General features: G+C 36.9%; 1 protein-coding gene and 1 non-coding gene across 2 annotated transcripts; one reads left to right on the top strand and one right to left on the bottom strand.

Annotated features, from left to right (window-relative positions):
• The first annotated feature begins 27,312 nt into the window (after positions 1-27,312).
• Positions 27,313-139,394, top strand: GRXCR1 (glutaredoxin and cysteine rich domain containing 1). Its single transcript, XM_033106665.1, has 4 exons — positions 27,313-27,714; positions 88,291-88,533; positions 131,892-131,957; positions 139,097-139,394. Exons 1-4 carry the CDS (start codon positions 27,313-27,315, stop codon positions 139,274-139,276), a joined length of 891 nt encoding a protein of 296 aa, XP_032962556.1. The 3' UTR covers positions 139,277-139,394.
• Positions 110,075-110,148, bottom strand: TRNAF-AAA (transfer RNA phenylalanine (anticodon AAA)). Its single transcript has one exon. It is a non-coding gene; the product is annotated as a tRNA-Phe (tRNA).
• Positions 139,395-144,179: the final 4,785 nt, after the last annotated feature.

Raw genomic sequence — 144,179 nt, 5'->3', positions numbered from 1 at the left:
CTGTAGAGTGTCAGAGGGGTACTGGACTTATCGGGGGTATCGCTTCATATATGAAGGCCTAACCACTCTGCTATACACCTGAAACTAATATAAAATAATATTGAATGTCAACTATAAAAAAAGAAGAAACTGTCAAACAGTTTTTCAAAACAGTTGTGCCAGTTTAAATTCCCATCAGCAGTGTGTAAGAGTTCGAGTTACTCCACATCCTCCCAAATACTTGAACTGGCCAGTCTTTTTAGTTTTAGACATTTTAATAGGTGAGTAGTAGTATCACATTATGGTTTTAATTGCATTTCCCTAATGGTGGATAATGTTGAGCATCATTCGTGTGCTTACCTGCCATCAGTAAATCTTCTTTGGCGAAGTGTTTAAATTATTTAACCTTTATTATTATTTTTTCTTATCAGGTTCTAATCGTTCTTTATGTATTTGGTTAAAAGCCTTTAATCTGATATGAGATTTTCAAATATATTGCCCAGCCTGTGGTTTGGTCTTTTTTGTTCTTTTAATAGTATTCTTTAGAGAGCAGAAGTTTTCCATTTTGATGAAGTCCAATTTACTTATTATTTTGTGGATCGTGCTCTTATCTAAGAAATTTTGGCCTAACACAAGGCACAGAAGTTTTCTCTTATGTTTTATTTTAAAAGTTTATAGTTTTAGATTTTACACTTACATGTATGATTCATTTCTGAGTTAATGTTTGTATATGGTACAAGGTATGGATTGAAGTTCATTATTTATATGTATATATGAATATGTGTTTGTTAAAAAGACTGTCCATTAAGTTGTGTTTGAAGCTGTGTGGTAAATCAATACAAACATGTATCGGTCTATTTCTGGATTCTATTCTATCCTATTCAATTATTTTTTTTATCTTAGAGTCTATACTTTGTCGTGATTGCTGTCGTTTTATGATAAATTTTGAAGTAAGGTATAAGAACTTTGTTCTTTTTAATGCTATTTTTGCTATTTTAGTTCCTTTGCATTTCCAAATGAAGTTTGGAATCACTTGTCAAGTTCTCCAAAAAAGCTGATGGAATTTTGATTGCAATTGTGTTGAATCTATACATCCATTTTGGAATTATGCCACCTTAACTAAACTGAGTCTAGTGATTCACAGACATGACAATGACATATTTTTCCATTTAGTTAGAGCTTTCTAAAATATTTTGTAGTTTTTAGTATTAGATCTTGCACATATTTTGACAGATTTATCCTTAAGTAGTTCATTTTTTATGGTACTATAAATTATATTTTTAATTGCAATGTCCAGTGGTTGCTAGTATATAGAAATACAGTTGATTTTCAAACATTAGTCTTTTATCCTGAAACCTTGAAAACTCACTTGTTAGTGTTAGTAGCTATATAGATTTTCTTCTTAGGTAATCAGGGCATCTGCGAATGACTAGTATGTATATAGGTGGTGGGATTATGAGGAAAATTTGGAATGACCATCGTGTTTCTGAATTGGAGTGCTAGGTTGATAGTGATATCATTGATAAGGATTAGAAATATAAAATTAATAATACTTTTGCAAGAAGAAATATGATTAAATTTATTGCTGGATATGTTGAATTCTAGGTTGCCATGAAAATTCAAATGGAAATGTTTAGCAGGCAATCATATCCATGCTTAAAGGAGTTACCAGAAATGAAACTATAAGGAATGAAATACATTTGGGAGTCATCATTATTGGTGATGGTCTGCTTTGTAAGAGTAAATAATGTAAAAAGAAAAAGAATGTCAATGATAGAATTATGGGGAGCATCATATTTAATTTAGAATGGAGAGACTTGAAAATTTTCAAGGGCTGAGATAAGAGAGAAGAAATTAGAGGAAGACTCTTCAATTTTCTTTTCTGTAGTGCTTTGTTCAGAATTACTAATATCTATTTGGATCTAAGAGAGTATATTGATTCCCACAGAGAGGTCATACCTCTTTATCTGGTTTCTGTATGGATTCAGGGTTCATAAAAATGAATTTGTTTCTCAGCCTGACATTGCAGTTTTGAAATTGCAAGTCTGACGGACAGGTTCTATATGATTTTGGGTCCACTTATATTTCATAATTATTTTAGAAGTTTTAATTAAAATAACTTTTTTTTACAGTTACAGAAATAATACACATGCATTATAGAAAATTAGAACACAAAAAAGAAAAACAAACATCACATTCCCACTCTCTCAGGGATCACCACTACTAATACCTTAGTACATATTAATATTGTACATCCTGTTTTGTAAGCTTCTTTTCTTAGTCAATGATCCTCATCTTTCCTATTCAGTAAATTTTTAACTCATCTAATACCCAGATCATATTCAAATTTTCACAATTGGCTAAACAATGTCCTTTACAGTTGGTTTGTCTGAGCCAAGACCATACATGGCATTTGATTAGTATGTCTCTTAGGTTATTTTAATTTGGCACAATTGCTTTTTCTTATGATCCTGACTTATCGAAGCGACTGTTATATATCAAAATCTTAAAGACTTAAATTCTAAAAAGCAGCCAGTATCGTTCATTGAAAAATACTATTGTAACAAAAATCAGTAATTATCTACTTGTCTGTTTACTAGTGTCACAGTCAGTACTTTGTCAAATCAGGCATATTTATATAAGATGCAGACAACAAGAACAATATGTATGATGGAATAATTAGTACTGCTTTTGTGGGATCACTGGGCTTGGAATGGCAAGATCTAGAATCTCATTTCATCTGTCTCAGTGATTCCAGCACCGCCTCTTTTATTCTTCCAATACTGGCCTTTGTGGCTCCACCTCCATAGTTCTTGATTCTTGTATTATAGCATCGATTCTTTCTTTCATCCTAGGCATATGGATGGTAGCTGCTTCCTGTGTCTGGTGGTTTTTAAACATGTCTAAAAATTCTCTGACATTTCTGTGCTAAGAGATGTAGCCTATGTCCCCTCCTTTTGTATCTAGACCAAACTTAGTAATCAACCAACAGAATATGGCAGATGTGACACTAAGTGATATTTGAGGGTAGGTCATAAAAGAGATTTTTCTCTTGGATTACTTGCTTTTGAAGCCTTCTTCGTCAGGTATGAAGTCTGAGACTGTTATGTTGTAAAAAAGGCCAGGCCACATGGAGAAGCTCTGTGTGAATGTCCTGGCCAGTAGCCCCCATTAAGGTCCCAGCCAACAGCCAGCACCAACTACCACTCATACGAGGAAGTAAGCTTTCAAGATGGCTCCAACCTCCACCACCATCGGATTTAACTTCTTAAGTGAGAGCTACCTAACCAATCCCACCGAAATCCCAGAACTGTGAAAGATAATGATTAAAAAAAAAGAGAGAGATTGTTGTTGTTTTGAGCCACAAAAGATTGAGGTGCTTTGTTATGCAAAAATAGAGAAATGAAACACTCAGTTACTCATTTCTGAGTCACCTCATCCCCTCTGGTTTTCTCTCTTAGCTCATTTATCAGCTGTGTAATCAATTCCCTTAATTAAATTTCCTCTCTTTGAAAAACTTAGCATTGTTTCTGATTTCCTGGCTAGAACCTTATGGATGAAAGGACATACACAAAACAGATTGAAAACAAAAAACAAAAACCAATAAAAACCCAGATCACATGTTGATCTTTTTCAGTTATATGGCTTATGATGTTTATTATCAACTTGTTTGTAAAACCAGCATGGTAAAATCTCTCAAAAGCTATAAGTGTCACCTTTTAAGAATGTGTGGAAAACGGTGCTACATTTGAATAAGCACAAGACACAAGAATTTCAGCATTTATTATTTAAAGTTCTTATTACATAAACATGATTCCTTAGTGATACGCTTGTTTCTTCACTACAGCAAAACTGCCTTTTGTTTTTGTGCCTCCCGACTTACAGTGGGAAAGGTTTAAAAACACATCCATAATTTTATATTTCCTTTAATGTCTTTTCTTTAAGAAAGTGAAAATCTGTGCAATATGAGGAAATATAGGGCTGTTATAATCTGTGTAATATGAAGAAATACAGTGAAGATGATCCCGGCACAAAGTGGTTCTGGCTACTTAAAAGTTGGCTTTGCCTGTGATCTGCAGGATATGTGGTAAGATGCCTGCTGCTCCCCAAAGCAGCCAGGCATTTTAGGGTACTTGAGACTAGGGGCTTAGATTTACATAGATGGAGGTAGTAATTCCAAATGGAACTGTATGGGAATATTCCCCTCAGGGCGTCAGGTTCTGTTGGGTATTTAGGCTGGTGACATTTTACAGCCTTGTAGTGTCTGGGTCCTGAGCTAGTCAGAATCCAAGAAGCTAGACTTTGGTACCTATTCCATGGAGAAGGGAAACTTCCCAGAACATGCTTTGCCGTGGTTCAAAGCCTTGATTTTTTTATGACCAACAAGTCTGCTTCTATCGTTAGTACTTTGACATTCAGCTCTCATGTTTCCCTTTACCATCAATTTCTTTGCCTCCTCTGACTTCATCTGTAGGTTACACATGACCTGGGGTAGCCTCAGCCTTTTTTAGCTCAGCTTTGGGCACAGAGGTGCCACTCACTTCCTGACACAGCAGAGACAAAAGTAGGAGGCTCTAGTCCATCAGACACTAGAATACAAGTTTTGCTGTCAAAAGCCATAAAACTACTGCTAGCCCCCACGAGACACTGAACTGGAACCTACCTAAATTTCTGTGTTGTCGGCCTCCTCCATGCAGCTGGGTTTCTACCTGTCTCTAGTTCATTGCATCAGGTTCTGTTGGTATTGGAGCTTAGTCCCTAACCCTTACATATTCTGATGGGCCTCCGACAAGCCAGTTATTGCCTAGCTCTTTTGCTACCTCCTTCTTTACCATCCATGGCTGAAAACTGTCTCCCATTTAGCTGGGTGTGTGATGGAGTCTGTTCCCAGTGAATAATGTCTCAGAACCCTGACCCAGGCCCCTCCTCTATTTCACCTTAGCCTTGCATTAAAAATGATCACTTTTAAAAAAAAAAGAAAAGAAAAAAGAAATGACCCCTACCTGGACTCTTCTGCTGCCATGCCCCACCTCCCACATGTCCTCATTGAATACTGGCACTCATATGAATGAAAGATGAGCTTGTCACACTCTTCTGGATACTAGTTACTCCTCTTGGTTTGTTTTCTCCAACCCTAGTGCTGGCCATTCCTGGTTTCTTCTCTATTCACTCCCCTCTCTCTCCTCTCCTCAACTGGTCTTACCAATTGTTTAAGCCTGCCTGAATTAAGACACTCTTCTTTGGTCTTATCCTTTACCTTGACCTCTATCAGACTTCATTTTCATTCTTGTTGTTCCAAATAACAACACATAAAAAGCTTTGCATTGACAATTGAGAGGGGAGGAAGAAAAAAGCTGAGGTAAATTTGTAAAGCCAGATGCTGTGGAGCCCAACAGGTGTGGAATAGAAGGGAAATAATGGAGAAGCAGGTGACCAGGATTTATCAGGAGAAACTAATAGGGAAGAGGATCCATAACAATGCTTATAGCCTCAGGTAGCTGGGTATACATTCAACAATGTACAGAGCTCAGCAATGAACAAAGTGAACTTAAAATTTAACCCAAGAGGGTGAATATGATCTCTTAGGCATTATTGAGACTTGGTAGCATGGAACAGTGGTAATAGAACAGTATCGCCACAGGATATTGTCCTTAACTATCCATGCGACCACCCTGATTCTCTCCTCTGAAATTTAATGAAACTGCGTTTTCTCTCTCAGTTTCTTTCTAGTTTTGATATTCCATGAGCATTGCCCATGGGTCAGTCTCACAACTGGGCCTGTACATTTTGGGTTTAGTCAACTGCTGTTTTCAGGTTCTTAAAGAGGTACCCATGTCCCAGGAATGGAAGAAAAATTATAGTTGTTGGGAAATGATGGTATATGAAACCAGCTACATCAATTGGGAAACATTAGTCATTATGCAGTATTCAGTTTCTGGTTTCATAAAAATAACCACATTTTGACATCAATGCTCATGAAAGAGCTACCATTATCAAGTGAGTTGGTATTGCCAACTCTCCCCTGGGGAATTTTGTTTCTTTTTTTCCCACATGATACATTCAAAAGGTGTTTAAGAGATATTTGAGTTAAACCTTTCTACTACACAGAGGTTGTGAGGAGCACAGCTCATAGAATAAGAAAGCATTAAGTACAAAGAGTCTTTTGCATATTCTGGAGATGGCACTTATACAAATGAGGTGGTCTTTCAGTTCTGATACCATGATGTCTATAATCTAGAATGTAAGAGACAACCAGATTTGCATTTGAATCCCAGTTCTGCCTTGATTGTGAGTAAGGCAAGGCAGTGAGTGTCTCTGAACCTCAGTTTTCTTATATGTAAAGTGGAGACGATATTACATATTTCATAGGCTTATTTTAAGAACTAAAAGAGGTAAATACATAGCATTTGTTGTCACATAGGAAATAATAAATATTACTTTTATTGTTATTACAGGCATATCTCAGAGATATTGCAGGTTTGGTTTCAGACCACCACAATAAAGTAAGTATCGCAATAAAGTGAGTCATAATCTTATTGGTAGAGGATTGTACCTTCAATTTGTAAAAAAAAAAATGCAACATCTGTGACATGCAGTAAAATGAAGTGCAATAAAACAAGTTATGCCTGTATTGACTATTTATGAAGCATCCAAAATGGAGACTACCCAGTAGGGAGTATACCAATAAAGGCTAACGTGAGCTACTCACTTCAAATTTTACTTTCTAAGTATCTAAGTTCTTATCTTCAATTAGACTTCACAATTTAAAATGACAAAATTTGATGTCTGAGAAGTTAAGAAAAATGTAGTTTACAAATAAAATGAACAAACAAGAATATCTTGGCATTCAAAGCAGCAAACAGTCTAAACTACGTAAATAGGCCATGAAAATGGAACATGCTTTTATATCTTCCCAATATGAGAAGCAACTTCTCAGTTGCATGTTCTTGTTATGATTAATATTTATAAAATGGAAAAAAAATTTTTGTTTGCAGGAACATTTCTATTTAAAGAACTAATCCTTTTTATTGGGCCGAAAGTCACTACCATTGAGCTTTTTATTTGCCCTCCAATTTGTTTTTATTTGTAAACTAAGTAGACAGTCAGTAAAGTGGTAAATACATGTCTTTTGACAAACAGTGCTTTTGGATACACATGCTCTTAACTTTAGCTATAAAAGTATACATCCTTTTTATAAAGAAAGGGAGGGGAAACCAGGTAGCATCTGTAGAATATTAAGAATTCTTGAGAGTGAATACTAGGGTAGATTTTCTAATCTACAGCCTAGCTTGGGAAAAACTGACAATAGTGACTTGGAATTATATGATACTTTACAGGTACTTATAAGTGTTCAATAAACCTATATTTACAGGTGTTCTACAACCATGTTTTTGAATGAATGGACTACACTATCCAGTTTTCTTTCCACTGAGGATGAGACTCAGAAAAGGAGAAAGTTGTTTTTCTTTAAATTTGCAAGCCATCTTTTGATTTCTATTTGCCTTTATCAGATAAAATCTTTTCTTCAACATTCTTGGGAATCATAACAGCAGCAATATTATTAATTTTTTCACAAAAGCTCTCTCAGACCTTCTATGTCTGAGCCTATGCATCACTTCTACCTGCTTCAGTATTCGTCTGTACTTCATTTATCTCTATTATATAGCTTGTCAAACTATACTGGGAGTTATTTGCGGGCAGAAGCTGAATGAGTTTTGAATCCCTGCTGTTTAACGTGACATGTGCTCAATCAAATGGGTCAAATGAATAGTTGAAAAATGAATGGAATAAGTGTCTTGGGGAAGGAATAAGGACGATATGCGTGCCCACTTATGGAATGTGGGTTACAGCCACAAGATCAGGATTTCTATTTAGATGGGACTTACCGGGAAGGGGTGTCTGAGAATTTTAGAGTATCAGAATGGCCTGGGTTAAGATTCGTCCCTACTGAATCTATTTTCCAAATCCTTCTAAGGCTGGTGTGGTCTGGGAGAAACTGAAGATAAATTAGTTCAGTGGTTCATAGGAAGGAAAATACGCCCCTATGGGGCATTCTGGACATTGCGGAAGAGTGTTTTTCAGTTGTTAAATATTTGGGGAGGATCTCCACTGTTATTTAATAAAGTTATTCATTTAATATAAAGTTATATTTAATATAAAGTTATTTCATGAAGATCTAGGGATTCTAGATGTCTTGCAATGTGTGAGAGAGCCCTGTGCAAAAAATATATGTATATATATATATCCTGAGCAAATTAAGTATTATATCAGCCTTGAAATGAATTCCATCTGACACATGAACCCACGGTACTTTTTAATACAGTTTTAATGTAGTTTATTTTCCAGGAAATGTAAGTGATGTTTAGATTGAGAGGAGTGTAGTATTTTTTTGTTTGGAAATTTGTCAAAAGTTATCATTTCAGAAAATTATGTCACTCACTGTAAAAGTTATTTACCATTGCAGAAAATTATGTCACTGTGTTGGTCATGCGATTGAGTAGTTGGCATGACACACCCTTGTCAGTTTGCATGCATGCCTGTCAGAACCAGTGATGGGTGGTTCTATATCCTTGTGCAGGTATCAGACCACTTTAGTCATCTTCTTCCATGTCAGGTTCAAGGGCTTACAAAATGAAATGTATGGTTTTTTATAAATGATTATTCTTTATTTCTTCCTCATGCTAGAGTTAGGCTGTTATATTGAGTTTTTGTGTGAAGGTAGGTTATATAGTTCCAGAAGCCCTTTTCTGAATCTCTTCACCTGAAGCATTTTCAGTCTTTTTCAGATTTTACAAAGATAATGAAGTATATACACCTGAGAAAATGTAACAGTCTCGGTGGAATATGGGAGCACCCCCATAGTTAAATACATTGACTTTGCTACAGCAAATATTCATAGTAAGTAGGATAAACAGAATAAATTATTTTCATCAGTTTAGGTCAGGGGTTGTAGCCATATGAGGTTTGGAGTCAAACTTTGCTAAAAGTTTTCAGATTTCGGTTTATTGGGCTTTAGAATTGTGGAGCAAAAACCTGGAATGAATGTATTGTCTCTGTGTAAATGGACAATAGTGTCTTTATGCCTTTCATTTCAGGATAGAGGGGTATTAAAATATTTGGTATAAAAGAAAATTTGGAGTATGTTATAGTTAGAAACCATTGATATAGTTGAAGAAACGTAGACTTTTAAGTAACCATATGCAGTGAAATAACTGACTGAGTTATGACCTAGACTTGAAGTCTGAAATAGTTCCCAGAGGCTAGAGTCCATTCGTAAATATAGAAATGTACGTGTCTGGTTATTTATCTCTATCTGCTTTACAATAAGGGATTGTACTTAGGGTCACTTGGGTTTTGTTGATATGAGAATGTTATTTAGTTCTCTAAAAAAATGAAACATAAAGAAACAGTCAAAAAATCCAGATGAATTCTCCAGGTTGTTAAAAAGAGGTTTTGTCCTTTTCCATTTTCCATAAAAGCCCAGCTGTATCACCTTCTAAAACTGGAACTATTCCTGTGCTCACCAGGCACCAGGGCATAAAAATCAAAAGTGGAGAAAGCTGAAACAAGGTACTGTGTTTCCCCAAAAGTAAGACCAAGCCGGACCATCAGCTCTAATGCATCTTTAGGAGCAAAATTTAATATAAGACCTGGTATTATATTATATTATATTATATTATATTATATTATATTATATTATATTATATTATATTATATTATACTATAGACTGGGTCTTATATTAAAATAAGACCGGGTCTTATATTAATTTTTGCTCCAAAAGATGCATTAGAACTGATGGTCCAGCTAGGTCTTATTTTCAGGGAAACATGGTATTTCAAAAATAGGAAATAGAAATAGGGATAGAGGTAAATGAAAAGATAGAACGGTGATGGAAAGAGAAGTGACTGAGTGGTGAACGCACAATGTGATATATAGATGATGTATTACAGAATTATACACCTGAAATCTATGTAACTTTACCAACAATTGTCACCCCAATAAACTTTAATTAAAAAAAAGAAAAGATAGAACGGAAAGAAAAATAAATAGCCATATGGAAACACTTTGAGGAGGTAAAGTGCTCATAGAATTTTATTAAACAGAGTGAATTTATTGGCTAGGGAATGATCATTAATCTATCTAATTGTTCTAGTTGGGTTGGCTGCTCATGGTTCATCCATTCAAATTCTCTGGCTTATATTTTTACATTTAAAAACATAGGACCCAAAGCCAGTTCATAGGGAAGTTTGGAAAAAAACCCCAGACCTACTAAATTCTGAGTGCAGTTTTCTTTTCACACAGAAGACTTGGGCTTAACTGGAGACTCTGCGAATGAGGAGAAAGGATATACCTAAGATGTGTTTAGAAAGGTGTACAAAATAGTGCTTGTGGATTTGGTAACCATGTAGAGAGGCAAAGAAAGTGGGGAGGGTTAAAACAAAAATTTTAAATCTGTTAAAAAGAAGAGAGCTATTGGCAGAAGTGGAGATAATTAGAAAGAGCAGTATGAGGAGAAAGGAAGCTCTATTTCAGATGTATCCTTAGGTAACAGAATCACACCTGTTGAAACAACAGGTGTGGAAACAAATGAAAGGCATGGAGTAGCTTTGAACTGTCAATACATTTTCATTCAAATGCTCCTGTTTCCTAAAGCCAATCTACGTACATGTGGTCTCCAGGGAGTTAAACATTTTCTCTGGAATTTTGAGTCCCAGGGAGTGTATGCTTGGATGGTGCTTTGTAATAATAAGAAGGAGCAACTCCTTGGCAGGGGTTGTTGGTGGTAAGCAACATAAAGCTATTCAAACCAGGTTAAGTAAACAGGTGGGCAACATGGCAGGGCATTATGCCAGGTCTCGAAGACCCAATAGCCAGGAATCCCCAGGAATCAAGGCAGCTACTTTCTCCACCTTGCTCTCATTTTGAAGCTCCTAGAATTACTGTCCTCCAATTTCAACTAAAATGATTGGGCCTGCCAAGGGCAGGGCCATATGACCCACTGCTGAGCTTGACAGAGCTGCTGGGATACTCTGTGAAGAGTCATCAAGGCAAGCAGTTTGAAAACATGCCTGCTAAATGCCGTTGGTGAAACACTCTCCTCTGTATGTGGAGGGCGATGGGTCCAGAGCAGGTTGGTGGAAATGGATCAGGACGCCAATGTTGTGAAGACATATCGCTTTGTTAGGATGTTGAAACGTTTTAAGAAGAGCCTGAATAGGGACTTAGTTGATTATCTATTATTATTTCACTGGATAACTAAAGTAAATATTAATATTCGGAAGGGAAATTTGTCTCTTTTCTTCATTTTAAAATTCATTCAACAAATATTTTTGGAACACCTTATGAATGCTTTCCAGGCATTGTTCTAGAGGCTGGGATATAATATTTTTGAAAATTATTTAAATCTTTGCTCTTGAGCTGCTTCTGTGGGGGAAAACAGGACTCAAGAGACAAATAAATGTCAAATATGAAGAATAATAGAGCAGGCTGAGGGATACAGTGATAGATTTTATCTATATTTCCTGGGAATGCAGGGTGAGTATATAATTTATTGTCTAATGGGAATATTTGGGATATGAAAACAAGCATACTTAATAAGTCTGGGAAAACATACATCAACTGGGACAGTCCCAGGCAACCTGGACAGTAACTTGGTGACCCTCCTGACAGTGTGACATTTGAGCAGAGACTGGGAGAAATTGGGGAGTGGGTGATATATTTAAGGGAATCTGGTCCAGGAAGAAGTAATGCTTGAACCGTTCTACACAGAGTTAGAGCACTGGACATTTATAACTTTAGAATGTTTAAAACAAGCAGCGGACCCCACTGTGGCATTGCTTCTCGTATGGGGACTGGCTGACCTGCCCTGTCGGACCCAGATCCCTGATACAGGGCATTGCCAGTGTAGGAGTAGAAGCGTTGCTGGTCTGCTGGCAGCCTTTTCCACACTGTGGTCACTGAAAGACGGTCTTATGGTGAGGACGTTGCTTTGTGAAAGACTCAACTCAGTTTGTGGCTGTATTTTGCGAAGCCCTTTCTGTCTGGAGACTTGGCTCAACCAAAGCCTGATGGCCGCTATAGGATTAACTGCTGCCTCTCTTTCACGGCTGTGCTCTTTACCTCATACCTGAGGTTCTGCTTCTAGGTGCCCTCTGAGAGCTTGGGCTGCTCACCCTGAGGCTGTGGATTGCCACACTTCAGTTTATTGAGCACCCTGCCTCTGCTTTCCTGGTGCCACCCATTCTCCACGTGTCTTGCTCATCTCCGCTCATGTTCGGTGAAGAAACTGTGCTCTGGGATTAGTAAGTGAGGAGCCTAGCCGCTTGGGGAGGTTGGACCACTCATACTGTATTAGCTTCTCTTCTTCCTACTCATTGTCATCAAGTACCAAGGGTGCGAAGATAATGTGCTGGATAAGAACAGCAACAACACATTAAGGTTATAGCTAAGTACTCATGGGGTGTACTTTTGCCAGATACTTAACAATATTAAGTATTCAAACACTCGAATCCTCATTCACCTGGGAGACAGGTATAATACTAAGTTCAGGTATAATACCAAGTTCAGTCATGTGAAGTTATTTACACTCTACCATTTTTTAACCTACAGAAATGACATTTATTTCATATGGTTAGACCTAATATTTTACAGGCAAAGAAAGGGAAGTTTTTTGTTTTGTTTAAAAAAAACTTACCAAAATCACACATGTTGACTCAGAGCTAGTGTTTTAATGACTGACAGTTGGCTTCTGGGTCCATGGTCCTTCCACTGTGCCTCAATGACTGCTGGATCCTTTATCAAGTAGATTAATTTGTTCTTTCTTTGGAGAGCTGTTAAAGTAGAAAACACAGGTGCAGAGGGGTTTGTAGAGCCTATTGGATCCCCTAATCCTGTAAAGCACTGAGCCAGTGCTGGGAATTTGGACCACAGGGTGAGACCCTAATACCCAAATAGGCTGGGAAACTGTATTCTCCTGCATTCAGACCAAACCCAGTAACAGGAATGAGACCAGGAAACAAGGAATATCTCTGTCTCTCGGTCCTGCTGCTGCCCCTCCCACCCAAACCCTGCTTCTGTTTTCCTCTGCATATCCATGTTTCCTCTTTCCCTCTCTTACAAACAGCTTCCTCAGTTTCTCCATGAAGGTGGGGAAAAATGATCCCTCTAAGAATGCCCCTGAAGCCCAGTGACAAAAGAATCATGAGTATCATTACATCCCGTTAGAAATTCCCCAGACATGCCAATGAACCACTCTTAGGTCAGAGGTCCCGAGACCAGGGGAGGGTTCCATGCACACTCTCTAAAGAGGAGACATGGTACAATAGGTAAATTGCCATGTATGCTGTAGGTGGCATCATGCCACATTGAGACTCTAGAGAAGTTTGTTTTCATGTTTTTTCCTCTTCTGGCGTGTCTGTGCTCACTCAGGAATTCTTACAGCCCTTCCCAATAGTGGGGTCTGCCTTCCCTCTTCCCGAGGTGACCCTGGCTCATGCTACTGGAGGCTGTGATATCCTGTTTCCTCCCTTCCTTGGGCTTCTCTGAAAATTTCCAGTAGGAAGTAAGTCCCATAAATGGGAGTATTAGTTCTAGAATAAGGCTTGTTCTGATCTTAGGTAATGTGAGAAGGAGTAGTTAGAACCTGTAAAATTAAAAAAAAAAAAGATTATCGGCATATAAGAGTCATCCCGTAAGATTTATAAGGAAGTAAATATTTAGAGAGAGAGCATAAAGTCAGCCATCCTTTTCTGTCCAGGACTGGCCCTGTTTGAGCACTGAAAGTCCCTGGTCCCAGGAAACGCCCTCCCCACTGGCCTCACCCTCAGGTAAACTGGGACTATTGGTCACACTAAAAGTAAAAAACAAACAAACAAACAAACAAACAAACAACAAAGCCTTGTTTATCTCTCTGGAGTATTTATGGAGGGTAAAAGAGCCTATTTTTTTTTCCTTCTGTTCATAAAATGATTGGGCTAATCCACATTGTTTACCCCTGCAAATCTATACTCGCTTTAAAAAAATGTGTATTTCTTTGAACTGAGGTTCAAAAAACATTCAAGTTTAGCAGGTATGGCTTTATTCCATCATGTGGAGGAATATGACATACAAATATTTTTAAAATTCTGTTTTACTTGTTCTAAACTAGCAGGTCTCTAACTTTGATGTGCCTAGGAATCCCCTGGGATTTTAAAAAAAAGGTCAGATTCTGATTTATGAACTCTGGTTGGGGTTCAAGGGTCTACATTTCTCATACACTGTCAAGCCATGTGATGGTAATGGTCTGAAGACAACACGTTCATTAGAAAGATTGTAACTCCAATTGGAATATTATTAATATTTTGGGGTATGTTTCTCTATGATATAAGAATTATGAGGGCTCATTTGGTGATTGGAAAATGGAAGGATGAACTTTGCCTACAGTTTCACAAAACAGGGAGAACCAAAGAGAAATTGATATCTTTATACATTTTCCTGCAACACAAATATATCTTTCGGGTATTGATTTTTAAACTTGTTCACTTGTTTTTGTTTATAAAGCTCGAATGTGCTTTGCTGTCTAGGACCAGCTGTGTTTCAGGTAATAGATGTCTGAGTTTACAAATAATTACTGATGGACTATTCGACCTATTTGGCTGCCAACATCACCATCTGATTTAAAATTAAAATTTTTCTCACTAAGAAGCTATTTGGGAGGTTATTTTGGAAAATCAGCTTCTTCAGATCCTGTTTTTACAACTTGATGCGTAAGACACAGCATGTAACAGCCATTAGAAACTAAAGCATTAGCAAATGCAAAAACTTATTGTTATGACTTTATGAGCTGAGTGTCACCTGGACAATTTGGGAGAAAATGCTTTTCAAGATTTTAGACTCAACTGTCCTTGGTCATCTTCTAGATTGCAAAACATCCCTTGATGATTTTTGCATATATGTATATATATATATGCCAATATATATATGTATATATATTGGGAATAAGAACCTGATGAAGGAATACTCTTAAAGGCGCGAGTGCATTTCCCATGCCCCCTAATTGATACTCCTTTGGCATGTGTATACCATGTTGGCTGAACCCAGGCAGACTTTGATCTTTTGAACAGACGCCCATAACAAAAAGTTAGCTGGGCTTTAGAGACAGCTAATGTCTCCACAGGCTGCAGAATGTTATTAAGGCTTGATTGCAATCTCCTGACATGATAAAACTAAATGAAAGAACAGGAACTGCCTGCTTGAAAGCTTGGAGGGCAGTTGGAAAGATCAGAGAAGGAACAAGCATTATAGAAGAGAGAATGCTGACAGAAGCTGGGCAGGCAGACAGGGCTATTTAATTCAGAGAGGTGGGTGTTAATTAATTTATTTTGGGTGAAGGAGATCTGATTTCTAAGCTAGACTACAAGCTGTTGCCAGTCTATATGAGGACAATGCCCTAACAGCTGTAGGAATATCATCCGTCGCCTGGGTGGCTGACCTCATATCATATCCATCTTCCTGGGTCCAGACTCACCATGTTGTGTCACTTGGACACAGGCAGCTCATTTTTCGTACCCTTCAACGTTACTCTTATTGTACATGCCTGGCTAGCTGCATCTCGCTGCTCCTAAATTCTCTTCTAACTTTTCTGGAGCATGGAAACGATCGTGGCAGGTGGAAAGAAGCAAACTGGGAGTGAGTCGGAAGTCTTTGCTTCATAGAATGGCATAATTTTACATGTATGAAATCTTGGTTTCCTACACTTTTAAGATGGGTCATATGCTATCCCCCCAAAAAGGCTAGTCATTAAAATTTACTGAAGCAAAGGTCAAGCACATGGTGTCCTGATTCCCTCTCTGGTGTCTGCTTTTGCACTGCCCAAAGTCATTTTCTCTCAATTCCATTATTTCAGATAACAAAGGGCGAGCCTACTGATGTCCTCCCACATGCAGTTCTATGGAGGTGTTTATTATAGTAATTAATTTTTCAAGGCAAAAAAAATGGTAGGAGGTATTATGAAACACAAGAAATGAATAAAAGTTTTGGGGTAGTTTTTAAAAGTATTTTTACGTAGTGGAAAGAACTCTAGGTTTTGATATAGAAAATCTAGTTTAAGCAAGTCACTTAAAAATCTAAGGAGTCCTGTGCATATTTATCAAAACTTATCAACCTGTAGCATTAAAAGGGTGAATTCTTGTATTTAAACTAAACTCATATAAATAACTCAAAAATCTGAGTAATACTGTGCTTTATTTATTAAATATGAAGATCACACATACTTATCTGAAAATACAGAAAAGCACCCTCCCTTAGAAAAAGAAAAAACAAACAAAAAACCTTAAGGTTTCAACCATGAGATAATCACATATGTATTTTCTGGTTGCTGTGGGGTGAATTAATCATACACTGTTCATCATGGTGCTCTATCATCATTGGTCCACATGCACAGAGTCTCTTTCCCCCATCATCCCCTATTCCCACTCCCATGTCCCTCCTCTATTTTGTGTCACTTATGGAGTATACTTCGATTTATATCAACCTCGTAAAATGTGTAATGCTGCATTGTGCATGCATTTGTTTTTATTCTACTTAAATGCTATGTTGTTTGTAGTACCCATTCTATTTCTAAATTATGTTTACTCAGTATTAATGCTATGTATTAAAGATACGTCAGGGTTATGTATAAATTTAGCTCATTGATCCCAATTTCTACATAGGATTTACCAGGGCTATTGTTTCCAGTTTCTCATAACACCATGCAATTGAAATGAAGCTCCTGATACACATCCCCTTGTAGACTTGGGAGGTACCATCTCTAGGTTTCATACCCATGAGTGTGTTTGCTGGGTCATAGGATCCAGAATACTTGCATCCGTGTATACCCACCTGTAGTTTTAGGAAGCTCTCAATTTTTCACAGTTCCACCAACATTTATGTATTTAATTAGCTTTCTGTCTATATTTTTTAAAAATAGAAATTATCTTGTTACATTATTAATTTTTTCATTTTTCATTCTTTTTTTTTTTTTATTGGGGAAGGGGAACAGGACTTTATTGGGGAACAGTGTGTACTTCCAGGACTTTTTTCCAAGTCAACTTGTTGTCCTTTCAATCTTAGTTGTGGAGGGTGCAGCTCAGCTCCAGGTCCAGTTGCCATTGCGAGTTGCAGGGCCATCCCTTCCCTTGGAGGGAGTGAACTGGCAACCTTGTGGTTGAGAGGACTCGCTCCAACCAACTGAGCCATCCGGGAGCTCAGTGGCAGCTCAGCTCAAGTTGCCCTTTTCAATATTAGTTGCAGGGGGCAGAGCCCACCATCCCTTGTGTTACTCCAGGGGTTGAACCAGCAACCTTGTGGTTGAGAGTCCACTGGCCCATGTAGGAATCGAACCAGCAGCCTTCGGAGTTAGGAGCACGGAGCTCCTACCGCCTGAGCCCCCGGAGCTGGCCCCGCATAATTTATTTTTAAAACTGTTTTACCATGGAAATTTTTTCATGATTTGAAATAGCATTGTAATGTTTATACTTAAAGGTAGACCTTCATTATTGGACTGTCATCATTTGTTTAACTGATGTCATGTTTTGTAATATTCAGGAAAATTATGCTTCTAAGATAGGACATAAACAAGTCTGCAGTTAAGGCAGCATAATTTTGAAATTAATAAATTGAATCACTGATATTTGGACATGGGTAGGGATCTGCTTCTTTCCAATTTTGGAGCGTTTCTAAATGTAACCATTTGGTTAAAGGAAACTAATGAAACTTTGACTATATTAAGAGAAATGATTTAGTGAGTAAAAAGATCAACTGAAAAGAAATGGAAACCTGACTTCCAGAGCAATTCTAAACATCATTAGCACTGGTAATAGTGTTGTCAATGGAAGTGAAAACCAATTATGAGGCATATCCTGATTCTTCTGTAGAAGAAATCTCATTGGCCAAATTTACCTTAGGATAGCATATAATTTAAAACAATAAAATCTTCCAGTTCTAGTAATGTGTTTACTTTTTTTAAATGATAAACTTCCTTGAAAACTCCTTGTTAATTTGAGTAAAATTAAACCAACATTTATATTACATTCTATAGTGATTCAATATCTTCAGATGTTGGATGTACATACTAGTTTTCCACTTCCCCATACTATCTCCGATATAAATCTGCGCATTTATATTGAGTGTTAGGATGATACTTTCAAATCATCAATGACTTGCTATAAATTGGCATTGAAGAATTCAATACTGACATATTTAACAAGTTATCTGATATTAAAAGGATTTATTTCAGCACATAAAAGTTAAATAGGTCCATAGACTTTGAATAAGGATTCTTTTTTTTTTAAAGAGTCTTCAACCTTTTAAACTGAAGATTTTTCTATGTATATAGTGTAAAAGTGATATATGTAAAAGAAATTCCATAAACCCAAGTGTAAGAAAAAGAATGGCAAATATATTTCCTAATAAGGGAGCTCAAATTAGACTATACACCAGGGAATGTCTCTCTTTTTTCTCATGTACTTACTGGGAACAAAGAAAATTATTTTCCATGAAGAACATTATTTTTAGAGCACTACCAAGGTAGCGTGGGTACTTCTGGCAGTTAAAATATTCATTTTCAAATTGTTCTGTGTTGGTATTTGAACTGGATAATGACTTGAAAAGAAAAATATTCTGTTTGCAAACAGAGCAGATCAAAGCCAAATCTGTCAGATTACCTTAGATTTCTAAGTTTACATATGCAAAACCTTTGGAAATTGCATTAACTCATTTTGCAAAAGAGGATGCAAAAAAGCATATTTGCAAAAGCCCTCTCTTCAATGTGTAATTGACACTTTGGGAGAGTTGACTGAGCTTTATGCCTTCTGGGGTGATGTGCTTTTTCAGCCACAGACCTCATAATTCATATTCCATCATGCCTTCACTTCAGGAGAACTTTGGCCTCTTCTAAGCACCACTCATGTGCTCTTAAAAATCTTGTGAGTTTATTTGTTAACTCAAAACTACAATCCTACCAGAGAAACAAAAATATCTCTAGATCTCTAAATGAACACAGGTTTTTAATTTTTTTTTTCCTGGCTTCCTGGCTCCCTGTTTTTCTTCTCCTTGCCAGCTTTAACCTTTATCTCAGACAGTAGAATCAACAGTCCCCTGTTACCTTGGCAACGATGATAGGATAATAGAATTAGAATTGCCCAGGGCTCCATTCTGTCATCATGCTCTTGGAAGAAAAAAGATAGCACACTTATGAATTATAATTTGTGATACTTCAAACTGGCAGTGTCAATTCATTTTAAATTTATAGCATTTATTGATAAAAGATAATGTATATTAAACTTTCAGTGATTTAAAAAAGTTTAACCACAAGAATAAGACAGGAAGTCTGTATCAGAATACGGATTTCTTTAACATATATTTTTCAGTCAGCTTTGTACATTTCTCTGGGCATTCCACTTTTTCATTAATTTAAAATGACTAAGAAGACATTTATCAGCAGAGTAGTCTCCGAGAGCATTGATATTTTATCTCAATGGATTTGAAATTCTTAAGGATCTTTTTTTACACTTTTTACATGGATATTCTCACTGTGGAAAAATAAATTGACACGCTAAGGATTTACATTTCCAAGCTACCACATTTAGTACTAACATTCTGTTGAAATCTGCTCCTGATTTGGAAAACTGCATTTAGTTTTCTAGGCTGATATTTCTCATACTGTGACTGTATTCCCCATTCTCTTAGTTTTACCCTGATTCTGGAAAAATCTCAAGGCTAAACTATGGCTTTTTTGATATTTAGTAGGATATTTTGAGTATCTCTGGGTGTCATTCAGTATTTTTGGTGGTTTATTCATTAATCTTTATTCTTGAGTGCCATGTCCAATCATCCTGTCTGACCTTTTCTCCATCTCACAGCAGTTGTATTTGCTTTTGGTCTAGTTCCAAACAGAATTTTGAGGAGTAAACTTCCCATTTGTAACATAAAAATATACATCATTTAATTTACTGATTATATCTTTGTTAGAAATTAAAAGATATCAAATGCATACATCAATATCCTCAAGTAGTAATGCAGTTTAAAACTTGTTTTTTTTTTCCGTAAGATATATTTATAACTATTTGACACATAGTGACAATCTGGTTGAAGAAGGATATAAAAAAAGTTTTTCCTTTCTTTCAGTTTGAAGAATCTTAACCACACAATACATAAGGAACTCCTTATTTAAGAGGAAATAGCAATATATTTGCTTCATGCTTGTGAAGGAAGCTTCAGCTTACAGCTGTTGGTGCTAAGTAGAGTGGATGTTTGAGTCACTTGGCTTTTATAAATTGAAGGCAGCCAAGTCAAGTTTTCAACACCTAAATAGGTAAACTTGATTCGTTACTCTCTGATTTCTTCTGGGACTTGGATTCTATAGGCAGAGTATACTATTTGCTGTCTAGCATTCAACAATTTCTAATGTAGTGTACATCGTCCCTTTCATGACACCAGCGGCATTATATGACTCAGGTATTTTGCCTGAAAAGTTAATAACATTATTCTTTTTACTTTGCATATGGACTGGAAGCAGGGCAGAAAGAGGTGAAAGTAATTATGTTCGTGTTATTTACTTCTGTCCTAAATGTGAGGTAAGTTTGTTCCGACACTAAAATTTCTCTGAGCACTGTTTATATGCAAAACGTTCTACAAGATACAGTGGAGGAATCGAAGACGATAATTGAACTGTAAAAGTCTATGTCGGGAAGTTGTCGTCTGGGGACTCTTTATCGATTCTCCTTCATCTGTGGTTTTGTTAATTTTAGAGAGTTTAGGTAACCATAAAATGGCAATGCTAGGTGTAAGCTGATCCACAGCTGAGCAGCCGCAGGTGTCTGAGATAGCTGTGCCCACTCACTATCTGTGACAAGATGTCAGCCATCAGTGAAACCCCCTCACCCCAGTACAGCACGTAATATATAGTAAACTCTCAGTCCTGATATGTACAGAGTGAACAAGGCTGCTGGAAACTGGAGCCCTTCTTTCTGGAGGATCTAAGTGATCGCATGCTGGTTCAGCCTTGGAGCCCTAGAATCAGACCAGAAACTGAATGGGTTGCCTTGATTCCCTGTCTGTTAAGTACGCTTGTCTAGTTCCATTCTTCTCACTGTCCTCCAAACAGTATGTATATGTAGCTAGTTTAAGTAACTGATAAAAATTTATAGCTGCCATTTGTTGAGCAGCAGGCTATGCACTTCATATACATCATTCTATTTAATCTTACCCCTCTATGAAATAGGAACTACTATTTGACAGATGAGGAAACTGAGTCTCAAGTTCACTTAGAGAATGTCTGATCCAAGATTCAAACCCAGCGTTGTGTGTACCTACAACCCCCATTCTTAACCACTAGTCTGAAAACTAAGAAATCATCCATCTTTCTTGTTATATAATAAAACAATGCTGTGTTTCCCTGAAAATAAGACCTAGCCATACAATCAGCTCTAATGTGTCTTTTGGAGCAAAAATTAACATAAGACCCAGTATTATATTATATTATATTATATTATATTATATTATATTATATTATATTATATATTATATTATTATATTAAAGACTGGGTCTTATAGTAAAATAAGACTGGGTCTTATATTAATTTTTGCTCCAAAACACGCATTAGAGCTGATTGTCTGTATATGTCTTATTTTCGGGGAAAAAGGGTAGTCCTGTTTTCAAATAATATTATACTTTTTTTGATGCACTCAGTTTCTTTTCTGATTATAAGTTGTCTGCACTTCAAGTTAATAATTGAGCTGTGAATTTTGATTTGTGAATTCATATTGGTTAAGAAAGGTTCAGTGTTCCACAAGACAAGAAATCTCAGGGATAGCTTGTTTCCCTATTTTACTAATGGTTACTAAATCTATTTTCCCCTCTAATCATTAATGTAGTCAGAAAGTGAAAATTGATAGATTCTCTCCATCCAAACAGAAGTTCTAAGAACAGTACTTGTGAAGTGAGGCATGGTTTATTGCTTTTCCAGTGACAAGTGTTGCTGGAGAGAAGACGATTACTTTGACAGAACTTCGGCTTTACTTTCAATAATCAACTTTTAGTGTTTCCAAGATCAAAAACAAAATAGTGACAGTGATAGCTATGAAATAACAGCAAGTGGAGGCATGTTGCATATATTTACTATGATTCAAGGGATTAAAAAGAATATGCTCCAAAGCCAGGGTTATGGTTAAAATTACTTCTCACCATACAGTGATAACTACACAAAAGAAGTTTGTGGGACAACCTTTAGAGACAGGATGAGTAAAATAATAATTACATTTTGATATCATGCTTTCTCTGCAAATAAACAAATAATTAGACATGTCTGATTAAAAACTGACAGAAACAAGAAATATCCAGGCCTGGGTCTAGCTGCTAGGTTACCATTTTTACTGGGAATTGAACAAGGGGTATTTTTTTTTTCTTTAAATACACCATTAATAGTATTTTTTCAAAGTAGTTCTAGTTTGGTTACCACACCATTCTACACTCTATATAGATTCTGGAATTTATAACTCACTATTTTCAATAAATAACTATTTATTTAGTATCAACCTAGAATATTTGAAGTATTTCTATATTGATAATATAGAAATGGTTTACAGGTTTTTGGTTTCATGTTTTGAGGAGGATACATAAAATTAAGGATTAGATTAGAAAGGAAAGATCTTGCTACTGTGTTTCCACGAAAATAAGACCGAGTCTTATATTAATTCCTGCTCCAAAAGATGCATTAGGACTTATGTTCAGGGGATGTCATCCTGAAACATCATGTTAGGGCTTATTTTCCGGTTAGATCTTATTTTTGGGGAAACATGGTAGTCTTGCCCTTTCTAGAGAAGAGCTCTGTAGAATGGGAGTCATACTTGTCTTCAGCCACTCTGCCTGTTTTCAAATGCTTCTGGCTCCACTTCTACTTTTTTTTTCTTTTTTTTTTCACATTTTATTGGGGAAGGGGTACAGGACTTTATTGAGGAACAGTGTGTACTTCCAGGACTTTTTTCCAAGTCAAGTTGTTGTCCTTTCAATCTTAGTTGCAGTGGGCGCAGCCCACCATCCCTTGCGGGAGTTGAGGAATAGAACTGGCAGCCTTGTGGTTGAGAGGACGCGCTCCAACCAACTGAGCCACCCGGGAGCTCAGCGGCAGCTCAGCTGAAGGTGCCATGTTCAATCTTAGTTGCAGGGGGCGGAGCCCACCATCCCTTGCGGGACTCGGAGTTGAACCAGCAACCTTGTGGTTGAGAGCCCACTGGCCCATGTGGGAATAGAACCGGCAGCCTTTGGAGTTAGGAGCATGGAGCTCTAACCGCCTAAGCCACCTGGCCGGCCCCAACTCTGCCTTTTTTTAGTTCTTTGAACAAACCCACTGGTTTTCTGCCTCAGGATCTTTACACATGCCACTGCAACTGAGGAGCTATCTTTGACTACTCCTGCCCACCTCAAATCTTTGCATGGTCAATGTTTTCTAAGTTTCGTAGACTTCAGTTTATTTAATGTTTCAATTTCAGAGACACTTATTTTACTGTGATTATTTGGTTTAAAGTAGGCTCCCTTCATTATTTCTCATTATATCTACTTCTTTTTCTTAGTAATACTTGTTGTTATTTTTACTATATCTTTATTTGTTTATTGTATGTTATCTATCTATCTCTAAAGGCAGGGAAAATGCCTGTTATGTTTACCTGTACAGATCTAGCAACTCTCTGACATTTAGTAGGTGCTCAATAAATGTTGTTAAATGAATGAAGGGTTGTAAGAGTACATTTGAAGGAAGAGAAGGAAATTCTTGCTGAAGAGAGGATGCTAACCTTGAAAATTGACTAACCTGTAGGGAAGAATAAACTAATACTGGGAAAAGGTGGCAAATGGAATAGTTAGAAGTTGCTCTATTGATATCAAGCAGCTGGGAGCAAATTGCAAACAGAATGAGGGTGGAGAGTGTTGAGAATAATGTTGATGTCTAATGTTGGAGATAACTAGTAAGTTGGTTATTTCAAGGAAGAGGGATTCTATGAGCTTAAAGTACAGTGCATTTAACTCCAGCTATTTTATTTGTTACCAATGCATGTGTTACCAATGCAAGGCTTGGTAACAAATAAAATAATTTTATTTATCTTTATATTTAAAAATATAAAGGGCATAATTGTGTGTATCTTTATATTTACCATAGTGTCTTGCAATGTCTTATCCTTGGGGGGCACTCAATAGATACTTGTGGAGTACTCATTGTCTGAATGAAAGAAGAATTGCAAATATTTACCCACTGGAAAGAACAGCTTAATTTTTATTTTAGCTTAAGTTAAGGTTATGACTTACAATTATCAAAGGCATATATCTTCTCAAATTAGCAGATACTTCCTTATACTTGTGGCAAATTGGTTTCTAGTCTACTGAACTTTCTGTTAATCTTTGAAAGAGAGACTGCTTTTAACTAGTCTCTTTATTTTAAAATATTATATAAAATATTATATATGCATATATATGCACAGATATATATTTACTATATACTTTTTTAACATACAAATTTAAAATATCACAAACTTGCTAGTCATTTTAGGGAATTCTTTCTATCCTTCAAATATATTTATTGTCTGTAAGCTTGTATAGCCCTTGTCTTGCCTTATTCAGGCTAGAATTAGTTACTTTCATCCAGAGGACACATAGTATATGTGCAACCATCACAGACACATTGAGTGATATGTTCCAGATACTTTGCAAGCACAGCTTTGTGAGTAAGATACTATTGTCTCCATCGTACTGGAGGGAAAACTGAAGATTTGGGTGGTAAAAAGCACATTTCCACTAAGGTATGCTGGAATTTGAACCTAGGTTCCTTTGCCTCCAAAAATCTTGTTCATGCTGCACTACAGTTTCCAATTCAAAAGCCTGGAAAGGTAGAGCTGGGGAAGACTACATGGGGAGCTCAGAACAACAACAAAAAAAACCAATTGCAACAATCATAGAACTTTGATTTCTTTTTTTCTTGATTAGGCTGATATCCATGCCCTCTCCACTTACTACTTTGTATCCTAAAAGGTCTGCACATTTGGATATAAAGTTGCATTAGTATTTTTCTTCTGCCCAAATAAGTATTTCTTCACTTAAATGTTCATGTTATACATTTTGACTACATAGTCTTTTACTTTGCTGAGTTAAAACCACTTTATATTGTCACATATATAGTTGATACAGCTCTCACTTTCCCTCTCTCCCGCTCGCCTTCTTTTTTGGTATTATATAGAATTCTCTAATGTTTGATTCTCAATTTGATTATCCATGAGGTAAATATTCTCATTTGATTATCCATGAGGTAGAGACCCCCAAACAAGATGAACCCAAAGAGACCCACACCAAGACACAGCATAATTAAAATATCAAAGGTGAAAGACAAAAAGACAATCTTAAACAAGAGAAAAACAGTTAGTTACCTGCAAGGGACGCCCATAAGACCGTTGATTTCTCAACAGAAACTTTGTAGGTCAGACGGGATTGGCATGAAATATTCAAAGTGATGAAAAGCAAGGACCCACAACTAAGATTACTCTACCCAGCAAGGCTATCATTTAGAATCCAAGGACAGGTAAAGACCTTCTCAGACAAGAAAAAGCTAAAGGAATTCATCGCCACCAAGCCAGTATTACAGGAAATGTTAAAGGGACTTCTATAAGAAGAAGAAAATGGAATACAAAAAATATGAAAAATAAAATGGCAGTAACTGCATATTTATCAACAATTACTTTCAATGGAAATGGATTAAATGCTCCAATTGAAAGACAGAGGGTGGCTGAATGGATAAGAAAAACCCTTACATATGCTGCCTACAAGAGACTTGCTTCAGATGGAAAGAAACACAGACTGAAAGTAAAGGGATGGGAAAAGGTATTTCATGAAAATGGAAACAAACAAACATAAACAAAAAGCTGGGGTAGAAATACATATACCAAACAAAATAGACTTTAAGATCGAGGCTATAACAAAGGACAAAAAGGACCAATTGTTCTACTTTTGGGTATTTAACCAAAGAAACTGAAAACATTACTTCAAAGACACATGTATATCCATATGTTTATTGCAGCATTATTTACAATAGCCAAGATATGGAGGCAACTTGCATACCCACGGCATGGGAAATATAGCCTGTAGTATTGTAATGACTGTGTGATGTCACATGGATACTGGGTTTATTGGGGTGATCACATTGTAAGTTATATAAATGCCTAGTCACTGTGTTGTATACCTGAAACTAATATAATATTGTATCTCAACTGTAATTGAAAAAAAAAAATAAAAGAACCAAACAACTCGAAATGCAGTGTAAAAGTCAGCTGCACATCCTCTCTCTGAGGTGCAGACAGGTTGGGGCACTCAATATAGTGTAAGTTTCAATATGGCTCTGTATCTGAGGAGATTCTTCAGGTGCCTGCCAACATGACAGCAAATCCACTGAGCACAGCATAAGGAAGACCCTTCTCTATGCATGGGTGATTTGGATATAATATTTATCAGTGCTGATCACCTGGATTGCTTTGGCTGATCTGGCTGGCTTGGGGGATTTTCCATTCTTCCCTCATTGTTCCATATGTATTCTTTCCAAAACCTTTCCCTCTGTCCAAGAGAACAACACTTTCTATTATCATAAGTGGGAAAATAACCAAGCAAGAATTAACTCTCTTCACAGTCTGTTAAAAAGTTATTCTTCAGAAAAACAACTTGTGCATGAGGAGGTAGGTTGAAAATTCATCTTATACAATACAAATGAAGTCTCATTGATAATTTAATAAGAACTAATAATGATAGCTCTATACAGAAATATAGCATGTTCACTGCCCCTTTTAAAGATTGCTCACTCAGAGTGAAAGACAAGAAATAGGAATTGTGAGAAGACAGTGACATCTCCGATCCTATACATTTGATTCCATATTTCATCTCTGGCATCCACTCTGGACAATGAACTGTAGAGATATTTCTATCACTAAGATTCTTTTCAACACTCACTATTTGCTTCAGAGTTCAGGTCTTTCATTTCCTTGCCCATACTTATTTTCTATTTCATTGCATGACACTTTCTTGCACTTGTCCTGTTAAAGAGTCCACCATGACTATTTAATATTTAAGGGCTGGGATCATTTTGCAGGTTTTAGTTTAAAGGTAACCATAGCACACACACACATTCATTATTAATAGCAGAGATGCACCGTAAGTTCTTGGGAATCTTCTTTCCTTTCAATGTTAGTTTCATAGGAGTGCTGCTGTCACGAGAACGAAGCTCTGATATCACTATGTGGCAGGTGGGACTAGTGCAATAACAAGGGATCCTGAATTATGTGAACTGTTTATGTGGCTGGATGTGACCATGCTAAAAAGGGAGACGAAACCAGAAAATGACAGGCCACGGAAAGTCCGGTTTCGGATTGCCTCATCTTACAGTGGACGAGTTCTGAAGGAGGTGTATGAAGATGGGCAGCCATCAGGCTCTCTGGATTCTGAATGTGCCAGCATCTGTGGCATAGATGGACTAAGTGAGTCTGACGAACAGCAAAATGGCCATATAGGATCAGAAAGTGATGAGCAGGAGAACGACCAAGATAACTTGCTGGTGTTAGCAAGAGCTGCCAGTGAGAAGGGTTTCGGTACAAGAAGAGTCAACATTTTAAGCAAAAATGGCACAGTCCGGGGCGTCAAATATAAAGTGAGTGCTGGCCAAGCTCTCTTTAACAATTTGACCAACGTATTACAGGTAAGTTGCTGAGCTTTTGTCCTAACTCACCGTCTTATCACCTCTCTGTTCTCCAGGTTAAAGCAAGCCGCTCTTACTCAAGACTCCTACATACTTCATGAGTCACTTTCTCATCCAAGATATTGTCTCAACAGCTATTGATTAAAAACAGGGTCATTACACTTTGCAAACTAGATGGGCTTCTCAAAGTCAAATTTCTAACATTTAAGGAGCCTTTTCTCCCAGTGTGTAATGACTAAAACGACATCTATTTCTTAGCTAAGAAGAAAGACAGATTACAGTCTTCAAAGCATCTGAGCCCAACTTAGACATTCATTTCTGGTTTATCATCCTTAAGACACAAGGTTAGCATTTTTCATGACCTGTATAGATATTTAAACCAGAAAAGACTGAGTGTTGCATTCAGTGGGGTTGCATTCAGTTGGAATGTTACGAAGATATAAAGGCTATCTTTGACTTTCTCCCATTCCTGAGGAGTTTGCAGGTTTCATTGAGGTGTATTTTTCCACCAATTTGTGGCACTTGAAAAAGTTACTCCTCTATAAAAGTGAGGACTGAGATCCAGATTTTATAGTAAAAAATTGCCCTTAAAATGTAATAGATTCTGCACAGTAATGTAGGAATGTTTTATTCAGGTCCTGGGCCTTTGGCAATGATCTAATGTTAAGACAAGTTTTTGAAATTGCCTGGAAGCATTGGTAAAATTACTTTCTGTTAAAAACAGGCATCATATTTCACGAATAGAATTTATAATCACTATCATTAAGGTAGCAAACCAATATTTTTCATTGTAGTGCCATTTTATGTTGTTCCCAATATTTAAATAAAATGGTATCTTGTGATGAATTATTCAATGCCTTGACATTATATAAAGTTGCTGGAGTGATAGGGAGAAAGGATTTTTAAAAAGGTACTTGACTATTTTTCATTGCAAAGGAAGTATTTGGAAAGATGACACCCTGAGGATTACAAAAAAAGCAATTAAAGGATAAAAGCAGTTAAAATCAAAGGTTTGTTCTTTTTATTTATAAAACTTACTGGTGAAGGATTTCACAGATTAGGATGGGGGTAGGGAACCAAAAAATCAGAAACTGATGACTATGTTTTACTAGGTTGAAAACAATCTTGCATAGATTTCTAGAGATTTCTAGAGATCTAGGTTGAGATTATTTTAGTGGCAATTAAGTTTTAAAATGATTGCATTCATTGTGATTAATTTAGTTTGTTATGATTTGAGTTGCTTTATGATTTGGAGGGTTATTTACAAAACTACTGTACTAATTTTAGTACTTTGATTTGATTTGTTTGTTCAAATCTCCCAAAAAACTATCATTTATGAGTAAATACCTTAACTCTTCAAAACCTACAAGAGAAAAACTTTTCCTCCCTGTGGCTTTATCCTGATAGTGCTATAAATTTGCAAATAGGAAATACAGGAAATTCCAAGTCAAAATTATAGTACTAGATTAGGTTACAATATTTATGTGTATAATTCTATGTATAATTCAATTGCCCCCTTTTCTGGAGAAAAAGCATCCAGTAAAACTGTCATGTTTTAATAATTTAACCCCATTCCATTTCTTCTGTGCTTTAAAAGGAAAACAGTGGTTACTAGCAGAGGTCCCTCAAAGTCTTTGATATTTAATCAGTTTTTTTTTCCCCCAAGCTGGTTCTTCTTTCTTTATAATGTGGGTAAAGTAATCAGCATATTGTAGGTATTCACAAATTTTGGCCATCATCATTAATTTCATCTTCGTCTTTATGGAATGTTCTCTCACCTCTCCAGGACAAAGCATAAATTAAAGGAGCTCCTGCTTTGGATCAGGGCTGCCAGTCACACTATTTCAAGGATCTCTATTTGTGTCATTGTCTGTGTGAACAGCACCCCCTGGAGTTGTGCAATACAACCACACAGCAGTAGGTAGAGAGCTGACTTGGATACTTGCTGCTTGCTAAGGGATGTTATGCCATAAGCAGTGATAAATGTCTTAGGCCTATGTCTTAGGATGATTGAGTAGGTTCTCACAGGCACCCCACAATGCAGTATCAGAGAAGCCCCAAGCGTTAAGAGCAAAAGTTACTATTGAATTACTCCCATACATGAGTGTGGGACCAGATGTGACTCTCCTAGATCTCTTTTCATTTCCCATATCCCTCAGAAAGCAAGCATCAAACTTAACTAGCTGTAACTGTAAGATAGTAATTTCTCTCAAGGACGAAAAAGTGAGGAGTCATAGCTTGGATATTGATTAAAGTTCCAACGCACAAGCAATCTCATTGAAGCAAGGAACTGTAATTGAAGAAAGTCAGGTCTTTCTTTCTGTTTTACGTTATAAAATCCTAAAGCACTCAACTTTGAAACTTGAGAGGAAACTAAATATAAATAAAATCTTTCAAAGACCCTGTAAAAAAAGTTCCTTTCTGTTAGTTCCCCATTCTGTTATTCCTGTCTCATAAAACATTGTCATGAGCCATGTAAAAATTTCAGCTGTGCAGAGCATGCTCACGGAAATTATTTGCTTAAAACATTTTTGTTTCTTAACAGCACTTATTTAGAAATTTGTCTAAGAAAGGGATATTAGAACATATTTCCATTTCATTTGTTAATTAACTTACCCTATAGAATTCTGGGTAGTTGAGGGTGTGCACTATTGAAGAAGGTTGTTAAGGTGAGTGATGGACCAGAAAGCAAAGAGAGAAAGGTGACCTGGATTCTCGGGGGAGGGCCTTGTAAACAATGGTATGTTGCTTCCTTGGTGAATCACTGAAGGGCTTCTAATTAGTCTAGATTATAGCTCCTCAGTTCCAGATGTTTGCCTTTTTTAGCTCTCACAGAGATGACAAAAATTTAATGCTCAAGAGAGACCGATTTGGAAATCTGAAAACCTAGAACTTTGTAATCACCTGGAAATATGCATTTATTAGAAGGTCTTTAGGCTGTTCTTATCTACATTAAACTTTGAGAATCATTGACCTAGAGGGTAAAAGGGAAATTTATCCAGTTTCCTAGAGTTAATAAACTATATTCCGTAATGTTCTTATGTCTTCAATATTTAATGAGGAAAACAAAGAAGATACGTATTGATCTATGATTTGTTAGATTGCCAGGAGAGTCTTTCCTGAGCCGAAGATAAATAAAGATATTCTACTTTATCAGTTAGTTGGTTTAGGAACAGGCCCAGAAATATTACCAGTACACTCTAATGTAAGTGTAATGTTTTAGTTGTTTTAAATAAGTTCTTTTGTAAAGATATTTCTATCTAGATAAACAATTTTATTCATTGTTATGGGAAATTTTAGAAAGAAATTGTTAGTTTTTAGTTTTTAAAGCAGTCACTGTTACACCATGTAGGACAAATTACAAAACCACTGTTTAGCTCATACCTCTCATCACCCAGTTTTCATGATTGGATTTGAGATATACCTACCTTGCTCTTAGCAATAGCATATTTCCAAAATTTCTTAGGTTGGGTCAATGATGCATATAATTAAGGTTATTTATTGTTTCTAACTTATTCTTATGGGATTAAATTTCAGACAGTAATTAATCTTTTCTGACCTTATCCTTAAACTTGTATACTTTGTTGTATATTCTGTTAGAATCTTCTACTATAATTTCCATAATTAATTTTAATTCCCTTTTTTTCTAAAATTTAAAATTATTGTGCACAAAAAAACAGATTAAAAGAAGGCAAATAATTACATCACACTATAATTTGGTGATTCCTTTCTAAGAACTCAAATTAAAAAATATGTTCTCCATCTATGTATGGACATGCACATCTGGGGTTAGTATGCTTATGAGTATTCTAACATTTCAAGACAAATAAAATAAAAATACTATTGCATTTGCAGAGTGATTTGCATTCTGCAAAAGGTTTCCACATACATTATTTTACTTCAGTGTACCCAAAAGTTTGTGAATTAAGGAGAAAAATTATTACAATGCCTGTTTTTAGATAAATGAGTATCAGAGAAATCAAGTATCTGTCCCAAATCTAGTAACATAAGAATTCTGCCTTTCTCTGTTTTAGCTGTGTTAGGTTTTAAAAATACAATGCTACATCAAAAACTCCCATCTTTACAGTTTGAAATGTTATAATTACAAATATGAAGATTTATAGCACGAAATATATCATGTTATACTATAATTTGGTCTTTTGAAAGGTTAACCTTTGGTTAGCAGATTTTTTAATTCATTGTTTATTGAAAGTTCAGTCTTCACCTAGGAAAGGTTTTTGGCAAATGAAAATAGCTTCTATTCAGTTTTAAATTGTATTTTTAAAATGTATCCAAAGTTATCACCTATATAACATCATTTGACTAAATTGTCGTGAGATTACAAGGGTGGCCATTGAAGAAGGGATGACTGGATTATCTCAAGAAAGACAGCTGCTCAGCATTGTTTACTAACTTTAAGGTAAATAATACTAACAGAAGTTTCTGGCCATACTTATTATCTGTCCCTAGTTCACTGAATCTAGCTTTAGTAATAGAATAATATTCCAGTGAAAAGTAGGCGATGCTTTTGATGACTCCTTGGTCTTGGTGGTTTATTTGGACCATTCTGGAAAAGCAACAGCAACAGCAGTAAACATTGATTAAGTATTTACTGAATGTCAGGAACTTTTATTATTTATGTGCATTGACGTATTTATTTCTCACAGTAAGTTATGAGACACTATCATTAATCAATGAATAATAACTAGAGCTTCTTTTCTGTGTATGAAACATTACGTTGTAGGATTTAAAACCTCATTTATCTAGAGCGATTTTTATGTAATGTTCTATCAAAATAAGCATCTACTAATGGAAATATTGCCTTTTCAGCTATCAGAAAGTAGGCAAGAAGCTCTAGGATTTTTGATACAATTCCAAATGATACAAGAAACCACATTAAGAAATTAGGTGACTTGTAAGCCAACAAACAGACGTGGGGGGTGGGGGAGAGAGGGGGGAAAGCACTAAAAATGAATTGGTATTACTGATATATTTTTATGTACAATTAAAGAATTGCAAAAAGGTGGATTCCTGTGACCACCTTCCACATACCATTCCTTTGCTACTCTTGGTCACCGCATTTGCCATACTAATTAGGACCTCAATAAATTATTTGTGTTAATGAATTAAGTGAAATTCTCTTAGATAGTGGTTATTTTCCTCTTTTTCATCTCTTTTGGGATTGGAGATTTCCTATACTAGATAGGAATAGAGTTTGCACGGTGAAGCTAAGTTAGTAGCTTGCTCCATTCAATCCTTTCTCTTGTGGGTTATCTTCAACATTCTTTTAGTCATTCATTTAATAACCATTTGCTGCCTATCTATTATGGAACAGGCATTGTGCTAGATACTTTGAGGAGTAAACCCCAAGTCCTGCCTTCATGGAATATTTAGTAGTGTATTGTGAATGGTGTGTAAAGCAATTCCTGGAAGAATTCAGATATAAAATTTGACTTTGTTTCCCCCTGCCATAGGATTCTCCCTGTTTTCTTGTTGGCCTAACAGCCTCTGCATTTTTCCAATGCTTATATTTTTTTCCTTTTTGTCTTTCTCTTATTAGGCCTTAATTTTATGGCATCCTTTCCTTTGGCTTCTCTTGCTTTCTTTCTAATTTACTTCTGTCTCGGGGCTCAATAATTGAAGGATAATCTGTATAATGAATGACTCATTTTGATCCTACAAGTCTCAAGATTTCAGTAATGGTGACCTTCACCATGAGCATTGACTTACCCAAGTTCTATAAATCTTATTAAAACTTCCTCTCTTTAGTTCAGTGAATATCTGGGTGGAATATCACTCATTCTCCCCTATCCATCAGAACCCTCTATTGTCATGACATTTCAGTTTGTGGGAAGTTGGTTTTAATTGCTTGAAGCGTCATCCTATGAATCTATCTGAATTCTGATATTAGAACAACATGCTGAGCAAAACCAGGTTTCACAAAGTGACTTGGAAGTGCTTAATGAACTCTTACTGATAGCCCATTGTTTCCACATAATTAGAGAATTAGCACCTGATGTTTCCAAACTTTGTAAAAGCAGTATAACTGCAGGACTAGACAAACATCCGTTGGGTGGCCTGGTCATGCTTGCAGAGTTTCTGACATTTTCTCTGAAACTCACTATTTTGAATTTGGTATAAAAGCAGTATAAATATTTAATAGTCTATAAATTGACACACTATATAAATATTTCAATCCCTCAATCATCAACGCCTGTAAGGAATTTAAAAAATTGTAAACCGAATAAAATGTCAAACAAAATTTTGGTTAAGGGAATTTTATTGACGTATACAAATCTATTCAACTAAGATTTGTGATCATTTTCTCAATTTAATTTTTCTAATAATTCATCATCTCACTTAATTGCTGACAAATTATGTCTTAGGAAGGAAGAAATAGATGTACATTTTGTTCATGTAACTCCCACACAGTTAACAGAATAAATTATGAGAGTGTTTATTTTCTTAATTCTTAACAACAAAATTAGGTCATGATAGAATTAAGTTGCTTTTATATTTCTGGATCTTTTATGTAACTAATGGTATGGAATTAAAGATCTCTATCGTATGAAAACTCTGAAAGCTTGACTCGTTCACAAAGTAGTTAGAGTAGTGAAAGTCATGGTATTGATTCACAAGAGATAGTTTTTGTTAGAAGAGAAGGCGCTGGGGAATTCTGTTCTAACAGGTCAGTGGAAAGAGAATAGGGAGAAAGTCAGAGTACCAAACCCATGGAGACTACGTGAAGTTCACCTTAGGAAGGGGAGAAGAATCGGATGGGCTGTGATTTCAGGGGAATTTGGTGGGTCTAGGGATTGGGGGAAGGGGCTTCATGGATTAGAGCAGGGTCAGCATAGAGAAGCTGCAGCCACCCCACTCACGAGTGCCCTGGAACCAGCCCCTGACGTCAGAGCAGCTGTCCTTACCTGCACATCTGCACATTGCCTTTGGTGTACAGCCAGGTTTATATCCTCTTATGGCTCTCAGGAGCACCTTCCTTTGACAGCTACCAGTACATTCCTTGTGGAGCGTCTGGCAGAAGTCATGCCCTTTCATGTCTCAAGATTCTGCTGAACTCCTTCCAAACTGTCCCAAGTAAATGCTCCTTTTTCAATGACACAGGATTCATGATTTTCTGCAGAAATAAAAAGCAGGGCCTTTGGCATCCAGATAAATCATTCTGGTTATATGAAAAATAAAGCCTACTGCATCCATATTTAGGAAGGACTGCACAGTGAAAAATACTCACCTAGTGTATTAATTTCTTATTGTTGTTGAAACAAATTGCCACAAATTTAGTGGTCTTACACAAACCAAATTTATTATTTTACAGTTTTAGAAGGTAGAAGTCTGAATAGAGTCTTATGGGGCTAAAATTAATGTTTCAGCAGGGCGATGTACCTTTTGGCAGCTTTACGGGAAAATCTATTCCCTGCTTTGTCCAGCTTTTAGAGGATACCCTCATTCCTTGGCTCGTGGTCCTGCATCACTCTAACCTCTGCTTCTATTGTTATATCTCCGTTTCTAACCCTCCTGCCTCCTTCTTTCTCTTTTAAAGACCTCTGCGATTACATTGGGCCCCCTGAATTATCCAGGATAATCTATCTCAAGATCCTTAATAATCTTGAGATAGAGGGTATTATGCTAAGTGAAATAAGTCAGACAAAGACAAATACCTTATGATTTCACTTATGTGGAATCTAAAAAATAAATGGACAAGCAAAACAGAAACAAACTCATAGATAGAACATTTTAATGATTGCCAGTTGGGAGGGGGGTTGAGGGATGGGTGAAAAAGGGGAAGGGATTAAGAAGTACAAATTAGTAGTGACAAAATAGTCATGGGGATGTAAACTATAGCATAAGGAATATATAGTTAGTAATGTTGTAATAATTATGTACGAGGTGTGGTTAAAAATTACATTGAATGTTTAAATTAAAAAAAATTATTACAGTAAAGACACATTACCATTAATGCCCCTCAGAATACTCTCCCTTGCTTCGAACACACTTATCCCATTGTTCTTGCCGCTTTTTGAAGCAGCTCTGGAAGTCCTTTTTCATGAGTGTCTTTTATTGCGCTGTCAGGGCTGCCTCAAAGTCCTGAATTGATTCAAAACGTAAACTTTTCACGGTCATGCTGACTTTGGGGAAGAGCCACAAGTCGCACAGTGCCAGATCTAGGGAATGAGGTGGAAGAGGACACACCAAAACGTTTTTATTTGACAGAAATTGCTGTACTAGAGCGATGTGTGACATGGAGCGTTGTCATGTAGGAGGATGATTTATACCACACTTTAAAACACACCTCTCAGCCATAGATGCTGCCCAACTGACTGCAATGAGCAAGTTGAAACTTGGCGCACCCTGTTACTAAGGTTTGACATGCCACTTCGTGTATTGAAGATCCCTGACTTTCCACTGGATGACACTCGGCAGCAGCATTCACTGTAGTTTTTGATCATACCTCCTGTGGTGGCAGATGGGTACTAGATTTATCAGGGTGATCACTTAGTAAGTTGTATCAATGTTTAACCAGTAAGTGGTACACCTGAAATGAATATAATATTGTATGTTAACTAATTGAAAAATAAAACAGAGCCTTAATGCAATCATGTCTGCAAAGTTCCTTTTGCCACGTAAGGTAGCATATTCACAGGTGTAGGGATTTGGACATGGCCATTTTTAGGCAACCATTAATCTGCCTACCACACCGGGTATGTATGGTGAGCTTATTTTGTCTATGAGAAAACTAGGGCTTTGAGATAAATAAATTATCAACTTCACTATTTTCATCCCCCTGTAGTAGTATCACACATTGATCCCCTTTTGCTGTGGCCATCTGAGGATAGGGGTGCACTTCTGCAGCCCTTGATATAATCTTGGCCACATGACTTCCTTTGAACAATGGGATGGTAATAGATGTGGCACATGCAGAGGTTTGAAATATGTTTGCATGGTTGGGTTTGTCCTCTTGTATTTCTTCTATCACCACGAGGAGGACATACTACAGAAGGCCACCTCGTTCCAGAAGAGACACAAAGAATGAACTGGACCCAACTGACAGTTTGAAGCCAAGCTCTGCAGAGCTTAGCCTAGATTAACTGGTTGCCAGCTAACCGTCAGAGTCATGAGTAAGCAATAAATGCTTAATGTGGTGTTTCACTCCATTTGGGGTGATTTGTTAAGCAGCAGAAGGAAACTGATGCAAGCGCACAGCTATTTATTACATTGCTCAAAGTCACATAAGGGTAAGTGATATAGCTACCAGAATGTTTGACTCCAAAGCTTGGGTTCATAACTATGAAGTAGTGTTCAACCACTCATACGCTGCCTGAGTTTTCTCTACAATGCCTCTGCTAAGGCCTATTCTAGCCTTTAATGGGGATTTCTTAGGACAAGAGATTCAGGGTCTTTGGCAGGACAAGGTTTCAAGTCTTCTCACCATCCTATGACTATTGAACCTACTGAAGCTGATCATATTAGCATAGATGGAAGGCCATCTCTCACTGACTTCTAAGACTGTAGATTAAGATTGAATTAAAATTTTTGGTGACCACATCACAGTGTTGTGATGCTGGCTCAATGACTCATTTAAAAGTCTTTTCTCAGTGAAAATTTTCATGAGTTTAAAAGTTTCAGTCTTATAAAACATCTTTTATTTCATTTAATGTAATACTGTTAGTTTCCTTTCTGCATTTATGTACAGGACTCTGCATTAAATAAAATTTAATTTTATTGTGTTAATCCAGGCTGTCAAAATAGTTTGGGATCCTGATTTTGTATCTAGCTGCATGTGAGTACCTTGTCGAGTCAGTGGAACACAATTGGGATCATGGCAAATTATCAGTTTGGAATAATATTGAGTAAAAAGAAATGAATTGAAGGAAATTGTACATCCCTAATGAAGAGCCAAATGTATTTCATTAGGCATTAAAAACCAGTAAAGTTAAAATAGTGATGTTATTCTAACAGAGGAGAGAGACAAATGATGTGGTTGTGACACAGAATGTCAGCCTCCAAGGATTCTGTGGATTTCCCCTCATTAGGTTTCCCCTTTTAATGATCCTTATACATTACTCTTTTTATTAATTTTAAAATATATATTTTTATTTTTACAATTACAGTTGACATGCAATATTGTATTAATTTGAGGTGTACAACGTAGTAGTTAAACATTTATATAACTTACAAAGTGATCACCCTGATAAATCTAGTACGCATCTGACACCATACATAGTTATTACAGCATTGTTGACTATATTCCCTATGCTGTAGTTTATTTATATCCCCATGACTATTTTGTAACTACTGCTTGTATTTCTTAATCCCTTTTCCTTTTTCACTCATTCCTCAAACCCCCCCTTCATCTGGCAACCGTCAAAATGTTTTCTGTATCTATGTGTTTGTTTCTGTTTTTCTTGTTTGTTTATTTTGTTTTGTTTTGCTTTTAGATTCCACATACAAGCGAAAAATATATAGTATCTATCTTTCTCTGACTTATTTCGCTTAGCATAATACCCTCTAGGTCCATCCATTTTGTTGTAGACAGCAAGATTTCACTCTTTCTATGGCTGAGTAATATTCCATTATATAAAATAAATAAATATAAATATAAATGTAAACATATATATATATATATATATATATATATATATATATATATATGCACCATGTTTCCCTGAAAATAAGACCTAGCCGGACAATCAACTCTAATGTGTCTTTTAGAACAAAAATTAATATAATACCTGGTCTTATATTGTATAAGAGCCGGTATTATATTATAGTAAAATAAGACCTGGTCTTATATTGTAAAGATAGAATATATATAGAATATATATATATCTCACACCTTCTTTACCCATTCATCTATTGATGCACACTTAGGTTACTGGCTGTTGAAAATGATGCTACAAGGAACATACAAATACATATGTCTTTTTTAGTTAGTGTTTTGAGTTTCTTCAGATAAATACCCAGAAGTGGAAATGCTGGGTCCTTTTTTATCTTTTGTTATAGCCTTTATTTTCAAGTTTATTTTGTCTGGTATAGGTATTTCTACCAAAGCTATTTTTTTTTCTTTTTCATGAAATATCTTTTTACATACCTTTACCTTCAGCCTGTACTAGGCAGTATGTATAAGGGTCTTGTTTTCTTATCTATTCAGCCATTCTATGTCTTTTGATTGGAACATTTAATCCATTTACATTTGAAGTAATTGTTGATAGATATGTAGTTATTGCCATTTTATTATTCACATTTTTGATCTCCTTCTCCTTCTCCTTCTTCTCCTCCTTCTTCCTTTTCTTCTTCTTCTTCTCCTCCTCCTCCTCCTCCTCCTTCTTCTTCTTTTTCGTCTTCAAGTCCATTTAACATTTCCTGTAATACTAGTTTGGTAGTGATGAACTCCTTTAGCTTTTTCTTGTATGGGAAGCTCTTTATCTGTCCTATGATTCTAAACGAAAGATTTATTGGGTAAAGTAATCTTGGTTGTATGTCCTTGCTTTTCGTTACTCTGAATATTTCATGCCAACACCTTCTGGTCTGCAAAGTATCTGTTGAGAAATCAGCTGACAGTCTTATGGGAATTCCCTTGTAGGCTACAAACTGCTTTTCTCTTGCTGCTTCAAAGATTCTTTCTTTGTCTTTTACTTTTGGCATTTTGATTATGATGTGTCTTGGTGTAGGTCTCTTTGGGTTGATCTTGTTTGGGACTGTCTGCACTTCCTGGGCTTATAGGTCTATTTCCTTCACCAGGTTAGGGAAGTAATTATTTGTTGTCATTATTTCTTCAAATAGGTTTTCAATTCCTTGCTCTCTCTCTTCTCCTTCTGGTACTCCTATGACGTGAATGTTCACACACTTGATATTGTTCCAGAGGCCCTTTAAACTATCCTCATTATTTTGCATTCTTTTTTCTTTTTGCTGTTTTGATTGGCTGTTTTCTTCTACCTTATCTTCCAAATCACTGATTTGATCCTCTGCTTCATCTAATCTACGATTCCCTCTAATATATTTTTCATTTCTGATTGGTTCTTTTTTATGCTTTTTTATCTCCATTTTTATGTTTCCTATCTCTTTGTTGAAGGTTTTCCTGAAATCATTGATCATCCTTATAACCAGTGTTTTGAACTCTGCATCTGCTAGATTGTTTTTCTCTGTTTTGTTTATTTATTTATTTTTTTCTGGAGCTTTTGTTCTGTTCTTTCATTTGGGATATGTTTCTTTGTCTCCTGATTTGGGCTGCCTCCCTGTGTTTGTTTCTATACATTATGTAGAGCTTCTATGTCACCTGGTCTTAGTAGAGTGGCTTTATGTAGTAGGTGTCCTCTGAGACTCAGTAGCACAGTCTCCCTGGTCACCTTAGCTGGGTACTTCATGTGTTGTCCCTTGTATGTGCCCTTCTGTTGTAGTTGAGCTGGTGGTATGTCAGTGGGAGGGATTCACCCTCCAACTGATTGGTTGTGAGGATTGGCCATGACTACAATAGAGGAACTGTTTAGTGGCTGAACCTCCAGAGCTGGATTCACTTTAGTGGGGCTTTGGTGTCTTCCCTGTCTGCCCTATGAGTGGTGTCATGTGTGGAGATGGTTGGGTGATGCTCTGGTGTGTTCTGAAGCAGGCCACCAGGTAAGTTGCTTCTGGGGACTCTTGGAAAGGGCTCTGTTGCAGGCCAAATTCAGCTGCTGCCTGTTCCCTGCCCAGGGTCACATGGTATGAGTTACACAGTGGCCTGCAGATGATTGTCACTTGTTTTGGTCTTGGAGGTGCTTGGGAGGGGGTAACCTATGAACTGAGGCTGACTTCTACTAATGCTGGGCGTGGGGCTACTCAGTCAGAGGTATGTGGAATGCTGAGGCCAGTGATGCTTGTTTGTGGTTTGTGATCCTTTGATAGATTTTAGGTATATCCATGAGCCAAGGAACAACATGAGCCAAGACAGGCCACTTGTTCCTGGAAAAGCTGCTGGAAGTTGGTTGTGTGGCTTCACAAGTTGGGTGGGGTAGGGTCTTGGGGAATCACCAGGGCAGGACAAACAGTGTTAGCCAGGTTGATGGAGGCTCAGATATGGTACCTCCCTTAGTAGGTACAGAGGGAGGACTCAACAAAAGAACAATGGCTTCTGCCAGCACTTCTGTCTAGGAGTAAGCTGCCCCTGCAACCCTTGCCCTCAGGCCAGACACATCAGTTCCTCCCCATTGTCCTTGGTGCCTTTTGAGCTGCTACCCCAGTGTTGGAACTCAGAGTGAGTTATTCCATCAGTTAACAAGTCCTTGCTCAGACTCTTTAAAAGGAACGCTTGGGACTTGTCATGCAGGGTGGCCTGCGGGGTCTCTGCTCCTGCTCCCCACATAAGAACGCAGGATGTGGCTAGGCCAAAAAGGAACACCCACAGACCCATAGGTAGGGGAGTCATACTGCTATAGTCTCACTGGAGGCTGGATTCACATGATGGGTGACCTGCTGTCTGCTTTTCTGCCAACCGACCAACTCTCCTCGACTCCTCTCAACTCTCGACTCCCCAACATAGCTGCGGCAGTTATATTAGTGGCCAATGGCTCAATAGTTACAGCTGACGGCCAACTAGCTACAGCTGATGGCCATCCACTACCCGAGCCAGCACCTTTCCACGTGAGGCCGAGAGCCTGGAAACTGCTCTCTGGGGCTCTGTCCCCACAGGACTCCAGCCGCCCTCCCTGTTTCACTCATCTATTCATAATCTTCACCGGTTTTCACAGCCAGAAGTTGTGGGGACTTCTCTTCCCTGCATTGGAACTCTGGACTGGATAGCCTGGTGTGGGACAAGGACCCCTTGCTCCTCAGTGAGGGCCTCCATAGCTTAGATATCCCTTCCAATTTCTAACTGCGACATACAGATGTGGGCCAGCCCTTTCAGCATTTCCCCACCTCCTACCAGTCTCAAGATTGCTTCTTCTGTGTATCCTTAGTTGTAGAACTTCTGTTCAGCTAGACTTCAGGTGATTCTCAATGATGGTGGTTCTATTGTTTAGTTATAATTTTGATGTGGTTGTGGGAGGAGGCAGGCATAGCATTTACCTACTCTGCCATCTTGACTGGAAACTATACATTACTCTTATCCTGCCAGAAAGATTTTTCAGGAAGGGAGTCATTTGTTCCCAGGGTCATAAATTCTAATTCCTACAATGTGAGGGCAATAACTATCATCTCTGGGAAGCAGATAGCTTTTAGTCATAGCAAAAACTTTGTATGTTGATTCAAATGAATCAATACTCAGCATTGTTTGGCTTCTAGAGTCATGAAGCTTCATTCACAATTCAAAGGCAGGAGCCTGATGGCTGAAGATTTGCCTCTCTAAGTGCCTGGTATTTTTAACTGCAGGTCTAGTACATAAAGTTATGTGCATTTTTAATTTTTTTATTTTTGTAAAGGAAAGACTGAGGAAATCTATTACAAGGAAAACACAAATAAACAATACATCTTTTACTGAGGATACTACCTCTCTTTCTAACCACATAGGAAACTAAATAATAGAACTTTGGGACATAGCTTCACTATTCTCTTAATTAATCAGAGCTGCCCGGGCTCCTCCTTTAATTGTGGAAATTCTCTGTTCATATATATCTATATCTATATCTATATCTATATCTAGATATAATATATTTTTCTACTTTAAGGCCAGTTTTGCCTGCCTCAGTTATTCAGTTACAAGCTGGCTTTATTTCAGGAACAGTTCTTATATTTCTATGAAGGATTTCTGGAAATGAAACTCTCCCCCCATAGAGGTGATTTGGTGGTGGGAGCTCGTGAGAACTGAAATAAACCCAAAGCCTGTGTTGGAAATTAGGTAACCATCTACTCGACTTGCACAGAGTCCCTTTCTCTCTCCTTCCCTCCCTTCCTTCTGTTGAATGTGTAAATGTGAGGTACTGACCGCTGCAGGAAACATCATTTTACTTGGTTTTTCCATATCAGATTAAAAGTGACTCATGGCTTCTATTTATAAGGGTGGATGGGAAGTTCTATATTAGTCACCATTGAGGCTCTTTGCTCATTCATTGTGGTCTGAAGGATATACAGGCTTGCAAGCGACCAGAAAACCTAAGACTAGTCCTGGTCCATGGATCCTAGTGGATTCATCTTTACTGCAGCACCTTTTGCCCCACGATGCTGTATTGATGCTGTAGGCTGTCCATGAGGTCTTCACATAAGTCCTTTCCCGGGATGCCCAACTTTTACTTCTTCCAACTCTTCAAACTACTCAACATCATCACCTTTATGTCCAGGCTCTTGAAAACACAGCTCTATCAATTATTCCCAGGGGCAAAAGAAGACCTAAGTTTATAATAATCAAAGCCCCACTTTTCTGAGAGGATGAAGAAACATATATCGTAATTCTCTAGTAGTATCTTAAATGATGTTTGTGCTTACTTTCTCCCCATTAATGGATAAGAGTTCTCTGGAGGGAGATGGCCTGGTTTCAGTTACAGAGTGTGCCATTCCCTCGTTGGGTATTCTGAGGAAAAATACTTAACTTTCTGGAAACCTCCATGTTTTCATTGGTAGAGTAAGGATAATGAGAGTAACTATTTCCTATGAAATAAATGAACTATTGTCTATAAAGCATTTTGCAAAATGCCTGGCACATTGTAAAGGCTTAACAAATACTGTTAATATTTTTTGTTATCTACCCTCCAATTGTAAATTAATTATTGCTAAGAACTCTGCTAGGCAATAAGTGTGCAAAGATGAATAAAACATGATTTCTGTCCTCAGAAACTAAATTCCTTCTTATGAAGGAGACAAGCTCATAGTTACTATAAAATATAAGTACTCAGGAGCTTACTGGGGGACAGAGGCAACACATCTTAGAGAGATTCTGTTCCTCCTTATATAACACCTTTTAAAGCCAGGGCTACGTGGAGAGACCTGAGCCACTCCTTAAAAGGCCTCATGGTACTTACTGTAAGCTTATTGATGAAATTCACTTCCCTTCGGGAATACTCAGCTGCTGCTTCTAAATTTGGCTTAGCCCTGGCCACACAAACCTGTTTTTCCAAGACGAATTCCTCTGTTAGAGATCCTGTCTTGGCTCTCGTTCATACCTGGGCCTTTGTCTTGGATTCTCTAGTTTTACCTTCCTGTGGCTACTTGGCCATGTGCTTGGCAGCCTGGCTCTGCTGCATTTGGCTTCATAGCTGTGCACTCAGCCAGCCACCCACGTGCCTTGTGTCTGAGCATTCCTCTACAACACCTGTCATCGTGAAAGCCTGGCCTGCTCTTTCTGGATGGATATAGACTCAATTTCTTCTTTAGCAATAACCTAGATTGATTTGTAATACTCTTCAACACTAATCCAGGTAATTATTTGTATGTATCCAGAATGTGCTCTGCTATAAGCCTCAGAGTAGACGTGGCTTAAAATACAGACATTTATTTATCATTTAAGAAGTTCAGAAGAGACTGTTGCTGAGGTTGTTTAGTGGCTTGCTAATGTGATAAACAACCCAGTTCTGGTTTTCTGGTCTGTCATCCTTAGCTTGTTTGTGATGTTCAATTGTGGATTCAAGATGGCTGCCATAGCTTAAAGCCAGGCCAGAATCAAAAACAGATAGGGAGGGGTGGCAAAAGAGAACATTCTTTGTAGGTGTGCCTCTTCTATCAGAGAGGAAAAAATAAATTATGAAATTCCCAGAAGTATTTTTGTACATTTCAATGGCTAGAATAGGGCCTAATGGCCATTCTTTGTTATAATAGGTGGCTGGGAAAGTGAGTTTATGGTATTGCCTGTGTGGTCAAAGAGAGCATGGAGCATGGGGTGGGAAGCAGCTTTTGGATAAGTAAGCAACGGTGCCTGCCACACCATTATCCAAGAAGTTTGATGATACTTGATTTTTATTTTATGCTTTTAACTCATATTGGATTATGCTACTGGAATTACAAAAACATTTTTATAGTGATTTTATTTCATAACCTGTGCACATTTATTTGCCTGTCCTTGTTTAATTTGTTTGTTTGTTTTCTGTCTTTCCAGGTTTGTTTTTTTCCTTAATTTGTCTTCAGTAGTCATTCCTTTTGTTTTCTGGCTGCTATCTATGTTTTCTCAGGCCTAGAGCCTTTTACTTGGTAGCTTGAATTACTCTAACACTAGAACTTCAGAAACCTCACGTGACATTAGGGATGCTAAACAATTGATTATTAACTAGCAGCAGTAGAAGTGTAAGTGTTAGTTTCTATGATAGCTGTAGCAGGGTGCTAATTGTGTGCGAAAAAGGTGCATGCCACATTTGACCTAAGCTGAGCAATCTGAAACAGAAAGCAACTTCCACAAACTGCATATCACTTTATTTTTCTCCCTCATGCTTGCTTACATTAAATCAAAAACAAAATAAAATACAAAACACAGCGACTACAGAATCACCGCAATCATTCCCACAGCTCCGTCCTTCACTCCTCGCCTTGGAAGCCAATCTTCAGGCAGGGACTCGGCAATCAGTGGGGTGGAACTCATTTCACATTTGAAGAGAACAATGATAGAAAAGCTCTCTGCAGGCAGAGCAGGGCAGACCCTCTCTCAATAAGCCTTTTAGCAATGCTGCTCCAGTGTTCTGATTCCACTAGTCATAAAGTAGCTTTAAAAAAAAATATTTAAAAGAATACAATTACTATTAGTAATAAGAGCAGCTCTTTATTGACTGCATACATGTGACAGAAATTATTTTAGGTGCCTTTCTTGCCACACTGTTACTTTAATCCTCACAGCAAATTTGCAAGATGAATATTAACGTGTTTTACATTATATGAGCTGACAATATCCTAATGTGATTTAAAGGATCATGTATAAACATTTGTCCCCAAATATTTTGGCCGTCATTTTGACTTGCTATCTGAAATTTTTTCTATTATTTTTTCTACTCTCCTCCTCTAGTGATCCTCTTTGTCTTAAGTGGAGTCTCCTAAAAACAGAACCTGAGGTTGGATTCTTGTGTAAAGTTAGGGATTTATTAAGAGAACACTCTCAGAAGAAAAGTGGGAGAAGGAAGCAGATTAGGGCAGGGGAAGAAAGCTAAGCAAGGAGTGACCTTGGCTAGGGACCAGCTTCAGCCTGGACACTCACAATGCAAATTGCACTATGGATTTGGTCCCACCTTGCAGCAAGGAGCTGGCATTTTGTATTCCCATTGGCCATTGGCTTTGTGTGTGTGTATGTGTGTGTGTAGGCATCAACCATTCTGCTGAGACATTTATCCAGAGAAGGGGGAAGTGTGACCTTTCAGCAGCCAATATTTACAGTAGCTGGGGGGTGGATCAACCAGCATTATGAAAGAAGTCTGGAAGCATCCACTACAATCCTCCTCTTGCACTATTCAGAATTAGTTGCTTCTTCCATTAAGTTTATTCCATCCACACACAGCCTTGCCACAGTTAGTGGGAGAATTAGTAGGATAAATTATAGCTCCCACACTGCAGTGTGAGATTCTGTGTAATGTCAGAAATTGAGTGCTCTTTCTCCCTCCGATACCCTGGATGAAGTGGCTCCCATTCATCTGGGGGAGCAAAGAGTAGCCACCACTCACAACAGCCAAAGGTAGTGCAGCAGCCTGGTAAAGGAGGAAAGTGCACACACCACAGTAACCACTAAACCTTGTAAACATAAAATGACATTACCTAGAGACAAGGGAGGAATGGTGGTGAGTGCGGAAGGGATCAAAATTCAGGATACTAGGATCTTTCATTAAAGCATTGCATTGAAAAAGCAGTGAAAGGCAGTTCCATTGGTTGCCAGAATTCTGAGTAGCCAGGGGCCTTTCCTGTGGGAAGTGGTAGTGGTGTGATGCAGAGAGGATTATTAAATATTCAGAAAGTTTGTGAGACAGTTTTAAAATCCTAGGCAGTTTGAAGTTGGCTGTGGTGGGAGTATTCCCACCATTTCTGCTGAGCACAGAAATCAGTAAATCCTGCAAATTAGTATTTGTGCTTTTTTCCTTCCCTTGAGAGTAGTTTACCAGCTAAAAAACTTCCTGAAAAGGATATCGAAACAGGAAAAGATGAAGAGTCCTTAATCATTTATCCTGGAACCAGAGCTAGTTCTTTCATAGTTTCCTTTTCCTAAAAATGCAATTAGAATGTGCCACTTGCTTAGCCATTTTTTAAGGGCATTATTGTTATTTTCTCACTAAAAAATTCATTTACTTTTTAGGTTTGGTTAGTAACTCTAGTTGCCACAGACATGAAGAAACTCTTCTGATTTCATTTTCGAGCCTCCAGGCTTGCCTTTGGCGATCCTTTCCTCCTATAATTGAAAAAGCTAATGATATTACTCCCCTGCTAAAAACAGACAATGGTTCTTGGTAGCATTTACATATAAAGTCAAACTTGTTTCAGTCTGGTGTTCCTTTCAAAAGTAGAGTATGAAATAAGAATGTGATTATAGGTGGTTTATTGGAGAGGTAATCTCTGGGCAGGAAGAGAGATGGAGGAATGTGGAAGAGGGAAGGAAATAAACCTGATACAAAGGTGCATTGGTTACTGCCATGGGCAGCTAAGGTTCCTTCCATCCTGAATCCTGCTGGGGCTTTCTGATGAGAGCCTAGAATACCTTCCAGAATCCATACCACCCAGCAACAACACGGAGAAACATTTATGGACTCTCTTCCCTTGCTTAAGGGTTGTCCCAAGAGATCTGTAGTCCCCACCCTTCCCATGCTCCTGAGCTGCATATACCTATGTGGTGAGTGAGTTGTCTTCTTCCAGTGCCCCACACAGAGATGCTGGAGAAAATCCAGGGCAGAGAGCAAAAGATGGCACAAGCTCATGGTGAATTTCTATCACTACAAAATGACTGGAAGCTCAGATGGAACTATTTCTTGAAGCCGTGGTTGTGAGGCAGAACAAAAGAGGCAGCTAATCCACGTGGCATCCAAAACGCCATGATTTTCCGTTTCACTCTTCTAGTCTCAGCCCTGGATGTGTTCTCCATTCCTGCCTTTTCATACTGATACAGGTATCTTAAACCATACTTTGCCATTTTATATAATGAAAATAATAAATAAATAATAATGAAGGTATGGCTTCTGCCTTCAAAAATTAGATATGACAAACACATAATTTAATGAATAATGATAAAAGAGGGGGAAAACACACTGATGTATGAAATATTATAAGGTGAAGAGGGAAACATAGCCAAAAATATATTTGCTATGATATTAGAAGATTCTGAGCTCTTCTGGGAATAGGAGGACAAAGAGATTTCGAGGCCGCAGATAAGCTTTGAATGAGGCAGTGTGTGTCGTGATTTACAGCAGGGACTCGGGAGAACTCTTAGGTTCAAACTCCTATGTCACATATCACCCATTAGCAAAATCTTGGGCAAATTGTAGTTGCCTCCTATATAAGGGAGCTAATAATTATATTTAATTCCTGTGGCTATTGTAAGGATTAAATAATTAATACATTTATAGAGATTAGAACAATGCCTGGCATATAACACTTCTATTAAATATGATATACTTATCTTAAAAAATGGGGAGGTTAGTCTCTTAGCAGAGACATAGATATGTTTGGGAGCCAGTAAAGTGACTAGTTTACTTGTAGCAGAGAATGTATGTGGGGAAGTGGTGGGAAATAAAACTGGAAAGCTGTTTTGGATTCTTAGTAAGGACCTCAAAAGTCAGCTATAGCCAGTAATGACAGCAAACAAAAAAGACGGCTGAGTGTCTTGATTTCTCCTGGAAATTGTGGTTTAATTATTGTCTTGGTATGATTATTTGGGTAACCTTTGCTTTCAAAAGAGTCTTGTTTGGATAAATGACACTTAAAAGTAATCTTTATTGATTTGTGGAGATTATCTGGCATGAAGGTAAGGTACACTGGAGCAGAGCCATTTATAGGTTGGTAACAAACAATTGCATGTTTATTTAAAATCATGTTTGTTTTCGTAGAATCATAAAAGCTCAGGACTGAAAGGTATCTGGCAATACTCTCGTAGAATCCCTTCTTCATTTTTTATATTGGCACATTGTGATTTGATGTTTCCTCATGATTAGATTCAGGTTGTACATTTTTGACTGGGATATTATATAAGTGATGTGTCTTTCTGGGGGTATCATATCTGAAGTCATGTGATGTGCTTTTGCCCCCTATTAGTGAAACTAATTTTGATAACTTTATCATGGTGTTATCTCATTTCTCCACTGTATAGCCATCTTTCCCATAACAATTAAGAAATAGCGTGTTGGGCTATACTTTGAGGCTAGGTGAATATCTTGTTACTCATCAAACTTCTACACCCAAGATTAAGCACCCACTGATTTTTGCCCAAATCAGTTTTTAGAGTTATGTTTGCAAAATGATTTTTTTTCTATAGTTATTGGTCAACATTTTTTCTGTAAGGAAGGTTTTTTTTTTAAGATTTATTTATCCATCTATTATCAGTATGTAGACTCATGGATGTATTCTTATTCACTGGGTTTTAATCCATCACTATCCTTATTTATTTTAATGCTCTAAACCTTCTAGTTTGGGCCAGTGAGAGCTCCTTGGAACTGGCACTGGTGGTTTTTTGACAAACCCACATCAGTTTTTTGAGCACTTCCTTACTTTTTTGCACAAGGTGTTCCAGGCTCACCTTGTATCTCTCCTGCCCATACCAGGCAGGAAGCAACCATTTCTTCAAAGAGCCTGGGTACCTTTTGGTGCAGAATGTTATTTAGGAAACCAAAATCTGCGTGGTACGTTTGCTTGCTGCTGCTACTCTGTCATGACTTGGCGCTTTCAGTTGACAAAGCTGCTGGTGATAGTGGAGGGAGTTCTATTGTAACTTGGCATTTATTTCTTTAGGTTAATTTGAAGCTCATACTATTCTATCCTGCCTAGAAATGCTGAAGACATGGGTCATGTGTGGTTTTCTTTTTGCTCCTTGTTGATTTTATTTTTTGTGGGGAGAATGTATGGAGTGATTCGGATTCAGGAAGTCACCATTTCTGAGGGCTGACCCAGAACCTCTGAGATCCATGGTCTTTTGGTATCTTCTTTATCCAGGGCACTCTCAGTCTCCAGGGATGTTAACATTCAAATGGAGATTTTCAATGAACTAATGTATATACTGATAAAAACTTTGAAAATAGAAATTTATGCTCCATCTCCTTACAGTCTTTCACTTTAATAGTGTATGGTTACTTTAAGGTCAAAGGAGGCAGTTTAAGAGGAAATAAAGCCAAGAATTATCCCCTTAAATTGAAAATGGATAGGAGGATGGCTTCTGTAATTTGTTTTTACACATCGCCTTCAGTGGCTGCTGCTTTCCCAATACATTTGGCACCATATATATATATATATATATATATATATATATATATATATATACACACACACATATATATACACACACAAGTTTTGTGTGTGTGTGATTGATATATATATATATACACACACATATATATATATGGAGAGAGAGAGAGACAAAAATGTATGCACATTTTAAGAAAGGAAAAATCTGTATTAAAATTGTAATACTCAATATATACTGATAACAAAAGATGAATACAAGTCACGTTTGACTTCTGCAATTACAAGAGGTGCTCAAAGTGGTTACCATCAGCATAAATTTAATACAGTTTTTTCCTTTCTTAAAATGTGTATCCATCATTTTGGTGCTCTCTCTCTCTACCCATATATCTCCAAAAGCGCAATCCTGGCATTATGAAAGTCTAATCTAATTTCATTGCTGAAAGCAGAATTTATGGAGGAGAAAAAAAGTGTCCCATTTCCTGCAGTACTGATAGCACAAATGAGAGTTTAGTGCTTTATTCCAATGAGATTGTGGCTTTCATTAATTTCGCACTCACAGCTGATGAATGAAAATTGTTTTTGTCGTCCTAGGCAGACGGCTCCCACGGAGTAATTAATCCCCAATGAAGGGCTGGCAGAACTGCCAATGAAAATGATGTATATCTGCAGCTCAGCTGAGGCTCACCAGTGAGGGCTTTACTGGCAGCAACTCATGACTAAGATTCCTCTCACTTACACAGGGAGAGTAAAAAATGGAGCCACTGACACTCATTTTAATTAGTCTCTGAAACAGGTGGCCAGTCAGGGTAAGGAGGTACAGAGAGCTTCTCCAATAAGAGCTTTTTAGGGGGAATGTATTTCAGTGGAAAAGAAGCTGCGCTGGCAGAAATTCTACCTTGGTGCTTCTGGGTGGAACAGAGAAAACTGGGATTATGAAGCACAAACCATAGTCCTCCAATAGGAAAACAAGATAGGAATTAGACAAAACGATAAGAAAAAGGAGGTCCCTGAAATATTCCCCTTCACATGTTTAGTTTTCAATATTACGAGATCTGTTGTAGAACTTAACTGGTGAGTATGCATTGTAAGATTCCAGCATAGCCAGCATTTACTGATATCTGAGTACAGAGTGGCTAGAAATCAGTTTTATATGCACGTAATATTTCTCCAGAACTCACCTTGGTGAGTGTCTCCCTCGCCACACCAGCTCCATCTTTGCATAGGGGGAAACCTAGGGTTACAATCATGTATATCGTGTGCAACTTTTCTAACCAAATTGTGTTTTTGCCTTGGCATACTAAAATTCCCATAAAGAGTCAAGGCCCTGTTCCTTCTCGGCATGTCACCTAAGGACCAACACTGTCATTATCACCTGGGAATTTGTGAGAAACAGAATTTTGGTCCCACCCAGCTCTGCTGAATCAGAGTTGCATTTTAACAAGACGTCCAGGTGATTCCTTTGCAAATCAAAGTTTGAGAAGCACTGCTTGAGAGAACCAGACCTCCCTGTTCACTTGACGATATCCTTCCATTTTCTCCTCTACATGTCTGCTCCACTTTCGGCCTCCTGCTGTTGCAGGTCTTAGGGATGGCCTCATGCGAGGTGTCATGCAGGATCTCTGGTCCCGCTCTCCGCATAAGAGTGCAGGATATGGTGAGGCCAAAAAAGAACACCCACAGAGCCATGGATGGGAGGTTCATACCGCTATAGTCTCCGTGGCGGCTGGGTTGGAAACACAGGAAGCAGGATCCACACGATCCGCAGCCTTCCACTTCTCTGCCAACCAACCTCACTTGCTAACTGCAATCTGCCGTGCTAACTGCAATTCACCGCTTGCCAGCCACCATTTGCTGCTAGCATAGCCACGGCAGTTATATTAGTGGCCAGTGGCTCACTGGTTACAGCTGACGGCCGACTAGCCACAGCTGATGGCCATCCGATCACAGTTGACGACCATTTACTACCCGAGTGAGCACCCCTCCACGTGAGGCTGAGAGCCTGGAAACTGCTCTCTGGGACTCTGTCCCCACAGCCCCTTAAGGTTTCAAGTTTGTCTTGCTTCCCTACTAGATTGCAGGTTCTTCAAGAGCATGTTCTATCTGTCTCCAATCTGCCAGAGCACCGTTTACTTGGCTTTAAGTAACTATTGGCTGTAATTGGTTAACTGATGGATTTGACTGATTAAAACGCAAAAATTGAAAGCAAAATAAGAAACCTGAACACCCAACTTCTTCCCCTGGAGATGCCCATGTGGTATCTGTGTTGTGCTTTGTGTTGAGGGAATGGATGACAGCACAAAGGATGTTTGTTCCTATCTCTGCTGCCTCCCATTAATTCTGTAACAATTTCTTGTACTTTGACCATCTCTCTTCTGATACATGTTTTTCCCCCAGAGGGACCTCAGTTTACTCACATCAACAAAGCACGAAAGACTCCCTATTTTATATCTTTCATACACTCTGAACCCTAGGGTGAATTTATCTCAGGCTCGCCCTAGGAACTCCACTAGCTGCCATTTTAATAACTATCATAATAATTTAATAATACTACAGATTAAAAAACCCATATTAGTTGCAAATATTTTACAATTAGGAGATTTTACGTAAATCTAGATAGTGGCATCTCTTGACAAATCTGGACCTGCATTTCCTCAAGTGATATCAGCTAGAGCTGTGTAGTGACTGGCTTGTCAGACAGGATTGCACCTTCCAGTAGGTCACTGACCCTATTCTTTTTATTATTTCACTATCTCCAAGTCCAGGCGTCCTTGGTATTTATTCTCAAATCTACTCTGTTGCTTTTTTATACCTGGCACGAATCTCTCATGTTTATATTGCCTGCTTTATCTCCTGTGGGCATTTGAATTTGAGGCCATGGCCAGCTCCTTAGTCTACCCTCTTGCACATGATATTATAAAAGTGTGCCATTTGTTTTTGTTTTCCATTTTATAAATACGCACTATGAAATTTCATTCCTTTGGGGGCAAATCTGGGGTACTGTGATTCCAAACATAAAAAAATTCAGAGCTTTCACAACATTGCCATTAGATTGGGAGCCTGACAGAATGTGAAAGGAATACATTTGGATAATATAGGGACCCACTTGGCCCTGTTTTCTTGGTTGTTCTCATTGGACCCTTTAAAATACACTGAACCAGGGGTCACAAGGCCAGGTTAAAGAACATATCACTTACTGGGAGTAAACAATTTCCAGAACTTATCCCTTATTTTCTAAATGGAGCTTACAATTTTAATTTCTAGAGACGTAAATCTCTATAATAGTTATTCTCCATTTATATTACTGATTTGGAAATCTATCAGTGGATGTTTACATCTCTCAGGGAGCTTGATGCATCCTACTACGTGGTTTGCCTTGGAGATATGGAATGTGCAGAATGACCATGTGTACCTCCAGCATGCCTGTGGAGTCTGCTCTGTGCAAAGCATGGCCTTTGTGGCACAATGGCATGGATTCTAGACCTCCGAGAGGGAAGCAACACCTCTGGCCCATGTCTGAGGAGGAGGCAGGGAGTGTGGCATTGATGACCATCCATTAGCAGAGCTTCTCCACGGTGTACTTCTGCATCACTGGCAGAGAGTTTATTGGAGGACAGTGGACACAGTGACAAATTACTTGTAGAACAGGCTGCCTTGCTCGGAGTCGGCAACTGGAAATGTGAAGGAGGAAGGTGGGGGGATGAGCATTGCGCACAGACAGTGAGTATATTCCTTGGCAATGATCTCAACTGCAGGGAACTTTTTAATATTTCTAATCATACGCTTGCCCATTCAGCCAAGAAGACTTCTATTTCACAGCTTATGATTAATTAGTGTAGAACTAATTTGCATCCCCTGCCATGTTAAATTATGATATGGATGTTGGGACAAGGTGTCACATCGAAATAGCAAACAGTAGTGCAATGTGTGGTAATCATGCCTAGAGAAGCTGGAAGCTTAGAGAATATGTTGACGTGGTATGTGCAGAGCACACATTACAAGGACGCAGAGGTTCTGCTTCAGATCCTAGCTCTGTGTAGCATATGAGAGTGAATTCTTCTCTCTGTCAAACTGGATGACTCCTATAAGGTTTAAGTTTCCCTTCTTCTCCATCCCCCCCCTCCTTTCTGCCCTTCCTTCCTCTATCCCTCCCTCCCTCCCCCTGTCTTTTCCTCCTTTCCTTTTCTTTCTTTCCTTTTGCTATTTCTTATAGCATTTCTTGAATATAATATTTGGAAAAACAGATGCTTCATCTTTCTCTCATTTCCCACACTGGACAGTTACACTAATCCTGATTAAATCCTTATTATTGTGACCTTAATAGTTCTAATCTCTGCTTTTTCTGCTTCAATCTTCTTTAGTAAGCAGAGGCCAATAAGTTATTCTCAGTAGCCTTTGCTATGGGGTTATCATTCAGGCCTACAATGATTTCCTTTAAAATCCCAGAAAATAAATGCCAATGAGCTTTCCCCATAGGAAAATTGATACCCACATCCCCACGTTTACCCATTTTTAGATTTTTGTAAAGATCTTCTAAATTTGGGAATTCAGAACTGTATCATGCTTCTGGTTACCGAAGACCCACTCAATGAATACTACGCTGGAGAAGAGTAGGTAATTTTCTAGTTAGAATTCAAGGGTGGGGCATCTTCTACATAGGGAATACTGTGATTGCACACACATATACACACTCAGTCCCTCTCTAAATAGTTTAGTAAGTAGTCTGAATCTAGTGAGATTCAAGCAATAAGTGGTTTTATTTTTTTTAAATCATGGTCTCTAAGCATGTTCCATCTTTTTAAATTTCATCAATATCTCAGACAAATCCCGTAATGATTCTTAATTTTTCTACTGCTAAAACACTCATTCTCTTATCCCATTCAAGGGATATTCTTTCCCATTGCTGATTTGACTTAGGGCTGGAAAAACTTAGAGAGATGAGGGGGTCTGGTTTGCTCCTAGAATATACCATCTGCCTTCCTTTCCTCCACACCCCTTCCTTTCCTAGGTCCCCATGTCTGTGTTGTAGGAAGGACAAAAGTGATTGAAAGTCACCGGTGTTTCTCGTGTATCTTTTGGCTAACACTGATTGGCTGCCCCAGATGCCTCTCTGTTGGCTACCCCAACATCTGTTGGGCCTGGTGCATGAGTACAAGTGGAGACCCTGACACCCTATGTCTGAATATTAAGCAGTTATATATCAAGCTATTAAAGTTCTAAATAAATATATTACATATACTTATCTTGATAGATGTATTAGGTTGGTCCAAAGGTAATTGCTGTTTAGAAGGTTAAAAATAATTGCAAAAACCACAGTTGCTTTTTCACCAACCTAATTTATACATAATTATCTTCAAGATCAGGTTGGAATTTAGAATTGTAGAACTCCTTGTAATTTTGTATGTTAACATGGTGGCACAGAATGGACTGTCCTGGCCCACCTCAGCATCCATGGCCCAAGGCCTACCATTTTTATTTTTGCAGTCCTGGATCTGTCTCACACTGACAGTGGCCTTATACACCTGCGTGTAATCAATTCCGCCAACATGTTCAAACTCTGATTTACGTCCTGCCACGTGCTACAAACAGCTACCCCTTGACCGCTTGCTCATTGGGTATAGGGGTTGTGTTTTTCAGGGGAATTAAACAAGGGAAGAAGTCTGTGTAATCTCTGAGAGCAGAGTTAAGACCATCTGGTGAGAGAATTCTGGAGTACGTAGAGCATGATCTAGAAGATGGTGCATTTCAGAGAGGCATGTGTCTTTGTCCCTCACCTTGTAGGGTAGGGCATAGCTATAGGAGGGTAAGAATGGGGTTCTCTAGAGAGCAGGCTAACAACTACCTACTCTAATGATCCTCTGCTCCCTTTTCTCTTCTGCTATGGGGGGTGTTGGAGCGGGGTGGGGAGGTGTTTGGAGCATAGCAGAGCTCATTTATTTTTTTCTTAATAAACCCACAAAGGACTGTTGGTCCTCAATTATTAGGTAATTATGCTTTTGTGTTCTCAGCTTACAGTCTCAGTAGTCCATTCCAGGGTGAATAAGAAAATCTCTTAATATCCTAATATGCATGCAGACAAAATCATCCCTCTATCAGAGTAGGTAACTTTGCCAATTAAAAAGAAAAAGGACTATTTAGCTAAATATTTACCTTGATCTTTGCTTTTTGTTTATAGACATTTTCTTTTACTTCACAGTTAAGCAAATAGCATAATTGTAATTTGGCTTAAAAATGTGTTCTAGGCAACATGCAAATTATCAACTTAATCTTTTCTCTTAGCCTCACCCCATGCTTTTACGCCTCCATCTGTCAGCAGGCTAGGCAATGCACATACACATTATTCCCACAACCACTAATTCCTTAAAAATCTCCAAAGATGCTCTAACATTTTTTTTTTTTAGAGATATACATAGTAGTTATTGCTCACTGACCAGACCTTATTCCATGGGCAACGCTGAAGGTGACACAGCTTATTATATAGTACGTTCATTTCATTCTCTCTTACTGAGGGGAACATTTCAGAATACTAATGAGTGAGCAGGAAGTTATTGTGGGATAACCTTGAATTTACTCTGTTCTGTATTAAAAGGTAAATCACTTATAAACATCACTGCTATCATCAGTAATAAATTACCTGTCACTAAAGTTGACAAGCAGTTCCCTAGATTATCTAAAGTAGAAAAAGCAATAGAGAGCAGGATGTTACAACACAGAAAGAGGATCTGATTCCTGAGAGGGACTCTCATTTATGAAAGGCCCTAAATACATGGACCAGATCCTATAATTCACTTTCAAATTTGACAAGCATTCATTAGCTGCTGATGTGCTTTTAATAGTAATTGTACTTTAAGAAATACTTATGTAAAACAGGGTAAAAATTGTATAATAAATATGTGCATGTGCATGTGTGTGTGTGTGTGTGTGTGTGTGTGTGTGTGTAGTGTGTGTGTAATGTACCAGGAATAATGATTGATGGATTGATGATTTTATCTATATTATCACATTTAATCCTTAAAACAACACTGTAGGAAAGATAAAGTTAATTCTGTTTTTAGGTAAGGAAACAGAGGTTCAGAAAACTTACATAATCTTCCCAAATTCATATATTTAAGAAGCAATGAACTGGTGCAGTCAATATGGAAAACAGTATGGAGTTTCCTCAAGAAATTAAAAATAGAACTACTTTATGACCGAGCAATCCCACTTACAGGTATATATCCAAGGGAAACAAAATCATTATCTCGAAGAGGTATCTGCACTCCCTTGTTCATAGCAGCATTATTCACAATAGCCAAGGTATGGAAACCACTGAAATGTCCATTGATAAATGAATGGATAAAGAAAATGTGGTTTATATATACAACGGAATGTTATTCAGCCTCAAAAAAATAGGGAAATCCTGTTATTTGTGACAACATGGATGAATCTGAAAAGTATTATGCTATGTGAAATAAGTCAGACAGAGAAAGACAAATACTGCATAGTATCTTAAAAAAATAAACATAAAAACAGCAAATTTATAGAAACAGAGTAGAAAAGTCGTTGTCTGGGGCTGAGACAAGGGACGTAGGGAGAGGTTGGTAAAAGGGTACAAACTTTCGGTCTTAAATAAATAAGATCAGAGGATATAATGCATAACATGGTGATATATTTGGTAATACCGTACTGTAGAATTAAAATTTGCTGAGAGTAGAACTCAAATGTTTTCACAAAAATGAAAAAAAAAATCAATAGTTGAGAGGATGGACTGTCTTAAATAACTCAATGGGGGAAATACTTTCATGTGTATACATATATCAAGTCATCACATTGTACACATATAATATCTTACAATTTTATTTGTCAGTTATACCTCTGTACAGCTGGAAACAACATCAGCAACAATAAAAGAAGCAATGAAACTGTGTTGCAATTCAGGAACTTCTGACTCCAAAACTAATTTTTCCAACCAGTTTTATTTCCTTCTCTCCTTTTCTTCTTTCCTTTGCATAACAGAAATATACGGAGTAACTTTTATGTGCTAGGTATGTTTCTAGGTGCTGTGTATACGACACGGAAAAATCCAAAATTCCTGCCTTCCTGGAGCTTACAATATATTTGGAAAGGCAGATAATAAGCAAATATATCACTAGATACCTGTATAATGTACCTGCAGTTAGTGATAATTGTTATAAAGGAAATCTACAAAAGAGATTGAGAAAGAAAACTGGGGTAACAAGTGAGGGCAGGAGTAGGATTTCAGATATGAACGTCAGAGAAGTCTGAAAATTGCATGCTTCGCAAGCCATTGGCTGCTTTATTGGAGTACCTGTTCCACTGTGGCCCTATAAACAATATGCATTTGTTACCAGAAACTCTTAGTTGCAATCTGCAATTTGTCTGTCATTCAAAATGGTTTATGTAGCAATGCATGCATTTGTTTTCATCATCCTCCATGAGAGAGGAAAGTTTGTGAGATGTTCCTATACTCAGATGTCTGAGTATATTTAGGAACATTTTAAGTTCTTACATGGCAAGTAGGTATAGCTCCTGTCTTTCAGTTGGGTGCCCCTTTAATTAAGACCAATTTACATGTTTTGAAAGGAGAAAGAAAATTAGTTGGAAGAGAGAGGGTCAGTGAGGAATTTGGAAAGGCATTAGTAAGGGTAACTTGCTAATGAAAGCAGAATAGGAAAACTATAGATCCCAAAATGGTGGCCTCTAGTTTGTTTATAAACCTTGGAATAATTCAATTCAAGTAGCAAATAAAAAGTCATTTTTCAAAGTGCATCAGCACCTTAATTAGAGGTTCATTTGAAGAATAAATCGCAGCAGACCAATTAACTGAATTTTTCTAATTTCAATTGTCTATTATTTCTTTCCAGCAATTTGATTATCATTGTAATTTATTTAAGCGGTTTCCTTAATAACCTCAGAGTGACATTTTCAGATATAATTGTCTTAAAAATATGCTAAATTTGTGCATATAAAAACTTTAGGCTATTTCCTTTTTTTACTATTATAATTGAGATGGAATCATTTGTACTTCTGCTCTTCCACCATCTTCACAGGGGATTTAATGAGGTGGAGAGAGAATGCAAGATGGAGAGAAAGTGCTTATGTTGATAGAGGCAAAACATGGAGGAGGAGGAGTTGTACAGAAAGATAGCTGATTCAATTAATCCCACCAACAATTTTCACCACCTCCAAAGATCAGTTGGACATTTCTGGAACTAAATGAGCAAGAACTTCAATATAGAATACCTTTGGGTGGGAGAAATTCAGATTGCTCTGACTCATTAATTATTCCATTAAATACTGCCATGGAATAAACCGCTTTGACTGCACACTTCAAATGTCGCTGAGAGAATAGGTTTCTTTCAAATATGTTCTAATCTTCTATCTCTGTCCACCTGAAGTTGCTCAGTTGATATTTTTTTAGTTCTTCTAGCTGCCATGTTGCTGTTCATGAATGAAGATGATACAGCATGACATTCTAGGTTTTCATAAACTGAAAAGAAAAAAAAAGGAAAAAAAAGTACAATTAGTTCTAGAGAGCTAAACTTATTTAATGTTCACTTCATTCTGAGTTTCTTTGAGCCCAACTCTGGGTGAATATAGGTAAAAATGCTCAAAGTGTCCACTTAGAATGCTAGCTCCATAGGGACAGAAATTATTTTTTGGTTTGTTTTATTCACTGCTGCATCACAAGTTTACAGAACAGTGCCTGGTATATAGCAGATGTACAATAAATATTTTAAAAATAAATGGACAGTTGAGGAGAAATCACCCAATTCATGCTTTTGAAACTCTTCATTCCCAGATGTTGTAATTCTGGTTTTCAATTTTTTTTTTTGGAAAGCAATCCACTGACTGAAAATTAATATAGGTTTTCCTGTGAGATTCTATTGCTTCAGTGTATTATGCTCTGTAATTTTGGTATTTAAAACTGATGTTACACATATTTCACATTGGGTTGTTTTGCAAAATTATAAATAATTCATAATGCTTTGTTGAAGATCTCTTTGACACTGCAACTTCTAGCTAGCTGATTATTCTCTAATATGGGTTGATAGTTAAGCTTGTGGTTGAAAATTTTTTTTCTAAGTTTGACTACATGATATTAATTTATGTTTTAAAATATTGTTTTATTTTGCAATTACAGTTACATACAATGTTATATTAGTTTCAGGTGTACAACACAGCGGTTGGACATTTACATAATTTACCAAGTGAGCAACCCAAGAAAACCAGTGTCCATCTGACATCCTACCATATAATACCATATAATACCACTAACTATATTCCTCATTCTATACTCTATATTCCCATGAGTATTTTGTAACTAGCAATTTGTATCTCTTAATTCCTTCCCTGATTTACTCTTCCCCACAACCTCCGAAATCCAACAACCACAAACGTACTCTCTGTATCTATGAGCTTATTTCTGTTTTGTTTGCTCATTTACCTTGTTCTCTAGATTCCACATATAAGGGAAATCATATGGCATTTGTCTTTCTCTGTCTGATTTATTTTACTTGGTAAATACTATCTAGGTCCATCAATGTTGTTGCAGATGACAAAATTTTATTTTATTTTATGGCTGAATAATATTCTGTTGTATATATGTATTATCTCTTCTTTATCCACTCATCCATTGATGGCCATCCAGGTTGCCTTCATGTCGTGGCTATTGTAAATGGCACTGTAATAAACATATGGATGTACATATCCCTTCGAAGTAGTGTTATGGGTTTGTTTGGATAAATACAGAAGTGGGATTACTGTGTCCTTCTTTGTTTCTTGTTAAAACTTTTGTTTTAAAGTCTGTGTTGTATGGTATGAGGTTTTCTTTCTTTCTTTCTTTTTCATTTCCATTTCCATAAAATATCTTTTCCATCACTTTACTTTCAGTCTGTGTGTATCTTTCAATCTGAAGTGAATCTCTTGTAGACAACAAATGTAAAGGTCCTGTTTTCTTATCTTTTCAGCCACACTATGTCTTTTGATTGGCATATTTAATACATTTATATTTAAAGTAATTGTTGATTGATATGTAGTTATTGCCATTTTAGTACTCATATTTTTTATTTCTTCTTCTTCTTCTCCTTCCCTTCTCCTTCTCCTTCTTCTTCTAAAAGTCCCTTTAACATTTCCTGTAATACTGGTTTGGTGGTGATGAACTCCTTTAATTTTTTTCTTGTCTGAGAAACTCTTTATCTGTCTTTTGTGGGGGTGGTGGGGTGGTGCTCTGGTATGGTCTGAGGCTGGCCACTGGGTGTGTTGGTTCTGGGGCCTCTTGGGAGGGGCTCTGTTGCAGGCCATGTTCAGCTGCTGCCTGTGCCCGGCCCAGGGCCATTTGGTGTGAGCTAAAAGTGACCAGCAGATGGTTGCCACTTGTGCTGAGCTTGGAGGTACCTGGGAGAGGCTAAGCTGTGAACTGAGGCAGCAGCCACTAGTGATGGGCTTAGGGCTTCTTAGCAAGAGGTACAAGGCAAGCTGAGCCTCAGATGCTGCTGGTTTGGGGTTTGTGAACCTTTGCTGGATTTTAAAAAAGTCCACAGCATGATCCAAGAAAGGCCATTTGTATGGAAAAACCACTAGAAGTGGCTTGGGTTGGCCCACAAGTTGGGTGGGGTGCGGTCTCAGGGAATCACTAAGGTGGGGCAAATGCTATTAGCCAGGTTGATGGAGAATGAGATATGGTACCCACATGCATTTGTATGCTGGGTGGGTGTAGGGCTCAGAAAGGAGCAGTGGCTTTTGCCAGCACTTCTGTCTGGAAGAAAGCTGCCCCTCCAGCCCTCACCCTGAAGTCAGAGAATTAATTCCTCTCTATATAGACCTGGAACCTTTTGTGATACCTCCCCAAAACTAAATCTGAGAGCTAGTGAGTCTGTCAGCAAGTAAGTCCATGCATAGACGCTTTAAGAGAAATACCTGGGACTCCAACTGTTCTCTGTCTCACTCAGCGACAATCTCTGCTGATTTTCACAGCCAGAAGTTGTGGGAATTTCTCTTCCTGGCAGTGTAATCCTGCACTGGGGAGAATGGAGTGGGGCTGGCACCTTTCACTCCTCAGAAGGGACTTCTGAAGCCAGGATATCCTTCCTGATTTTTAACCACCACACATGGTTGTGGGATCAGCCCATGCTGCAACTCTGCTCATCCTACCAGTCTTGATGTAGCTTCTTCTGTATATCCCTAGTTATAGAACTTCTGTTCAGCTTGACTTCAGGCCATTCTCAATTATGGTTGTTCTGTAGTTTAGTTGTAATTTTGATGTGGTCATGAGAGAAGGCAAGCACAGCATTTACCTACTCTGCCAACTTGACTGAAACTGAAAGATGGTTTTTAATTGTCCAACTTTTAATTGGGGTTGAAGATATTTTTCAATTATACCTGAAGAATTATACCTGAGTATATCGAGGTATAATTGACAAAATTGTACATATTGAAAGTACTATATGATGATTGTATATTTATACACATTGTGAAATGATTAGCACAATCAAGTTAACTAACTCACCCATCAGCTCACAAAGTTATTTTTTCTTGTTTTGTTTTTTAGTATTGATAACTATAGTCACCATGCTGCACATTAGAGACTCAGAACTTATTCATCTTATAATTGAAAGTTGTGCTCTTTGATCAACATCTTCCAATTGCCCCTGGCAACCACCATTCTATAATCTGTTTCTATGAATGATATTTTTAGATTCCAGATATGAGTGATACCATATAGTATTTGTCTTTCTCTGTCTAACTTATTTTACTTAGCATAACACTCTTCAGTTTCATACATTTTCACAAATGACAGAATTTCCTTCTTTTTATATGTCTGAGTAATATTTCATTGTGTAAATACATACCACATTTTCTTTTGTCCATTTATCTGTCAAAGGACACTTAGATTGTTTCCGTAACTTGTCTATTGTGAATAATGCTGCAATAAACATGGGTGTGTATAGATCTCCTTGAGACAGTGATTTCATTTCCTTTGGATATGTACCCAGAAGTGGGAAAGCTGCATCATATGATAGCTTTATTTTTAATTTCTTGAGGAACCTCCATATATTTTCCATAATGACTGTACCTTTAGATATTCCCACCAACAGTGTACAAGGGTTCCCTTTTCTGCACATTCTTGCCAATATGCGTTATCATTTGTATTTTTGATAATTGACATGCTAATAGAATTCACATAATTTATCGAGAATGCTAATCTCCCATAGAAAGGATTTTGAGGTTACTCACAGAGGAACACATTTTTCTTCCATTCTAGCTAACAGGATACTACACATTTTTCTAGTCACTCACTGCATCATGCGACAGAGTTATTTTTTTACTTGACTTTTATTTTGCTTTTACAAAATATTTTCACTTATCTGTTCTCCATGTTTTTATTATACCTGCTGTTTCAATAAACTTTCAAGAATAAGAGCTACATATATAACAGCTAAAACTAGTGATTTGTACTGATCCATGTATAAATACGGACTTACATAAGAGCTGGTGATGAGCTTGGTGATAACAAGACCCCATCATCAATTAGCCTAGAGAAAGTTTAGGAGCCTGGACAAAGATTATTCTTATGGTTAATAGCACTTATCTTTGAGATAGAATAAATTTAGTTAAGAATATTACCTCTCCAGGATCTGAATCTGGGATTAGGATTTTGGTTGGAGATTGCAGACTCCATACTCTTGGCTTCTTGTTGGAGGAAGAAAAGTTTTTAAACAAGTTTTGTTAAATAAGAAGATTATTTTGAAATGCCTGATACCATGACTGACCAGGAACATGTCAAGGCAACAAATATGTGTTGTGCAGCACATTTTAAAATTGCATGTGGTAGGTTACCAAAAAATGAAAGACTTTTTTTCTGCTTTCAAAGAATTATAGACTCTTAAAAAAAAGACATACACATGCATTCAGAGGCATACCAAAAAGTAGCAAACTTAACATTTCCCCCATTGTGATGTGTTGATTTCTACTACTAAGAGATGATCAGGAAAAACAAAACCAAATTAATTCTGAGTGGCCCATGGAATAGTGAGTGAAGTAATTGAACATTGTGCAATAAGTGGCAAAGTCAGCATCATCTACAGTATGAACTATAGGAAGAAAGAGAAGACAGAACTGATTTGGGCCCAGAGAGTTAAAGATGGCTTTGTGCAAGAATGTGATTTCAGCTAGGTTTTGAAAGATGAGTAAGCATTTAGGGAGAAGGGAAGGAAGGAGCATTTTAGGTAGCCCAATAAGAAAAAAAGTTGTAAGTAAATCTCACAAATAAAACTAATCTTCAGATGAAAGAGGAGCTTTGTAAGAGCAATGGTTCATGGTAAAGGAGTCTGAGATGTGGACGAACATGCAATGAGAGATAAATAGACTGAATATTAGAAGTGTGTGAATGCCAGACAGAAGCATCTGACATGACTAAGAAAGGCATATTAAATTATTTAAAGTTCTTCTTCATGAAAGATCTGAATATACTGTATTATTTGTGTCCCTTTGATTAATATGTGCTTTGTGGAAAACAATACAATGGCCTTACAAAGTTTCTTTACACTAGGTCTTCCCAATCTCTTGTGCTAAAGTGTAATGTGGTTCTCCAAGAGGCAAATGTGATATTTCACTTAAAGAACTCCCATGATATTTTTTTTTCTTTTTCACTGTGAAAAAATTTTTGGGATTTGTAATCCTGGCTTATGTTAATTTGGATGAGGAGAGGAACAGGGTGAGAAGTATGTTTCTTTGGAGCTACTGTGTTTCTTTGTCAAATGATATATATATTAGAAAACAGCATTATCATATTGTCATTTTACTTTTTAATATCATTTCAATAAAAGTTACAGTAGACCAGAATTTTCTGTATTTTGAGACCACATACCGAGCTGAAAACTGGTATTTAATGAGGGAACAATATTCAATTCTCTAATTTTAATGAATAATTATCTGAGGTATAGCAAACTATTAATATTTTATATGAATTTGTAAGCTTTTTATGACTAGTATTAGATTTTTTTCATGTCTATTAGCCTTTTCTTTTAAAAAATTCAATGTTTTATTTCAGAATAGTTTTTGATTTACAAAAAATTGTGAAGGTAATAGACACTTGCTATATATCCCACACCCAATTTCCCCTATTATTGACATCTTAAAATTAGTATAATACATGTGTCACAATTAATGAACAAATATTGATACATTATTATTAATTTAATTTATTCAGATTTCCTCAGTGTTTCCTCAATGTCCTTTTTCTGTTCCAGAATTGTATGCAAGTTAGCACATTACATTTAGCTTCTCAGGTGTTCCCTTGATTTTGATGTCCTTGATAGTTTGGGGGAGTATTGCTCAGGTATGCCTCAATTGGGATTTGTTCAGTGTTTTTCTCATAACTAGCCTGTGGTTATGTGTTTTGGGGAGGAAAATCACAGAGGCGAAGCACCATTTTCATCACATCACATTAAGAGTATATACTACCAACATGACTTACCACTATTGAAGCTTAACTTGATCACCTGGCTGAGGCAATGTTTGTCACGTTTCTCCCCTGTACCGTTGTTACTCTTTTTCTCCACTTTCCGTACAGTGCTCTTTGTAAAATCACTACATGTAGCCCATGCTTAAGGAGAGGAGAATTAGCCCTGAGTGCTTTCACAGGGGTTACTTTTCCCCTCCTCCTGTTAAAGCCTGGGGGGAGCTTTCTTTGTTCTTCACTGTGGAACCTGTTGGGATTCCTGGAAGGAAAACTCATGAAACTGTGGAAGCTTCCCTAAAACAGCAGCCCCTTTGGACTTTCACATCGTCATGCTAGTCCACACTTAGGCATCAACAATTTATCAAAATTACCATTTAGGTGTCCTACCAGCTTATGGCTCCAGGTAAGCAGAGTTCAGCTATGTTTCTCTGAATGCATCTCTGTCTTTCCAGGTTTTAGGATGGCAGTTTCACCTGCAACTTGAGTTTTTTGAAAGACCCAAAAAAAGTCAGTGATTTTTGTTGTGTCTGGCTTTTCTTCTAAGGACAGAAGTTACAATTTCTAAGGTCTCCATATGTTGGAGCTGAAACCAGAAATCCAAACTACTAAATTTTAATGGTTATCTTAATTGGTATTTCAGATTAAAATAAATTGTTAATTTCTATGATCAGATGCAACTCTAATATAGCCCAATAAATGGGTCAAGGAACAGTACCCACTGGTTTCTAGAAACTTCTAGTTTTATTATTCTGAATCTATGACTATATTAACTTTCAAATTAGATTGATAAAATACTTTTTCTTTAATTTTAAAAATTAAAAACATTTTAGACAATTCACTTTTTATAAAAATTTATTCCTATTCTTACTCTTTAACTTATAATACCAATTAGTCCTCTCAGCACACAATGCTATTTCAGTAATATAGAGATACCAAAAATAACTATATTACTTTTAATGGAGTAGAACATTAAATAATGTTGGCACATAAAGTATTTCCTAACTTTCAAATATTTTATCTTTCATTAAGTTTCTTGATTAAAGTTTATAAATTGAATATTTAGTCAGTTATGAAATTGATTAAGCCTGGTTTGCTCTATTGTCTGATGCTTTTATAATTCTTTTTATTCTTTGTATACTAAGAAATTATGAGGGATACATACAGAGTTTAAAGTTAATATATGTGATGTAAATGATCAAGCAGAGACCTGTGATTTCACATAGTGACCTCTTATATGAAGATCAATAAGATTCCCGTCAATGTGTATGATTATCAAACAAATGAACGGTTCTTTACATAATGGTAAAAGTGATAAAGACCTTAATGAAAAAACATAAAACTATCACCAGGAAGATTCTATACATTTCTAAATTTTTCAGAAGAAGTCACTGAAAGAAATGGTAAATATATGGCAAAGTATTTAATCTGTTTGGTAGACAGCTTATTTATTTGAGCTATGCATACAGAAATTTAAGTGGATTAGTGTGGATAAGTTGTTTAAACTCTCTATGCCTCAATTTTCTCCTCTGGAAAAGGATTATAATAATATGCCTACTTCATTGAATAGTTATGAGGATTAAAATGAGTTACTATAGGTAAAGTCTTTAGCTAAGAGCCTGGTATAGAATAAGCACCCAATAAATGTTAACAATTATTACTATCTTTGCTATAAGGAGTTTTCAATTACCATTACTGGCAATCTTAGAATACATGATTAAAGCTGGAAGATATTTAGGAAACTAGCTCAGGGATCGTGTGTATCCTATGGGCTGAATTTGATTTCCAGAGGTTTGGTTAATACAGTGTTTGAAAATTATTTTTCATTTGAATGCTTCTTGAGAGTGCATAAAAATCCAGTTCCTCTTAACCACCACCACTCACGGTTGTCTTACATGAGCACTGTACTCCCCACATTTTCTTACCTGCTTAATTCCTGCAAAACCTTTGAATTTGTGGCCCTTGATCTCATCCACTCCTCTCATTTAAAAAAGAGGCAAATGAGTTTCAAAAGGATTATATAAAGGCCCAAAGTTGTGCCCAAACTGGAAATAAGATCCTGGATGTCTGATGCGTACACCGATGTTATTCCCATTACACTGCAGAGTTTGCTTTAGTGTGAATTGCTTAGATCAAGTCTGTCTTTAATGACAATAGACTGAAAGGAGTAAAATCAACCCATCATTTTATAATACATGTCAGCCGGGAGAGTGTGTAAACTGTTGAGGACAAAATTATCCTCACTGTTGAAAAGCGAAAGAAATCACAACAAACAGACTTAAGGTATGTGACAATATCCCTTAGATATTGATCCCATCCCCTTTTTAGAACCACATAGACGGGTCAAATTAGGACACCATCAAGAGGATTTTTCTCCCTCTCATTAATTTGGTGTATCCCCAAAGTAAAATAGCAACTTGAACACATCATTTCAAAATCTGCTCACAAGGTTTTCAATTGACAGAATGTTCTTGTGCTGTTTTTAAGAGGGAATAGAGGTAAAATTATTTGTGTGGGACTACAGCATCATCATAGGGAATTCTTCTGCTCATGTGAAATCTGGTGTCAGGGATGTGTGTCTGGTGACAGTGAAATCATTTCTACAAAATATAAGAAAAAGAAAAATGATATCATTTATTTTGAATATGCTAGATCTTGTAAACTGGATGCAACGTGAAGCATATACAAGTAGAAAAAAGGTCAAGTTGAGATTTATGTAAAATGAGATGACTGTTTTAATGATGAATTGGATTTTTTGTGTAAGATTTCACCCTATCTTCCATTACATTTCCTTTACAAAATCAAGAAAGGAAGTAAGACAGTGTAGGTACCTGGATTTGGCTCACTGTCAGCTCAGTGGGAGGTTTTAACTATAACCTTTCATTTAGTAAGAATGAAAAAATGAGAAAAAGGTGACAGTCTCATCCATTGATAGTCATAGGAATTAGGTAAATTTCCTATAAAATGTTTGTTTATTCTCTATGGGGTACAAATAGAATATGCTGTTTAAAAATTCTGCCTTTTGGCAAGAACATTGAGAGACTTCAGGTTTCAGTGATTTGCAATCTGTGGTATACATAAGAATTACCTGGGGGTTCTTATTGCAGTGGCAGAGCTACAACACCAGAATCAATGGTGGGGGGGTGGGTGCAGTTAGAATCTGCATCTCAGGACATTTGATGTAGGTGATCTATTGACCACACTTTGAGAAATGATGTCTCCTATACAAAGTTTAGAAAATTTCTTATCTTCCTCTGTCTTCTCTCTCTCTACCTCCCTCTGTCCCTCTCTCCTTTCTTCCCTTCCTCCCTCCCTATGCTCAGCTTTATTTTAGGAATAGAAAATAACAAAAAGATGAAAGACTTGAAGATATGAACCTTACCTTCACAACCTGCTTGGAAGACAGAATGCCATTGGTAAATGACATAAGAAAGCATAGATTGAAGAGTAAGGGGCAAATAGAAATATGCTTGAGAGCAAAAGGAAGCCATACATCCCTTGATGGAAGGAGTGGGATGTGGTAAGTTAGTGGAAAGCATCACATTATTGGTCTGGGAGGTAGAGGTACTAGGGTTCAATTCTATTTTCCCCATCATAGCTGTGTGATCCATTTTATATCCAAGCCATTTTATATCTCTGAGTTGCAATGCATCAGATATATATATATATATATATATATATATATATATATATATATATATAATTTATATAAGTTGATATTTATATTTTTATCAGCATGTTACTGGGAGGAAGGTTCGAAGATTATTTTGACATTCATAGTGGAGAGAAAATAGAATTAGATTAGACAGGTGAGTTAGGTAGGATATAGTACTCTAGGTAAAAGGTAATGAGAGTTTAGTGTTGCGGAGGGGCGTTAAGAAGAGAGCAATACAGATATGAGAGACATTTTATAAGGACACCACTCCAATAGAAACTGGTTTATGATTAGGTTTGATCAATAGAGAGGACTGGATGGGAGGTAACTCCAGTAAAAGATGGAGAGAACAAATCCAGAGAGAAAGATCAGAGAGAATATGAATTTGGGGGAAAGTATGATTTTAGACTTACTGAGTTTGAATTATGTCAGGATTTTAAAAAAGAAATCTCCATTGGGCTGTAACTTAGGTGAGAAGAAAGGAAAATAAATATTAACCTAGGAGCACAGAGCAGGAAAGTGATAGTTGAAGGCAATCAAAATGATTAGTACTTCATGGCAGGGAATTTATAGAAAAGATATCAAAGATTCAAAGACTAAGCCTTGGGAAATACCAATAACTAATAGCAGTTACTTATGCATGGTTATAAAAGTGTGGCTTGCCATCCATTTTATTTGATCCTCAGAAGAGCTAGGTGACATGGTGCAGGTAGGTTTTACCTATTTTATAAATGTGTGAATCAATTTATTATAGGTCATTTTGCTACAGAATAGCAGAGATTGGGTTCAGAACACACTAAATTCAGAATTCTTAATACTATGAAGTCAAGAGAAAGGAGATCAGCCAGGCATACCTGAAGTCTTCAGTGACTTATTTTATTCAAGCCCACACAATAAATAAGCATAGAAATGGGCTATGTCTCAAGCATGTGAAAACTGATAAAAAGGCCGATTTCCCCCCCAAAATATTACTTCTGGAAAGGTTATTTCTGCAAAGCAAAATGTAATCAATAAAGTTAATTGAATCTGCTGAAATCTGAGTATTATAACAACATCTTTGGTTGATCATGATGGGAAAGACCAACTCAAACAAAAAACACAATAAGGAATTTATTTATTGACTCATGTAAATATACTGTGATCATGGGGGCGATGGAGATGGAAATGAAAGTGAAAAAACTGTCAAGACCCTTTCTTTCATTTCTGCTTCTCTCCTCTCCTCCTTCTAAACATTTTGAGGTGGTGGGAACACAATATCTGGAATCTTCTATAGTTATATTCTCATAGTTCAGGAACCAGAAAGACAGATGCTTTCTCTTTCCCAGGGCCAGCTGAAAATGTGACGGTGGCATGCAGTTTAGAGGATGATTGTTTTCTAATAGATTTTATGTACCATTCAGTAGGTGCTACCAGGTAAATGGTGGATGATGATAAAGGCCAACAGGCTTTCTTCAGGCATGGCTAACATCTGCATAAGCATTTAACCACATCTTGAAGGAAAGTAATGGAGAATGATGATACTCTCCATTCCTTTTTAGAGGTGGTTAGCCAGTTTTAATCTCACCTCTCACTTCACAAATATTTTGCAGTACCACTTTGTAGTCTTATTCTCCAGTGTTTGTAAAATTATTATTAACTTGAATAAAAGAACATTATTTCATATTAATTGCAAACACAACACTTTTTCTTTTTCATGTGCTACTAAAAATGATAAAATGAGGACAAGTAAGAGTCCTTTAGGTTATTAGTTTGAATGCATAATATTGGCTGCTATACAACTCTCAGCCTGCAGCTTTTGGCCTGCCAAGGTGGATTCAATTTAAATCAGAGACAACCATTATAAAATTATTCTATCCAGAATTATATACACTGCCTGGAATGGCTGAGCAATGGTAACAAACTGCATTTTCACCTTGGGTATTTTGTGAAGAGCAAATTAGTCATTGTTGTGATGCCAAAAATTTGTTAATGCAATAGAAAAAATATCCACTGTAAACTTCCTTAAGTGACAATCAGTTTGATGATATACTTGAGACATTTTGTTGGTTTGTTTATTTTGGATTAAAAACATGACTCTGGGCTTCCAGTCAAGATGCCGAGTAGGTAAATGCTGTGCTAGCCTCCTCTCAGGACCACATCAAAATTGCAACCAAACTACAGAACAACCATTGTTGAAAATTGCCTGAAGTCTAGCTGAACAGAAGTCCTATAGCTAAGGATTAAAAGAAGAAATCACAGAGACTGATAGGACTGGTGGAGACACGGAACGGGCTGGTCCCATACTCACATGTGACAATTAATAATTGGAAAGAGTATCTCAGCTATAGAGGTTGCCCCTGAGGATTGAGGGGTCTCAGGCCCATAGCAGGCTTCCAAGTCCATGATTCCAGTGCGAGGAAGAGAAGACCGCGTTAATTCTGGCTGTGAAAACCAGTAAAGATGGTGGCTGAGTGAGACAGAGGGCACTGGAGTCCTAGGCATTTCTCTTAAAGGGTATGGGAATGGACTAACTCACTCTGAGCTCCAATGCTGGGGCAACAGCTCAAAAGGCACCGAAGACATATGGGGAGGAACTGAATTGTCTGTCTTCAGGGTACAGACTAGAGGGATAGCTTTCTGGCAGAAGCCATTGTTCCTTTGTTGATCCCTCCACCCTCCGCCAGCCTGGACACCAAGGCTGACACCATATCTGAGTCTTCCTAAACCTGGCTAACAATGTTCAACCCACCTTGGTGATTTCCTGCCCCTGCCCCTACCCAACTAGAGGTCTCACCCAGCCACTTCCAGTGGCTTTTCCATACAAATGACCTGTCTTGGCTCATGCTGTGGACTTTCCTAAACTCTCTCAAAGGTTCACAAACCCCAGATAAGAAGGATCTGGTCTTGGCATGCCCCATACCTCTGGCTGAGCAACACCAAGCCCAGCAGTAGCAGCTAGCTTCAGTTCACAGATTAACCTCTCCCATATACCTTCAAGCCCAGCACAAGTGGCAACCATCTGCAGATCACTATGTGGCTCATACCAAGAGGCTCTGGGCAGAGCACAGGAAACAGCTGAACTTGGCCTGCAAAAGAGTCCTTCCCAAGAGGCGCCAGAACCAACACACCTGGTGACCAGTTTCAGACCACACCAGTGCACCACCCACCACCTTCACAAAAGACACACCCAAAGAGCAGACTAAGCAGGCACCAGAGCCCTGTTAAAGCAAATCCTGCTCCACAGGGTCAGCCCCTGCCCAACAACTCCACTGATAGTTGTGGCCAATCCTCATGACCAATCAGCTTGAGTTAATCCCTTTAATAATGTGAAAACGACCAAGACTCATCTATAACAGGAAGGCATACACAATCCACACAAGAGACATTACCTAGAGCACCCGACTCAGGTGAGCAGGGAGACTGTACCACTGGGCTCCACAAGACACCTATTACATAAGGCCACTCTTCTGAGACCAGAAGACATAGCTGCCCTACCTAATACATAGAAATAAGCACAGGGACCAGCCAAGATAGGGAGACAAGGCAACATGTCCCAAATGAAAGAATAGAACAAAGCTCTAGAAAAAGAACTAAACAAAATGGACATAAGTAATCTACTAGATGCAGAGTTTAGAATACTGGTTATAAGGATGCTCAATGATTTCAGGGAGAACTTTAGCAAAGAGATAGAAAACATAAAAATGGAGATAGAAAACATAAAAAAGAAACAGTCATAATTGAAGAGTACAATAACTGAAATGAAGAAAGAATACATTAGAGGGAATCAACAGTAGATTAAAGCAGAGGATCTGATCAGCAATTTGGAAGATACAGTAACAGAAAATATGCAATCAGAACAGCAAAAAGAAAAAGGAATCCAAAAAATTGAGGAGAGTTCAAGGGGCCTCTGGGACAACATCTAGTGTACCAACATTCACATCATAGGAGTACCAGAAGGAGAAGTGAGAGTTCAAAGGATTGAAAACCTATTTGAAGAAATAATGACAGAAAACTTCCCTAGCCTGGTTAAGGAAATAGATATATAAGCCCAAGAAGTGCAGAGAGTCTCAAATAAGAGACATCATAATCAAAATGCCAAAGGTTAAAGACAAACAGGGCCTCTTTAAAGCAGCAAGAGAAAACCAGTTAGTTACCTACAGGGGAGCCCCCATAAGACTGTCAGCTGATTTCTCAACAGAAACTTTGCAGACCAAAAGGGATTGGCACAAAATATGCAAAGTGATGAAAAGCAAGGAACTACAACCAAGACTACTCTAAGGAACAAAGCTATCATTTAGAATTGAAGGGCAGATAAAGAGCTTTCCAGACAAGAAAAAGCTGAAGGAGTTCACCACCACCAAACCAGAATTACAGGAAATGTTAAAGGGATTTCTTGAAGAAGGAGATGAAGGAGAAGAAGAAGGAGAAAACATCAAAATACGTGTAATAAAATGGCAAAGACTACGTATCTATCAATAATTAATTTAAATGTAAATGGATTAAATGCTCTTATCAAAAGACATAGGGTGGCTGAAATGGATAAGAAAGTAAGACCCTTACATATGCTGCCTACAAGAGACTCACTTCAGATTGAAAGACACACTCAGATGGAAAGTAAAGGGATGGAAAAAGATAATTCATGAAAATGGAAATGAAAAAAACAAAACAAAAAAATCTGGGGTTGCAATACTTATACCAGACAAAATAGACTTTAAAACAAAGACTATAACAGGCTACAAAGAAGGACCCAGTAATCCCACTTCAAGGTATTTATCCAAAGAAACCCAAAATGCTACTTTGAAGGGACATAAGTGCATCCATGGTCTTATGGTCATTGCAGCATCATTTATAATAGCCAGACTATGGAGTCAACCTGGGTGTCCATCAATGGATGAAGAAGAAGTGGTGCATATATACAAGGGAATATTACTCAGCCATAAAATAGAATAAAATCTTGCTATCTGCAACAACATGGGTATTGTGCCTGGTGGAGTGAGTCAAACAGAGGATGACAAATGTCATATGATTTCACTTATATGTGGAATCTAGAGAACACAATAAATAAACAAACAAAGCAGAAAGAAACTCATAAATATAGATAACATTGTGATGGTTGCCAGATGGGAGGGGGGGTTTGGAGGGAATGGGTGAAAAAGGGGAAAGGATTAAGAAGTACAAATTTTTAGTTACAAAATAGTCATGGGGATGTAAAATATGGGATAAGGAGTATACCATATTTTGCCACTTATAAGGCATGTATTTTTCCCAAATTTGTGAGAGATGCACGTTATACATGGGTAGTACTAATTCCCTATCTATATAAATGTTTTAAATTCTTTTATTAGGCTTATGAGTTAAAAGTGTAACTCTGGAAATCAATAACAATATCCTATGCAAAATAATACCCTGGAATATGATAATTGGTTTTGTTGAGCTTACAACAGACTTGAAACAATGAAGAGTTCTTGGCCTTCTACGATGTACAATTATTGTAAGTTTGTTAGTGGTACATAAAATTTCTTGTAGCTTGTAGCTGTTCTTGTGTTTTGTAATTATTTGTTACATAAAATTTCTTACACCATAATATGTTAAAAAACAAATGCTAAAATTCCTTTATAATACAAAAAACAAGTACCTAAATGTAAACAAATAAAAATTTAAATTAAGTAATTAAAACGAATGATTTTATTCCCCTGAAAGTTTGGGCCAAAAATGTGGATGCGCATTATACAAGGCAAAATACGGTAGCCAATAATATTGAAATAACTATGTATGATGTCATGTAGGTATTAGACTTATCTTGGTAAGTTATATAAATGTTTAACCACTATATTGTATGCCTGAAACTAATATAATGTTGTATGTCAACTGTAATTAAAAAGTAAAAAATTATTTAACAAAATGTGTAAGAAAGAGGGGCTGCCATCTGAAGTGGTGGCATCAAAAAGCTGTATAGATGACGACCCAAAGGAGCATAATTAAAAAAAAAAATCAAATATCAAATTAAAAAATTAGAAACATCATTTTTGCAATTTTCCTTTTATTTTTATTTCTCCCTAAATCATGCCATATTGTGTTATTATATCACTGTGGTAAGTGCATAAACTTTAGGATCACATAGCCTTAAGTTCAAATTTTGGTTTATTCTTCATTCAACAAACACGTACTTAGTGGCTCTGATCTTGCTCTAGACATTGTGTTGAGTGTAGATGACACAAAATTAATAACACAAACCCTTTGACCTCTGAAGTTCATAGTCTTGTGGTAGAAGAGGAGAGGGTGGTGCAGAGTGAGTGCTGGGGGTGCAGAAGATAGGTAGCACACATCTCGTTAGAGAGAGGGGGGAGAGACTCCCTAAGAGATGCTGCTTGACCTGAATTGTGTCGGTTGAGAAGGAAGAATGAACAATGGAGGAAAGTGTATTCCAGGCACAAGGACTACATAAAAGCAAGTCAGAGGCATGAAAGGACAGGGCATGTTTGGCGACCTGGAAAAGTTGGCACATGGTGAGAACTTGGCAATATTTGTCAAATAATCATTGCATGACAAAGAATGCTATGGGAAACAAGGTTAGGGAAAAAGCAAGAGTCACATCACAGAGGGCTTTATGGGTAATCATTTTGACATTTATCCTGAAAGCTACGGGAAGTGATTGCTTATTATTATTATATGTCAGGAAATGACATAATCAGATTCTTACATGCACTCTGGAGAATGGATAGAAAAGGCCTACTTTAGAGGCACGGAGGCCAGTTAAGAAGCTGTTGTAATCCAGGATAGAAATTGTGGGTATCTGAGTTAAAACTGTACTAGAAGTGGAGTCAGAGGGAGGGACCCAGGCTTGAAACATAAAAAGAAAGAATGGATAGGACTACCTGATTTATAGAAAATGGGAGGTGGTGAGGGAAAGCTCTGGAAGAATCAGGACCGTTCCCAGATTTCAAGCAACTGATTGAGTAGGTTTAGTAGCAATGATGAGCATAGCTTCAGGTTTTCTGAAGGCAAGGTGCAGAGAGTAAGTACGAGGTTGGACAATTAAGTTCATGAACTTTCCCCTCTGTAAGTGCATATATCCAAGTGGAGATGTTACACAGACAGCTGGACATCCAATCTAGATTGCTGGGGTGGAGTCTGAGCTGCGGATATACACTTGAGAGTTCATCAGTCTTTAATTAGCTATCAAAATTTTGGATAAGGTCATCCAGAGAGAAGAAGGTGGCCAGTGAACCAAGCTGCGAGTCCATGGGAACCAGAATGCTTTGGGGAAGGGTGACCCTAGCTGAAAATGGAGAAGGACTAGGCAGACATGAAAGAGAAAATATAAGAAAGGGAAATGTTATATGCACTGATAAGAAAAGATTTTTATGATTTTATGACCTTGAGCAAGTTTGTGGTTTTCCCTGTGACTCATTTACTTTGACAATGAACATGGAATAAGAGTATCTATTGATTGTATGTTGTGAGGATTATAGTGACAATAAATCTGCCATGATGTCTGTAACATAAAATTTGTTAGTGAATATTATTTCTGTTTCCAATGTTGATTGGGCTACTACTAATAAAATCCTTCATGATAAAAATCTTTCACTTAATGAGACTTATAATTTAGGTAAATAATTTAGTTAGATCTCTTTCCTAATGGCTGAATTTCCAAAACCTAATAATCAGCTTTAGTGAGAACCTCTGGTATCAAACCAGGCAGTGTCTGATGAAGTACATTTCCAGAAATAATTTTATTTTCTTCTGATAATACTGTGATTAATCTTGTTTTTTGAAAAACAATCTGCATTTATTTCTTATTTAAATATGCAATCAATATCAAATGTTAAACTTCCTTTACAAAATTACATTGGTCAACCCATAGTATATACTTGAAAAAGATGACTTTTAAGGTTTCAAGCATTAATCTTCACATCTGCTTCTGTAGGCTTCCTGTGTCTCACGATTTAGTTGCTTTTATTAAAGCAACCTAATTTGAGGGAATTTCAGAGAAGATAGAAAGGCAACATTTTCTTGCTTTTGAAATCTTGTGGTTATTTTCTTTGAAGATTAGCTGAAAAATGAGCTTGGTTCCTTTGTGAGGCACACAGACAAATACAACCTCTGGCTTTATCTAGAAATTTCAAACATTTTCATTTGTATTTTCCTTTTCATGTAACACAAAGTACCTGCCTCATTTAGTAATGCTTAGTGTTTGGTTTTCAGAGCAATTTCTAAGGCTTGTTTGACAATTGGAGGCAAAGCATATTGCAAAATAAGATGCTCTTTTTCTTTTTTTTTAAAGAATATTAAATTTGTTGGGGTGACATTGGTTAGTGAAATTATATAGGTTTCAAGTGTACAATTCTGTAATACATCACTTATATATTGATTGTGTGTTTACCACCCAGAGTAAGTAGAAAAGAGAGATGGGACACATTAGATTGATAAAAACCAGGTAAATCTTTCTTTAACATGGTTGCTTCTTTTTTATATATACCCTTTCAATTCTGCAACTTGGAGAAGTCCTACTCACAAATAATTGTGTCAAAGGTCTTGGAAGAATAATGTGCTTCACACCTCCCTGACTAGAATTACTCTCATTTTATGTTTATAAAGCAAGCCCATGAGCACAAAGAAGAAAATGTAGTCTGACAATCAGAGGTTTGAGTGTGATCTTGACGTTGTCATACATTTGTTCAAGTTGGGCTAGATGAGCACTAAGTTTCCTTTCTGTTTTAAGATTGTGTATCTTTTACTCCTATACCTATGACTCAGTATCTTAAAAATCTATCTGTCTATCATCTATCTATCTATCTATCTATCTATCTATCTATCTATCTATCTATCTATCTATCTATCTATCTATCATCTATCTACCTATCATCTATCTATCAATGGTAGGCTGAATAATGGAGTCCCTGCCCCGCCCTCTGACAAATGTGTCCATGTCCAAATTCCTGGAACCTGTGCATATGTTACTTTACGGCAAAAGGGACTATGGAGATGTTATTAGGTTAGGGATATTGAGAAGGAAAAAATATCCTGGATTATTGAATGGGACCCATGTAATCATAAGGATTCTAATAAGAAGGAGGTCAGAGTCTAATAGCAAGAAGGTCAGAGTCAGAGAGGAGATGTGACAATGGAAGCAGGGGTTGTTCCAGTATCTTTTGAAGGCAGAAGAAGGGACCACCCTCCAAGGAATGCAGATGACCCCTAGAAGCTGGGAAAGGAAAGGTAATGGATTTTCTCCTCGAGCCTTTGAAGGGCGCGTGGCCCTGCCGATGCCTTGATTTCTGCTCAGTGAAACCCACTTGGGACTTCTGACCTCCATAATTGCAAGATAACAAAATGTTTTAAGCCACTAAGTTTGTGGTAATTTGTTATAGCAGCCCCACGAAACTAATACACTATTTATCCAAAATCCCTATATAATTATGAAACGTGAAGATTCATAATTCCTATATCAATCCCCTCTAACTTCTTATTCTCTACCAAATGAGATGGGGTACAGATACATTCAAACAGAGTCAGTATGTGGCCAATAGAGTAATATAAGTAGTTGAATCCTATGACCTACTTGGATCAAATACTAGCTCTATCATTTGCTAGTCTTCTGACTTTAGGCTTGTCACACACTTTTCTGTGTCTTAGTTTCCTCACCTTGAAAAAGTTAAGATAATGATAGTGCCTACTTTCCTTACAGAATTAAAAGTCTCAGTCCTCATAAAATGTATATATTAACTTTATGTGCCAACTTCCAAGCTCCCCTAAATGCTCTCTAGCAGTTTCTTGTCCTGAATATAGTGTTTAGAATCTGGAGAAGAGCATATTTGGGTGAGGTTGAGACCATGACAATCGGTATAGTCAGAGGGACAGAAAAGTTAAACCTGGAAGCCTGAAACCTATGTATGTAACTTTACTGACAAGGGTCACCCCAATAAACTTTAATTAACAAAACAAAACAAAACAAGACCTGGAAGCCTGAAGAGGAGGCAGAAATGTGGGATTTGACTGAGGCTGGGTGCAATTTTCACAACTTCTGAGTTTTCATTGGCTCTGTTGCTCTCAGTCCTCAGTCTATTCTGGGAATTCCACAGAGACTGAGGTCACCTTTCTTTATCACACTGGCATTTATGAAAGCATCAAGCTGAGATGAGTTGCCAGCATTTCAGCCTCCAAAATATATTCTTATCACATCTAAACCCACTAAAAGGGATTGACTACATTTAACGGACTATTCAGGCATTTTCTTTGATGTAGATAATCAAGTAATATTTAAATCATATATATATATTTATATAGATATTTATATATGTTGAAGGAAACACCTCTCCCTTTAAGAAAGAGTACCACGGTTTTTGTAAAGTAAGATGAAAGATAGTATGAAAATGGTCAAGGCAGGACTATCTAAGCACTGATTCTGATGCTATAGTTCAATGTTTTAGTCCCCTATTCCTTCTGGTTTTGCAACTTGAATTTTTCATAGGATGAGAGGGAAAAGATATTTTTCCAATGTGACCATTTGCAGGATGTTCTTGATTGATTTGCTGCCTGGATGTTCACTGTTGTAAGCACATCCTTTTGGGATTGGATGCTCCTAAATATGGTGATTTGGGCTTTCATTTCAGTATCATTTTTATCTGCAGAGGTGAGCAGAATCTTAAATGCCAATAAATAATGCCTGTGAAAATTATTTATAATTTCTGTAGAAACCAAAGTATTCATATTGGAAAAGAGATACTTTTGTTTGGTAGGAAGGTGGTTTCCATTAGCTCCTATTGTGTTTCCCCAAAAATAAGACCGGGTCTTATATTAATTTTTGCTCCAAAAGATGTATGAGGGTTTATGTTCAGGGGTTGTCTTCATGAAAAATCATGCTAGGGCTTATTTTCTGGTTAAGTCTTATTTTTGGGAAAACACGGTTGTTCCTCTTCTCCCAGTTGTGTGACTTTGGGTGATGATGATAGCTGGTATGCTTGTAAAGTTTTATAATTTGCAATGTGTCTTCCGGTGCATTTTACATATGACCTTACAATTCCCTTAGGGGTTAGATTATAGCTACACTGTATTAGAGAAGAGAAAACCTAGTCCTAGAAAAGTAAACTGATTTCCCCAAGTTCATGCAGCTAAGTGCCAGAGCAATGGTTCGAGATGGGCTCTCTTTCAACACATAGCTTCCAAAAAACAATTTGATTCAAATAACTAAACTGTGAGTCTCCGTTTCTTGCTCTGTAAAGTGTGTGTGCTGACACATTAGACTAGATATGATGTCATAAATTCAGCCGCAAAGGAATAACGCAAGCAATGTTAATGCAAGAAATTGTCTAGATTTAAGGGAACGGTATGAAATATGGCATCAGAAGACATGTGCTACTAACTGCCAAGATCTAGTTATTGTTTTTATGCAGGTTTGCAACAATACTAGTGTTGTCAGATTTTCTGCTTTTTCAAGAGAAGACAAAAATCTAGATTTTCAAGTGAAACCTGTCTGTGTTTGATTATTGCTAAATTGGCAGAACTATAACCCCTTTTCAAGTTCTCCATGGTAGGGGATGGAGGCACTTTCATTTTCATTAACTCTGATGTGCTATAAAATCAGCATTGTCTCAGTTTAACTTTCTGGAACTTTTTTTTTTTTGTATGGAGGATTCATTAGATTTATTGCCTTTTCAATTAACATCTATGCCAATTCAGTAATTGATTTGGATAAATAGATAGTTCCGAAGGAAATAACTGAAATTCATTTATTTATATGATCTTGGCACATAAAGAAAACAGAAAACCCTCTATAGAAATCCTTGCATGCATTGCTCATGCATTTCTTTCATGCCACTTCAGGGAGTAGGTGAACCTAGAAAAGGAGGGGTTTTTATGACATCTGCTATGTGTGCTCCACTCTGTTGCTTTCACTCAGAATTGACAGCACATTCAAACAAATGAAAGCAGTGATTTAATTCATAAACAGATTTATTTTTTGATCACTGTGTAATTATGAGGTGACACTTTGACATTTAAGCTTATGAGGTTGATGACATATGTGAACTTGTTTGTGATAGTGATGTTAATGGTGCGAGTGCTGGTTTGTGTCAGTAACATTTTATAATAATAATAATAATGATATTAGTGATAAAGAGATAACATTTACTGAGTGTTTAATATGCCAAGGGTTTTCCTCTTCATGAAATTATTTAATCCCCACAAATCCCTATGGAGTAGGCATTAATGTCCCTATTTTACAGATGAGAAAACTGAGACTTCAGGAGATTAAGTAACTGGTGCAATATTATCCAGTTACTAAGAGGCAGATTCAAACCAAGTTCTAATTATGCGTGGAAAAGAAGCCAGAAGAAATTTATTGTGCGTGTCCTGTGTACCAGGTCATATTCCAGGTTCTTAGTTCTAATGAGCAAAACAATGTTCCTGTTTCATAGGGTTATATTTTATTTGTGGGTATACACAGTAAACCAGTAAACATAACACAATACAGTGCCCAGCATTACTAGGTACTCTAAGGGACAGAACTGGGTCAGAGGATAGAAGACCTAGTTTACGTAGACTGATGGTGGAAGGTATATCTGAGGAGTGACAGCTGGCAGAGGTATTAGAATGAAATGGAGAGATGAGCCATGGGAATTTCAAGGGCTGTCCCTGTGACAGTCCCTCTATGGGACAATTCACCACTCAGTTCTAGAATAATACGGCCATTGGTTGGCTGTATTTAACAGGGTAGGTAGTATCATCCTACAGCAAAAGCAAGGATTTAAGAGGCAGACCCAGGTCAAAATTCTGGTTCTGTCCCTTTTTCCTCTGAGGTATTTGGGTACCTTAAATTTATTTCCAAGCTTTAGTTTCTTCAACTGTAAAATTTGGATAATAATCCTTATCTCTTATGATGAATGAGAACTACACATGTAAAGTCCCTTTTGCAGTGTCCAGAACTGCATATAAATATGCAGGAATCATGCCCAAAATAACAATTATTATAATTATTTTTGTAATCTGTGCCTTACAGAGGGACACAGAGAAGTTCCTCAGGGTTTTTTGTGGTCAAAGTGTAACGAGTGGATGTGGCATAGATCAATCACTCTTCACCTTCAGGGCTGGATAAGGAATATTGATAGAATGGAAGCAGATCCAGGAAATAAGCTTAAGAGAGGAACCTGGTGTGGATAAAGTGGGTTTTCAAATCACATTAGTTAAGAGCAAAAATGAGAATCCAAGAGGTAATTTGAGAGCAAGGTGGGCAGGGGGTTATTTGTTTATTTTAATTCAATATCAAGAAGCATCCCATAATATACATATACATAGCTACAGGAGCTTACAGAGTAGCATGGGGGAGAGGAGGGAGAGAGACGAGAGAGAGAGAGAGAGAAGAAGAGAGAGAGAGAAAGAGAGAGAGAGAGAGATATTTATAAAATTCCCTGCCCTTTGCAAAGGCCCTCCACAGGCATGTGTCACAATTTTAAATGTTGGTTCCTGGAGCCAGGTTGGCCCATTCCCTGATAATCAAGAAATCTGGATCCAGTCCCAGTTTGCCTTCTGACGCGCTGACTCTGAGCTAATCCCTTAGCCTCTTTGCCTTCCGGTAGAAGAGAAAAGTTCCCTACACTTTGCCCATCTCGAAGAAATCTGTTTCAAATGAAAAAAAAATGTTAGCAATGTCTCTCCTATGATATTATTTACTGTTGAATGTAGGAGCCTAATTTAGTAAAAAGACGAACATCTTTAAATCACAGGCATTATCTCCCGGGCCATGAATTAGGTCTACAGCCTTCTGTGGTTTGTCAACCACGTTATCCTGGGGAGGGGCAGCACGACGCCCTGCTCGGCCTGGTTCCGGGGAAAGCTCCCCGACCTTGGGAGCATGTGATTCTGGGTCCAGTTCTCTAACTGATGAATTTTAACTGTGTCACACTTACCTCCTCTCAGCCCAGGTTTCTAGATCGATAAATAACGACTGCAACATCATGTAAGTTATTGTGAGGATTAAATGAATGTAAAGTTCTCAGCATTATGTCTGCCACTGACATTTAAAAATATTACTTTTTATTTTTTCATTCTTGTTTACGGCCTGAATTTCTGAGGTTGTCTGGAGGCCTCTAGCTTCTTGATGATTTGGGGCCATACAGGGATAAGGCTAGGAGGCCTACTTCAGGGGGCTTTTTCAAACCATTGCCAGGCTGGACAGGCAAAGGGTCAAGTGGAAGTAACCCACTAGACTTGCTCCAGCTGGAGAAGCTTCGTCTGCTCCCGGGTGCTCCTCTGACATGGAGAGGTGGGAACTAATTCTTGGCCTGAATTCCAGTGGCGGTTCTGGATGTGGGGGGTTCCAGAATTGTCCAAAGATGATGAGGTGACTGAAGTACTTACTGTTTCACAGTGGCTAGTGCAGGACAAGGTGCAGGCTGAGGAGAGACATTGGCTGTTTGGTACCTTCTTAGTCTCATTCATAGCAATTTCCATCCTTTGCCAACACATCTACGTTTGCTGCATATTGTTATGAGGCTTCCAGGGATCCCTAAGATGCCTCTGCGTAATCAATGGAAAGGAAGAAATGGGCTGCCTTTGTCATCGCCTAGGTCAGCTCTCTCAGAACAAGCAGGCTGAGAATCTCAGTGGCTTCTCAGGGCTGTTCAGATGCTTCCATCCTTCATTACGCTATCCCCATGGTAACCCTCAGAAAAGGAGAAGAGGGACAGCTAATCATTGAAAGGCTATTTTTAGATTTCTGGCCAGATGCTTTGACAAATCTGTTGAGGGAAAGAAAATGAAGCAAATGTAGAAGAGGGATCTTTTTTTCCCCCAAAGACAATATCATGTAAAATTCATATTACAAAACTGGAAAAGACCTTGAAACATCATTCAACCTGCCTCTGTCTCTAGGAAGATCTACTTCCAAATCATACCAAAAAATTATTCAATGAGATCTTTTTTTATAATGTTTTACTTTATAGCCTATTTAATAGATACCCATATTTCCTACCCCAGATTTACCCTGTAGTCAGTCTCAGTCCCCAGACCAAGGGAGTTACGAATGACACTGAGTATGATTGCTCAAGGTATGGACTACACAACCCTGATGGCATCATTCGTTTAGACTCTGCTGCTAATGACATTCTCTAGGTTTGAGCAGTGCACATCCTGTGCAACTATCTGCACTGGCCTTGCTTCACTTACCTTTTTAAAATGTAAATCTCTCCCATCCTCCTTAAAAATCTTCAGGAATTTCTCATTGCTCTTAGGTTAAAGGCCCTAGGTCTTTATAATGGCTGTAAAGTATAACATGTTATTAATCCTGCATACCTGTCCAGAATCATTTAGTAGTAGCCTAATTCTCTCTCTTTGTGTTTCAACAAAAGACCTTCTTTCAGAGTCTCAAACATGCCACATTCTTCCCATCTCAAGAAATTTGCACTTACCTGTAATACTTACCCCCATGCTGTCTACTTAGTTAATTTCTCTGTTAACTCCTTATACTTCCAGTCAGAACTCAAATATCAGATAATACTTTCTCGACCTCTAAGACAAGAGAAGACACTCCTGAAACAGCATCTCCTAACGTCTTGTGTATTTTCTTCACAACACTTAACAGTTTTTAATTCTATATTTATTTATGTAACTTTTATTTTTTCTTTACTTAACAGTGCGCTCCATGTTGTTAGGGAATTATATTGTTTTGTCACCTTTATGTGTCTAGTGCTTAGCACCATGTTTGACAAATCAATGACCAACAGTTATTTTAAAGGGAGCGAACCCCAGATTCTTTGTCAAGTCAAGCAGTCTATGTGATTGCACTGGGGTTCCTTAAAATGCAATGTGTACCCAGACTCCCCAGAAAACTTGTTAAAATGCAGATTCTGATTCTGTGGATCTGGAGTGAGTGAGTCCTATGATTCTGCATTTCCAACCAGCTTGTAACCAACTCTAGAACTTGGTTGCCCATTAGAATCACTATAGGAGCTTCAAAAAAAAAAAAAAATCTCAATTCTTCACCACCCCTGGTGCTTCTGACTTAATTGGCGTGTGCTTGGCCCGGGTTTTGGGGATTTCTTAAAGCTCCCAGTTTATTCTAATATCCTTCACTCTTGGAGATCCACTGATTCCAGGCAAAGCTCATCCTCAACAGTAAATAAAGAGATACTTTTATGACTGTTTGCTTTAGATAGCATCCAATATGGCCATCTGATAGGGGTATATCTTATCACTATTTTTTAAATGTGCAACTGTTAGCGACACACAGAAAAGTAGTACCCAGCATTTGTTGTATAAGTAGAGAGAATTCTGTGTGAGTTGGTTGACATGACAGCAGAAAGGTCCAATCTTAAATTTTTCCACTTCTACACATGGGGCAAATGTATTTCTTATCAAATATTTTAAAAGTAAGTGTGACTATTGAAAAAAGAGGAACATTTTTTGGCAGTACCAAATGCAGTTAAATGCAGTCTTTGCAGCCAGAAGAACAATACGTAATTAGTCAGATAAAATCAGGAAAAAGAGAACTTGGGTGCTCTTCCAAAAACTGCCCGTTTACAGCAAGTTCCCTGATTCCAGGCTTGCCCATAACCGTGGATATGAAGAGGAGCTATGGCCTCGTGGGCATTTGGTCATTCTCTTTGAATCAATGCTTCTGAGTCTGAAGCATAGTAATAATCCCCCTTTCCTGTCCTTAATTGCCCTGATTTTTTTCACTGACTTATTTGTGTTGTGTTTTTAATCTTAAAAATTCCACCAACATGGAACATATTTTTGCACTATGTAACTTAGCACAGTACTACATTTCAAGCCCCATATGAGTTGTTTTCATATTCTTGCTTACCTTACCTTCTCAGCAAAACTGTTAGGTAGCTGTTGCTATTGCCACATCTTACAGATGAGAAAACTTAGGCTTAATAATTCTTTAGCTTCTTCTTTTTTAGAAAAATATTTAATGATTTATTTATTTTCACTTTTTTTTATTAGTTTCAGGTGCACAAAACAATGTAATACTTAGACATTTAACATTTATATCCCTCACACAGAGACAACCCTCTCCCCCATCCACTATCTCTCTGACATCACACACAGCCATTATATTTCCACTGTCTCTATTCCTAATGCTGTACTCCACTTCTTGTAACCATATATATATATATAAAATTATAGTTGACATTCATTAGTGTTCAAATTTATAAAAAACTTACTCAACTTAACTCCAAAAAAAACAAATAACCTAATTCAAAAATGGGCAGAGGACTTGAAGAGACATTTTTCTAAAAAGGACATACAGATGGCAAACAGACATATGACAAAATGCTCAACCTCACTAATTAGAGAAATGCAAATAAAAACCACAATGAGATACCACCTCACCCCAGTCAAAATGGCTATCATCAATAAATCAACAAACAACAAGTGCTGGCGCAGATGTGGAGAAAAGGGAAAGCTTGTGCACTGTTGGTGAGATTGTAGGCTGGTGCAGCCACTATGGAAAACAATATGGAGGTATCTCAAAAATTTGAAAATGGAACTACCTTATGACCCAGCAATTCCATTAGTTTCTAAAAAACACAATTATAGCCAGTTGCAGAGTCCAGAGATATCTGATGCTGTTTCTAACCCATGTTAATAAATTAGCAGCCTCTAGGCCAAGTTCAGATTTCAGACACATGGGTCTGTGTGGTCTCAATACATTTTAATGAGGTGTCAAAATTTAGAAAGCAGAAAATTTTCCATAAAAATCCAGATTTGAAGCATATATTTAAAATAATTATGTCTGGCAACACTGAGTGGCATTCCTGCAAGCCTGAAGCTTGCCTGAAGCTTGCCTGAAGCTCAGTAACATTTTCCCTTGCATATAACACTCTCCCTGCCTCTCGCTAATATCTCTCTTAGTCTTAACCTGTCCCAGGATTTATGACACCTACTTGGCCCCTCCAGGTCTCTGGATTTTCAATGTAGCCTCTAAACACTGTTAAAGGAAGAAATGATTCTCACATCGCTCACAAATTTTATCACCAGAAAACAACAACAACAATGTCCTCTCTCTCGGTGAGGTAGAGAATACAACATTGCCATCTTTGTGACTTTGGACCTTTTTAGGATCATCAGTACATACGCATCCGGCAGAATGATCTGATTTCTTTGAACATAAAGTGGTGGAGCTTAGTATCCTACCTTTGACTCTAGTATTTAGCTGTGTGGAGCGGTTTCCAATCAAAGTTTTGACTTCACGAGTGTTTACAAATTGTGTGCTTGTGTTGCAACAACTGTAGCCTCATGAAGACTCATGTATGCTTTGTCTCATGGTATAGCTGTGTCCTGTTCAGTCTTTGGCAGGCAAGACTGATAAAGAGGAAAAGGGTCTTTCCTGATGACATCAGGGCCTCCCTGTATGGTCCTTGCAGTGCTGGGCAGGGTTTCCCAGGAATGCAGTCACTGATTTCTGATGTAGTAGGAAATGGAGGCAAAAAGATTCTCACATTGGGAGTCTTCACCTTGGTCTTGACAGTTTTTGCCTCTGTTGCAGTGTACCTGTTTCTTCATTTCCTTTTCATGCCTGGCTTTCACCCACTGCCCACTTTGGTGTTGGTCTCTGTGCACTCCCTCTGAGTCATTCAATCCTTTATTCCTCATGACAGAGACTTCTTACTGCATATGGGGGCCTTGTTACTCAACAGAGCTCATGCACAGATGTTGTGCTACTTAAACCTCAGAACAATACTATGATATAAGTCTTGTTATTCTCAGGAAATTGTGGCTCAAAAGACTATGAAATTTGGTAATTTGACAAGTAGAAGAATTTTCAAAGAATTAAATGCTAACCTTAACTATTCTGTTACATATTTTACTTTGGGTTTAAGAGGTAGATATAGTAATTGAATAATGTCTACAAAGTATGAGAAAAATAATTCAACCATTCTTATTTCACCATATTGGCATACCAACTGAGACATCACCAATTTTAAGTTACGCCATTATTTGATGTGCCACTGAGAACAGAAAAAAAAATACTGTCGATTAAATTATGTCATTTAAATTATGTTGATTGTTATCCCTATTCCATTTATGGATATTGTAACTTAAAAAGTCCTATCTAAGACTTGACACATACAGAGCTCCTTCAACTTTTATTGCATGCCTTTACTGTGTGAGATACTTATTAACACTTGTCAATTGTCTTAAATAAGACGTAAAAAATAAGACGTAAGAAAGCAAATGCAAATGTATTTATACTACAATGTTTTTCCTCCAGCAACAATCAACCGAACTAGAATTTGACCGTGTGGTGATTTATACCACTTGTCTTCGTGTGGTACGGACAACCTTTGAAAGATGTGAACTGGTTAGAAAGATCTTCCAAAATCATCGAGTAAAATTTGAAGAGAAAAACATAGCTCTGAATGGTGACTATGGAAAAGAGTTAGATGAACGATGCCGACGAGTTTCTGAAGCTCCTTCTCTCCCTGTTGTGTTCATCGATGGCCATTATCTTGGGGTAAGGAAAGTCTTCTTTTTATTGAACCCAACCAGTGTTGATAGAAATCTATAAGCCTATGTATGACAAGGTAGTTTGCAACATAACTACTAGGACACTTGCCAACCAAACCATAGGGATTGAAGCACTTATTTCTATCCCAAATGATGTGTTACAACAGTGTTCATCCCTGCAGAAGCACGGTAAGATAAAATCAGCATGAAATAGCCTTTTTGAACAGGGTACATTTTAAAAATGTTCGGTTGACTTGAGTTTTGCATTGTAAAACTTGATATGGGGGATAAAAATTAATTTTTTAGTACAGGCAAGAAAAATGGAATGTTTGTACAATACATATTTGTGAATTCTCTTATACTCCATTATCCAACATTCAATTTACTACTTCATGAACCATGAATCTAAGATGATAGTCCTGAAATAAAATCAGTAAGAAATGGGGGCTGGAGCCGGAATTTTATCTGCTTGTTGTTTCAAATTATTCTTGATTGTGGTAATGCAGTAAGACATAAATGCAGGCTTATAGTAAGCAGAGAGATCTCCCAGAGCCACAAGAAAACATGTCTGCTTCATTTCTCTTCGAATAATACTGTTGGTGGAATAACTCTATTGATCTGTGAACAACATGCTCAATTGGTAAGAAGCCCCGGAGAGTCCTCTAGAGAGTGTCCTTTGGAAAGAGTGGGAGCGAAGAGCCAAGGGACACCGGTCAAGGGGGTGGGACTGACAACAGGATCACTTACCAGAGAACAAAGGACTGTCAAGCTCTAGATGGATATTTGGATCCAGGTTTTGTTTTGCAACTCCTCTTAACCTTCAGGGAGGTTAGAAAAATCCAGAGCAGGAAATACTCATGTTTTGTTACAGGGAACCTCATAATCTCTTTGCATTCTCACAGGGAAGCTGTATTCTGTTATCCTGTCAGGAGTCAGAGCTGTTAGAGGCAGCCTGTCAGCTTATGGAAAGATAAATGCTGAGGAGCCATGATTCAATAGCAATGGCATTATGCAATCTTACTTTCGAACAGAGCTGGGCAGACTACATCCTGAAGCAGAGGAATTTTGATTTGAAGTATTGAGCCCCTTTTATTGTATTTCAACATATACCCTTAGATCCCAGAAACTATCACAATGGCAGTGATAATAATTTATAAATAACAGTAACACTACTAATAATACTATACTGCGCTGTCGACTTTACATGTGTCATCACATTTCATCCTCAGGACAGCCTTAGAAATCACCTCTCTAGCATACTGGTTAAGAGGCAGGACAGCCTTGGAATCAGACAGCCTTGTTTCAAATTCCTGCCCTGAAGCTTCCATACAATTCTGGGTGATTTATAAATCACTCAGTCCCTTGGTTTCCTCATTTGAAAAATGAGGATGATAATACAACTTGTCTCATAGGCTAATTGTGAGGATTTTATGATATATATGCTTAGCTCCTGTGCCTGGAAATAAGTTATTTTTCCAACAAATATTAACAATTATTATCCCTGTTCTGCAAAAGAGAACGTTAATTCCTTTGCACCAAGTCAGATAGCTGCTAAGTCGCAGGGCCAGGTCTGTCCAATTCCCCCAAACACTTGCTTTTTGGTACATCACTTCAAGCAAAGGGATCTTTGACAGTTTGTTTGCAGATACATTGTTAGCACCTACAACAGGGCTTGGTACAAAGTGCTCAGAAACACACTGAATGGATATGTGAATGATGTTCTCATCTCCTCATAATCTTTCCTCTCTCCCTAAAGAAACGATCTGATAAACTGATACATACCAGGGAGAATATCATTGATAAAGTTTGCGGACATTTGCCTTTTAACCCAGGAAAAATTCTTCTGACGCTGTAAGATATTTCTCATTGTGGAATTTAAATTCCTGTGAAACTGCACAATTAAACTTAGTAGGCGACTACCTGCTTACACAGGTACAAGGTTGGTCTCTCCTATTACACTGATGTTGACCATGGTTATCTTCTTCCTTTTTCTGAGACACCCTAACCGTCTGCAGTGACTTTTTTGCTCTTTGTCTTTCAGTCTGAGGAGAGTGCACATTTCTTTCTCAATTGCTTTTGCTCTGTGATCACTTTATTTTCACACACAGTAGCCTAGAGGAGGAAAGCTTGCACAGGTACTACCTTACTGCTTCTAAAATTTGCAGCTAATGCTCCAAACTTGGAGAGAGGCCAGAGACAGATTTTTTCCTCTTTTTTCCCTGAGCATTAATTCTACACCTCTAATTCAAAATAGAGGTAAACACTACAGAATAACTTATATGACAAATTCTTCTCTTAATACAATAGCCTCTTCGTTTAAATTCTAGTGCACAGTTGTAAATAGAAGACGTTTTTGGAATTGTAGAGCCTTTTTGCTGCAGTATCCATGCATCTGAAATGGAAGGATGCCCTCTGCTGGGTTTGGGTACATGGAGAAACATAATTTTTAGGGAGAAAAAGAAGCTGATGCTGGTAATTTCCTTCTATCTGTGATGTTTTAAACAGTTACATGAAACCATTTGATTCAGTTTAAATTTAGATGAGTGAGAAAAATCAAGATGTGTACATCATGTGCATAATATGCCTTTCTTTAAGGAGAGAGAGAGAGAGAAATAGAGTGACAGAGAGGGCCAGAGAATGGGTTAGACAGAAACAGAAGCAGGCATATGGGGCAGACTGCAGGAGAAAATGAGACGAGATGTGGAGGGCATGAGAACATTTTGTAGCTTCCTTATTTTACTGCCATCGTTGCCACTCACCCCAGGGTGGATGGTGCCAAAAAGGAATGCAGTTATCTTTATTGAAGGGAAGATAACAGAGTTCAATGGGCAAGAACAGAAAGATGGACGAGGATACTAAGCTCTTTTTTTCCTGAGGACTCTCTTCTTCAGCCAAACTAAAAACTAAAGAGGAAAGCAATGCAACAGTCAAGGGAAAGAAATTACTTTAGAAAACAAATTTACACTGCCCTGGGATGCTCTGTTGCTGGAGGGGGGCGGGGCAGGGGGAAGAGGAGGCGGACGGGCGGTGAGAAGCCAGCTCTGCTTGGAACTTAGGGCAGTTGTCCTGTTGTTTTGGCATCAGAACATCTTTACACAAAAATATTTTGTTTCAATAGTTTAGATATAAATTATCTTAGAAATTTCGATAAGAAGTAGGTAAGAAATCATGTTTTCATTCTGGACCAACCATAAAACTCTCCAGTGGAAATCCACAAAATGCACACTAGAAATGAGCTATAAAACACACAGAATTAACCTCACTGGGGACAGACTCTGGTCATAGAAAGAAGAATAGAGGGCTATTGATATAGGTAGATCTCTTAAAATAGCTGATACTGTAGTGTGACCGCTTGATAATTCTATGTCTATATAAAGTACTGTTTTATTCAATTTAATAATTAAGGAATTATTATTAAGCATAGCTAGTTTACAGAATAGAAATACAGACTCAGTAATGAAATCAGTAAGAAATGGGAAGTGGTCAACCCTAGAATCCTGATGTTCTTGCTGTGGTCCACACCAGCAAAATGGATGATTTTTTCCTCTGCCCTTCGTTCTACATACATCTATTCCTGAGTAAATTATCAAGAAATGGCTCTGCGGTTGTTAAAGTTACACATGAAAACTGTGAGGGAAAATGGGAAATGTACTTCTTTTGTTTTCTAGCCTCTGCAGTACAGGAAGACATTCTAGGAGATTGAAATGGTTACTGAATGAGCCCAACCGCAGTATCTTCCAGATACGCTGTTTTCATTTATTTTATTTTGTTTTATTCAGCTTTATTGAAGTATAATTTACATGTAATAAATTAAACCCATTTAAAGTATACACTTTGATGAATTTTGACAGATGTGTACACCCATGAATCTACCAAAACATTCATGATGTAGAGCATTTCCATAACTCCCCGAAATATTCCCCATACCATTTGGTAGTCAATCCCTTTCTTTAACCCCTGTTCCCTGGCAACCACTGATCTTTCTGTCAATTTAGTTTTCTATTCTTCTAATGTCTCTGTCTGGTTTTGGTATCAGGGTGATGATGGAAGTACCCTACCCTCGGTGATTTTAATTTCTGGTGCTCTTTATGCCTTAGTGCAAATGCTTATGTCCATTTGACATCATTTTCCTTTTATCTGAAGTACTTCTTATACACTACTATTGTACTGGTGTGGGTCTGATGTAGATGAGTTCTTTCAGCTTTTTTATTTCTGAAAAATGTTTATGTCCCCTTTGTTTCTAAAAGATATTTTTGCTGAGTATGGAATTCTAGGTTGAATTTGTTTTCCCTTTCAATACTTTAGAGAAGTTGCTCTTCTACTTGTATTACTTCTGATGAAAAAATCTGCTGCCATCCTTGTCTTTGTTCCTGTGTATATAGTGTGTCTATTCTCCCTCTGGCTGCTTTTAACATTTTTCTTCATTACTAGATTTGAGAAACTTGACTATGATATCTCTTGGTGTGGTTTTCTTCATGCTTCTTTTGCTTAAGGCACATTGAGACTCTTGGATCTGTAGGTCTATAGTTTTTTGTTTTGTTTTTTTAAATAAAATTTGGAAATTTTTTAGCCATTATTTTTTAAAATATCACTTACATCTCCCTTTATTTCTCTTCTTTTTCAGAGGCTCCAATTACATGCATATTAGGCTGCTTGAAGTTGTTCCATAGTTCACTTCATTTTATTTTGGGTAGTTTCTATTGCTATGTCTCTAGTTCTCTGATTTTTTTTTGTACAATGTCTAATCTTTTGTTAATTCCATTAAGTACATATTTTTATCTCAGACATTATTATATCTTTACATGTTCAATTTTAAAAATATATCTTTCATGTCTCTATTTAACCTGTTCAATATTTTTTTGGCTTTTTGAACAAATGAGATATAGGTATAATGACTGTTTTAATCTCCTTGTCTGACATCTCTAATATTTGTCTCTGTTCTGGGTTAGTTTCAATTGATTGGTTTTTCTCCTCATTATGAGTGAGATTTTTTTTTTTTTTTTTTTTAAGATCTTGAAGGCAGGGCCAGAGCAGCATTTATTCCAAAGCTAATTATTCCCCGGTATGGAGGCATGCTCTTGTGAGCATTTTCCCCAGTTACTGATGAATTATAAGATTTTTCAGTCTGGCTGGTTGGAATAGGCACTATTCGTGGCCCTTGTATTACTTCTGATGAAAAAAATCTGCTGCCATCCTTGTCTTTGTTCCTGTGTATGTAGTGTGTCTATTCTCCCTCTGGCTGCTTTTAACATTTTTCTTCATTACTAGAGTTGAGAAACTTGACTATGATATCTCTTGGTGTAGTTTTCTTCATGTATCTTTTGCTTAAGGTACATTGAGACTCTTGGATCTGTAGGTCTATAGACTCTTGGATCTGTAGGCCCTGTCCCCAGATACTGTCTCTTAATTTTTTCAGGGGATTCTTTTGCTGGCCTTGAGTAGTTTCCTCAAATGCATGTAATGAACACTAGTCTGCTGAACACCCAAGCTCGGCCCTCTGCACATCTCTAGAGTTCTCTGTGAAGCTCTTTTCTCTCTAGTACCCTGTCCTATAAACTCCAGCCTCTTAGTTTCCTAGACTCTCAGGTATATTTCCTCTACTCAGGGAGTCCACGAGGCTCTGCTTGGATTTCCTCTTCCTGTACACTGCTTGATAAAGCTGTCATGATGGTAAGCTTGGGAAACCATAAATCTTACCTCATTTATTTTCTGCCACTCTGAGATCATAATTCATTGTTGCCTAATGTCAAATATTATGAAAATAATCCACTTAAAATCATTATTACTTATTAAAATGAATCATCAGTTTGGTCCACTTTCAGGCAATATAACAAAGTAAAATGAAATAAATGAAATTTTCAAGCTGGATGTCTATGGCAGTTATGAATTACATTCTTTTCTGAAAAAACAATGATTCTTTTCTACAAAAAATTCCTAAACAAACAACAACAACGCCTTAAAAAATAGTTTTATTATTTTTTCTCACATAAAAAATGTACAGGAAGATGTTCCAGGGAGGGTATAAAGTTCCATGAAGTTATCACCCAGGAAAACTTTCTATTTTATAGTTCTGCCATACTTAGCACATGTCTTCTGTCTTCAAGGTCTCCTAATAGTTTGCTATAGTTATTGAAACTCTTGACATCATGCCTGCATTCTAGGCAGGTATGGAAAGAGAAAGAAAAGAAAAAAGAGAAGTACATACTAGCTAAAGGAGCTGCCTTTTAAAGAGTTTTTTCAGAAATTCCATCCAACTTCCATTTGCATTTTATTGTTCACTTTTAGTTGCAAAGTAGGCTGGGAATTGTGGTCTTCCAGAGGGACACACTGATATGTTGGGGGGAAAAAAAATTTTTTTTTTTTTTTTGGAAGAGGGATCATGGATATTAGGTAGGCAGTCAGTCTTGATATTTTAGCACTTAATTATGGAAACAATGAATTTAGATATTTATCTTCTCTTTCTTTTTCTTTAGAAGTCCTCTTCATCCCTTTTTGGTCATTTCCTTAATCATTTATAATTTCAGCAAAGGTCTGGATGGGAGGAGAATCCCTTGAACATTCAAATATACCCCTATTGTCTTACATCTTATTTGTAGTAGACACAGGGAGTATTTAATCTTAAAGTCTCCTTGTTCAAAGTCATGAAATATTTGTTCCTGGCTTGTTCATTCTACTTCAAAAAGTGCAAAGGTAGAGAAGTTTGAAATTTAAGACTTAAGTCGGGCACTTAGAATTTAAATTAAGCAATACTTTCTTGTATGACTGTTTTTTTTGTGCTTTTCCCCTAAATAACTGAGGAGAGTTTTTAACAGCAACAACAATAACACCGATAATGAAAGCTAATTTGAATGCTAAGCTTTTTAATGCAGTGTCTTTTACATTTTAAAATAATACAGTGAATAGTACTCTTATCATTTCTCCCACTGCAATTTTATACCTGAAGAAAAGTAAGGGTTAGCCAAGTTAAGGAACTGTTCAAATATCTTCAGATCACAAGTGGCATGGCCAGGATTCAAGTTTAGGTGTGTCTGACTCTCGAGCTTGAACTGTTTAAAATCAAGTCCACAGTGTTCCTTAACCCTGGTCTCCAGTGGCTTTCAATTCCACTCTTTAACAGTATATTCACATCCTGAGTTACTTCATCACTGGAAACCACTCTACATTTAAGATTTTGAACTTAGAAATGTCTTGTTCTGGCCACAATTTTCTGTCCTTCAGTCTCTTTTCTTTGTCTCTCTATTTAACTTACTTTGTCATCATTGGTAGTGTTTATCTTGTCCCCCTTTCCATTTCTGTCAAATTGTAATCACAATTTTGGTTTCCCTTGTTTCCCTACCTTTGTGTATTTAAGAATATAATAATATCTAATCTGTTATCACTTGCTAGGCAAGCTCTCTTGACTTTCCAAGGTTGTTAGTGCCCAGTGCCATGTAACCCCCCGCCATCTGATTTTTCCTCTCTTCCTTCAGCACACCACGGTCATTATTGGAGGAAATCAAAAAAATCATGGCAAATATGTCTACAACAAAGCTATAATATTAAGGTCCGTTATCTCATATTCCCATTAATATCTTGTTGGTTTTCTACTGTAAGCCACTTAACCAATCCTCTTCATGTTTTCTAATTTCCCCAAATAGAAATAGAAAGTCTAATTTCCCCAAATAGAAATAGAAAGTCCCATTGCCATGTCCTGCCATCTCTCCTCTTTTCATATCCATGTTACCTTTCTCTTTTTTTCAGCCTTCAAATCTATTTATGGCTCCTATCTTATAGGGTGTTTTAATGTTTCTGAAGATATTTTACTGTTAAAAAATACCATAGAATTATTCTTCATTATTAGTTTCTTACCCTAATTCTCTGGTTTTGATTAATGCCCACCCTCCTCCCCCGCCAATTCTCCTAGTCACTCAGACTCAAAATCTGTTTTCTTTGACTCCATCTTTCTTTTCCTCATAGTCACTTGCCAAGATTTACATTGTATCCTATGGGATCTCACATTTTGTGAGCTTCTCCCAGAAAGTAGAAGTAGCAAAGCAAAGTGGAAGCAGACATCTGGAGGCAAGAGTAAGTTCTTTGTCTTACTGGTATGGATGTTGGACAAGTTATTTAATCGCTCCAAGATGAAGTTAATAAAATACCTATGACGGTATTTACGAAATTAAATGAGATCAAGCATAAAAACTCACAGTGCCTGGAAGACGGCACACATTAAATAACCCTTTGCTAATATTATTAAGGCAAGAGCTTCGGAGAAAGCTTACATTTAGGGTCTATAGGTGAAAAGAGATGGTGAGAAAAAAGAATTAGAATAGTGCTGGATCAATAAGTCATGAGAGCAGAAAGGTGTAGAGTATTATTCTGAGTGTATACTTAGACATTAACATCCAAGTGGTCTACACTATGGGGCAGGATGATGTACAGTATCTGAGTATCTGGATAGCAGTAGTGTTCTTAGTATGAAGCAGGTATCAAGGCCAAATACCATTCAGTTTCATGTGAGCTGATATGTGGGATATTAGAGACACTCCATCTCCATGCATGGTACTTTTCCATTAATATTAAACATAAGTATTTAAGTAGTGTTATATTTGTTAATTTTATACCGTGTAAATTATTAATATTTTAATTAACAATGTTATCTAAATCATAGTAATTAGAGTTTACAACATAAGAGATTTGAAAATCATTGTAATATAGTTGTTTTCCCTTTAGCAGATCAGAAGACTTATGTATAAGAGACTCTATACCTTGATCATTTATTTCCTTACAGTATGAAACTTTAATTTCTTTTTAATTTCTCTCTGTTTTAAATAATAAATCCATTTTTACCTTTATTTAACTCAGAAAACATTTCATTATGCCAATAAATGACATCTGATTTGCTACTTATTACTAGAAAAAAGCTAATAAATTTAACAGGTGTGCTCAAGTAAGAGGGAGAAGGGTGTATTAGTTAATTTCTTACATCCTTCTGTTAGCACCTCCCCTCACTCTTAGATCCTCACTCATTTCCTCTTAGATCAAGACCAAGTTGGCAGACTGGTGGGACAACTATCACGATGAGGTTTCAGAAGACTTACTTTATTAGGTTTTGTAAGACAAATGTAGATAGATATACACAAAAATTTCACACAGATGCATAGACTGTTGGGTTTGGAAGGAACCTTAGATATCATCTCGTCTAATGTTTCGCTCAGTGCAAGGATCCTTTCTACCACATCCCTCGGCAAAGATGAAGAAGCTTTGAACACATCCAGTGATGGCAACCTCACTACTGTTCAAGCTAACCTATTTTATTGTAGTACCCCTTCAAATGTTAGAGAGCTCTTTCTCATATTGAGAACAAACCTTCTTCTTTCTTCACCCATTGGTCTTAGTACTTCTACCTACAGCAGCACAAATTAAAACTTTTCCCTCAACTCCATAACTAAAATTTCCCATACAAAAATGATGGAAAGTTTCTCCATGGTTTCCTTAGCTTTTACTCTTATCTCATAGTTTTCTGAACGTCCACATCCTAATTATTCTCCTTAGGTCATATGCTAGTCTTTAAGTACAGCACCGAAAACTACAGCCAAACTTCTAGATGATTATCTCCCTGAACAGGGTCTCTAAGCCTACGTTTACTTTAAACATCTACACCATACAATTGGTCATCTTGAGTCTGAAACCGCTTAAAATACTCATACAACTTTCATACAAACTATTTCCCACAATAAATCCTCATACCCTTGGTTTTAAGATCCATTTTTCTCCGTCCCAACATCTCTTTCCCATGGATGTGTGGTTCCTAGGCAATAATTAAGACCATAGGGAAACAAATTTTTTCTTGTGAAATATAGCCCATGATTTTTGATGACTGGCATTCTCTTTCTGCAAAGAAAGATATGGTGTGAGTATCACTCTTTAAATTAGAGAAAAAGTAATTCTTCAAATGTCTCAAATATCCGACTCCAAAGAAATGTGGCCATGGTCTAGAATCAACCATAGTCAAAGTTCAGGCTCTATGATGGAAGTAGCTGTATCAGATAGCTTTTACTATATAACAAACCACCTGAAAACTTAGTGGCTTATAATGATTATTTTATAGATTGCAATGTTGGCTGGGTTTGGCTGTTCTTTGTGGTCTGCTGGTGGCTTCGCTAGAGCTGGGTGGTCTAGGAAGGCCTGAGTTACAGGGCTCACATCTGGAAATTGGCTCCTCAGATTTCCTCCGCATGGCTTCTCTAACAGATTAAATAGTGGCAAAGGAGTTCTCAGCAGTGGAAGAGGGCAAGCCCCGACGCTCATGCACATTTTAAGCCTCTGCTTGTGTCATATTTGTTTTTCTCCCACTGATGAGAGCAGGTCACATGGTCAGGTCCAGATTCAAGGTGGAGAGAACAAACTCTAGCTCTTGATGGCACCAATGTCACGTTGTAGGGAGTGTCCATATGATGAGGCATGAACAACTTGGGGGCAATTGGCACAGCAATCTCCCAAAGTGCAGAACTTGGATGTCATCTAATCCTGGCTTTTTGCCTGAGGTCAGTGTGCTCACTGACATTTTCATGCTGGAGGATGGCATATTTTTACTAAACCCACTTAATTATACTTTATCATTCCATGTGCCCATGAAATTTGTTTGTGGAACAATTTGGCATTCAAAGCACAGCTGTGTGGAATTAAATCAAAGGACCAAATTGCTGTCAAATTTCCAGAGTCGTACACCATCATCTTGTTCCTTTAGTAATACTGTAGCATCGCCGGGAGCATTTTATGATATCCATGGTCTAGTGACTAAATCTTTGCCTTCAGCTTTGCAGATTTGTTCGGCTGTCATCTTATTCTCACAGAAGAAATGCAGCAGCACTGTGAATGTAGTTTCTTCATCTCACATTTTGGGTACTGCAGTTAATTCAATGACGTGAAAAGTCATTTGTAGTCCGTACCTTGAAACCTGTTTATGTACAATTTAACTTTCACTCCAAAATCTTAAGAGTCCCTTAAAGAGAGAGAACTTTTGAGGTATGCAGACATTAAGTATTTCTAAATTAAAGGCCCAAGGAACAACTTCACCCATACAGGCTTTCCTTAATATATATACTGGCTTTATCATTTCACAAATTTAAAGCCCTTGTCCCATCTCCCCAAGACTTTGCCACTTTGTTTTGTCTGGTGTAATTCTCTGTATGACAGGATAGTTGTAAAGTGTCTGGTGGGTCCATTGTTTAATGATTTGCATAATATGACAAAACCTGAGTCTTAAATTTGGTGCTTTGGACCTGGGCACTCACTGTAAAGTATAAATCAGTTGTGTCTATTTATGACTTGGCCACAAGTTAAAAGAGGCCATGGAACATACCATCTAATAAATGGCTCCAGGAGCCAATTTTCCTATATCTCAATTTAGATGTAAATTTCTAACTATTCTCCACCTGATTGAAAAGAAAATGTATTTGTGCATAATCAGTGTTTTCTTATTAAGATTTAAAGACGTAATGTAAGCATTTAAGATCATTTTCCAACCCTAGAAAATGCATAAAAGTAAATTGATTTACCATTCTAGGAATAGGTGAAAATTAATAGAAATTTTAATAAGCATCCTTTCCAATCGAACTTGATATCAGTATCTCAGTAAAGAAAAGCTTTGGTTGATAATGAACTCTATTTCTGTTCTTCTGAGCATAGACGTTTAGTATCCTTTCAACCACCAGAGGGCTCTCACAATATAAGAAAATATATTAAATAGAATAAATGAAAATGAAAGGTACATCACTTGTGATATACCTTTGTTTAGAGCTCAACTACAGTTAAATGTCTTAAATGTATGGATTTTAAACAAAGTTTCCAATCCAGATTTCCTTTTAGGAAGGAAATATATATAAGAGAAAAAATATAAGAGAAACAATTTTCAATTGTTCAAAAATAAAACACACATAATAAATATTTTGCTAGTTGGAGGTCTAATCCTTATCAAACGTTTATACCATTCATTTATAGTTTGACTGGAAAAAATGGAAAGTGCATGTATTTTCTCTGAGAGTTTCTTAAGATCTATTTTTCTATAAACATCTTCTTTGTTACCATATTATATATAATTACAACTGAGCAAACAACTCACGTGGGGATTCCACAAAGTAAATAACTCCTGAGCCAAGTGGCAGGCATCCTTCTGCTAAGGAAGGATTATGATACATTGTGTTGTTGTTCTGTTTTGTTTTTAATCATTCTTTGGACTCCCAATTTGGTTGAGCTCAGCCCAAGACAGCTTCTCTCTCCAAAAACAAAAATTAAGGTAAAGACCTGACCATATGTTTGGTCCTGATGGTGTTTATTGTCTGGATTAAATTCAAAGACTGAATAGAATGAATAAAATAAAGCAAACCACCTGTCTAGCAATGAGCCCTGAAATGCTGGCGTGCTGACATGCAGGGCTCATCCTGGGTGTCCTCTTTGGGTGTGTCCTAGATCAGCCTTGCAGGAAATCAACAACGTTCAGTTCCCAGGGGTCAGGGCTTATCCTTTTTTTGTCAATTTCAGCACTTCTCTGACTTATGTGGCCCACCTGAGGGACCTAGGAGGCTGAATCAAAATTAGTGGTTTGCAAATTGTTCTCTCTGGCACCCTAGAGGTTCCTTTGACCTTCCCTTAGGGAGCACCTGATAGGTAGTGTGAGTGGGACAAATTTCAATCTCTTCTCTGAATGCCAAACTATACCCTCCGATACACATCCTTTACTGAATGCCACATACGGTTTTCTTTGAAAGATGTGAAATACACCAAACAGTTCAGTTGAAAGCCTTGGGAAAACATAGAAACAAACGTTTTAAGTTCTTTTCAACAATGCAATATTCTTTGAATTTCTCTGGAACTTGGCCCATATTGCTAAAATATAGGGTGGGAGTGGTGATCCACAATCAAATGGAGCAGGTCTGGATATTTCTCTTTGCATAGCCTTCAGGCTGTTATGAAAGTAGTCACCCTGCAAAGCCCAGAAAGAATAAGGGGAATAATCTTTGAGTAAACATTAAGCACCCTGTGTATACAGAGCACCATGCAATGTTCTAGGGATTCAGAGATTTTAAATACACAGTCCCTGCCACCTAGGCTCAGAATTTAAGAGGTGTATGGAGTGAGGATAAGGGGTAAGGATGGACTGATACTACATCCCTCTAAGCTAGTTGTGTTATGTGTTGTTAATGGTAAAACAGAGTTTATTTAGTAGGAGGATAAAAGAGACATATTTCAATCAGGGCAATGATGGAAGAGTCCAAGAAGGAGGCGGCATTTGAGCTGTGATTTGTGAATGAGTAAGATTTCAATAAGAAGTTGAGGGAATGTGCTTTTAATTTCATGTCACATGTGTTCCTGTTGCTGGAAAACAGCTTATTGGGAAAACGGCTTCTTGGTCACAGGAAAGAATTTAAAGACTCACTGAATGAGCCATACAAGTGGTGGATTTATTAAAGAAGGACAGTACACTCTCAAGAAACTAAGAGCCCGCTGGCCCAGAGAAGTACAGCTGCCCCGAAGAACAGTGAGACTTGGGGATTTATTTCACTAAAAATGAAGGCGTGAAATATTCAAGATTTAGGGATGGTGTTATAGGTGTTCCTAGGTGGGTCCTCACTGACCACTCTGTCCTGTCGGCTAGAGGGATTTTTGTCCACCTTTGGCTCAGTTGGAACTGTCATGATGACGTAAGGGGTGGAGGTTTTCCTTAACTGCAATGCTAATAATATTATGATCCATTATAATAAAATTCACCTTGAGGGGCAAGATAGCATCCTGGATCTGCTCTTGGCCACCGAAATCTAGTTCTGGCTGGTCTGGTAGCTGTACTTTTTCTTAAGGATGACCTCATCTCCTCTCTCCTTTGTCTCCCCTTACCGCTTATGTCCCTTCCTCCCCCTCTCTCTCTGTTACCCTATTCTTTCTGCCTAAGAGATTTCTAGAGGGAAATCTAGTGCTATGCCAGACATTTAAATATCTTTGATTCTTTCTAATGAGATGTGATGCAGTTCAGTTCTTGGAAAGATCTAGTTGATGAAAGCAGGGTAAAAGAACTCTATGGAATCACTGAGTTTTTCTGAAGGAATAAGAGGTCAACTTAGGTCTCTAAAAATATTAGTACCTTCGGAAAAGTAATGAGCCTTCTCTGATCGACAGCTTAGCTCCACGCTGATTTTATCCAGCGTCCTTGCTACCTCCCTTTCATGTGGCTGCCAAATCAGAAGCCTCAAAGGCTTTAGCATCCACTGAGGGCAGGAGAGTTACTCCTTGTTCTTCTCATTGGAGCCCTCGGAGGTCACACATTTTTTGGAGTGTGCTGTGCTCTGGAGCTTGAAATTACTTGAGTCTGAGCTTCAGTCTTTTGTTTTTCTCTTGAGAGAGTCAGGAGAGTTTAAATGTGTAGTAAAGGGTGTGAGGAGGTGGTTTGAAGGACCCGGGTGTTGGAAAGTGCCATTTTGGCTGTGGGAATGCTTGCTGAGAATCCTGGCTCCACTCTGTCTTCTGTGTTTTGTCCCTCGGATAAAAAGGGCAAGATCTACATTTTCAGATTTTTATAAGTCAGAATGAAAAATAAATCAATTCCATTTTGTCTCTGACTGAGAGCACTGGTGCAGAATGACACCAAATCTCACTTATTTCTCAAGCAGAGGGTACAACAAAAATAACAATATAGTTTTTCCTGAAGACACTAAGTCCAGTCTACTCTCTCACTTTGGTAGTGCAGAACTCAGGTTAAAGGGAGATTATTCACAATCAGTATTCTTTCAAGGTTACTTTTTCCCTAAATTCAAAATAATACATTTAAAAATGTATCAATTCATAGTAAACAAATTATTAGAAAATTGGGATTGAAAATATATTTGACTATGTATACAGAAGGTGCCAAAATATAATTGACTATGTATACAGAAGGTGCCAAAAATGTATACATGTTTTAAGAAGGGAAAACACTATTAAAATTGTAATACTCAATATATACTGATAACAAAAGATGAATGCAAGTCACGTTTGACTTCTGCAATTACAAGAGGTGCTCAAAGTGGTTACCATCAGTGTCCAGACACTTCTGATTACAGCAAACTACGCTTGAGCAACGTTGACCAGAGTGTCCACTTGTATACATTTTTTTGGCACCCCTGGTATATATACAGGTATAGATATAGATATAGATGATATACATATAGATAGGTAGGTAGATAGAGATAGGTATATGGTAGAAAAAGACTTGGTCCATTTTCCTGAACATCTCCTCATCATTGACTAGTTGACTATTTTTGAAACAACTGATAAATGAATTAATAATGGAATGAGAACCTATTATGTGCTGTGCTGGGCTTTTTTGGAGGATTTAGTAACAATATAAGCTGTAGGTTTGCCAGAAACTTGAAATAAAACTGAAAAGACAAGAGTAGATGTGGAATATTGTGTGCTTTGTAGTTTTTTTTTTTTTTTTTCAGATTATAAATGCTATAGGACATCAGAGGAGCAAAAAGATCAATGAAATAAAATAAAATAAACAAAGACCAATAAAAGATGGAGTTATCCTAAAAGACTTCTTGAGCTCATAGAATTCATTCTTTCACAATGCATCTCTCCATACATTGAACTTAACTATTGGACTGAGTGACCTTTAACTAAGCATTTTGCAGTAGTTTTCACATCTATAAAAGAGGGACCATCATATCTGCTTCGTAGGAATTTTTAAAGGTACTATTTTAAGCAATAGAAATACAAAAATAATAACATCACAATTCTGTCCACAAGGAACTTGCAGTCAATGTGAAGACAGACATGGTTATGTACTTGTATGTCTCACAGTGTGAAGGTAGTGTAAAATGAGTATGTACTATGTGAGTATATTATGACATGTAGAGGGCATCAAGAGGAGTATCTCTGCCTGAGATACTCGAAAGATGTCACTGAGGATGAAATGCTTAGATGGATGTTGCAAGTTGACTTGAAGTTCATAAAGTAGGCAAAGGCAGTAGCAGGGAAAAAAAAAGAATGTACGAACTCATGGAGATAGCAGTTTAGTATGACTAGAGTATCAAATGTGTTTCAGTTATCAAATTCTTTGTAACAAATCAGCCCAAAACTTAATGAGTTAAAACAACAGTTTACTATTTTTTATAATTTCTTGGGTTGACTGCACACAGGTCGGGGAGTTTTCTGTTCCATGTGGAATCTGCTGGGGCCACTCAGAAGTTCTAGAACATCATTTCCCATACTTCCTATTGGTCAAGACAAGTCACAAGGCCAGGCTCAAGGTGAGAGGATAGATCCCACCTCTTGATCGGTGAAGTAACATATGTGTACAGGTAGGGAAGGAAGTTATGGTGGCCATTACTGGGTATTTTCTATCAAAGTGTATATAGGGAGCTGTGGGAAATGAGATTGGAGAGGTTTCTGGATCCAATTAGTGGAGGAATTCATAAGACTGTGCTCTATTACGTGGAGCTGATTGGCTTTGCTTGTGGAACTAGATTAAAAGGATTTTAGTGTCTCCATAATAATAAAATATTTTTTAGTGGTTTTATAAATGTTTTTGACATGTACTACATTTTTATTTTCATCTTTTCCCTGCTGTTGAGAATTTAGGCTCACTGTTATAGAAAAAACTGCAATAAACATCTTTGCGAATGTAATTTTTATTTTGTTAGGCTACCTTTTTAGAGAAGTTTCCAAAACTGAGAAAATTGAGGCCAAGGACGCAAACATTTTAATATAATTCAGATTTGGAGCAAAGAGCAAGAACATTTTGGTAAAATCAAGACTTGAACTGTTGCTAGTGCATGCCATCTTAATTATCTAGTTAAATTTGATTCTAATTTTACAACTTTATATTGCTTATAACAATGCCAATCCCTCAATATTATTTCCGTGAATTTACTTTTACCTCTGTGCTGTTAGGCTCACGTGGACTATCTCTATTTTATCTTGTAATATCCTAGGTTTGGAGCGCTATTGCCTTTTACTATAAGTCCATTATACCAAGTCATGTCAGGAGTTTGTTATATGTAGAAAGATCACTATGTACCATAGCTTTATTTCTTCTTGAAGATATAATTTCCCTTCCTTTCTCATGTTCCCACTCTTTCTAGAACAATAAGTAAGCTTTTCCTCTTGTCGCTTAAGAGTTCCACATGTAACTTGGTCTCTTAGGGTATTATCTTTTATCTGCAAGTACTTATCAATTTACTTTTCCTCCTAAGTATAGTTTCTTTCCTAAAAGAAATGCTGGTGCCAGGTTTGCCATCTTTTTATATTTGTGGTCTAAATGTTTTCAGGATGATGCAAAGTTTTTATTCAATAATCAGAGAAAATATTGCTTGAAAAACTTCACTGACTCCAAATTGAGCTTATTATATTACTACTTCTAAGATTTTTCTGCTTTTTAATTAATCAATTTCTGTTTCAATCTTTATTATTTTTTTCCTTTTGCTATGATAGGATAATTTTGATGTTCATTGCGAAATTTCTTGAATTATTGGTACTTTTATTTTTATTTTTTCTTAAATAATAAACAACCATGGATATGAATTTACCTCATAAAACTATTTTCATTATATATGTAAATTTGACTTGTAACCTTTTAATTTTTACTATAATTGAAATAGCTGGTAATCCAAGGTTTTTTTCTCTTTAACCTAATTGTTCTTTAGAGAATTTATTCACTTCCAAGAAAAATTATTTTTGGCTTTACATTAAACTATTAATTTCTAATTTTATTTCATTGTGTTCAGATGATGTGACCTATGACATACGTACTGTTTGTAATTTATTGTTGTTTTTCTTTGTAGTCTAATATATAATAAATTTTTGTAAGATTTTTATGGCTTTTTAGGAACATTAAGTAATCTCTATTTGTAAGTCTATAAATATGTATTATGTATAAATAAATACCCCACACTGTTTTAATTACATGATTATATCATTCAAATACTCTGATTCATTTTTTCGTCAAATATTTATGGTGAGCTATTATATTTTATTTTTTGTCAATTTGGCTTCATATATTTAAATACTTAGGGATATACTCATTGCTTTTCTAATAATCATTTCTGATAAATTAGTGCTTTTTGGCTTGAAATTTTCCTTGTCTTATATTACTACTCACACAGCCCACTCTATATCTCCTGTGTTTCATTTATGTATATTTTTTTGGTTTGCCTATAGTTCTTTGCTTAGTAATTTTGATTTATGTGTCTGTTTTGTAAACACAAACATAATTGGATTTTGACAAAAGCTGTGAGTCTTTGTTTAAGAGAATTTAACCCATTTACATTTATTGTCTTCACTAGAACGTTGTTCCTTAGTGTTGTCATTCTATTTTATGTTTTGTGTGTCTTTTCTCTTTTATGTTTCCTGTAAAAAAAAAAAAAGAAACAAAAAACCAAAACAAAACACAAAAAGCACTCAACCCTTTCATTAAATGTACTGCACTTTCTTTGCACTCTAAGGAGAATAAGGAAGGAGATTGCATGTGAGGTACGTGCAACAATAAACTGCCTCATTCAATGAAGCAGCTAATAGATGCTTAGACCACTGTTAGCCAGTATAAAGGCCAGCATCATTGCTCAGTGTTTCTTTTGTCAGAAGTCATTTATCTGTGTAGCTGATGCTGTACAACAGTGTTTTTCAATCTTTTTATTTTTTGTTATTGCCCTCTCTCTGCTTAAGTACTATATGTTTTTCTGTAATTTATATATATGTAAGTTTTTTTCACTCTGTCCCACCCCTATGAATCAAATTTCACCCCTTTGGAGACATTATTTTCCTTATTGAGAATATGTGCCCTGCAGAGAGGTCTCCTGACAACCACCTCTGAATGAGTAGGCGTTAGTAATGTATTTGAAAATACTTCCCTCATTTTTTCTCAGGCATGTGACTCCTTTTATGGTAGAGTTTATGGAACATTCAGTCCTGTCTGCCTTACCTTTTGCAACATGTCATTTAAGCACCTGACATATGGATGTTACCTTATTCTAGTTTTTAATCTCTAGATCAAATTTTCCCCAACCCTTATATTACTTCTTTTCAGGGGAAATTTGATATTAAAGGATAGAAGAGTTAGACACATGGGCTTATGTTACCATCTTACTCAGAAAACCATATGGCTGTTTCTCAAGAAAATTCTAGACTACAACCATAGACATGCCATTAAAGGGAAACTGACCAAATGCCCTTCTTCAGTGAGCTAAATAATATGATTGATAATTAATAGTCAGGAAAAAGAGGAGTAGTATAAGTCAAGCCTGGAATAATCATTCTATTGGAATGTCAATTTCTTTGTACACCAAAAATCACTCTTAAAATTAGGATACAGATGACTAACTTAATGTGATTTTGTGCTTTATATATTATAACATAAGATACATTATGCTACCTACTATTTTTTTGCCTTTGAAGATTGCCAACACTTTGTTATTCAGATACATAATTTTCATTCTTTCCCCTTGTCACAATTTTCCTGCTTAGAACTCCAATTTGGTGTGGAAAAGAGTTGAAAATCAGATTTGTTTACATTACATTTAATACATTCATAGTGGATCATGCTATTGCCTCAGGAACCTCAAAACCCTTGTTTTTGTTTTCATATTGGGTCTCAGAAGCCCATAATGTTTAGTAGCTTGATTCAGGCAAGTAACATGCTGAGAAAATGATTTCACATTGTTCATAACTGTCAGTACATTCAGAACATCAAAGTGAGATGATTGTGGGTGGATCAAGTTCACATGGTTCAGTATAATTACTTAAGTATAAAATATAATTAAAATGGGTTATCTTAAAAATGATTTAAAATATTTTTATAAATGTATTAAAAATTTTGTAGTTTTTTGGTTTATCTATATTTAAATGTCCTCACATTTCTTTATTACAATCCCAATTTGGGGAGAAGAATAATAAAAATGTAGTTTTCCTTGAAAGCTCCTTCCCCCGCCCCCCCCGCTCTTTTCCCCATGTTAGCAAACATCACACACTCTACAGTTCATTTCAGCTTTGAAAATGGTAAATGCTGTTTTAACTAATAGTGGGATTTTCTTCTTCTCTCTCTCCTGCCTTCCCTCCCTGTCACCCTCTTTCCTTCCTTTCTTTCTTCCAACTAATGTATGTTTTATCTTTCACGGGCAAAACATACGGGAAATTAAAGGGACAGCTGAAAATGTGCTCCTGGAGCAATTCACCTCAGTAACATCTCAGAAACACTCCCTTTATCTTGTTATCTGTCTCTTCCTTACTTTTCCTGGACTCTGGGTTATTAGTTCCTTGCTGCATGTCTGCTTAAGCTGAAAATGACTATTATATTAGGTTGGTGCAAAAGTAGTTGTGGATTTTACAATTATTTTCAACCTTTTAAACCAATTACTTTTGCACCAACCTAATATCAAGTTCTGAACCATAAGCTGTAGTTTTTCAATTATTTACTTTCAACTAAGAAACATCATTAGGTTCCAAGTAGGTATCAGCAGTTGTTCTGGATGCTGTGTATATTCTGAAGAGTGGAACAGACATATTATCTCTTCTCTCTTTCATAAGTAATCAAGTGTGGAAGAAAATCAACCAGAGCTCTGTGAGCATAAGCCTTTATTTAACAATGCTGCCTTGGAAGGAGTTTCTTATTTGGGAAAGGACAATGAAATGTTGTATAGGGTTGTAGCAAGAGTAGGTCAGTGGGAGTTCACGAGGTGTAAGGAATAATTGGCCAAAAATGGTTCTTGGAAAAGGCAGCATTATTCTGATAGATTAGCAGCAACTAATGATCAAGTTGGATTGTATCCAGAAGGATGGAGAGAACTAGTTAAGGGCTGAAGTCATGCACAAGAGATGGGAGAAGCAGCTGCCGGAGACAAGGACAAGGGGGTGCCCAAATTTCAAACTCCTTAGTCCTTCAGTGTCCCTTACACAAGATTACATGAGTAGCATATGAACAGGAGGAAATGAAGAGACAGATTCCTATTAACTTTACCACAGAGTACTAGATACTTCTATAATTATCAAAATTCTTATGTGGATTTGGTGCAAATTGCCAAAATGAATGACCACATACAAGGACCATATACAATTCTTGCTCTGCTACAGCTCCTGTGGTAGTGGGGACAAGATGTGGTACAAGTTAGATATCTCATAAAGTATGTGCTGCTATTCAACTCTTTCCATCAATTTTTGAGTGCTTCCTGTGTACAGAGTCTTTTTCTCATGATCTAGTGGAACAAACAAACATTAGCAATCACCTTAGTGAGTACATAATCACTAAGTGAGCGATGTTCTGAAGGAAAGGAATAGGGTCTTTGAGAATACCCAGTGAGGTAGCTTTGCCCAAACTAGGGGGCTAGGGAAGACCTTCCTGAGGAAGCGAGAGGAGATGAGCTGTGAAGGTGAATAGAAGTTGGGAAGAAAAGAGCTGATTAGATTTGAGTTTTGAAAAGTTTATTGTTAGCTTATCCTTCCTTACATGTTACTCTGAAATAATTTGCAATCTATTTTCTATTCTGTAACTTTTTTTACTGGAAAGATGGAGGATTTTTTTTTTTTAAGGAGGGCACAGCTCACAGTGGCCCATGCGGGGATTGAACCAGCAACCTTGGTGTTTTTAGCACCACCCTCTAACCAACTGTGCTAACTGGCCACCCCATGAAGGATTTTTTAAACATTAAAAATATATAATACACAGACAATTTTAAGAGCAACTACTGTGCGTAATACATTTGTCCAAACTCATAGAAGGTACAACACCAAAAGTGAAACTTCATGTAAAATATGGACTTTGGGTTATAATGATGTGTCAGTATACGTTCAACAATTGTAACAAACGTTATCAATCTGGTGGTATGTTGATAATGAGGGAGACTATACATGTGTAAATAGGGGTATATGAGAAATTTCTGTGCTTTCCTCTCACTTTTACTCTGAATCTAATACTGTTCTAGAAAATAAAGTCTTTAATAAAGTATTATATTACTGCCTTACTACAATCATGTTCATTTTTCTATTAGCCTTCCAGTATATATATATATATATATATATATATATCCAGTATATATATATATACACACATATATATATATATATATATATATATATTTGTATATATACATACAGAGGGTGCCAAAAATGTATACACATTTTAAGAAATGAAAAAACTATATTAAAATTGTAATAATATATACTGATTAAAAAAAATGAATACAAGTCATGTTTGACTTCTGCAATTACAAGACGTGCTCAAAATAGTTACTATCAGCATAATTTTGATAGTTTTTTCCTTTTTAAAAATGTGTATGTATTTTTTTGGCACCCTCTGTGTGTGTGTGTGTGTGTGTGTGTGTGTGTATACACATTCACAAGAAATGGACCATTTTTACTCTGCTTGTTAAGCCTAATATTTTATCAAAAAAATTAAAAACAAATTTCCATATAATTATAATTCAACTTGAAAATGATTTTGTTATATGCCATTATGGGGACACATTTCAGTTGTTAAAACATTTTCCTCTTGTTGGTTTGCTTTATAGATAATATTAGAAATAAATTTTTCGTTTCTGTTGAATTATGTTTTAGGACAAAACCCCAGAGATGGAAGTATTGAGCTATGGTTGTATTTTAGTGATATATATGTATATATATACATACATATATATATATATATATATATATATATATAAATGTTAGTTTTTATGCTTTGGATACTTTACAATGTGCATTGTATTATAAATAGTTTTAAAAATATTTATTTATACATGTGTTTTGTTTGCATGCGCATAAATGACCCATTACAAATTTTTCTGGTGGCAATCTTTTTTTGTTTGTTTGTTTGGAGGGAATGAAGCAGCATATGCATTATTTTTCTCATTCTTTTTGAGTTTGCTGGAAATAAATATTTGCACAATAGTATACCAACCACTGGGAGTCACTAGTTTACCACATCCTCACTGTAAGGAGTTCACACCTACAATCCTCTGCACACAGCTGAATTGGGTGGTGTTGAGGAAAGCCACATATGGTGCAAATGTTACTAAAATGTCACCACATTTGCTGCCTTGAAAAGAACATAAAGTATATGTATGCCACACTTTAGGTCAATACAATGAATTAGTAAATTAGGGAATGACATTTTAAATTTTTAATGGTTCTTCCCTTCTAAAGTAATGTGCAGCATAAATAGTTTTATCTCTGAAGAATTGGAGGTTCCACTCAGCCAGTTCAGGACAGATCTCATTGAGTTGAGGGCTTAGGAGCTCTTTAGAGCAAAACTATGGTATACTTGTTCAGGACTGATGTCAGGAAAAACCAGGCTTTAGCTACTGCTTTTTAGTTTTACTGGAGAACACCTCAATAAACATCCTGAAGCTTTCAGATTTTTTTTTTTATTATACTATTTTGTCATAGGCAGCATTTAATCAATAAAGAGTAGGAATTATTTTTTTTCAGACTATTGTTACTTTAGAAATCTTCTTAAAAATGTATATGTTTTTCTCAAGTATGTTTTTAAAGATGAAATTTAGAGTCAAAATAATATCATTAAAAGGAAAATTATTATGTAAGTGAAGTGGAAATTTAGTTTGATATATAAATCCTGCTTTATATGCAATGTCACAGAAACCTATCTCTAACATAAATAAAGTTACAGTCATCTGTCCCCGTGACTTGTGCTTTGCTCTGCTGTGGCTAGTACTGTCTGATTAAAACTACACATTATGGCAGGGCAGAAATAGCTTTGGTTACAAAATGACAGGGAACAAAGCAAAGACATAAATTTACTACAGTCAGTGCTATTTTATGACCCTAATAACTCATCTTTAACTTTTACCTAAAGTTACTTAGAGAATAAATCATCCTGGTTTTACTAAGTTGTGCTTTTTGATATGTGAGCCCTTTGGTTTGCACAATGAAGAAATCTTGACTAATAATCTATATATTTGGAATATGTATTTTATAATTCTAGTAAAATACTGTGATTCCCTAGCTGGACAATCAGCTCTAATCCATCTTTTGGAACAAAAATTAATATAAGACCCGATATTATATTATATTCTATTATGTTATATTATATTATACCGGGTCTTATATTATATGAGACCCCGTCTTATATTATAGTAAAATAAGACCGGGTCTTATATTAATTTTTGCTGCAAAAGACTCATTAGAGTTGATTGTCTGGCTAGGTCTTATTTTTGGGGAAACACGGTAATAGATTTGCCTGTGACTGATTTTTATGTTTGCTTTAAAAGTTGTCAAGTATTCCTTTTCTTGTGAATTTATACAGCAAAACCAAAAATCCTACAAGTGTAGATTTATTTTGGAGAACTGTCATCCTTAATTATAATGTGTAAAGATGCTCTGTAATGAACCCTCCAAATTGCAATTATAAAAGATGGTAAAATAACATACTGATTGTATAATAATATAAACTCTAGTAAACTCTATAAATTTTATAAGTTAATATTTTATATGAACAAAACAGACATATCAACAAAATATGAATATCTTATAATATGCATGTATTTTCCACTCTTTATCTCTTTCCTTACAATGGGATGGTCACCCTTGGTTACAATTCCTTGGCCACCAAGTATTCTGGATTCTACTTCCTGAATATTGTTTACTTCTATTCCTGTTCCTTAATTCCCACTACACTAGTTCAACCTTTTATCATGTTTCATCTGTAGCCACTTTGACAATTTGTTGAGTGATTGAATGACATACACACTTTTTTGTATATAATTTAGGAATGTTTTAATTAATGAATATATACATTCATTAGGAGACTATTACCCATGGGAGCGATACACTTGGGGTTCACGATATCTTAAAATAGACCACTGAACGTTGAAATTTGGATTACCTAAATGCTATTTTTTCCTTTAAAATTTTTTTTTTGCCATCTGTGGGAAACTTCAAATATTCGGTGGTTATTATTTTTTAACTGTTTTTCATAGAAATATTGCTATATAACATTGTGATTGTGTAAATTTAAAGTGTACAACATGTCTTGATACATTCATGGTGAAGGTTATTACTGATCACAGAGTAGGAGGCAAATTGCAATTTTTATGAGCAGAAACACTGTATATCTATTTACATAGGCAGTGTCCTGGCTACCGTTCAAGCTCCAGCTAAAATTTATGGCTGAAGAGAGTCATGAAGACGTATTGAAAGTGTCTTTTATTGTCTGTATTTTCAGATGCTTTGACATTGGGGGGGCCTTGCTGACACTAGGGGGGCATGTTCTCTCCCAGGATTATCTAATTCCTAGAGATGACGTGCCCTAAACTGTGCCTTTGATAGGCAAATCAACCAATCTAGAGCCCACACCCTCAACCATCTTCTCTACCACACTCAGGGCCGCTACTGTGTTTCCCCGAAAATAAGGCTGGGTCTTATATTAATTTTTGCTCCAAAAGATGCATTAGGGCTTATGTTCAGGGGATGTCATCCTGAAAAATCATGCTAGGGCTTATTTTCTGGTTAGGTATTATTTTCGGGGAAGCACAGTATCTACCTGGCCACTAGAGACAGTCCCTATACCCTAGAGCCAACTGAAATTATTCAAACTAGCCAATCATAAGCCCACTTACCCTGCCTTTCCTTGTCCTTCCTGTGGAAACCACAATTAAGCCTCTTGCCTATGTTCCCTCCCCCAACGCCTGCCTCCTGACCCAAACTGGTACTTCTACATTTGGCTCCTGCATGGCCTGGCATGCCCCCTCTTCTTGAGGACAGAGTATGACAACTATGTTTTCAATGGCAATCGTCTCCTGATCTGTTGGCCTCATCATATCTGAATAATAATAAAATCTACATTTTAAAACAGGAGGGAATGCAATACTTTTTAAAAAGTGTACATTTATTGAATAGTTTGTGACAAGCATAGTGGTAAATGCTTTAAAAGCAGAATCTCCCTAAATCCTCCCAGCTTTATGAGGTAGATGTTATTACCCTACCATTTTACAAATAAAAGGACTGAAGCTGAGAAGTTAAGAAACCTACCCTAAGTTCCACAGCCAGGAAGTGGTGGAGGAAAGTCTAAAACAAGGCTTTTGAAAGTAGAATCTATACTCCCAGCCATCAAACTCAAATATACTTTCTATCACTTGGCTGCACTCTGTCTAAAAAAATCTGAATTAGCAAATTCATCCCCCTCACTTCGTTTATACTTTTCCTCGAGTATAAAAAATTTTAAAGGAAAAAATAGCATTTAGGTAATCCAAATTTCAACGTTCAGTGGTCTATTTTAAGATATCGTGAACCCCAAGTGTATCGCTCCCATGGGTAATAGTCTCCTAATGAATGTATATATTCATTAATTCATTATACTTATAGCTGATCCTTTTCTTTTCTTAATATAGAAATAAACGTGAAAGAAATATATTGAAACTTCTACCCCATAGAGCAGAAGTATCCAAACTTTTTTCAACGTTTTTTACCAATGGCCATATGCGGTAAAATACACAAACAGCCGGGCCACTCACTCGAGGTAAAGTACGTATTGCTTCACCTGGTTTATTTAAGTAAACTAAATGTATTTTTGTAATTTGCTGCGGGCTAATTAACAATGGATTGTGGACCGCAGTTGGCCCGCAGGCCGCAGTTTTGACACCCCTGCCATAGAGAGTTCCATATTTTTATTTATCCAATGAATATGCCCCACATGTAATTAAGTTACAGCACAAACTACTTCAACATATCTCAAAAAATGGAAAGTATAGAAATTACAATTTGTGAAGACAATATCACAAAACTACAAGTTAATGATAAATTGTAAAAATGTAAATGAGTGATCGAAAGTCATCAAAGTGGGCAGGTTTTATAAGGAAAAAAAGGTCCGTTCATGGCCTTTCTAAAACAAACAAAGAAAAAAAAAGAAAAGAAAAAACAGAGAAAATGCAGCAGGATTTGCATTTGGGCGGGCATACTTGAATTTCACATTTTTAACATTTCCAAACAGGGAATTATCTCTCGTGAATATTTTATGTGTATCTTGACTTCTCCATAAGGCAGGGAGTCTTGTTCCAAGGAATAATCATCTCTGAAAATAAAAATTTAAACAGAAGAAATGTTTTCACCTTTCTGATCATTCTTCTTGACTGTAATCAATTGTTCATTCTTTTTTTTTAAACAATTTTATTGAAGTATAATTAACGTACCATAAAATTCAGACTTTTGAAGTATACAAATCAGAGTTTTTAGTACATTCAGAGTTGTGCAAGCATCACTGCCATCTAATTTTAGAACATTTCCATCACCCCAAAAAGAAATCCCTTACCCATTAGCCATCATTCTCCATTGCACCCTCCCTTCAGCCCCTAACAACCATTCTCTGCTTTTTGTCTTTGTGGATTTGATTTTTCTGGATATTTTATATAAATAGAATTATACAATATGTACTTTTTTTTATGTCTTGCTTCTTTCACTTAGTCTAATGTTTTCAAGATTCATCCATGTTGTAGCATGTTTCAGCACCTTTTTTATGACTAATTTTGCATTTCTCTTAAGATTTTTATTAAATAATCTAGCTAACATACAGCATTGTATCTGTTTCAGGTGTACACCATAGTTTAACATTTATATACCTAAAAAAGTGATCACCATAAGTCCAGCAACCATCTGACACCATACAATGCTATCACAGTATTATCATTGGTTCAGTTTTGTATGTCACAGGTGAATTTTGAGAACTGACTTAAAAAGATGATTAGCAAATTAGTAGTTTTGGCTTTTCTGGCAATGATATACAACTCATGTTTTGTTTTGTTTTTTAACCTGTCCTGTATTTTTTTTAATTAAAATGTATTGGGGGTGACAACTGTTATTAAAGTTACATAGGTTTTGGGTGTACAATTCTGTAAAACATCATCTATATATCACGTTGTGTGTTTACTACCCAGAGTCAGTTCTCCTTCCATATATTTGATCCTGTCTACCCTCATCTACCAACCTCCTCCCCTCTTACCCTTTGCTATTGTCTATGTCTATGAGTTTTGTTTGTTTGTCTTCCTTTGTTGCTTTCAGTTTTATATCCCACATATCAGAGAAATCACATGGTTCTTGACTATTTCTGACTTATTTCGCTTAGCATAATAATCTCGAAATCCATCCATGTTGTCACAAATGGCATTATTTCATTTTTTCTTATGGCAGAATAGTATTCAATTGTGTATATATACCACATCTTCTTTATCCAATCATATATCAAAGGACACTGGTTGTTTCCATGTCTTGGCCACTGTAAATAAAGCTGCAATGAACATTGGAGCACATATATCTTTATGGATAAATGTTTTCAGATTTTTTTGGTAGATACCCAGGAGAGGGATTGCTGGGTAATATGGTAATTCTATTCTTAATTTTTTGAGGCACCTCCACACTGCCTTCCATAGCAGCTGCACCAGTCTGCATTCCCACCAACAGTGTATAAGGGTTCCTTTTTCTCCACAGCCTCTCCAACACTTGTTACTATTTGTCTTGTTGATGAGAGCCATTCTAACTGGTGTGAGGTGATATCTCATTGTGGTTTTTACTTGCATTTCTCTGATGATTAGTGACGTTGAGCATTTTTTCATATTTCTATTGGCCATCTGTATGTCCTCTTTGGAGAAATGTCTATTTGGTCCTCTGCACATTTCTTAATTGGGTTGTTTGTTTTTTGTTGTTGTTGAGTTGTATGTACAACCCATGTCCTTAACTTGATATCTGGTACCTATGTTAAACATTACTGGGCTATCAAAAAGTATTTTAAAGTCAACAGACAATTTAGGACCAAATGGCTTAACCGAAGCACATCCCAGATGACATCTGGGACCTCCTCTAACCACTTAGGATATAGGTGACACAAAACTGCATTTTTAGTGCATGTCCAAAATTTTCACCAAGATTTTCATGAAGTCTTGAGGGTGAAAGGGGAATGAGGGTCGAGAGGCTTGCATTCTTAGGATCATTTTCGCCTCTGGTGTTTTTCTTCTTTGTGTACTTTCTCTCCTGTACCATAGTCAACTCATGAAAATTCAGACCTTTTTTCTTTTCCCTTTTCTCTGTACATCATACCAGCAAAGCATGTGAGAGCAGAATTTACTGAAGATTCAGAGGGGAGCGTTAGAGGAGGGACTTTTTTGCACTAAACAAACTTGCTTGGGTGGAGACAATTTCTAATTAAACGTGAGTTTCTTCAAAGTCCTTTGGCTGCGTGATCCCTTTCGGGTTTCTTCACTGTGTAACCTTAGATTGCCCCAATTTATCACTGCACAACCTCTCCCTCTGGCCCCCAGTCTCTTCTGCCCTCTTCTCTTCCTCTGAAAGTGAAAACCAAGAATCTTTGTCTCCTACAGAGCAGTGAGGCTATTCTTTGCTACCTCTGGGCTCCTACCCCTCTCCCATTCTCAAGCCCACTTTTCCCCTCCAGATGCCCTCAAATTGGGGCATTTCCCCCAAGCAGCTTTCTCCCTTAAAGACACCTTGCTTGGGAAACTATTAGGATTTTTTAAAAAAGTCATATAAAGTTCATCATACACTGAATTCAGAAAACAGCTTTAATTCACTAAGAGCTCCCTAGAAGCAGACAAACTATGAAACCAGCCCAAAGCATGTAGTTGGCTCAATAATTTGTCAACATCAGTAAGTGGACAACAAGCACACTAAATTCCTGAGACGGTTTGATATTAGACGGTTGCTGGAGTTTAACTTCTACTCAATGTACCTTTTGTGACCTGTTGTGATATACGAGCCCACACTGTTTGTGTTATTACCAACACATGTGGGAAGGAGGTGGTTAGGACTATAGTATCAAGTCATATTTTTTTCAGCCATGTACTAGGAACAATGTGTATGGGTGTGGGTATGTCCCTCCTTCAATTCAACTCTTCCTCTTCCTTAGAGATTTCTGGACGCCTTTGTGCTACAGTCAAACAGTCCTTCCTTAGTCACCCTAACTATGTTTGCAATGAGTCTCTACTTTATTTCTTTTGCTTGTCCTAAATACAGTTGTCTTATTTCTTTAGTTTCTGAATTCACCTTGAGCTGGGGCTAGGGCTCAGTGGGAGATAGCTTGGCATGGGACTTGATGCTAGACTTTGCAAAGCGTGAAGCTTACTCTCTTAATTGAGTTTTTGACTCTTGGAAAGTATCCATTTAAAAACACTAAAGTCAAGAATCAGTGGCAGTGATTTGTTTTGCACTGTGAGGAAAGACATTTGGATTTATGTGGAGTTTTTCTGGAGGAAAATCTATTTATATGTACTCTTCAAAATTTAAGTCCTCAGCAGTGTATGTACCTCCCTGGAAGCTTCTGAATGACTTACTTATAATTGGGCATCTGTGTGCTAGCCTTGTTATATTTTAGTTGATTTGTCCCCAAATAGTGAGCTAAATAAACCACTGCTATGCTTTTTCCTGCTTTCTGTCCTCTTTTGTCCTGCTTAAAAATCCCATGGTCTTTAATCTGGGGAACGTAATTTAGTGGTTACCAGAGGGTAAGGGGGTTGGGGGGTGGGAGGTGGGGGTAAAGGGGATCGAATATATGGTGATGGAAGGAGAACTGACTCTGGGTGGTGAACAGACAATGTAATTTATAGATGATGTGATACAGAATTGTACACCTGAAATCTATGTAATTTTACTAACAATTGCCACCCCAATAAATTAAAAAAAAAATCCCATGGTCAAAGAGCTGATAGTTTATTTTGGTCTCATAGAAAAAGGAGGTGCTGATACTTATGGTCTGACATAGATAAATAAGACCAGGGTTTAGTTTCTGAGGTGTTTTCTTCACACCTTTAACTAAAGAATACACCTGTATGTTGTGGTAGCCTTTGAGAGACTGGTTGAATGCATTTTATTACCTGTAGCACCTTCTTTAGCTTTAACTCTATGCTTCCTTTTTGGTATACTGATGTGTATTTATTAAGTTGAACCATAACAATTTGCCGATGTTTGATGATTTTTGGCAATGATGGCCATGTGGTATTGTTGAACCTTATGTTCAAGAACAAAGAACCACCACAGAAAGGGATCCGTGGCAAGACTACAAAGTATAGACTTCAGGGAGCCAGGCCACAGAATTCCATCTTGCTATACTGAGTTATTTTAACTCTAATTCCTAAGGTAGGCAGCATACCTGGGGAGTGAGATGCCAGACATGGGTGAAGGGCATGGAGACCAAGCATTCTGCTTTCTTCTATTCCTTCATTCTGAATCTTGAGGATTCTTGTCCACTAGGAAGGCCAAAACTTTGGAAAGAATCTCAACATGGTCTTTCATTCAGCAATTATTTATGGGAAACTAATGAGAATCCAGTCCCATGCTAGGTGACAGCTATATACAGTGTTGTATTAAATAGCTGTTGTCTCTGTTCTCATGGAGCTTACATTCTACTAGGGGCGATGAACAGGTAAATAAATACGAGTATGTACTAAATTAGAGATGGAAAACTATTACGAAGTTAACAGGATCTGGGATTGAGAATAATTAGGCAAAGAGGTTAATTAACTAGGTGACCGGAGAAGATCTGTTTAAGAATCTGAGACTTGAAGCTCAGACTTGGGACATTACAATGAGGCCACCATAAAGAGATCCCAGGAACTGGGCATTCTGATTGTAGAGATTTTTGTATATTCAAGCATGTCCTGATGCTGTAATGCAAGAAAGAGCTGGCGTATTCTAGGATCTAAAAGAAAATGGAATGAAAGTCCACAGGGAAGTTCATGAGCTTGAGACAGAAGTGAGGTGGAGGTAGTTTAGAGATGTAGGCAGGGCCATGCTGCACAGAAACCTGTAGATCATGGTAAGAGGTCTGGCTTCTGATATAAATGGAAGGCAAAGGTGTTCAGTGTTTTAAATTAGGGGAAGGGCAAGTGAAGCGACCATTTTGACTTTGTAGAAGATCATTCTGGTCCCTGCGTAGAGACTAGTGGCAAGCAAGAATAAAACCATGGAAATGGTGGACCCTTGGAACAGCATGTTAAAAGTAGAGTTGATAAGAAATGGATGGATTCAAAATAGCCATTGTAGAATCAACAGGACTTGATGATGGATTGGCTATGGGATGATGAAAAGTTAGGAGTCAAGTTCAACTGTTAGAATGTCGATTAAAGTAGCTGGCTATTTGGTGGTACCATAATATTTTACAAACTAAGGTCTTTGGCTTTAAGAACTTGGGTAGTTTCCATCTGAGGGTTTATGCTTTGGGTCTTAGAGGCTGCCTCATTTACACATTCTAATAAAATTCTTTGGCTTTTATTCTCATACCTCATAATATGTTAATGACTTAGTTTTATATTTTCAAATATATATATATTTTCCATTTTGGTTTATTGTTAAAGTGTTTCTAGGGCTCTCTTTATCTTAATTTTTTTAGTCTGCTGTGGCTTTGTTTATACTATTTTATTTCACTAGCATCTTTTTCTTAGTTTTTATTTGCTTAGTTTTATCTAGTATTCATTGATTACAATAAACTTTTTGCTTTTGTAATCTAGTTTTTTATTTTACTTTTTACTGCTTCTAGTGTGCTTTCATTTCTCGTAGTTTATTTCATTGTTTTCTTATTTAGTACATTATCATTTATCTATGGCCTTCTCATTAAATGATTGGTATGACAAACGGTCATTTCATGGATAGCTTTTGTACTAGCTCATCCTCTGAATAAGGGGACTATATATTTACTCTCTGGATGGGTGAAACACACCTGCCTATGTCCTTTAACAAATCACCTGTATTTCCATCATTTGCTTCTGTGCTTCACAGGAAGTAAAATAGGAGACACACAGGTCAGAACTTCACCCCATAAGTTTGCCTGTCCTGATGGCATAAATGAAGTGCTGAAATAGTCTATGAGGTATAAGAAATTACAAGTTCTAAAATCTATGTTATTTATCACCTACCATCACTGAACATTAGACAAAATTTATAATATATTACTATCATGTATTTGAATATAATAATAAAAGTAATAGTAGTAACATATTATTTATTAAGCACTTACTATGTTCTATATTAAACTGTGGCTTAACATGTTAATGTCATGCATTATTCTCAGACTATCTCTTCGAGATTTACGTTATTTCAATTTATGTATGTATGTATGTATAATATGTATGTACTCATATGTATGTATGTATTTATAAATGGAAAAATTGAGGTTCAATGAAGAAAAGCATAGACTTTGGAGCCAGGTAGATCTAGATTTGAATCTTGACTCTGCCAGATGTCATCTGTATGATGATCTTGAACAAGTACTCTTATAACACTGTACTTCTATAATCTCTTTGAGTCTCAGTTTCCCTATTTTTAAATCTGAAGGTTTTAAAAGGCAACAGTCAGGGATGCATGAAGATTCAATGAGTGATGCTTGTAGAGCACGTGGCTAATGGTAGGTGCTCAGTAAACTTCCCCTTAGCAAAGAGTCTTCTCCTTTCAGTCTGCTACTGTCTCATTGCTCAGAACACCACCTTTCACAACCTTTACGAACTGTCCAGCTCTTTACATCAGAAAGTCTACAACATTCCGTTTTCAACTAGAACTAGTATATTTACTCCTTTCCTTCTCCCATAATTATCCGCTTATATTATATAAGCTTGCTTCTGAAAATTACCTGTTGATTACTCTAAAATACTTTTCTGTAACAATGAAAAATGTGTGTATATAATTAAAAAAAAAAAAGTATAGTCCTTCTGGCATTGTCCTATCCACTGAAACAAACAGCTAATGTCCTTAGGAGATGAATCACGGAAGCCTTGTAACTTGGAGCAAATCCCAAGTTTGCATTCTTTAGAGGACACAGAGGCCAGGACAGAGGGAGAGGACACAGGAGCCAGGCTTTCTTCTCATTCCATGTTTAGAGACCTGAGTTTTTGCATCCTCCCTGAACTCGCCTACACATTCAGTTCCTCAATTTTCTTCTCCAAACAGGAGACAGTCTGATAGGAAGAGATCCTGGAGGAATGGAGGAAAAGAATCTTAAAATTTCTACAAGAAATCTCTCTGTGCATGGTTATTATTGCCACCCCTGTTTTACTTCTTTCTGAAATCTTGTAGCTAAGAAAAAAATATCTTAAATTTTGGGCGGTACCCAAGAGTTTGTGCTCCACCTCTCTAATGCCATCCTCATCCTATCTCTATCTCTTTGTCTTTATCTCTATCTCTTTCTTTATCTCTATCTCTTTCCCATCTCTCTCCTACCTCTCTCCTATCTATCTATCTATCTATCTATCTATCTATCTATCTATCTATCTATCTATCTATCTATCTATCTATCTATCTATCTATCTATCTCTATCATCTATGTAAATTATAGGTTACTGGTTCAAGCAAGTGGGTATTTGTCTCTCAGATAAGCCTGCGTTGTTGGTGGTAGAGGAGTATAGATCTCTCTGCTCCATGAGTGATTCTTCTATCTGTTGTACCACCCCTTCAGTCATGGTTAAAAATGGCTCAACTTCATCATATTTTTTTCTAGCTCGTTAAAAGGCAAAAAGAGTAAGTATAGGATGATCAGCTGTTTTTAAGGGTCTGGTCTGGTCGCTGTACACATCACTTCTGCTCCCATCTCTTTGGCAAGGACTTAGTCACAGAGCTATATCTGACCATGCAGGAGACTGGGAAGAACAGTCTTTCACTATATGATATGCCCAAGTAAGTTTCAGAGGGTTTTGTAATTAAAAAGGAGAATGGAGAATCGATAGTGACAGAGGGATAGAGGTAGTTAGGATTCTTTCCACATGATAATAGAAGTAGGAGAGCCCAATAAGAGAAGGTCACTACAGTTGATTTTTAAAAAAAGAAAACAATTGACAATGAGTCTTTCCAAAAGGATCGTTGAAATTAAGCTCAAGGGAAAGTCCATTACTTCTGCTAGTCTGTTGAAACTAACAAGAATAAACACATATTATTCTTGTTACCAAGGCTCTTTGTGTGCCTGGCACTATGCTAAACACATAACATGCATTATCTTATTTATTTCTTATAACTCTACACGCTAGAGATATTTTTTCTCTACATTTTATAGCTGAGAAAATAGGTTTTGAGGGGTGAAGTAACTTGCTCAAACTCGTATACTAAATAAGTAGCAGAGACAGAATTTAATGCATGGCTGAGTCCACAATTTTAACCCCCATGCTACAACGTTCCCAACATATCTTGTTAGTTGCATGATTCATTTTCCTTCACCTTAGGAAGAAGATGAAGGAATCTACAGGAAGATTCTCATCCTTATTCTCTTGTTCTGAGGACACATAATAAATGGACTCAAACAGGGATCAACCCCAATAGAATGAAAGAAATCATCTGATTCATTGCTGGCTGTGCTGGTTACTTTCTGTTTTCCCTTCTAGATTGCTCTCCCCCTTCCTCTGGCCTGCTCTGTGACTCAGGAAGGCAAACTTTAGGACTGCACCAGATACCTTTGCCCTCTGATTTCTAGTTCTTTCCCCATAACTTCAGTAAGAGGGAGGCTTGAATGGGAAATCTGAGTAAGGCAGGACAGAGAGGTTGAGTTATTTATTTCCTCTGCTCGCATAACACAGAGGTGTGGTTTGGGCAGTCTCTGAGTTCCTCTCAGCCCTATTCTCATGGCTATATTTTTTCTTAAATTCTGTGGCAACAATACCTTCTCAATGAACTTGAGATCTAGGGGTAGTAATAGCTTCCTGTTGTTGCCAGCCCCTGGGTGCTTCACAGACCCTGTTGGTTAGTTAATATGGTCCCCACTTCTGTAGATGGGCCCTTCATCAGGCCCATCCAATAAATAATAGTAAACCAATAATAATAAATACCTTAATAATAATAAATATCATCTGTTCCCTGCTGGGATCCTATAAGATGCATTGGGTTATTCTCATTTGTTTAAAAAGCAAAAACAAACAAACATTGTTAGACAACTCATGACTCTTTAGCATTGTAGTACCTTATAAAAATGGGATGTCTGTTTCATTTCATGATCATGAACTTCAGCACATTGCAGAGAAATCTTTCTTGGTGGGAACTGGGGGAGGCATCTTTAATCTTTTGGCAATTTTACTAAGGTAGTAATATGAAAGATAAAGTAATTTTTATTGACTGTACAAGCTTCAGTGATGGATCCTTAGTAACCTCTCCATGTCTAAACATCATTGGAGCCCATCTGGGGTTACGGCCCATTCAAGTTGGAGCCGCCTCCTAGTAATGAAATTTTAATTGACATTGTGATCAACTAATTACATTTCTCAATTACTCTCACCATTTGATTCTTACTCAAATATTTCTCCTGCTGAGTGGTTAAATATTCGTATTGTCCCAGAAAAAAAATCAACTCAATTTTTTTCAGCAATATTAGTCACTAATTATCCTCAGTTTTTCACTCTTCAGAGGGTCCTAGCTGAAAGCTCATTAAGTCTCCCATAATACAGAATATTTTAGCCATTCTACAATGTAGCTGAGAAGTTTTATAGTCTGGAAAATCCTCAAATTTTATACCAACTTTTCTTTTTTAATAAATCACAAAACTGAGTCTTTTCCCAAGTATTTTGCAGGAGACCTCCCTTTTTTTATTACATGCTTTTCCACTTTATGGTAATATCATCCAACAGCAATGTAAAACTTTTGTAGACCTCCGTTTATCTTTTATTAATTATTGACTCTAGAGAGAAAATGTTTGTGGACCAATGCTCAACATTGATCTAAGTTATAAATGCTGTCAGGGAGTTCAATAATAATAATACAATTACTATTTATTGAACTCCTACTATGTGTCATGAAGTGTTCTAGACTCATATATCATTTCATGTAACCCTTATAACACTGTAAGCATTATTATACCCAATTTATAGATGAGGAAGCTGAGCCTTAAAGAATTTATGTTAGATGTTCAAGTTAAATTAATTTGTAAGTAGAGGCATTAGAATTTAATCCAGAGTCTTATTCGCAAAGCTTTTGCTGAGCGTAACCACTGCATTCTAAAAATTAGTTTATGCAGAGAATTTGATGGCACAGTAGACAGCCATCTTAAATCTATTAAATAGAACAGTCTTCTGGCTTCTAGCTCAACCCACAATCTTATTCTTTTTTTTTTTTTAACATGGGTATCACTTTTATATAATTTGATATTAATTTTAAAGAAACAAGAGAGATGGCCTTCTGCAATAAAGAAGAGAATAATATATCCCCATGATCACCTATTTTGATGATATAACTTTTTAATTTCATTATAAACAGTATCAAGGCTGGCCTCCACAGGAGATTGCTCTTTACAGCTACACTGAAAAAAGTGTATTAATTACATACAATAAAATCACTTTTTTTGAAGGGTATTTTCTAGCAGCCAAAGGCCTGTGTTACATAATTGTACAAAACAAGTCACCTAATTTAGTTAATTTTGCCCTTAATTCTTTCTGCCAGGGAGACACGAAAGCTATGCTATGAGATTGTCCATGGAGCCTTCACCATGCTTTTTAAGACACTGGTTGGATATTGCTATACCTGCTTTGATCATTTTCCAGGCCTAAGTGTTTCGCGGAGAACTGTAGGGCCTCCACGGAGTTTGTTCATGCCCTGGAGAAGATCCAGAACTGATTGCTGAAGTAAATTTTGACTTTGTCAGCAGGACTCAGGTGGCCGGTCTCCAGGGTGGGTGTAACCCCCGTTCTAGTGGTCATGGCAGCCACAGCAACAAACATTTATGGAGCACATCCTTTGGCAGGCATCATGCTAAGTGCTGGTTGAGCTCCTTGCACGCCAACCCTGCCATCTGCTCTCCTGATTACACAGCAGAAGGCTTCTGTAGCAGCCAGCACTGGGCAATCCTAGCCTCCTGGTCTGCAGCAAAAAGTACAACCTCCGGGGGCTAGCTCTTCATTTTCCATCAAGTGCCCAGGTGAGAGAAGTGATGGTTAAGGGAGATCATTTACACAGTGTTCATCCCTTTCACTCCTCTAAGAATCTGGCATTCTATCAAATCATCAGCTTGGTCCTTTGCAGATTTACCTCCACCAAAGTACATTTGATTCATGACCTTGCTTGGTTTTCCTTTTTAAATCAGCAGTCATTATAAGCAATAGCCATTTGGAATTTCATGCTGCATTTACTACAAAAAGGCTGAAGGTATAAACACAGCAATTACTTACTGAGTACCTGTGATGCACCACCACACAAAGTGCTGGGTCCTTGAAGTTGTAGCCTCTGTAATTGCCCTGGGCTTGCTGTGCAGTGGGGTAAAATGTGGTCTGCGAGGAGGGAATGACGGATTTTTGTCTGGGAAAATCAAAGAAGTTTCATCGAGAAGGTAACATTTCAGTTGGGTTTGGAAGCATGTCTCAGGGTTTTTTAGGAGAGGATGGTCGGAAAGATAGAAGAAACTGTGAGCCAAGGATGGAGCATGTGTACAGGTGTATTATCTCATGGAAGGACCAGGAGAAGGGGAGAAATTTAGGAGCATACAGTTTTAAAGAAAAAAGCTGGAAAGGTTGAAGCAGCCAGATAGTGAAGGCCTTTGTAGATCATGCTAAGGAGTGTGGGTTTCATCCCAGTCACTGGAAGATGTTCCAGAGAGAAATAAACGGTACAAAGGCAGTTATGTGAGAGGGAAAAGGAGTCTTCTTTAAGCCAGCAGGAGGGATGGAAACTTGTGCTGTTTAATTCAAGAGGCAGTTCTGTGATAGCATTTATGTAGAGACTATATTTTTATGGTTAATTAATTAAAAAGCAAGATTATTATTTATTATATCTGCCAGTTCATCTAAAGTCTTATGTACGGCATTGCATTGCGTTGAATTGCACTGTGCTAAGAAAAACTGTGTTTCAACTGAGGAGCTGAGGAGAATTAAATTTAAGGCTCAATCATAGCTATCATTTTGAGATTTATTTAGGGCATTTATTATGTCCTGAATTCCTATTCAAATTTTATTTTATTTTATCGTTGTATGGATCTTTTATTATAAGCTGCTTTCTTAGTAAGATAAAGTAGTGTGTGAATAAATGCAACTAAAATAAAATAATATATATATAATATGTATATGCACAATTACATTTTGTGTTTGCTTTTGCTTAGAGAGAACATTTTTCTAGTTCTTCTGGACCTCTCAGAAATGTCAGGTCAATAGTTTTCAAACACTGGTGTTCCATGTGGAAACCAGAGTCTGGATGTCAACATGGAAATATTTCAGCATGGAGATAGCTAAAATCTTTGTGTGTGATTTTAAACAATTTTTGAGGAAAAAATATTTAAATGTTTGTATTTATTTTATTTATTTATTCATTCATTCATTCATTCATTCATTCATTCATTCATTTATTCATTTTTTGATAATGGTGTTTGGAAATCCTTGACCCAGCAACTCTTCCCAAACATCTAGAAGTATGTGCTAAATATAAGCTGCTTTATACCGATGTATGATTTTTTTCAGCTTATTTTAAAAATAGATTGCTTAAAATATAGCCTGGTATCTTACCCTTTAGCGCACTGATCCAAAATACTATGCAGAATATGATAGGAAGTTTCATTTTCTATTTTGAATGAATGGAAAGTGACCACAAAGGGTCATGTACGTATAATGTTTGGTAACCTTATTGCCCTAATTAATTCCTTCCCTCATTCTATCCATTTGCTCAGTTAACTGTTATTCTTTCTAAAGATTATTTAATCATGACTTAATGGAGATAGCTTTCCCTAAACTTCATGATTCGGTTTCATAGGTTAAATTCACCTTATTATATGCTTTCATAGCATTTTGTACCAATGCCCTTTTTGTAGTTATAAGTTTACATTTTTTTATGTGATCTTTTGCTTCACATCTATCTCCTCCAAAAGATTCCCTCAGCAATAGGGAGACTTTTTCTTTCTTATTGTTATATCTCTTACACTTAGCACAGTGCCTAATGGGGGCTCAAAAGAGTGTAGACTGTGGAAATGAATGAGTAGACATATGCATGAATGTATATAGTGGCACACTTTGCACCTACACAGATCAGAAATGGTAGGCAAGTGTTCTGGAATCCTAGTAAGCAAGGGAGTGATTTCTTTTCTCACCTTTTTCTTGTTCTTGAAATGTCTGAATCTCTTCTTTGGTGATCCATGTATGAGAAAAAATTATATAGACTGTCTGATCTTTGTCTGAGATGCTGGTTACATGTAAAAAAAAGTGACTGTTCACATGTCACAGCCCACTGCTCAGAATTTTAAGGTGGGAAGTATTGACTGAGAAGAGAGCTAATTTCACGTATGGAAGGGTAATGGAATAGGTCCTTTCCTGGCGTATACAGCATATTAGAAATAACTGAATGAGGCATAGTGCTGAGATTTTAAAAGAAGAGCTGGGATGTTTTGTAGCTTCTCTGGCACATCTATTCTGTTTGGAGTCATCGTGGTGAAAGCTTGCATGCATTTGATCTTCTTGGGCACCTACTTGACAGTGAATCCTAACCACGCACTCTCGTGTGCCTCAGAGTGGGAGTTACCTGTACCACTTGTTCACAGATACAATTATGTTATATCAGAGCAGGCAGTGTGCATGGCACAGTGGAAAGAGTATAGGGTTTTGAGTCAGTACAACCTGAATTCTAGATCTGGCAGGCTTTATACTGATTAACTGAAAGGCCCTGGGCAGGTTCCTTATTCTCTTCAAGCTTTAGTTTCTTCATTTTAAAAATTACAATAATAATGCTCACTTTGTACCAAAGAGCCCTGTCTGTAAAACACTTAACACATCACTATTATCATTATTTTCAGGATTGAATTAATATTTTAGAAAAAAGTGATTATGAATCAATTGAGAAATAAACTAGAAATTTTTCATAGGTATCTTGGAAATCTTGGTAAACTATACCAGATAACAGAATGATTAATTGAATGTAGAGTTATATTTAAAAACTAACAAACTCATATCTGACATTCTTAGCTAAATACCATTCAGGAAAATATTATTTCCTAAGGCTATCAGTACTGAAGGAAATACACTCTCTTTTGTGGACCCAAGGGTTTCTTTAAAGGCCAAGTAATAATCAAAAGGCAATGGAAAACTGTAGGATATGCGGCTTTTGGAATATGTAAATGCAGGGTAGAGCAGGGCAGATTGAGAGCTACCCTAATAAATGTCCCAGGCCTCAGGAGGATTTTCCTAGAAATTTGCCGACTAGGCTGAGATCCCCATCCTGTTGGGGCTGCTCAGGAGCAGGGACGGCGCCCTCTGATTTCTTTGTCCTACACACAGGATCTTGCCCTGAAGTTTGGCAAGGACAGGGTCAAGTGGAGCACACGGAAGTGGAAACCTGTGAGGAATTGGGAGGTTTGGCCTACAATTTCTATTCAGTATGTGGCATAGGGTCAGAGGAGTCCTCCTAAGGAAAGGACCTGAGGGCTGGCCAGGTAGAGTTGTGGGTGGTAGTCATGTTGAGTAGCAGCATTTGAGAGAGGGATTCGGGAGAGTAGCCCCAGGTCTCTGTTTTTCCACCTTGAGCACTTGGTACATCACCTGGGCACTAGACACCCAGTGTCTTGAAGAGCAATGACCATCACGCCTTTAGGTAAATTGCTCGAAGTGGGCAAACCCTGCATTTCTCCTGAAACGTGGAATCTACTTCCATAGTGGTGATGGTGCTGGGATTATTTGACTGAGGCCCAGTAAACTTCATGTATTTAAGGATAATGAGATAGTCTTTTGCTGGCCTTTGCATTGTATTCTAAACAATTGACTAAAGCATACTGACTGTTGAGATAAGAGCTGGGAAGGAGATGTGTAGTATCTTCTCTGGTACATTCATTTTGTTTGGAGTTTTTGCAGTGCATTTTCTTTCATTGAAGAAAAATGACTCATATTTTCTCCTTACTGCTTGAGTTCATGGACAAAATTCCCCAGGGGCTTTTCCCATTAAAAGAAATAGAATGTAGCAAAAGTAAAATATTACCAGATATTACTACGTTTTAGACTTTAATGTTTTATTTTGGTGCTTTTGTTACCTTTGTTCTCAGTTTAGGTGTTTCACGTTTGTATTCCTGGCAAAAGCACCCACAAATAAAAGAATATAACCTGCCTCATGGAGCTATATATATTCTCTATAGCCCTGTGTATTCATTCCTAGTGCGTTTTAATATATCAAGTTGACATTTCTGATGGTGATTAAAATGACATGAATTATATAAGATAAACCAAAGTAAAATGAAACCCAGAGCTAAAGGCTCCTATACATCACAACAGTAATTGGCTAACCTATTTTAGAAACCATCCAATCTTCAAGGTCCAGATCAAATGCCACCAGCTTCAGAAATCCTTCTCTTCCCTTAGTAAGCCGATCACCCCACCCCAGCCCGTTGTGATTTCCTAGCTTGCCCTTTTTCTGCATCATTCATTTGGCACTTATTTTCCACTCCACACTGTGGGCTACTTTGTTTTGTGTTTACGTAAAGCTTTATTATAACCTCCTTAAGAACTAGAATCTTTTTATTTTTTAAGTGAGTCTATGTTTTCCACCCTGCCCGGCATAAACAGAGATCAAAAAAAATGTTTATTGTTTGATGATATGACAACCTGTTTTGATTAATCAATAGCGGATTCAACATTTTGTGCTGGGGATATGTGAACAAGGCAGATGTGGTCTCTGCCTTTGATGAGAAATAACTACCCCGAGTTTTCCTTCTTCCCTCGCCTGTGACTATACGTTGGGAAGTAGAGTGAGAGAATGTAAGAAGAGGCTAGAAAGGAAAGAAAAATGTGGTAGTTAGAAGAAACTTAGGTTTGTTGGAAAGTGCATACATTGCCCCCATTCTTGTTTTCATGGTACAGTTTTAGAAGTTAAAAACGTTGGTTCTGGAGTAAGTCCCCTGCCTATGTTCAAATTCCCACTCAGCTTCCTTTCTTGGTGACCTTGAAATGATTTAATCTCTACTATTAACAGTCTACCCCATCAAATTAAGTGACGCTTGGTTCCTAGCTCAGAGGACATGTGCTTAATTAGCATTGGTGGTTATTAATATTATTATTACTAGTAGCTGCTGTTAGCTTTGCATGCATCATTCTATGGAAGGCCATGTCCAAACTGCGTGGAATAGGGCAGAGATAGCCCAGCCTGGGAATTGGTCAAAGGCTTCGTTTTCCAGATGGTAGAACCAGCTTCAGGCTCCCCAAACAACTCTGGAGGGTGTGCTGGAACCTGTCATATCTGGTCTTCACCTGACAGTTGTGCACTTTTCTGTTGGCAGTCCTCCTCTTGCCCACACTAAGCCTTACTAGGTGGGAGAATATGTGAAAGGGGGAAGAGAATTTCTTCTCTTCTTTGGCCTCCTAGTTGTAAGTTTGCTTAGCTCTGAAGAGAAGAATCGTGTTAAGTGTTTTTTGGGTTAAACATTCCTGGCTTTTTTGTTTTCTCCAATACTAACAAAATGGATTTTCTTCCCCCCCCCCCCCCTTCTCTTGTTAATAGGGTGCTGAGAAAATTTTGTCAATGAATGAATCAGGAGAACTGCAAGACCTCTTAACCAAAATTGAGGTAATTGTGCTTTTAGCAATTTATTTTTAGTAATCAAAATGTTAAACACGTTCTGATTGTAATTGAGTTTTCCTAATTGCATTTCCCCATGTTCTTGCAAATACGTAACATGATACATGTGGCACTTTTAATTTGATGTCACTTGCCATTAAGTTTGTTCTAGCTAGAGTGACTAGCTAGAGTGCTAGCTTCAACAACTTCATAGCATTAGGTGAAAATTTCAGCCAGCTTTTATTAGAGCCTAATTCTCTATGATAGAGATGACGTTGATGAGGTGTTTCAAGTGACCTGTCTTAAAACACCTTTAAATTTTTTTATTTAAATTATTTTATTTTTCTCATGGAACAGCTCATCCATCATTTCTAAAAATCTCACAAAAAGTTATTTGTCCAAAAGTGCACATTTTAATTTTGTTCCTATACTGATTAGTACTGCATCAGAGAAATACTTATTTGAATATGCAACCTACATAATCAATATGCAACTTGGAAGCCCTTAATACCTCTCTGTTAAACTATTTTGTCAGCCTATTTCTCTCTCTGTATGGAGGAAGATCATATATTTTATCATCCAAACTGGGACACTTTGAGAGTGAAAAGGGTGCATTAATAATTATTCTGGGACAGCAAACATGAATCAGGACTTTCCCAAGTGCACCAGGCAATCTGGTTACCTGGTATCTATGGGCCCCTACCAGATCGTCATGATCTAGTCTCCTTTGATGACCTTGTTTCCGATTCTCTACCATGCCTTGTGCAAGCTTTTCTGTCTGCCCGGAATGCTGTTGTTCCAGTTCTTCATTTCCCTCCACCATCTTTGAGGCTCATATACAGTATCACTTTCCAAAATCATTCCCGATCTCTCCCAGCTTTGAATTCTGGTTAACTTTCTTTTTGTTGGGTGCTTGCTTATCGAAGTCTTTTGATTTTTGTGTTACTGTTCTTTGTCATGTCTCAAATGAACTATATGCTCCTTGGTTTTAGGCATCATGTTTTATTCAATTGTGACCTTGTCCAGAAGGATAAACATAATGCGGATGTGTACTTGATATTCTGAAACTCCTTTCAGCTCAAAAATCTGTATGAATAGAGTTACTTCTTTTTTTATACTCTACTCCAACTCCATTAATTTGGGTTAATGTGTAACTTTTTATTTAAGTGATTTAACTTGGTTAATGTATAGTATTATTTTCCATGCACTTTTTTAATTTATGTAAATGATGTGATTGAATATATTTAATGTTGTTGCAAATTAATTTGTCTAAGCACTATGTTTTTAGGTACCATTTATATTGCTGTGAGAACATTGAATCTATTTCTTCTAACTGCTGCATAATTCTTTATGACAGCACTGTTCAATAGAACGTTCTTTGCTGATGAAACCATTTTCTATCTGTACTATCCAAAATAGTAGCCACTGGCTGCATCTAGCTATTGAACTCTTAGAGTGTTGTTGGTGTGACTGAGGACCTAAATTTTTAATTTTATTTAATCTTCCTTGAATTAAACTTAAATCCAAATAGCCACATGTAACTAGTGGCTCCTGTTTTAGACAGTGCATCTCCATGAAGCCCACCATTTTTTATCTACCCACTTTTCCACTGATGGACAGACACTCAGATGTCTTCTAACTCCTTCCGTCAAACAAACAGTGCTGCAAGAAACAACCTTGAATATGTTCTCTGTGGATTTCTCTGGGAGTAGAAATTGCTGGATCAGAGCTTATGTATATACTAGGTTTTCCAGGTAGTGCCAGATGGCTCTCCGGAATGGTTGCACCATTCAACACTCCCTCCTATAGACAAAGAGGTTTTATATGTTCCCATATTCCTGATAATTATCTTACATTTTTCTCTGATTTACAGTTGTCTAATTTTTGCCAGGGTAATAAGTATTGTTTTAATTTACATTTTTCTGATTGTCACCGAGTTTGGACATTTCATTGTATGCCTGTTAGATTTTTACCAATTCTTCTATACATTGTGTATTTTTATACCTTGCTCATTACATGCCTTGGAATTGCCTTGCTGTTGTTGTTGTTGATTTTTAGAAGGTCCTTCTATATTCTAGATATTAATTTTCTGTTGATTTTAGTTATTACAATATTTCCTTCCCTTTTTTCAGCTTTTTTCATGGTGTCATTCATCCAACAGAAATCCTCTAAATCCAAGCCATCATTTTTTCTTATGTTTTATGCTTTTGAACTTTTATTTATGGAATGCCCTTCCATCTTAAGGTCGAAAAGATATTGTCCCATGCTTTCTTTTATTAACTTTGTAATTTTTCACACCTAGGTCATATAAAATCCAATTCTATTTTTTACATATGGCGGGCTAATTTCCCAATATTACCTACTAAATAATCTATTATTTCTTTATTGTTTTGTTGCACCAATTTTATACTATAGTAAACCCCTTTATTTACTTGGGTCATTGTCTAAGCTCTTTAGTAAGTTCCACTGATCTATTTGTTTCATATTGTACAAATATCATACTGTATTTATTTCTGTGGTTTGATAACAACTTTTAGATTCTTATAGGGTGAATCTCCCTCATTAATCTTTTTAAAGATTGATGATTGACTTAGCTATTCATAGGCTCTTATTCCTTTGAGTCTGTAATACTTTAATTCTGCAGCTTGATTAACACTACGGTGCTGTATTAACATAACCTTTATCTGTCAGCTCAAAGAATTTTAGAAAGAAGATTTTTTTCTCTCATTAAATTTGTCTCCATTTTACCAATGATGTAAATAAGGTACAGATATGAGTATTTAAGACTGTTCTTAATGTGGAAAAGAATGGCGTGGTATCGGCTTCTAATGCTACAGGAGTTATTAAGTTCTATGTCTCTGTTGGGCTGCTTTGCTCATATAACAAAATTGTTGGAGAATTTGAAGCCATCTAAGAAAGGCCTGAACTCTGCCTGTGAAGAGGGCTGGGGTCTAAGGCAAACTAACTGAAGTATTCTCCCTCCCGGGAGAAGCACCATTCAGGGTGATGGCCCCTCTCAGTGGGGGGATGGCCATGGCATATTCAGAGACTACAGCCTCAAAGCACCATCTGCCCACCGGGGAAATCAGGCCACATGCTCAGTCTGCCTTCCGCTGAGATCTGAACATCTTTTAAAGTAGGTTTATGGCATTATATCCCATTGGGTTCAAGAATCAGACTCATACATTCAGACTTGTACATTTCATATAAGCTACAAATTTCCTCTGCGTCTGTATTTTATTCATTGGCTTCTTTCCCAGCTCTGCAAATTGAGGATGCTAGACACTATAATTATCAAGTAAGATTCTGTTTATTGGCAGCTGGGTCAAACAGAGGTGTTTATTAGGCTCTTAACAAGCATTTGGTGAATTAAATTTTTGAATATAGTTTAAAGCAATATACATAGACAAAGCCGAACCATCCAAAGATGATTATATGTTTTGTGCACTCTTTCACAATTTGTTACGTGGATGAAGTCTGCTTCAGATACAACCTGGGTGGTGAGGTTTATGGTCACAGCGACTCAGAGAAGTTATTTCCTCTGTGGTAGAATACTTAGAAGACTTTCAAGCTCTTCTGGAATAGGGTTGGATGATATGAGGTTAAGCGTAAGAAGTGCATTCATTGCCTGGTGTTGAAGAAGACACTGAAGACTCTTGATCTTAGCATCCTGTTTCTATATTAGATAACAGAAAAAACTCTTTATATTTCTGAAACGTGGGTTTCTGCTACAAAAGAAATCAGTCTATCATTTATGAACTTTACCCTTTTATCCTTGTCCTTTGGACCTTTGTTAGACATTTGGGACTTCCTGTGAACTTCAACTCCCATGACTGCAGTATGGAGTGGGCCTATTCAATGAGCTGAGGGTGGGGTTAAGAGCAACCGTTAAGAGAACAGGGAAGTACCTGGTTCACTGCCCCACTGTCATATCCCTGATGTCTTGCACAGAGCCTGGCAAGTGGATACCCACTAGACATTTGTGGGATGGATGAATAAGTCTCAACCATTGACTATCTATTTTTTTTTAAATTAATTAATTAATTAATTTTTTGATTAAAGTTTATTGGGGTGACGATTGTTAGTAAAGTTACATAGATTTCAGGTGTACAATTCTGTAATATATTATCTATATCTCACATTGTGAGTTCACCACCCAGAGTCAGTTCTCTTTCCATCACCATATATTAGACCCCGTTTAACCTCTTCTAGAGCTGCCCTTCCCCCTTACCCTCTGGTAATCCCTAAACTATTGTCTATGAGTTCTTGTTCTTTCATTTGTTTGTCTTGTTCTTTTGTTGTTTTCAGTTTTATATACCATATAACTGTGAAATCATATGGTTTTCTACTTTTTCTGTCTGACTTATTTCGCTTAGCATTATAATCTCAAGATCCATCCATGTTGTAACAAATGGTACTATTTCATCTTTTGTTATCGACAAATAGTATTCCATTGAGTATATATACCAAAACTTCTTTATCCATTTATCTATTGAAGGACATTTTGGTTGTTTCCATGTCTTGGCCACCATAAATAAAGCTGCAATGAAATTTGGAGCACACTTGTCTTTATGGATAAATGTTTTCAGATTTTTTGGGTAGATACCCAGGAGAGGGATTGCTGGGTAATATGGTAATTCTGCTCTTAATTTTTTGAGGAACCTCCACACTGCCTTCCATAGTGGCTGCACCAATCTGCATTCCCACCAACAGTGTATAAGAGTTCTTTTTTCTCCATACCCTCTCCAACACTTGTTACTATTTGTCTTGTTGATGATAGCAATTCTGACTGGGGTGAGGTGATATCTCATTGTGGTTTTTATTTGCATTTCTCTGATGAGTAGTGATGTTGAGCATTTTTCATATGTCTATTTGCCATTTGTATGTCCTCTTTGGAGAAATGTCTCTTCAGGTCGTGTGCCCATTTTTCAATTGGGTTATTTGTTTTTTTGTTGTTGAGTTGTATGGGTTCCTTGTACAGATTTATTTTTACTCAAAGATTTTTTTTCTAAAGACATTTTAATATTATGCAAAATTATAAGTCCAGTATACCATTTTTCTGTCAATTCCTGCACAAAGAAATGATAAAAACTCACCTATGAAACAACTGAATTGCTACATACACACAAATTTTTGGAAGAGTTTTGAGCTTTTGCAAACTTGATAAAGTTACTTGTTTGTGTCATTCAGATTAGAAGACATTACTTTCATCATCATCATTATTATTATTATTATTATTATTATTATTATTATTATTATTATTTTTATGTTACCCAAAGAAGAACAAAATGCGCAGTTTTTTTAAATTAAAATTTATTGGGGCGACAATGGTCAACAAAGCTATATAGCTTTCCAGTGTACAATTCTATAATACATCAGCTATATATTGCATTAGGTGTTCACCACACAAAGTCAGTTCTCCTTCCATCACCATATATTTAACCGTCTTTACCCTCTTCTACCATTTCCCCTCCCTCTCTATCCTCTGGTAACCACCATTACTTTCCATCAAAGTAATTCTGTGCCACTGAAAATGAACTATTACATTGATTTTGCCATCTCCATATAATAGCTAAGTCAAACTCTAATTACAAGTGAATCTTGCTATCTACAGAAAATGCATATCTGAAAAGTGGTCTGGGAATATGTAAAATTTAAGGCAATCATGTCCTTACTGTTTGTTTCCCAAAGTACACCCCACGAGGTATTAATTTGATAGAATTATAGAATTGTGGTTTTTTTCCTGGGGAAAGGGTTTATAGTTGCAGGTGCAGGGGAAATGATGGGTTAAACCACTTAATCAGGTTCCTTTTCAGTAGGATTTTTTGGAGGCTTAGTATGTGCAGTTGTGCATCTCCAGAGAAAAGCTATATGTTAGTGTAAGTATGTAAAGCATGTTTGTCTGAGTGTGTGTGTGTATATGGATCCACATTTCCCAGCCGTATTTTAACCATTATTCTTGTTACAAAGCCACATTTTCAACCAGCAAATTTCTATTTTGCAAGTCAGAAGCTTGGTATTCACTCACTTTTCTTTTTGTATGCATTTTATAAAGGCTCCTAATCTCCCCCAGATGATGGATACCACTAGTGGGCTCCAGCAAAGATTATGTACTCAAAAAAGCAAATGGAAATGTGTATGGGTAATTTTTGAAATATTACCCTACACACACTGCCTCCTTATTTTCATTCTACTATTAGATACTTTATCTTTACTTGAGGTAGAGAGGCTGATAGCTACTGTGTGAAGTTTTATGGACTTAGGTAACTGTCTTAAGATTTTAATGCTTGTTTCGTTAAATACAAAATGAGCAAAAAGTTGCTTGACTTATCCGCTTTACTAAAGGGATCTGTGCATGTGAAGAGTAGGGTGAATTTGAAAGTGCTTTTCTTTTTTTTTTTTTTAAACAAATCACTATTAAAATGTGCAGCATAACGAAGGATCTCCAGTTGATAGTGGCTCCTTCACATTTCAGCTTTTAGTTTTCTGATTTCCCAGACTCACTGGTAGTGATACTATTCTATAAACAAAGACATAAAACTGTTAAAAGATGCTAGAAAGTTACAATATTTTCCTTTAAGGCAAATCACCATTTCCTGAATTGTTTGGTTTGAAAGCATGTGGTTTCACATAAGATTTCTTGAAGTGTGTACCGTTTCATATAAAATGCACCAGGCTTTACAAACTAAACTCATGCTATTGATGGCCATCTATGAGGAAATGAAAGGAACTTCAGCTAGCTTTTCCAGAGTCTAACATATACAAAGGATGCCAAAAAAAATGTATACACATTTTAAGAATGAAAAACTGTATTAAAATTGTAATACTCAATGTATACCCATAACAGAAGATGAATACAAATCATGTTTGACTTCTTCAATTACAAGAGATGCTCAAAATGGTAACCATCAGTGTCCAGACACGTCTGATTATGGTGAACTACTGCTTGAGCAACGCTGACCAAAGTGTCCATTTGTATACATTTTTTGGCATCGCCGGTATTAATGGTAGGTGATTCCAGTCCATAGCCATACGATGCCAATATTATTTTTATGATCATCTATAGTACCGAAAGACAAGAAAGTTGACTGGGTTGTTCATGCTGGCACATTTTCTTTTCTCTCTTTTCCCCCTGTCACCCTATGTAGAGAGTGCAGCATCCACACGAGTGTCCCTCCTGTGGAGGCTTTGGCTTTCTTCCGTGCTCCGTGTGCCATGGGAGCAAGATGTCAGTGTTTCGAAACTGCTTCACAGACTCTTTCAAAGCCCTAAAGTGTACGGCTTGCAATGAGAATGGTCTTCAGCGCTGTAAGAACTGTGTTGGGTAGCGGGGCTGCTACCCAGGGAAAGCTTCATTTTATTAACTGAAGGCAATAATTTAGTTTATACTTTTTTTTAAAAATATTGTCATGTTTGTGGATTAATCAATAAACTTTGTTTATTATACTTGTCTTTGTTTCGATTTTTGCTGTAACCATTTCATTGATTTATTAAACAAAAATGTCTATTTAACAACTAATATGTGCCAAGCCCTGTTGTAGACCTTGGTTTCTAATTGCTGTTACCCAGTTCCATTCCAGGATATCCAAAGTCTGACTCCTTAAATGTGTTTGGTTTTCTAAAGAAAAGACAAAGTCTATCTAAATGGTGCTTATGGCAATGTACCCTACTGTCTAGATGAGTTCATTAAACTCTCTAGATATATAAACACATTTCTATGTGTGTTCCAGCTGTAGGGAAGAAGAGAGAGAGCTCTTGATAGGGGGAAAGAATATGATCATATTTATTCTTGGACAGTAGAATTTTTCTAAGCTGTAAAATAATCTGGGAGCTGATAATGTTAATGATAATTACCGGATGGATTTCTTGGTGATGATACAAAAACTGTCAGAAGACTTATCTGGATTTATTTATTTATTTTTTAAGTGTCTGATTTGTGCCATTGTCACAAAAAGCCCTTAGAAAGGCTGCTATTTCTGTCCCCTTGTGCTGGACACAGAGAAGTACACAGTTTGAACCACAGTAGGCAATGAGAGCAAAGGGGACAAAAAGACATTTTGCTGTAATTATTGGCTGATGCCTACCTGTACACACGTCTGTACACTGAGGAATTCCTTTACCAGTGATTTTAAATTACCTTCACAATATTTGCGATAAGGACATCAAACTATTTTATACCTTGGTTTCATGAAAAGCTACAAATATTTACCAAATACTTTCTTCTCAGCCAGGCACAGTGTAAGTTATAATTTCTGCTTTTATAGTCCTTACTTTCTAAGAAGGAAGTAGGTATTAAACAAATAACTATAAGCAGAGTGAGACTTTAAATACTGAATGGTACAGTGTGCTATGGGAATGTATAGCAGGAGGACAACCTAAATGAATTAAGAAATTGTAAGAAAAGACTTTGTCGAGCAACTGACATTTAAAATGAGACATGAAGGGTAATTGGAAACTAGTTAGTCAAAGAGCAAGAGGAGTAGTGCTTCGGGTAAAGGAATAGCGTATGTGGAGACTCCGAAGTCAGAGAAAAGTTGTATGTTTGAGGAACTGTAAGAAATCCAATATGGGGAGTTATCGTCTGGTAATAGTGGAACAGTTTATAGTAGACTAAGCCTACTGCTAATACCACATTTATCTTGACCAAAACAGTGAAAATTAAACAACTGTTCAATGCATTGAAAATCAACTGAAAAAATAGAAAGGGACAGGAACAGATTCAATCACTAGATGACGGGAAACAAAATGAACCCCGCCTTTATCAAGTGAGAACATTTCCTAGTTGTACGGAATATAGCTCATAAAGAAAGTGCAAACTTACTGATTTGAAAAAATAAACGTTGGAATTTGGGGCTGCAGTGTGCCTGGAATTGAATGGAAAATTCTAAGAAAAAAGAGGACCAAAGAGAGGGGAGTCTCCATATCTTCTCATTAATTCCACTCAAATCTTTGGCTGATTCCTAATCTATGCAGAGTAATAACCTGGGACCAATTCCAATGTGCAGGAGTTTTCTCGATAACACCAAACAATTCTCCAACACCAGCTGGGTATCCTATAATTCAACTCAGTTCTGAAACGATTCACCTGAAGATAGTGTCAAATCCCACATGATAAAGACTCAGTCTTACAATGTGCCCTCCTTCCCCACACACTTCTGCTGCCCAGATTGTTAACTGTACTTCTGACAACCTGGCTATAGATCATGACCCCCTCCTTGGTTCGAATAATTTGCTAGAGCAGTTCACAAAACTCAGAGAAACATTTTACTTACAAGATCACTGGTTTATTACAAAACAACATAATTCAAGAAGAGGCAGATGGAAGAGATGCCTAGGGAATGTATGGGGAAAGGTAACAGAGCTTCCACGCCCTCTTCAGGATTGCCACTCTCAAATTTCCAGGTGTTCACCAACCAAAGCTCTCAGGACCCTGTTCCTTTGGGTTTCTGTGGAGGCTTCGTTACATAGGTATGATTCATCAAATCATTGCCCATTGGCTATTGATTCAACCTCTAATACCTTTCCCCTTCCCAGAGATCAGACTGGTACTGAAATTCCAACCCTGTAATCCCTTCACGGATGGTTCTCCAGACAACTAGCCCCCATCCTCAAGTGAGTTCCAGAACCACCTCATTAACAACGAAAGACACCTTTATGTTTTCATCACTTAGGGAATTCTGAGCATGGTAAGAGTTCTGTGCTAGAAAAGGGATGAAGACCAAACATATATTTCTTTTTATAAGTCACAATTGCACAGAGAAAAGAAGTAGCTGAGAAACCAAAGAGTTGAGCAGAGATTTCAGTAGCTGCCCATGTTGCAAAGTCAATGTTTGGAGTTCAAGTGGTAAACACATGAATATTTCCTTGAAATCTCAAAAGGGATCTGTCTTTAGAGTAAAGCCAAGAGTTAAGGGCTATGTTGTAGAGCTAAGGGGGGGAAAAAAAAAAGAAAAAAACGCATACTTATCCTTAGAAGGCCAAAAATCTAACTTCCATGGTATCATGACTACTTCTTAAAACAAAACTCAGCACTTGAATGAGGAATAGAAAGGAACTTATTGAATATGAAAATCTATAGCTAATATAATACTTATTGGCAAAATATTAAATGCTTTCCCTTAAGATCAGGGAGAGTGCATATATGTTCACTTTCATCACTTCTATTCAACATTGTGGTGGAGTTCCTAGCAATGAAATAAGGCAAGAAAAAAACTCATAAAGATTAGGGGGGAAAAAGCTCATTATTTGTAAATAACATGATTGAGATTTAGAAAATCCAAAGGAATCTACAAAGTACTGAACCTCAAAGTGAAGTTAACAAAATTGTTGTATTCAAGTCATTATACAAAAATTAGAAATGCAATACACAAGCAAAAAACAGTTAGCATATAAAACTATATAATACAATTTATAATACTATCAGAAAACATCAAGTACATAGAATATGTTTTACAAAAGATGTATAAGACTTTTACATCTAAAACAACAGTGCAGATTTTGCTGAGAAATTATAGAAGATCCAGATACATGGAGAAATATACTACGTTTATGGATTGAAGACAACATTTTAAAGTCTATAGGTTCAATGCAATCTCAATTAAAATCCCACCAGAAGTTTTGTAGAATTGACCAACAATTCTGAATTTATATAAAAATGCAGACAATCTAGAGTATACAAGGAAATTTTAAACAAGTAGAGTAAAATAAGTATAGAGAAACAGATCAATGGAATCAAATAGAGAATATAGAGATAGAAGCACACAATCAGGTCAATAGCGTTTTCAAGAAAGATGCCAATTCAAAGTGATGGGCAATAGAAAGTCCTTTTAACAAATAATACTGGAAACTAGTAGATTCTCATATGGAAAAAAAACTGACTTTCAAAACAACGACAACTACTACTTCTACTACTACAACTACTACTACGCTACCTCTGCTGCTTCTACTAGTACTACTATTAGGTTGGCGCAAAGGTAATTGTGGCTTTTGCAATTATTTCTAACCTTTTAAACCGCAATTACTTTTGCACTGACCTAATACTATAGCTGCTATCACTACTGCTACTGGCATCTAATGCTAAATATCCTACAAAACATAGGATAACTCCTCCCCTTGAAAAAGGATTATCCAGTCCCAAATGTCAATAGTATCAAGATTGAGAAACTCTGATCTAAATGTTAAAGATAAACAAGGAGAATATCTTCACAATATTGATGTAGGTGAAGATGTTTGAACAATTCACAAGACACTTACTATAAAAAATAAATTGGACGTAATCAAAGTTAAAATCTCTTCATTAAAAGACGCTGTCAAAAAATGAAAAGGGAAGCCACAACTGGGAAAAAGTGTTTTCAGTACAAATATCTCCCAAAGGACTTATATGTAGGATATGTAAATAACGCTGAAAAATCAATAATGAAGACAATCTAGTGAAAAAGGAGGCAATAGACACTTCACAAAAGAAGACGGATGGCTGAAAACATAGGGAAAATATACATTATTGGTTATTGGGAATGTAAATTAAAGCCACAGTGTGATATTACTAAATCATTTTTAGAATGGCTAAAATTTGAAAAGACTCAAAATGTAAAATGTTGACGTGCATATGAGGTAACTGGAATTCTTACACATTTCTCACGAGAACGTTAAGTGGTAAAACCACTTAGGGAAACCATTCTGATAGTTTCTAATGAAGGCAAACATACATAATTGTGTACTCAACAATTTTACTTCTAGTTATTTATTCAAGAGAAATAAAAACATATATCCACATTGTAAAAGAGTTTCACGGAAGCTATATTCTTAATAGCCAAAGAATAAACAGATCTCAAATGCCCACTGACAGGAGACTCGATAATAGAAATTGTGGTATATCAACGCAGGGGCACACAACCTAGTAATAAAAAGGAACAAGCTCTTGATACTAGCAATAACATTTTGTGAATAAACTAAGCCAGACACAAAGGGTATGTACTGTATGATTTCATTTATATGAAGCTATAGAATAGGCCAAAATTAATCTATAGAAAAGTTGCCTCACAGTGGGGAGGGCCCAGGTGGAGGAAATTAAATAGAGGAGAACTAAGACAGTGGTACGAGTTACAGCTGGTTGGCAGAAGATTCCCCCTCTGTTAAGAAAGGGGGGAAGAGTTTCTTGCATCAGTGGAGAGTTTCTGATCACAGTTCCAACATGATTCTGAGATTCTATTAGTTAGTAGGGTCCATCCAGGA

This window comes from Rhinolophus ferrumequinum, chromosome 5 (assembly GCF_004115265.2).
Source record: "Rhinolophus ferrumequinum isolate MPI-CBG mRhiFer1 chromosome 5, mRhiFer1_v1.p, whole genome shotgun sequence".
Lineage (NCBI taxonomy): Eukaryota > Metazoa > Chordata > Mammalia > Chiroptera > Rhinolophidae > Rhinolophus > Rhinolophus ferrumequinum.
Note: the sequence above shows the minus strand (reverse complement) of the source record. Positions and strands in the feature narration are given on the sequence as shown.

Excerpts from the sequence above, each read along its gene's own strand:
- GRXCR1 (XM_033106665.1), top strand. The coding sequence starts at position 27,313 with ATGTGGCTGGATGTGACCATGCTAAAAAGGGAGACGAAACCAGAAAAT. Across the intron at positions 27,715-88,290 it reads ATTTGACCAACGTATTACAG|CAACAATCAACCGAACTAGA; the intron begins GTAAGTTGCTGA and ends TTTTTCCTCCAG. Across the intron at positions 131,958-139,096 it reads ACCTCTTAACCAAAATTGAG|AGAGTGCAGCATCCACACGA; the intron begins GTAATTGTGCTT and ends CACCCTATGTAG.